Consider the following 121,896-nt stretch of genomic DNA (forward strand, 5'->3'; position numbering starts at 1 on the left):
ACCCCGCTCCTCGTCTCTCTCCACTGGCTACCTATCATGGCCCGTATCAGATTCAAGACCTGGTATTGACCTTTCGAGCAGTGAACGGGACTGCACCCGTCTACATCAAGTCTCTCCTGCAGCCTTACACCCCCACCCGTCACCTACGGTCTTCTTCAGACAACCGCCTGGTGGTCCCACCGCTCAAGACCGCCCGGTCCCAACACAAGCTCTTCTCCTGTCTGGCCCCCCAGTGGTGGAATCAACTCCCCACCTCCATCAGAGATACTGACTGTCTCTCCACCTTCAAGAAAAGGCTCAAGACGCACTTGTTCCGGGAGTATAACGGTACTTAGGAATGGTTCGCTTGACCCGATGTTAGTTTCCTCAAGGATCACAATGACTCTTGCTTAGAGACTTGTTGCTCTTGTGGTTAGTGGTAACTGTTTAGAATTTTTGTTCTCGCTGTGATATATTGTTTTTATTACTGTTGCTTGCTTTTTTCCACAGGTACACTTGCACTTATAGCGGTTCATGTTGTTTAATTGTAACTTGTTTAACTACATGCTCTTATGGTTCTTCCCTTTGGCACTTACTTTGGTTGTTCACAATGTGTGCTTCATGTTTTGGCTACTCGCTATGTTTTTTGGCTATCTTGTTGTTATGATCAGTGACCTATGCACTTTGTAAAGCTCTCTCTTGGAAGTCGCTTTGGATAAAAGCGTCTGCTAAATGAATAAATGTAAATGTAGATGCCCTCTCCAGACTTCCAGCGTTTCTTGAAAACGAGAAGCAGTCTGATCCAAATCCCCCTCAGAAGATGATAGGCAGACCTACTACCAAGGTGAATGCGGTTCAGGAGGTGCCGCCTTCTAGGAAACCTAGCAGAGAGGAGGAGATGGATGAGCTCTCCCAGGCGCAGATGGCTGACATGGGGTTACGGCGAATATTTGAATATAAACGCCAGGTTGTCGATGGGCCGATGCTGGAAGATCCTGATCTGCAATCATATGCCCCTGTTTGGGATCAGCTCCAGGTGCAGGGCTCTAGACTGGTTAGAATTCCCCCTGCTTACACCGATGCGGCCGCCCTGGTACAGGTGGTACTGCCCCAGTCGATGGTGCCTAATGTTTTAGAACAACTGCATAGTGTCTCTACTGGTGGACATCTGGGAGTACAAAAACTGCAGGGGAAGGTGAAAGACCGGTTCTATTGGCCTGGGTGGTTTCGGGATGTGAAGCAATGGGTTGCGAAATGTGTAGATTGTGCTTCTCGCAAGACTCAGGGGAAACAACCATGTGCTCCCTTGCAGCCATCGGTGGTATCAAGGCCCTTTGAACGGGTGGCGCTTGACATTCTCGGCCCCTCCCGGAGACTCCCCCAAAAAATAAGTACATCCTGGTTGTTGGGGACTATTTTTCTAAGTGGACAGAGGCTTTTCCATTGCCTAATCAGGAAGCGGGCACTATTGCTAAGGTTCTGACTGAGTAGTGGGTGTGTCGATTTGGGGCGCCACGCAGTATCCACTCGGACCAAGGGCGCAACTTCGAATCAAACCTGTTTAGGGAATTATGTAAGCTCCTGCATATTCATAAATCTCGGACATCCCCTTACCACCCCCAGTCTGATGGGATGATCGAGCGGTTTAATCGGACTCTGTTGTCCATGTTGTCTCTTTTTGTGGGGGACAATCAGTTGAACTGGGACACACTACTGCCTTATGTCATGCTGGCCTACCGCAGTAGTGTTCATGCAAGTACCTCCTTCACTCCCTATAAAGTATTGTTTGGCCGAGAAATGGTTTTGCCCATTGACATCATGCTAAAAGTAGACGGTCAGGAGGTATTTGCCTCTGTGGATAATTATCTGTCTAGGCTTAGCGATACACTGTCCACTGTAATCAAAGCAATTAAAAATCACCAGTTGAAGGCCTCAGTACAACAGAAGAAGTCGTATGACTTTAGGGCTAATTTCCAATACTATTCTGAGGGAGAATTGGTCTGGGTAAGGAATACAGCCAGGAAGCGTGGGGTGTGTCCCAAACTGCAGAGGCGGTTTAAGGGTCCCTATAGAGTTTTGGAGAGGGTGAAAGATGTGCTGTATAGGCTGGTGCTAGAAGAGGGAGGGCAAGAGAGTGTGGTGCACTTCAATCGTCTTAAACCTTTCACTGCTTCTTGGACAGAGTCAGCAGATGCCCCGCTGCCCTCCAGAGGAGTCGGAAAGAAAGGCGGCAAGTGGGGGTCCAGCTTGGCGCCAGTTTGGTCCATCACCTCCATCCCGGGAGACATGGCCCTGTTGAAGTGGCACCACCACTGCATCGGACTGATGTGGATCCTGCTTCAGAGGGCGGTGGAGGAGCACAGAGGCCAGTCCCATCAGGGGTCCCACCAGCCTCTGAAGTAACATCATCTACAGATACAACAGCATCCGGGCCAGGGGAAAATCAAGGTCCAGGTGTTGCGCCTGCCGAAGGGGGACGTCCAGTGCGCCAACGGCGAGCACCAGCGTGGTCCAGGGACTACCGAATGGCATTGGAGTGACTCGAGGACGAGTCTTGGTCTCTCAAGAGGGGGAAAAGTGTAATGGAAATGAGCTGCGGGCTCATTTAATTAGTGGTTGCAGGTGTGGCTGATTATAGGGGGTATAGATGAGGGGTTAAAGGGGGACTGGGCCGAGACAGAGGTAGGCTGGTCGGAGCTGGAGCATTCTGGGAGACGGGTGGCGACCGTTCGCAGTCACAAGGGCTGCTGGCGACAAAGTCAGTGAGTGAGAGGGGTTAGTGTTCCTGTGGCAGGAGGGGAGGAGTATTTGCCTCCTGTAGCAGCTATAGGGCGGGGAAAGTAGGAGAGTGCTCCGTTGCTAATTGACGACCTGACCGCAACGACTTAAGCCGACAACGCGTCCAGCTAACATTCAGCCCGGAGAGTGTACGACGCCCAAGCTCAGACCCCGGGGGAGGGTCTTGCCAAGCGGCAGCTAAGTATCCAATTATTGACTGTTGTCTTGTCCATTTTAAATAGCTTTATTAAATTAACTGGCGGTGGGAGAGAACAGGGTGTGAGGAGCAGTGCACCGTCCATAGTGGGTAGTTCGGTCTCCCCTATACACGTGTGACGTAGCATAGGTGTGTGTTCGAGTGAGTGCCAGAGTGCAGTGGCGTTGGGGTGTCTACTGGGGGTTTGGCCCAGCTTTGAGAGTACAGTGACGTTGGGGTGTCTACTGGGGGTTTTGGCGTGAGAGTGCCGTGCTTTCACCGGATTGGGGAGGGTGGAGTGTGGTCCAGGGAGAGCCCAACTTCCTTAAATGCCTGTGTAGCCTGTGTTGTGCCCTGGAGTATTCCACCCCGGCTTATGAATTTTAGAGAACCATTGTCCGGACCTAATAAAGACCTTTTTATATTGTTACAAGCTTGTACCTGTGTTCTTCCAGCCTGACATACTTGGCAGTAATTTCCTGCTCCACGAACAAACCCACATTTATTACATTATTTTAATGTAATCTTTAAATTCAGGCTTGTTACATTTCGGGACTTTGTTCTGAACAGGAACGCCCAGCTTCATTGAAAATGAAGGCGTAAATGGGCTTCCATAGCAAATAGATTTTTTAATTAACAAAATAACCGATATATTTATATATCGGTTATTATATTTATATAATAATTATATAATAATTTATTATATACACCAATATATTTAACAAAATATTGGTGGGGACAATTGTGTCTTTCCCAAACTTTGGTCGTGACTAGTCCCTATGGTCCCTATGCAAACCTACGCCCTTGGACTGTCCCACATTACCTGGGGGGTGTTCCATCAACGTCTTTAACGCAAGTTTCGCTAACACAAATAAGTCTCAATTGGGTAAACGTCAAGTTAGACTTAAGCCTCAAGCCGTTCCACTACAAAGTGGTGTTATTTTCAGCAGCGTAAATAGATATTTTTTCTTTTTTGGAGTTGTCCCCAAAAGGTAGCCTGGTCCTAAACAGACTCTCGTACATTTCATTTGTACAGACAGTCTGGCCTCGCTCCATTGACAAGCGTTGACTTCCTTGTAGGCGGGTACTCTGTCGAAGTTTAAAACTATTGGATCTGCCCAGAGCCACTCTGATCTGCCATAACCAATCGCTAGCGTTCGCCTTAGCCAATTCCTTCACCACTACTGTAACAGAGCTAGCAGCCGTAACTGGAAAATCTAACTGTTCCCGAACCCCATGGGGAGGAGGGCCACAACATCATGGCCACCAACAAAACTCAGCAAAACTTGTTCTTGCTCTGGCTTTAGCTTATGGATATTCGGCAGCGTTGCCACAACGGACCGAATGGCTTCGCTCGCATCTTTCTCCGTCGCCATTACGGAACTACAACACAAACTAGCGCACAACAGCCACTCCCTCTGTTCGCTGATTGGCCGGTAGAAAATTAACCGGAGATATCTGACTTACTTACCTCATGGCCAGACCTAGTACAGAAGCAAAAGCAAAATTGAGCGGAAGTACATAGGAGGGCAGAGCCAGGCTACCCAAAAAGGGCAATGTTGGCGCAATGAACACGGCAAGGGAGATTTTTGTCAAACCATTACGACCGTTAAAATGCGTAAATTGTAGGCCTTCTAAATCTACTTAACATAACTATATGCAGCTAGGCCTACTGATAATTAGTGTAATTTGATGAGCTGTCTGAAACCGTTCTGACAGTATGGCTTAATATTCTCAACAGGAGATTGAAAATAATAGCCCCAAAAAGAACGTGGCAGCAATTGAAAATTGTAGGATAACATTCAAAACACTGAAGTAGGCCATGGTTAATTGCACTTGATGTGGGCTAATAATGTTTTTGTCTTCACATCTTGAACAAAATTAATAAATTACTTAAAAATAACTTTGCCACACACATTTATTAACTTATAGGCTAAATGCTGAGCTTTGAGATAAAAGGGAAAGATAACCATGACTAAAACTGGGGATTCACTGAAATAAGTATTATTGCACAGATCCAGCACAAACTTTCAGATCAGAAGGTGACCCAAACTGTAGCACACTTTGCTTGGCAGAACAGTCATTTAAAATTGCTCAGCATGACAAAGAATATATCATTATTATATTATGTGTGCATATTATATCCAAATCCAATTATTACTAATCTGGCTGACAGTGTATGGACAGCTGACCCATATTTCCATATTTCCAATTAACATAGTCTGCTTCCACAGATCCAGATGGGGGTTGGACAGTGGCAGACTGTGGCTGTTTGAAGGGCAGGGGCGGAAACATTTTAAGGGCTGTTACTGCACGACATGGGCTCTCACCAGTGTAACAATGGGAGTCGTCACAACCTCACTTTGGGAAAGCTTGCCCTAGTGGGCACATTGTAGGGGAGACTGTTGGACACAGCATCTAATCGTCTTCTTTGGAAAGGGCACGATTTGGGACACTGTCATGTAGGGGCAGCATAAAGGGCACTTCATAACAGCACCCTTTTCCACTGGAAGTAAGGGCACGGGAACAGTCAAATTTAGACCATTGTAAGGGCACCTTATAGGGTACTGCATTACATTTTCTCTACTATAAAGGAACTCATGAAGACATGTTTTATAGAGGGCACATTATCATGTATTGCTTTAAGGGGCACCCTGGGCACTCAAGCATATTTCACAATGTGAATGGCAGACAATAGGGCACTCATTTTTGCCACTAGAGAGCATTTTAGAAACGCTTTTTCAACCCTGGGGGCACCAGGCAGTCACCCCCTGAGTCTTCCAGTGAGCCTGGATACACCCATGGGGACAGTATATTGCACCTATAATATTGGGGAAGCCAGAAGTAGAGGATGAAGTAATATAGAGGCTTGTCAACATATAGGCTACTTTTAACAATGAACATGCTTTATACAATTGAATAAAAAGTCTCCTTGATTCTTTGTGTTTCAAGATGACCTGGAAAACTGATGATAATATTCAGGTATTGCTTTGGAGCAAGGTATACCCTTCATACTTCCTGGTATAGTTACCTTTGCTAAACCTTTTTAAGTCACCAACCATGTTCAAGAATGTCCCACATGCAAAGACACACAGAGATGCAGACAGACTGAACAGTGGTCAAGGCTTGGCTGCAATGAGTTTGCTTCCTTGTCAGTGATTCCAGCAGACTACATAGTGTAGGCCTACCTACTTAGACTGCAGTCTACTAGTCTACCCTCATTTCTACTACTATGGTCTACTACTCTCCTTTCTACTAATTTCTACGAAGGATGGTAGGCTGCTCTTATGTGTTCATTGCCATCCTTAAGAGTTGCTAAAGTGTTTTTCTACGTATATATTTTTTAAGAATGACAATAACATCTATCTATATAAACTGTGCTGGGCCTGCTGAACCTATACCTCTTCCAGATACTGGTCAGGGAAGCATTACTTTTGTCTTTGAAGACCCTTGGGGCTGGTGGGATAAACGCTCTTTGTATAATCTGAGCACCTTCATCCACCACAGGGTTGTCAAAGAACGGATATGCCATAATTGATTGTAACTTGTCTAGACGCTCTGCTTAGTTTCTAAGGCCTTATTTTATGTCAATTAACCAATGGCTTTTGAAAACAGTTAAAGGGACATTATTTCTTAACTTGTTTATTTAAATTAATATATTTTTTGGAGATGAAGTAAACACGTAAATCATTCATGTCTGCACTTCAAAAAGTCTGAATTACGTTTCCGAACACGGACTAAAGTGCTTTGCGCGCAGGAATTTACTCGGCGGAACTGTGTTTTGAGATTCAGTTTCCGCCTGTTTGAAATTATTTGCAACACATTTTAGTTTAGATTGACTTTTAGCCTGACACGGATCAGGCTAGTTCCGAAGTATAAGTTACCTTGGTAACGTAGCTAGAACTAGAATAAGCCACCTTAATAATAGAACGGAAGGTAGGACTCGCTTTTCCTTAATCGACGTTGATGGAACACCCCCCAGATCGTCGTCATCTGCTGCTTGTCCGGGGGTCGGGTCGCGGGGGCGGCAACCTAAGCAGGGAGGCCCAGACTTCCCTCTCCCCGGCCACTTCCACCAGCTCTTCCTGGGGGACCCTGAGGCGTTCCCAGGCCAGCCGAGAAACATAGTCCCTCCAGCGTGTCCTGGGTCTTCCCCGGGGCCTCTTCCCAGTGGGACGTGCACAGAACACCTCACCAGGGAGGCGTCCAGGAGGCATCCTGATCAGATGCCTGAGCCACCTCAACTGGCTCCTCTCGACGCGGAGGAGCAGCGGTTCTACTCTGAGCCCCTCCCGGATGACCGAGCTTCTCACCCTATCTCTAAGGGAGAATCCGGTACCCTGTACTCCCGGAGCACCTCCCACATGGGCCCCCGAGGGACACGGTCGAACGCCTTTTCCAAATCCACAAAACATGTGTACACTGGTTGGGTGAACTCCCATGCACCCTCCAGGACCCTGCCGAGGGTGTAGAGCTGGTCCACAGTTCCACGGCCAGGACGAAAACCACATTGCCCCTCCTGAATCCAAGGTTCGACAATCCGACGGACCCTCCTCTCCAGAACCCCTGAATAGACTTTCCCAGGGAGGCTGAGGAGTGTGATCCCCCTAAAGTTGGAGCACACCCTCTGGTCCCCCTTTTTAAAGAGGGGAACCACCACCCCAGTCTGCCAGTCCAGAGGCACTGTCCCCGATGTCCACACGATGTTGCAGAGTCGTGTCAACCAAGACAGCCCTACAATATTCAGAGCCTTAAGGAACTCCGGGTGGACCTCATCCACCCCAGGGGCCCTGCCACCCCCCAGATCATGTCAGGTAATGTGGGACAGCATTCTTCAGGTAAAGTGGGACATCTAGTAATGCTTTGTTTATGCTATAAAAGTAATATAATTTGACAGTTCTCACATTTTTAATACCAATGCATCACACTGCACTTAAGTTCCCAACTACATAACAACTTTCACTGTCATCGAGCCAGCGCTTTCAGACTTGTAAGCGTGACCACTAACGCTAGTCCAACGAAATGCTAACGCATCATGACTAGCTAGCTAGCACATGCAGATCACTAAGGTTTACATCAATTACACTTTATGCCTATTGTATAAGTCAACCCCACAACTAAATGAATCTTGCCACACCCTTGCACCTAGAATTGTTGTATATAAACTAATTATTATTAATAATAGCAGACTAGGCTGACAGATGATGACTGTCCCACTTTACCACACAAACTGTCCCATATTACCTGAAAATGCTGCCTGAGTGAAAGAGGGGGTCATGTTTGAAAGTGTGTAGCTCCTAAAATACTGTGTATTCCCATTTCATTACAACATGAAAATGTTCCTAAGCCCTAAAATCATTTACAGAAACACCACTGGGGTGAGTTAACAGTTTTTTTGTAAGTCTACTGGAGCCTCTACCAAAAAGTGTCCCACATTACCTGAAATCACCCTACTTCAGCCTAGTACGAAGATGTCCGTGGCAGAGACTCAATAGACCTCGAGCGAAATGTCCCAACCAAGCACCAGCGAGGAGGTTGGTAGATAGGAAGACCAGCCAACCCTTCTACATCCCTGGCCGTACCTGGAAGAACTTCGAAATGGTTGAATGCAAAAACAACTCCTTTCGAATGCACTGCAAGCTCTGCGCACCCAAGTACCATGAGCTAATGGCTTTCAAAAGCCCGCCGTCTAATTTGAATAAAGGCTATTGAAAACATCCCTCTGAAGTTTGACTTTTTGCACCATTACAATACTTATAGGCAACTAGTCATCATATCTTCCGCTCCATGAAACACATTAATGCTAAGTAGTAGGCTACACATCTATGGTTCTTTAATGTATTTGCATTTTACTAAAATGCGCTCATATTCAATGGGCATATATGCGGCTGAAACACGTGCATCCCTCATTTTTCTACTTTAAGATTTCAATATAACATTATATTCATTATGGCTTTTAGAAAAATGATTTTAGGGGGGAGGTGGGGTAGTGCATTATAGGCCCTTGTGGCACGGCGTAAGCTTTTGTCCTTAATGGCATTTCTTTTCTTCTTAAATCACTACTTTTACTTTTATATTTTAAGTAGTTTTGAAACCAGTAGGCTACTTTTACACTTTTACTTGAATAAAAAGCTTGAGTTGATACTTCAACTTCTACAAAAGTATTTTTAAAACCTAGTATTTATAGACCAATTATCACCCTACGTCACACGACTGTCAAGCAGGCTCGACTGCGCATGTCGGAGGCAAAAGACGAACTTCTATATACCATCATAGACCGGAACCCTCAGACTCACGTTTACAAAGTCAGGGATGACAGTGGAAGAAACAAAGTCGTCCATCGGAACCTGATGTTGGATGTGAGCTTCTTACCTGTTCCAGAACAAAGCAGTGAGGAGCTGAATGAAGATGCCTCAGATGTGGCCAGTGAGTTTCAGCCTCCCTATGTTGATGTCTATTGGAGATGCTGATGAGTGTGAGGTGGAGGATGAGATGCCCCATTCTCTGTCCAGGGACTCTTCAACTGACACCCACGAGAACCCAGTCTGATGAGGTCAGAGGTCAAGGAGAAGACGAATACTCACCTGTGAGAGACTTAACTGGTTCCAGTGTGCCTCCTGACTCAAACTTGACTGACTCTGACTCCCCAACTGACTATGCATAGGCTAACCATTAAATTAGCAGCACATTTTCCGTATTTAACAATGATTAAACATGGGCTTACCTGAAAGTGATGCACGCACCATCTCGCAGTCTCTTTCTTTTTTTTCTTCCCCTGACTCCTGTTATCTTTTTAAGCCAATTTTAGAAAAGTTGACCTAGCCTGCTATCAAAGTTCGTCAGGCCACTGAGATGGGGAAGGGCACCCACAGCGAGCTTGGGAAGTTGAGTGTGTATTTGTTGTTTTTGGGGGGGGAGGGGGCACCATCGTAACTTTTTTTGAGCATTTAAATAGGCTATATCTCTTGTTCTGCCTGTTTTGTAATATACGTGCCTAATATTTCTATACTAAAATAATATCGGCATTATAAGTATTATAACTATGATGATTTTTCAGTTGGCTAATTTTTGGTGCCCCCTCAGGAGTTGGTGCCCTACGCACAGCGCGTAGTTAGCGTTATGGGAGCGGCGGCACTGGCAACTAGACTACACAAACACTGTTTTTCACGTGATTTAACATAATATTTTGATCGAACGAGTTGCAATAAAGTACTCACATTAAGGAAAGTTAGGACTGCGTTCATAAAGTGATATAACATTTTAGTTGACATTGTCCAGGGCCCCTTAGATGTCATGTGCCCCTGGGCAAGTGCCCAGTTGCGCTAATGGTTAATCCGGCCTTGAGCGTCAGGACGAACAGAATCCTTTGACCGCCATTGCTGTAAGTTTTTACAATTCATATTTCAGCTAAACAGTACATGTAAATCAGCATCAGAATTAAAATGTGACGAGAAATGGTCAGTGTAGTTGCTGAAAATGTGCGTATTTTATTGATGAAACGGCTAATTTGTACATTTGCTCCGACTTCTCGATAACCTAGGTAAATAAACACTCGACGACGACTTACAAAAAAACGTTGCGCCACCTACTCTTCTGGCGGTGAATTGTTTTCAGCACCCACAGCCTTCGGAGTACTATAAATTCAACCAATCCGTCCGAGTCCGTCCATCCGTCTGTCCGTAAAGGAGTCGGAGAAGTATAATTCGGCTTTAAGACAATGCGGTCTACCGGGCGACATTCTCACGCAAATGTCAAGACTTTCGTGACCCAAATCAAAATTCTGATGTGACAGATCAATTGGGAATCGCTTTCTCTCTTAAAGGCTGTCCTCTTGACCTCTTTGGTCTTTTTAAATCTAACTATTTGTATTATCCATGTAATCCTCTAGCCGTTATTAAGCTACCTTTCCTGGTTTTCTGCCACCATATTGCGAGCGCATCCCGAATGTTTACAAACAAATAATTGGTCTATAGGCCTACTTCTATATAACTAAACATTGAAAATAGCCTTCTTTTGACACCTCTTTAACAGCAAGTCCGAGGACAGCGCACAGTTCTAAAACTATAGCGGCCAAATCACACGCTGCTGACAAGGTGAATTACGTCTAACCATGCTGTATGGACCTGATCGGAGGATTTGTGATGCTGGTTATGAATCCCAAAGTTTGTGCCTGCAGAAAATGTATTAGGCTACATTTATAGAGATGCCCATACTGTCAAGCAGACAGTAGCAATAATTCTAGTTCAACCACTGTACATACATAGGCTACTGTACTGTCCTTGCAAAATATATTCGTCTTAAATGACATATTAAGCCTTTGTTTCCTTTGTGCTTGAGGCTAGTCCATGTCTGTAATGTGTTGCTTGTTTAAACCCTTGTTTTTGGGAGTCTGCAGCCCATCAAACCATCACAGTGAGACCATGGCTACTAAACAACACAGAATAATTCAACCTTAAAGCATGTCATATCTGGACACCACGGCACCACAATCCCCTCTCACTGCTGCCCATGCAACAGACCTTCGACCTGACGCTGCTGAGCACACCGGCGACCCACAAGGCAGGCAAACACCTAGACCTCATCCTGACACGTAACTGTATCACTGACTTAACCTCTGTAACCCCACTGCATATTTCTGATCACTACTTTATCCAATTCTCTATCTATCTATCTCTCTCCCTCCAACTCCTTCTACCTCCCCTCCCCTTGTAACTTTCCGGCGCAACCTCCGCTCCCTATCCCCCTCCCATTTCTCCTCTATTGTAACATCCTCCCTCCCCCCCATTGACGAGTTCTCGTCCCACCCCACTAACACTGCCACAGACACTTTGTTAACCACTTTAACTGCATCACTTGACTCTCTCTGTCCCCTGTCAACCAGGCCTGCACGATCTTCTCCCTCCTGCCCATGGCTTACGGACGTTATTCGTGAAGAACGGTCCACCCTTCGGGCAGCTGAGAGGAGATGGCGCAAGTCCAAAGGCGGTCTGGACCTTGATAAGTATCACTCCCTCCTCAAATCTTTCTCTTCTCACATAACTGGTGCTAAAACCCTCTACTTTCTGAACAAAATTAACTCCGCTTCAAACCCCCACAAACTTTTTTCTACCTTCTCCACCCTTCTTAACCCACCTCCCCCACCCCCTCCCTCCACCCTGACAGCAGACAACTTCTCCTTCTTTGAGAAAAAAGTCGCCGACATTAGCAGTCGGTTCCCTAAACCCACCTTTCCTACCCTCTCACCCTCCATGACTGACCCAACTAAATGTCTAAACTCTTTTTCTCCCCTGTCTGAGGCAGAGATCTCTGACCTCATTCTCTGTCATCGCCCCACCTCCTGTCCCCTTGATCCTATCCCCTCCCCTCTCTTTCAAACCATCTCCCCCTCCATCATAACTTTTCTTCTCCATGTCCTAAACTCCTCTCTTACCTCTGGCACCTTCCCCTCTGCCTTCAAACAGGCTAGAGTTACCCCTCTACTCAAAAAACCCTCCCTTAACCCTGCCGTCCTCCAGAAGTACAGACCGGTATCACTGTTACCCTTCCTTTCAAAAACAATTGAACGTGCTGTATCTAACCAACTGTCTAACTTTCTCTCTCAGAACAACCTGCTTGACCCCAACCAATCAGGCTTCAAGACTGGCCACTCCACAGAGACTGCCCTCCTTTCAGTCACCACTGCCCTCCAGTCTGCCAGAGCGGCTTCCAGGTCATCCGTCATCATTCTGCTGGACCTTTCTGCAGCGTTTGATACGGTTAACCACCAGATCCTGCTCGCCAGACTTTCTGAGATGGGCATCACTGGCACTGCACTCCAGTGGATCTCATCCTACCTGTCGGGAAGATCCTACCAGGTTTCCTGGGGAGGCAAACTGTGAGGCCCTCGCCAGCTCTCCACTGGTGTCCCACAGGGCTCCGTCCTTGGACCCCTCCTCTTCTCTCTGTACACCACCTCACTTGGACCAATCATCACCTCCCATGGCTTCTCCTACCACTGCTACGCTGATGACACGCAGCTGTACCTGTCGTTCCCCCCGACCGATCCGGGGATCTCAGCTAGGATTGAGGCCTGCCTCACAGACATCTCCGCCTGGATGACCGAGTACCAACTCCAGCTGAACCTCGCCAAAACAGAACTTCTCATCATCCCGGCTAAACCCTCCATCTCCCACGATCTCTCAATCACCCTGGGATCTGCGACGGTGACCCCTTCATCCTCTGCCAGGAACCTTGGGGTTACCATGGACGACGAGCTCTCCCTCACAGCCCACATTGCTGCGGTCTCCCGGTCGTGTAGATTCACCCTCTACAACATCCGGAAGATCAGGAGATACCTGTCTGAGCACTCCACCCAGCTGCTAGTCCAAGCACTTGTCCTCTCCAAGTTGGACTATTGCAACTCGCTGCTCGCTGGTCTCCCAGCATGTGCAACCCGCCCTCTTCAGAGGATTCAGAACGCAGCGGCCCGCCTGGTCTACAATCTACCCAGACGCTCCCATGTTACCCCGCTCCTCGTCTCTCTCCACTGGCTACCTATCATGGCCCGTATCAGATTCAAGACCCTGGTATTGACCTTCCGAGCAGTGAACGGGACTGCACCCGTCTACATCAAGTCTCTCCTGCAGCCTTACACCCCCACCCGTCACCTACGGTCTTCTTCAGACAACCGCCTGGTGGTCCCACCCCTCAAGACCGCCCGGTCCCAACACAAGCTCTTCTCCTGTCTGGCCCCCCAGTGGTGGAATCAACTCCCCACCTCCATCGGAGATACTGACTGTCTCTCCACCTTCAAGAAAAGGCTCAAGACGCACTTGTTCCGGGAGTACAACGGTACTTAGGAATGGTTCGCTTGACCCGATGTTAGTTTCCTCAAGGATCACAATGACTCTTGCTTAGAGACTTGTTGCTCTTGTGGTTAGTGGTAACTGTTTAAAATTTTTGTTCTCGCTGTGATATATTGTTTTTATTACTGTTGCTTGCTTTTTTTTTCCACAGGTACACTTGCACTTATAGCGGTTCATGTTGTTTAATTGTAACTTGTTTAACTACATGCTCTTATGGTTCTTCCCTTTGGCACTTACTTTGGTTGTTCACAATGTGTGCTTCATGTTTTGGCTACTCGCGATGTTTTTTGGCTATCTTGTTGTTATGATCAGTGACCTATGCACTTTGTAAAGCTCTCTCTTGGAAGTCGCTTTGGATAAAAGTGTCTGCTAAATGAATAAATGTAAATGTAACAGACATTCCTGAATATCAACACATTGTATCTCCCTGTTGCTGTGTAGTTTGGTATTTGTGTGCATGTGTGTGTGTGAGCATTTGAGAGCAAGTTACTGTGTAGAGACTGTTATCTACCCCCACTGAAAGTCACAGATGATTACGTATTTGGACTCCAGTCATCAAGCCCAAAGAGGTGTTTTTTTAAACTTATATTACCCTGTGAGATAACTGTAATGAACTGGTTAAATTCACCACTCAACATGAATGAAACTCAACATGTGAGTTGAATCAGTTAAACTCACTCAGTGCAAATACCAATCACCCACACTATTAAATATCTTAAATTATTTTTGGTTGCGCAACTGGCCAATGTGGTGTTTGTTGAACCCTAAAAGTGTATCCCAAAGGAGGAAAGTGAGGAAGGAATCAAACTGATAAGCAAGACAAGGACTCTGGTGACATGAGTGATCTTGTAGAACTGGATTTTGATTGAATGATGTTAACAAGCATACATTATTTAAAGGTTAGATATATTCTATTCTCCATCCTAACATGGCAAACATCGACAATGCATTCAATTACCCACCTTGTCACTGTAACTGAGGCAAAAACGCACCACAACAAAACACTATTCTACAAAGTGAAATAGGTTTTCTTAGTTTCAAAGACAGAAAACACTTCTCTGCCCATATATGTGTTTGCAGGCATCATGGGAGGTCTGGATCACCGGAGGTCTGCTTGAACTTCCTCCTGGACAAGATGTCTGGCATGTCTGAAGATGTCCTACAACAGAATGATTGCAGTGTGTGTTAGGTCTAAAGTCTCACCTTTGCACACATGTTTGTGAAGGAGAGATGGAGGAAGGACATGGGAAGAGCATGTGTGTGTGTGTGTTTCTTTGTGTCATCAGTGAGTGTCAAACTAGATCAGACATGCATGTTCCACAAGGCTGATGAATGACAGACCCCTTATTTCATTTATGTGGGACCATGTTACCATGGCAGCAGCATAAAATGCAACTTGATTGCTTAAAAAAGAGGCAGCATACTTTTATTTTTGGAAAATGGCCCATTTCTCTTTTAATGGTAAATGGACTGCATTTATATAGCACTCAAAGCGCTTGACATTTTTTGCCTCTCATTCGAAAACCAACCAATCTGCCATACAAGGCGTTAGCCTTCCCATCGGCAGCAACTTGGGGTTCTTTGTCTTGCTCAAGGGCACCTCGGCACATGGCCTGGAGGAGTCGGGGATCGAACCATGTGATTAACAAACAACTCGCTCTGTCCCCTGAGCCACAGCTACCGCCAATAATCTCAGTATTTTAGGTTTAATGTACTTTTAGATGATCATACTTTGATTAGATATTTATTAAACAAGTAACATTTTTGGTTTGATGTTGAAAATGCTCACACTCAGTGGAAGCAAGCAAATGTGATGGTGTATGTCAGAATGAGCATGCCCAATACCCCAGATGTTGCTGTTAACTTTGCTAAAATGTGAAGCTTTTAAATGGAACAAGTGAGATGCACGTGTGTGTTTTCATACATGTGTGTGTGTGCGCGTGTACATACCCCTCATCTGGGGATACCTCTGCCACATGTCCAGGATCCACAAAAGTCCCCATGCGACTCTTAGAGTACTCCAGATTCAACTGGCTCTGAGTTGCTGTGAGAAGTGGACCATAGCAAAGAACCAAGGAGATGCACCAATATTTAAACAATGAACCAATGTGACTATGGATTGATCAGCGATTGACAACCTCTAGCACATCAGTCTATGGCTTTGTCATAAATATCTGGAGAGGACAGTAAATCTGACAGTAAGCAATGTCTTATCTGGACCATGTCACATAACTTTATTGCAGTCTTTTTGGGAAAGGTTTCTGGTCCATACACCTGTCACACTTCACTTGAGATGAACTACTGTGAGTAAATTGTGGTGGTGATTCCCTGGGACTAATAAATACACTTTTGTCTCTGCTCTGGTGGCTGCTGGAGGCAATTTCCATCTCATCACAAAGTATGAGGGTGTGAGGACCAAAATGTATCCACTCTTCAATGTACTGGCTCTGGTTTTAGTCACAACATCCATGCTCCTGATTTAGTTCATGACAATGCCCCAGCTAGCTCCCAACTGTTTAAATTTCTTCTTGAACACCTGAGGGAGTCTATTGTGGAATATTTATCAAGGTCTGTTGCCGTCATATATTCCTTTATAAAAAAAAAAATCTTATGGATTTGAACATTTGATAGATTTAATGGGACTGTTCAATTTACATTTAGTCATTTAGCAGACGCTCTTATCCAGAGCGACTTACAGTAAGTACAGGGACTTTCTCCCCGAGGCAAGTAGGGTGAAGTGCCTTGCCCAAGGACACAACGTCATTTGTAATGGCCGGGAATCGAACTGGCAACCTTCTGATTACTAGCCCGCTTCCGTAACCGCTCAGCCACCTAACACCCTGATTCAGGCTTCAATGAGAGCTTACTTCTAAACAAAGATGTGGAAAACTACAAACATGGTTGATTGATAGTTACCCTCTTGTTTCAGTGTCTCTGCTTGTGGCTCAGGAGCCGGATTGGTAGACATAGGGTGTACTCTGATGTTGCCTGTAAGGGCAAAGGACATGGAAAAAGTGAAATAGAATAGACCTCTCCACATCCATACTGAATAGGATGCAGAAGAAGTGGAGGATGTTCAAAGTTGTGGAAGCTGTATTTATTGGCAAAAAGCAAACAAGACCGATTAGACTTACCCAAGGCTGGGAGAATGTTGTTAATGTTAAGCCAGGCACTTATGAACGGATACACAGAGATTAGCAGGCCTGCAACAGATAAACTGGTTTTGTTGGTCGGTTTAATGATGCCATCTGACATGTAACTGTAGTTTACTCTAGTATTGATTGTAAACAGGTAGCCTGCCATTGGTAGAGCAGGAAACATTGTCTCTGCCTTGAAAATGGTTCCACTGTGGAATGTGGATGTGCTTTGTAGTGGCCTTTATAGTTTTATGTCTAATTGTCAGATTTAAATAGTTTGTATTGGATATTTGACTTTAAACTTTAATCAAATGTAATCAAAGTGAGTGTTTGTAGAAGATAGTGTTTTGTTTACCTTAGGTATATGCAGCATGTACATCCTAATCAGTGGCACATAAGATTGATAGCCCTGCTGTCGGTGCTCACAATCCAAATGAGAGGTAAACAGAGGTTGTTGTTACAGTGACACTGTCTCTCTGCTCCGAGCACCATTGGTTGAGATCCAAGGCAATTCTTATTAAAATTACGTAACATTTCCCCAGAGTAGCTTCACAAACACAGCTTAATAGTTGTCTCTCTGCTCATGCATATTCTATTTTGTGGCAGTCTGCTACCATTATTTCAAACAGTTCACATTATATTAATACAACAATTTTTGTGGTCCAGTCTGATCCATTAAATTGGCTTCAACAATCCAGCAATCTTCAGAGCTGCCTGGTACACATCTGAAACAGCACTATACTCAGGCTCATCTTAGTTATTGATTTGCCTTTTGAGCCACAGAGTTGGCATCAAACACTTTGATGCCAACACATGTGACGCATGTTTGGGCCCCAAACACCTTGCCAAGCTGCGACAAGAGTGAAAAGATCTTTGCAAGAATGCTCAACACCACAAAGCCTACTCAAATCTGTGAGTCTGAATGCTGAGGCACATTGGGACCAGTGTCACTGGGTCAATGTGGCCTGCTTCAGAGTGCATTCTCCGTACAATATGTTTGTGTCTCTGTTAAAAGTAGATTTCTTTGTGCATTTAAAATGGTTTGCCAGTTTCTATAAAATACACTTGTTGGAATGTATTTCTTATTAATGTATTTCTATGCCATGTTATAGCAGCTCGTTTTTGCTCTCTGACATTGCACATCAGACATTCACTTGGCTCTTAGTAGTACACCTTCCTGCTCACATGGCTTAGATTACACTGTCGTATCAAATGAACCCTGGGATTGATGCTCTCAATGAAAGTGAATGGAAAAGACATGCTCCACCAATCTCTTCCATTGATATACATGGGGGGGAAGTATCCCATACCTCTACCCTGTATCCCCCCACTCTTACCCTTCACACCATATTAGACATGTACTCACCCAGCCCCCCAGCACCTAGGAAAATGCCCCCAACAGCATCAGCATCACACTCCCGGGACACCCCGATGATGATGCATCCTGCCACAATGCTGAGTAGGGCAGAGCCCACCCGCAAGCCATGGTACTCCCCGATGCTGACTGCGTTCATCCAGGTGGAGAGCCCCCACCTGCCACACACTGCCTAGGTCACCCCTTCACACACACGCTCAGAGACTGTTACTGCCCTCACACACACTGTCTTGATAGACCCAGGCCCCTCAGATCATTGGGCATTCCTAGAGTTGGTGCCAGGTATGCCATTGTGGCCCCTCCCCGCTGCCTAGGTGTCACTCTCACTACCTCTGACACAGAAACACTTTCTCTGACAGCGTCTCGGTTCAGTCTTGGCGGTTCAGTTTGAGACTCCTCATGCATCTTTAATTACACTGCTCTGGTTTCTCTTACCAATGGAAATTAAAAAGCCTTCTTCATTCACTCAAAATACAGGGATACACACACACAAATCTGATCAGGGTTGACATGCCTACTTCATTTTCCCTGGACATACCTGAGTAGTCCCAGTGTCTCCTAAATCCACTGAGATGGAATGTGGACACTATTAGGCGAGGCTTTAGGCTCTGGCACATGTGGAATGTGCTCTGAGAAGCAGGAGGATGCTTGGGATGAGCTAGGTTAGAGAGTTAACCCTTGTGTTATCTTCGGGTCATTCTGACCCATCAGTCATTGTGACCCACCGTCGTATTGCGACAGATTTACCGCATACAAAGACAAAGTGAAGCATTTTCTTTTAACAGCTAGGCTGTCTCAGACCCCCCACATTGCAAAGGTTAAAAGAAAATTATTTTAACTTGTTTTTGTATTGGGTAAAATTGGGTAAACACAACAATGGTTCGTTATGAACCTTTGGGTCATGTGACCCGAAGGCAGCACGAGGGTTAAGGGAGCCAGGGGTGAGTTCCAGGCTGCCATTGCTTGGGATTTGCATGGAAGCTTGAAGAGAATGTGTAATGAAAGGTTCTGAGAGTCCTCTGTGGTCGGGGCCTGAGGCCGTCCATAAAGGCCTGTAGTTGCCATAGGAATAGCATATCCATGGCAACAGAGAGGGAAGAGGGTGAACAGGATTAACACCATCGAGTTGGGTTACAGATTAAGTTATTGTGCAGGAAGAAACAGAGACTTATTTCCTGTTCCATCCTACAGATTTGTCGGCCCTTTCATCCTTATGGTGATATCCTGGGTTTGAAAGACACATATGTGTCTTCATTTCCCCCCCCCCCCCCCCCCCCTGTTTTGAAACCCACAGTACTACCGGTAGCTGACAGGCTATTCCTCTGTGTGAACACCAGCTGATAGATGCAGCCTACACCACCATTTCATGTGGAGGTAGTATGATATGGGGAAATGTCTACCTACCAAATGAGGGTTTAAAAAAACCATTAGATACAGATGTTATGTGACTTCCATGAGAATTACATAACAAACTGTTCTCACAGGTCATTAAACTGTCAGTAAGCAAGGCAGCTAATGTCCCCATGTCTGTGAACATTAAAGGGGTGATTGACTGGGTTTTTGGGGTATTTCACACAGTTCCTAAATGTCTCCGGGAAAAAACGCTAGATTTTCTCCTTTTATGGTATGCTCATGAATATATAGATGAGCTGCGCGCTGATTGGTTGGTTTACAACGAGTGAAGCTGTGGAGCAAAGACGCATCACGGCCAACACTCACTGAAACAACAAAGGTAGAGACTTGAAATAAAAACGTACAAATAAATCTATTGTGTCTACACAACACTGTTTTCAACAGATTGACTAGATATCATTTGAAATGATCACGTTAGTTGTTTCCACTTCTGTTGTCGAAGCAAACTGGATCGGCTTAGGTGGGTAGAACGTTAACCTTAAGGCCAAAATATGCTTCTGCGTCTCCATTTACGGATGGGCGGGCGCACGGATACGCACGGATACGGACGGATAGACTTCGTTTATGGTTCTCCCAGAGCCATAGAAAAAGAGAGTTGCGACACGCTTTGATCTCGCCGACACGTGATCACGTGGTTCATGTAGCTCGCTGTAGTTCCAAAAAACCCCACTGCTGTCAACCGGTTTGAATGGTTTTCAATGAAGCTGGCCAACGGAAGTCACTTTCTCAGGCAAATGATGAATGAAACAGGCTCGGTTAAAGAAATCCGATATTCTGGCTATCTTCAGCAGACTCGTATCTACAAAAGGCAGTCCTCCCTAACGTGTTTGGTGTAGAATGGAGTGAAATACAACATTGTGAAAACTCACTGCCAGTGAAACACAGGAAAAAAGCTAGAGCTTTTTTGTCACGTGGTTCCGGTAGCTCCCTGTAGCTAAACAAAACCCCCACTGCTGTCAACCTGTTTGAATGGTTTTCGGCGGGACAGACAGCAGCACCATCTCGATTCACGGACATTTTCGGTATATTATAATGTCAATTGGTTACTGGTGTGTTGTATCATGTATGTCTGATTCTTTATTAACATGTATGTATTACATGAACTTATACATAACGCAATATTGTGAAGCAGAGCTAGAAATGTCTATGCTAGCTCTACTGTACAAACTACTGTAGATCCAGGAGCTCCACTGTAAAATACGGAGTACCACAGGGTTCAGTTCTAGGCCCTCTGTTATTTTCTCTCTATATGCTGCCTTTAGGAAACATAATTAGAAGCTCTGGGGTAAATTTTCACTGTTATGCAGATGATACTCAACTATATATGTCTATAAAGTCTGAAGAATTTCCACATGCTATGGAAAAATGTGTTTCTAGGTTGAGAGCTTGGATGACTGCAAATTTCCTTCTTCTAAATTCGGATAAAACCGAGGTTCAAATTTTCGGTCCTAAAAAATATAGAAATAATTTTTCCAATCTGACCTTAGACCTAGACGGCGTCAAAGTCTCTCAAAGCCAGCTAGTAAAAAATTTAGGAGTCACAATGGACCCAGACCTTTCGTTTGAGTACCATATTAAGCAAATTACCAGAACTGCATTTTTCCATCTACGTAATATTGCCAAAATACGAACATTTCTCTCAAAGGATGATGCCGAAAAACTAATACATGCATTTGGTACGTCCCGATTGGACTATTGCAATGTGTTGTTCTCTGGCCTCCCAATTACCCACCTAAAAACTTTACAGCGGGTGCAAAATGCTGCTGCTAGACTATTGACCAGATCAAGAAAGTTTGATCACATAACATCTACTCTTGTCTCTCTACACTGGCTCCCTATCCAAGCCAGAGCTGACTTCAAAGTTCTACTACTAACCTACAAATCTCTGCATGGATTGGCACCACTGTACCTCTCCGGTCTCCTTGCACCCTATTGCCCCGCAAGGACACTTAGATCTCAAGATGCCGGCTATCTGGTGGTTCCCAAAGTTAAGAAAAAAACAGCTGGAGGTAGGGCGTTCTCATATAGAGTACCTCTTCTCTGGAACAAATTACCCGTCTCAATTAAGGAGTCTGATACTGTTTCGACATTTAAAATTAGGTTAAAAACGTTATTGTTTAGTCAATTCTACGACTGTTAAAGGTAAGTATGTTACTAGATGGAGGCAACGGGGGACGGGTTGCTTCCATCCTTATTCTATAAGTATAACTTATTTTAGAGTTCTCTTCCCCTGGAACAGATTTCATGTTCCAAATGAGGGGGGCTGTCGCTGTCTTGGTGTGTGGGGTTGCATCAAATTCCCCTTTTTTGCTCTGTTAAATTGCTGCACCAGTCCACACTTGACCGGTGGGGATCTCATTCTATGACTGTAACTGTTAGCTGCTCCTGGCATTCTCTAATCCCTGCTCTCCACTCTCTGTCCCCCCCCACACACATCCCTTGTGGTGGGGGGGGGTTTGAGTTGTCAGCACCTGCCTGGTCGTCGGTCAGCCAACGCTGGACCTGGTCGCGAGTCTCCCGGTCCTGTCCTACATCTATAAAGTTGAACAATGGATTTTGGTGTTTTAAAAACCCATCGACACTGTATGACTATGTTTAGCCTGTGTTCTGCTCCTCTCTCTCACCAACCGTCTCTGGAGGAGGGGATCCCTCTCTGAATTGCTCCTCCCAAGGTTTCTTCCATTTTTTTCTCCTGATGAGTTTTTTGGGAGTTTTTCCTTGTCTTCCTTGAGGGTTTAGGTTGGTTGAGGGGCAGTTCTATGGGCATATGTGAAGCCCTCTGTGACATGCTTGCGTGTAAAAAGGGCTATACAAATACATTTGATTTGATTTACTGTACCATACTGTACATACCAAACAGTAGCCTAATGAGGACTATATTGTTCCACTTAACGTTTAACCTTAAGACGATTGAAGTAAATGGGTCTTGTTACACGTTTTTTTATTCATCAGCCCACTTACAATTTAGCCTACCACATTAACAACACCTTTATTTGTAGTACTTGAGGCAAGTTGAATCTAACCATTATCACCAGCAACTGCTCAATTTAAGACAAGAAAGGAGTTTGGTAAATAGAACAGAATAAACAAGGCAACCAACTGCATTCAATAAAACATTTTATTGTACAATATGTCCTGTGTTCTTCTACTCCTTTTGTTTGTAGTGATCCGGTGATCTTCTGGCTATGATACACAGCTAGCTAGAGTAAAAGTGTTGCTTACGTAGACCTACAGTCTAGCTCCAACTGCATTTAGAATCTAACAAGCTTACGATAAACTTTAACCAAAGCTGGCTATATAAAATACTACTAATAACAATTGATATGTGGTGGTCGAAATATGAAAAAATGCAGGATGTTCGTGAATTTACCAGCTAACTTGCTTCTGACCACTTAATTTGCAATTCATTGTTGCTAGCTCTACTAACTAGGCTAATAAGAGCTATATATAGAAGACTTACTTTGTAGGCCAACGAACACCAATAATTAGAACTAATTTGACAGACTATAAGCCAACTGACTTCTGGTTATGATACACGTGCTCTCTAGCTAGCTTCAGTAAAAGTGTTGTTAATGTTAGATACTAGCTAGACCTACAGTAGGGAGGACAAACCCGTTTGAGCGTTTTTCCTGAAATACGTTTTAATAGTTATTCCTGGGGAAATTATGGAATTAAATTACATATTAACTATACTGAAATACGTGTGCACAATAATATCAACAATATTTGCTCAATTTAGACGTTTTTAAAGGTTTTTAATTTTACCTCGAAGCTACTTCCGTTAATCAGCTGTTTGTGAAAAAGAGGCTAGTTTTACGACAGTGACTTTGGATGTAGCCTACTTTAACATGCTAGCTGATTAGCCAGTACGAGTGAGATATGTAAACAGCTACGTTAACAAACATCTTGTTTGTAAAATATGTAGTCTTAAATACGATGGGAACACATCACATAAACAACTCTAAAACGTCCGACACGCCAAATGTTGTCATTTTTTGACAAGCGTCCCTGAAGCTCAAATTCCGAGTCAGAGTTCCATGAAGCTTTTCATTCCAGTGAATGGGGCGGAGAAGCGTTTCTTCTCTTATCTGTACTCTTGTATTGTCCAGTCGATTTATAATAACATGTTATCAAAAGTGGACCTCTAAATTACTTTTTGTTGTCTTTATTCAAATGAATGTAATTTTAATTAAGTTATTCCATTGAAACATAATACATGTAATATAATAATGACACGACTTAAATTTGTTCAAGAACAACAATGTTTAATATGCATATTTAATAGGAAACCTAACTCATTTTCCAGAGGGAATCAAAAAACCAGTTAACCCATTTTAGCCAATATGGGATACTGGAAAATTATTCCCCGACCCCTAGCAAAAAGGCGATCGAGCAAGCTCCTGGAAAATGTGTAGCTAATTGAAGGCACGTTCATCTGAAAAAGAGAGAGAAAAAAGTGCACATTTGTAACATACTTATTGACAATAAGTTACTTATAAACATATTTATGAAAACTTCATTTTACTATACAACCTCACTGCAAACGGAATGTGCTGCTACTGTTTCATTTTCTCTTCATACCTGAAATTAGAAATACATAAATTATTAAATATCAATATCAAACCTGATCAACAGCCTTACTAGAGTAAAACTGCCAATATTTAGCTATATAAACATCCTATAAGAGATAAGAATATATGCAGAGGGAACTATTTACATCAGAAATCTTACATGAAAGAAAAAGATGATATTAGATACACAATAGTTACAAATAATTATACAGCTAACTTCAACCTAAAAGAAAAGATTAATATTAGAAGATACACAATAACTACAAATTATAGCCAATGCCCTACTCTATACTGTTGGCTTTTAAAGCCCGCTCAACAGTCTAACTGCCAATGCCCTACTCTATACTGTTGGCTTTTAAATCCCGCTCAACAGTCTGCCAATGCCCTACTCTATACTGTTGGCTTTTAAATCCCGCTCAACAGCCTTGCTTTACAACCTATGTAAATCTGACTTCATGATTTAAATAATCATCTAAAAGAGGACATTCGTAAACCCCCTCCTCTTCGTCCTCACCCTCGTACTCTACAACAAGTAAACTACCTGTGCTACGGCCCACTACTCTACCTGGATACCAGCACTCCAACCCATCATCACTATCTATGTACATGTGCTTTATTTTCCTGCCTATCATGTCTGCAGCACTGACAGACAACAACTCCACATACCCCTCCTGAAAATCGGACCATAAATCAAACCACCACAGTCTCTTTTCCCCATCATATCTTACATGGGAAATGGTCTTACCATTTACCTCCTTTTCCCCTATAACTGTGGCTCTGTACCAGACTTTAGTCCCATCTTCATCAAACCCATGTCTGATGATTTTACCAAGGAGCTGGTCTGCCGACTGCACATCAGGTACTATGACCTTTGAGAGCCCCCCCCTCTTCCTACCTGAATCCCGAACAAGTGCCTGCTGCTTCTCAGCAAGGCGTATAAATTCAGCCTTTGCCTCTGCAAAAACATGTGCTGATGCACACCCATACTGCCTATCCTCAGTGTCCTCCAACTCTAGAGGTGCCTGAACTACACTCCTAAGATTCCTAGTGAGAGTCTCTAAAGGCAATCTTCTCCTGTCCTTACTTAGATTGAAGACACCATTCTCATTTTTCATCCCTAGTACCACCCGTCTAAACCTCAACTGTGCTGATACAGCTAACAGTTTGGATCTCTCACCTAAACTCTCTAGTTGCTCATCTATTTCATCTAAAGTTGTCCACAAGCCCCCATACTTACCGATCTCCAATGTCAGCTTTTGCTTTGTGGCAACATCCCTAACTTCCCTCTCTCTCTCTTTGACCCTAGACGCCTGCAAAATTCTAAGTCTCTCATCCCTAATTTGTCTTTAGACTTTACTTACCAACAATTATGGAAAACAAACTCCTTCGAAAGCCACGCGTGTGGATAATCGGCAGCTCGCTGATTTACTGGCTTGAACGCCACCTGACCGCCACGGGACACAGCCACCCTCGGCTTGATGTGCCAGATTGAGTGGATGGGGAAGAGGGGTATGAGATGGGAGCAGCTCCTGCCTCTTCTCCAGAGAACACCGGGTCCAGGTCCCGACGTAATGATCGTACATCTAGGCGGAAACAACCTGGCCTCTCAAACGTCGTGTTCTCTGATGATCCAAATGAGGAACGATCTTGGATGGTTACTGCAAAAGTACCCCAGTACCAAGATCATATTTTCAGATATTATCCAGCGATGGGTCTATCGGAACCATGTACCTGGCACCAGTGTGTATGGGATTGAACGGGCCCGAAGGCGTGTGAATGCCGGCATAGCCGCCTTTCTGGCTGATAGGGGCATGTCTGGGATCCGAAACAGCAACATCCATCATAAGGATGATTGTTATTTTAGGGACGGCGTTCACCTAAATTTCAGGGGAAACGAAATGTTTCTTTTGAATGTCCACTCAGGTCTGAGCAAGATATTGTGAAGACTCCCGCCTAAAAGCAACAAAGGCTCTTTTAAGAGCCACCTAAATAACCCCAAAATAAACTTTCACTAATGCACTCAGTGAAAGTCACATTGAGCTGATCACTGTCACTCATTCAAATCCAAATGTCCTCCACCACCTTTCACACAATAGCCTACTTAAATTTGGGATTGGCTAAATTTGTTGTTTAATCTATGTGATATATAATTGTCTCATTATGTGCTGGTGATTGAAGATAATGCAGATCAGTTCACAAAAAAAGTCACTAGATGGCGGAGTTGAGGGGAATATAAAAACGCGCCTTTTTACGAGTATGAACATACTTTTTTTTTTAATAGTAAACCTTGCAAGATACAAGTATACTCAAAATACAAATGTTATATGAAGCCCAATGTACCAAAAACGTCAAAACGCAACCATGTCATGCCACTTAGGCACTGTAAAACTAAAACAAAGCCAGTATACCATCAGTCTGTCGTGGGCATTCCAAGCTAGGTAGCTAGCTACTGTCAGAATTCAGTAAATCACAGGCACTCCTCGGACTTAAGCTCGATTATAAAAAAACCCCCAGCTGGGAAATGTTAGAGGTTTTCACAGTCCTGTAGAGGAGACCTTCATGAACAGAATGACATCAAATTGAGGCTGTGGCATTGAAGTTCAGGTTAGTAGCCAATGGCTCAAAGTACTCTCAGCCCATTACAGACGTCTTAAAATGGGAAAACCTCTGTGCCACATACGGGATGGTATTGGCACAGGGATTGGCTCTAATTTGAGTGACAGGTTGATTCACCAATTGAAAAACTCATCTGGGAATTTTGATTTTTGTAAGGGGAGGGCCGAGATTTTACTGTCGCCGTTTGGCTTCCTAAACAGCAATAGAATTACAAGTTTCTCTAAACCGCGTCGCGTACAGCATAACAGTGAGCTACACTGGCTTAAAACTACAGGTATATAATGATAATTGTACCCATTAACTGTTTACTAGTAATATTATCTCATAATAAATCATAAAACGTTCATTGATATGAGAGCCATGTTTATTATTTTAACGATGGAAAACGGATGTATCACAGACCGCTATCGTATATGTCGTCCAACAGAGGCTAATTATGCTAACGTCTCAGTCAACAAGCAAAAATTGACTACTGTTTTCGAAAGTAAATGTACTAATAATATCATCGTACATCGTATTGTACATTAAATCTCACAAGTGTGTTTTTTATGACAATTTTAAATGAGCAATAAGTTCAGTTTAGCATTTGTTGACGCTTGGAACTCTCCGTTGTGATTACATTGAGAGCAGAACGTTTGTCCTCCCTACCTACAGTCTAGCTCTAACTGCGTTTCGAATCAAACAAGCTATAATCTTACGATAAACTTTATCTAAAGCTAGCTATATGAAATACTACTAATAACAATTGATATGTGGTGGTAAAAATATGAAAAGATTAAGATTAATTTTCATCAATTTACCCCAGAGCCATAGAAAAAGAGAGTTGCGACACTTCCATAGACTCCCATTGTTATCGAGGAATGCGGAAGTAAAGCGTGTCACATGCGACCTGTAGTTCCAAACATTGCATTTTCCACCGTTCAACCCCATTCCTTTTCAGTGTCTCCGAAGCAAGTTAGCTGGTAAATTGATGAAAATCCTTAATTTTTTCATATTTTTACCACCACATATTGAAAGATTCATATATATATGTGTCTATTCCAATATGTAATGATGGTATTCAATGACACAAATCAGTGTTCTAGAAAGAGTGGTCTGGAGTCGCAGAGGTCCGATAATATCAGCTTTAATGCAGCAGTTGGAAATCAACAAGTACAGAGCTCTGGAGTTGTCTAAGTTTCCCTACCCGCAACAGAGTTTGGGCTGGTTCACGAAGTCCAACTGGCTATCTGTCCCTCCCCAGCATATATTTATACAGTGCAATTGAAACACAAGTATCAAAAAAGGGTTGAGCTTGTTCTCTCGTGCATCAGGTAGTTGTTCTTGCCTACGCGTCCCACCTGCTCGGGTGCCGTCTCCACCCGGTTTCAAGGTTGTTTCTGAAAATGAAGAGATAGAGACACAAAGAACAGCCTGCTTCCCACACTCAGTGTGAGACCCAATGTTTAAACCTGGCCACACTTCTAAGTTCATAACTTTAATAAGCACAATGCATAACTTTAATAAGCACAATATATTCTTTAATATCAATTTGTATTAGTAGTATTTCATATAGCTAGCTTTAGATAAAGTTTATCGTAAGATTATAGCTTGTTTGATTCGAAACGCAGTTAGAGCTAGACGGTCTAGCTAGTATCTAACATAAGCAACACATTTACTGAAGCTAGCTAGAGAGCACGTGTATCATAACCAGAAGTCAGTTGGCTTATAGTCTGTCAAATTAGTTCTAATTATTGGTGTTCGTTGGCATACAAAGTAAGTCTTCTCTATATAGCTCTTATTAGCCTAGTTAGTAGAGCTAGCAACAATGAATTGCAAATTAAGTGGTCCGAAGCAAGTTAGCTGGTAAATTCACGAAAATCCTGCATTTTTTCATATTTCGACCACCACATATCAATTGTTATTAGTAGTATTTTATATAGCCAGCTTTACATTTACATTTAGTCATTTTGCAGACGCTCTTATCCAGAGCGACTTACAGTAAGTACAGGGACATTCCCCCGAGGCAAGTAGGGTGAAGTGCCTTGCCCAAGGACACAACATCAGTTGGCATGATCGGGAATCGAACTGGCAACCTTCGGATTACTAGCCCGACTCCCTCACCGCTCAGCCACCTGACTCCCTGTTTTAGTTAAAGTTTATCGTAAGCTTGTTAGATTCTAAATGCAGTTGGAGCTAGACTGTAGGTCTACGTAAGCAACACTTTTACTCTAGCTAGCTGTACATGTATCATAGCCAGAAGATCACCGGATCACTACAAACAAAAGGAGTGGAAGAACACAGGACATATTGTACAATAAAATGTTTTATTGAATGTAGTTGGTTGCCTTGTTTATTCTGTTCTATTTACCAAACTCCTTTCTTGTCTTAAATTGAGCAGTTGCTGATGATAATGGTTAGATTCAACTTGCATCAAGTACTACAAATATAAGTGTTGTTAATGTGGTAGGCTAAATTGTAAGTGGGCTGATGAATAAAAAAACGTTTAACAAGACCCATTTACTTCAACCGTCTAAGGTTAAACGTTAAGTGGAACAATATAGTCCTCATTAGGCTACTGTTGGGTATGTACAGTATGGTAGTACAGTACCGTTTGTACAGTATGGTAGCTAGCATAGCCATTTCTAGCTCTGCTTCACAATATTGCGTTATGTATAAATTCATGTAATACATACATGTTAATAAAGAATCAGACATACATGATACAACACACCAGTAACCAATTGACATTATGTGTTAATATACCGAAAATGTCCGTGAATCGAGATGGTGCTGCTGTCTGTCCCGCCGAAAACCATTCATACAGGTTGACAGCAGTGGGGGTTTTGTTTAGCTACAGGGAGCTACCGGAACCACGTGACAAAAAAGCTCTAGCTTTTTTCCTGTGTTTCACTGGCAGTGAGTGTTCACAATGTTGTATTTCACTCCATTCTACACCAAACACGTCAGGGAGGACTGCCTTTTGTAGATAAAAGTCTGCTGAAGATAGCCAGAATATCGGATTTCTTTAACCGAGCCTGTTTCATTCATCATTTGCCTGAGAAAGCGACTTCCGTTGGCCAGCTTCATTGAAAACCATTCAAACCGGTTGACAGCAGTGGGGTTTTTTGGAACTACAGCGAGCTACATGAACCACGTGATCACGTGTCGGCGAGATCAAAGCGTGTCGCAACTCTATTTTTCTATGGCTCTGGGTTCCCCGTAGGCTGTGGGTGCTGAAAACAATTCACCGCCAGAAGAGTAGGTGGCGCAACGGTTTTTTGTAAGTCGTCGTGGAGTGTGTATTTACCTAGGTTATCGAGAAGTCAGAGCAAATGTACAAATTAGCCGTTTCATCAATAAAATACGCACATTTTCAGCAACTACACTGCCCATTTCTCGTCACATTTTAATTCAGATGCTGATTTACATGTACTGTTTAGCTGAAATATGAATTGTAAAAACTTACAGCAATGGCGGTCAAAGGATTCTGTTGGTCCTGTTTATCACGGCAACCCCGCCCCTGACGCAAGCGGTTCTTAATACTGACCAATCACAGCCAAGGGGGTCTCCGTAGCTCTCCGAAATTACGACGGATAGAAAATTCAGGAGGTGCACGTCGATCTCTCCGGGGCTCTCCGAGGGCTGACGGAGAGCTCGTAGAGGGCGTTCCACGGAGACAAGGGTGTTCCCATGTGTCCGTTTTTCGAAAAACGCAGAATCATATATCGGCCTTTAGCAATCATAGCTGCACCATCACCGTGGCAACCACACAGACACGTCACTCAGTCTCTTACACAGGTGATTGGTATTAGCTGATTAGTGGAGTTAGCATGACATTAGCCTCTGTTGCCCGGGCAACACATACTACAGCGGTCTATGATGCATTTGTTTTCAATCGTTAAAATAAACATTCCTCACAAATACATTTTCTTTGTAGGATTTATTATGACATTAGATTACAAGTAAACGATTTGTTGGTGAAATTATCATTAGGTGTGGTTTCAAACCAGTGTTAGCTCACTGCAACACTGTAGCCTACGCGAGACACACTGTAGTAGCTAATAAACATCTCCACAGCTGTTTAAGAAATCAAGCGGCGACAGAACATGTTCGGCACTCCCCTTAGTATTTAAATCAAAAGTTTTTCAATAGGTGAAACTATCTTACTAACCTGAACTTCATTGCCACAGCCTAAACTTTGTCAATCTGTCATGAAAATAATTAATTTCAGCCTAAACGGTACAACGGAACGTTCAATCGAATTCAACCAACGCAATCGCTACCAAGACGAACACAGCAGTACTGTAGTCTAGTACTGTAGCTCTACCGTAGTAGTACAATTTACCGGGGCAGCTTCTCCACACAGGGCTACATCGAATTGTGCGTTGTTACTGACAATGATCGCTACCAATTTTATGAATGAGCAATTTTCCACTAAATAAATGTCCGGCTTATTTATGTTTTGGGGGGCATATCAGTATCGGAGGGGGCGGGGGCGCCGTAAACCCCGGGCCCCGCATCCGAGGGGGCCCCGCCATCTATGTTTTTTTTTTTTCATTATTTCTCTTTGGCAACAAAGAGAAATGTCCCGTACAGTAGGATAGACGTTGAGTAAACTTTCGCAGTTTGAGCATCGCTTTGCTGATTTCAGGAGAATGGCTGAGAATTTTTCTGTGATGAACTCGAAACATTTTTGTCACCTTGAAGCTCGGAAAGTCAGAGCGTTTGCGGAGTTATATTCGGAATATCTGTCTAAGGCCGATTATGTGGTTGACGAATTTGTTACACTTCGTAGGCTACTATGTACCGTGAGCTGAGTATGGAAAAACATGAACTAAACACACACAGCATCCTACCATTTCTCATTGACAACGACATGTGCTTTCCCCAACCTTGCCATTCTTTATCGCATTTACTTGACAATACCGATAAGCAGCGCTAAGGACTTTCAGCCGTCTGAAATGGATAAATAATGTGTTTGTGTTTTGACCTGTGTGTAGGCTACGAGTTTGCTGGTTTTGAGAGATGCACAATACATGTCAGTTCGGAAAAGAAAATTATTATAGTCTAGTGGAATTTTAGTTCAATTGTAGCATGCCTGTAGGTGGTCAACTGCAGTGCGCGTCACACGTTTTTCTTTTTTCATGGGGGCTTGGTTTCGCGTGTAGCTTGCCCAAATTGTTGCTGAAAGAATTGTTATATAGGCCTATGTTTGTTTATTATTAGTCACTGTTAGGATGACTATAGGCTACTGTCTTTAACTTCATTTTGGGGGGCTTATATGACCTATATGTCTTATATATATGACTTAGGGCCTATATATAGTGTATTTGGTAAATGGACAGATCATTAAACCCATGTTATGCATGGTTTTGTGTAGGCCTACTGTGTGTGAAAGATTCTAATGAATGCTGAATGCGAGGCTAGTGGCCTAGGCCTATATTTTGTTCGCACATTAGGGGCTATGATGACTGAACACATTTATTATATTGGCCAATATGTGCTGTTCACAATAGAGGTTGCCATTGGTTACTTTTTATTGTTATATTTTATTGCACTGCAAAATATTAATAACAGGGGGGCCCCCAATCAGTTTCCGCCCCCCCTGAGACGCAACCCTTGCTCCGCCCCTGGGGCATATTTTCAGTTAGCAGATGGTACTGTTTGAATTGCGATTCCATAATACTGCCGTAACGTCGTTGTTAGAATAATCTTCAAAGGGGGTTCTTTATTATGGAAGCAAATCGTTACCAAAATGCAAATGCAAATGCCTTTCCAGAAATGCATTTGCATTTTAAGAATGTGGCTGCATTATTTGACTCATAAATTAAATTAGTAATCAATCATCCTATTTGCATTTAAATTTTCTTCTTCAAGAGTGCTCAATCTTTCACTTAATTAAAATGAAAAAGAAATAGACATTTGAGATTTAATTTTCAAAACATGCCCCAGCAAATAGATACCAAAATTCAATTTGAAATGTAAAATTTGAAAATTCAAATGCATTTCCAGATATGCATTTTCATTTTAAGAACATGGCTGCAAAATCGTGACCACAATTCAAATTCAAATGCATTTCCAGAAATGCATTTTCATTTTAAGAACGTGGCTGTAAAATCGTGACCACAATTCAAATTCAAATGCATTTGCAGAAATGCAAAATGAACGAAAAAGCATTCTGAACGGCGCAGCAGAGTGACGTCAGTAGCCGCTCTTCTTCAGCTCCCTGCTGACCGAGCTACCCATCTTGTTCGTTAGGGGGCGGTGTGCACATCTGCATTAAATGCCGGGAAATTGATTTGAATTGCCGGGTCTTTAGAGCAGCGTTCCCCAACCGGTGCCCACCAGTCCGTGGGTCATTTCGTACCGGGCCGCACAAAAAATAATTAATAACATTATCAGAATCAGAATGGGATTTATTCGCCATGAAAGTTTGCACAGACAAGGAATTTGCTTTGGCAGGAAGGTGCATACAATAAACATATACCTAAAATTTAAATATGTGGACTATCTATACTAAGGGTACATAAACTAGCAGTACTAAGTGGGATTAGAATATAATTAAATATACAATAAAATAAAATATAAGTTGCCGTAAATTACAATATAAAAATACAAATATTACAAAAAATACAAATGTACAAGATACCATTATTGTAATGCAGTGCAAAAAGCAGTGTGTTTTAAGCAAGAAGTCATTAGAGTCAGTGTGGTCCCTTGGCCTTGTTGAAGAGGCCAACAGCGGAAGGGAAGAAACTGTTTTTGTGGCGTGAGGTATTGGTCCTGATGGACCGCAGCCTTCTGCCGGAGGGGAGTGACTGAAACAGGGAGTGTCCAGGGTGGGAGGAGTCAGCCACAATCTTCCTCGCTCGCCTCAGGGTCCTCGAGGTGTGCAGGTCCTCGAGGGTAGGCAGATTGCAGCCAATCACCTTCTCAGCAGTGCGGATGATACGCTGCAGCCTGCTCTTGTCCTTGGCAGTGGCAGCAGCGTACCAGACGGTGATGGAGGAGGTGAGGATGGACTCAATGATGGCTGAGTAGAAGTGCACCATCATTGTCTTTGGCAGGTTGAACTTCTTCAGCTGCCGAAGAAAGCACATCCTCTGTTGTGCTTTCTTGATGAGGGAGCTGATGTTCAGTTCCCACTTGAGGTCCTGGGAGAGGATAGTGCCCAGGAAGCGGAAGGACTCCACAGTGTTGACTGGGGAGTCACACAGGGTGATGGGGGTGAGTGGGGCTGTGTTCCTTCTGAAGTCCACAACCATCTCCACTGTCTTAGGAGCATTGAGCTCTAAGTTGTTCTGCGCTGCACCAGGTCACCAGGTTGGCCGCTTCCCACCTATAATCAGACTCGTCTCCACCAGAGATGAGCCCAATAAGGGTGGTGTCGTCCGCAAACTTCAGAAGTTTGACTGACGGAGGACTGGAGGTGCAACTGTTATTTCCTTCTAATTGATTATCAGAGTCTGAAAGACGTTTTATTCTGAAAAATGACCTGATTCTCTCCTCCGCGGGCCTTTTCCCCTGAGCAAAAAAGCTCTGCAAAGACGTGTGTTTACTAATTTTTTAGCAAGTTTGTGGGCTTTATAGTATCATGCGCGTCTCTTCCTCTTGACACATGACAAGTGATAGTTACCACTCAATGAAGCCTGTTTGAGACAACAACTCTATCGGTGTTTTGGATGAAGGCTATCCTATCCTGAGATCGCCACTAAAGCACTGAAAACCCTGCTTCCATTTGCAACATCAAGCGGAATTTTCTGCCGTGACAACAATCAAACAAAATTATGGAATAGGCCTAAACAGGATATAAGGAACGCACTTCGGGTGTCACTGTCGTAGCTTATAGTCAAACACAACAGTAGGACTGACACATCGAAAGCTAGCTAGTAACAATATAACGATGGAAAACCAGGCTAAGAAACTTAAAGATGGGGCTGAAAAAAATTAAGAGACAAAAACACATCACATTCACTAGACATGGTTTTGGCAATTGAAAAAACGGCTGTTTATTTTACAAAAACGATTTTTCGCTCAAATCAGCTAAACGATATTTCTTGCGCGCTCCGCGCGCTCGCATTAGGTGTGGAAGTCACTAACTAGGATCACATCAAACCCAGAATGTGCATGCATTAGCAGCGCAGCTGTCCAGGGCCTATCTTTCCTCCCAGTCCGTCCCTGCCGGTCCGTGAAAATATGTCTTACATGAAAGTGGTCCGTGGCGCAAAAAAGGTTGGGGACCGCTGCTTTAGAGGACGCATCACAGATCATGGCGCTCCCTCAAATTGTGCAAACACTGTTAGAATTAGCTGAGCAGGTAGAATCTAATAATATATCTGAGTCTGATGCCCGTGACCGAGTAGAACAAGTCATAGAGAGCTTGGCTGCATACTCTGCCGTCACAGATTTACACATTAATAGCAGCTCTGCCACTGTTTTAGTCATTGTTTGACATCAAGTTGCTCAGTCTGTGATGCGTCCTCTAAAGACCCGGCAATTCAATCAATTTCCCGGCACATTTGCAATGTAATGCAATGCAGATGTGCACACCGCCCCCTACCGAACAAGATGGGTAGCTCGGTCAGCAGGGAGCTGAAGAAGAGCGGCTACTGACGTCACTCTGCTGCGCCGCTCAGAATGCTTTTTCCTTCATTTTGCATTTCTGCAAATGCATTTGAATTTGAATTGTGGTCACGATTTTGCAGCCACGTTCTTAAAATGAAAATGCGTTTCTGGAAATGCATTTGAATTTGAATTGTGGTTACGATTTTGCAGCCACGTTCTTAAAATGAAAATGCATTTGAATTTGAATTGTGGTCACGATTTTGCAGCCACGTTCTTGAAAATGAAAATGCATTTCTGGAAATGCATTTAAATTTGAATTGTGGTCACGATTTTGCAGCCACGTTCTTAAAATGAAAATGCATTTCTGGAAATGCATTTCAATTTTCAAATTTTACATTTCAAATTGAATTTTGGTATCTATTTGCTGGGGCATGTTTTGAAAATGAAATCTCAAATGTCTATTTCTTTTTCATTTTAATTAAGTGAAAGATTGAGCACTCTTGAAGAAGAAAATTAAAATGCAAATAGGATTATTTATTACTAATTTCATTTATGAGTCAAATAATGCAGCCACATTCTTAAAATGCAAATGCGTTTTTGGAAATGCATTTTCATTTGAATTTTGGTAACGATTTGCTTCCATACTTTATTAATGAATGAATGCAATATGAGTAGGCTAAATGCCTGAAAATATCACTAGAAGGGAAAAACTTAAAAGGACGTTTAAATCATAGAGATTAGGTCAATTTTTACACCGGTCTGTCAAATGTATTCGTTTTGATTGAACTATGAGGCTGCTGATTCCCTCTTGCAGGGGAAATGAGAAGACAACTATTTCATTCTACACTTCACTCTTATTATTTTGAGTTGTAAATGAGCAGCAAAAAAAACATTCTTTTAAATCTATGTAATCTTTATAAATAATAAGTATGCATTTTTATATAAAATATACTGAAATATCAGTTGTAAAAATGTCATTAAAAACGGACCCCTCTGCAACCGACGCAAGCAAGCACACCCTACAATTTCCCCAGAAATTGTACCCTCTCTAGTCTAAAGATGCTGTCACTGCCCTTTACTGAAGATACAATTCATGACTAACAATATTAACATACTTTCAGGAGCATCTAGAAAACCCATCTTTTCTAATTTTGTAAGCAAATGACTGGTCTTCTACACTCTGGCCATTTTCTTGTCATGTTCTTGGACATTATCCCATGGAAACCAAAAATAAAATGCAACTTCTATTGTGAGTTCTCTGTTAAACTTATGTGTCCTTGTTCATCCCTCTGCACATACCAGCTAATTTAGTTTGCATGGTCACAAGGTCCACAACGACAGTGTTGTTGGCCAATGTCTTAGCAATGATGAACAGGTGACTTTCAGACAGGAGATAGTGTTGTCTTTTCTCTTACCCCTGAATGACTTTGCTTGACCTGCTGTCATTAGTTAACTAGTCTGAAGCTTGCTGAATATTCTGAATGTTTAAAATGTCATCCTTATTTTAAAGTAAAGTGAAAAGGTCGAGTGGTACTTAATGTCAGTAATAATGTTTGATTTAATATTTGATTACTCTTTTTATGGTTAAACTTGCATGGCAATGACTTTTTTTGTGGAATATATTACACCATACCTATACCACTGGTTTCATTCACAAAGAAGGCCCATTTCTTTTTGGTATCGTATGTTCAACAACAGCCGTCTAGTACTGAAACTAGTCTTATATGTGTTAATGAGTTCAAAGCTTTCAATTGTCTGTGAAAAGCAAGTATACCAAATACTCAGCAACTCTACTCTCACAAGACTGATTTTAAAGTAGAAGATACTTGCATTTAGCATTTGTCTTTAATCTATTTTCCCCGCTATTCTTCCCCATCCACCTCCCGTAGGCATCCATCATGCAAAAATCTATATCATGATAACAAAACACTACAATAGAATCATGTCTCTAATGTCCTCCTCCACTAGTTGAGTTATGACTCGATTCACAAAAGTGAATGGCAAGTTTACTAGTTTTACCAGTGAGTTAAGGGGAAGTCCTAAACATGTGTGTAAAGTGACACGTTGACTTTCCCTTGCCATTTGTAACTTTTTTAGGTTAACTTTCTGTATGCCAAGATTCTTCTCATTCCGGGCAGTCTTCCATTCCAAGGCTATGGAGTGAGGATGTTCCAATTTCAAGGCACGGTAATCAGGGCCATTGGAACAGGTAGAACCTGAGCTACTGGAAGTCTGCTTGGCCTGTCATGCTGTGTCACAGCAAAGGGAGGGGAATGGAACCACCTTGTTCCTAGACTCCATGCCTGTTACCTGGCAATCTTATTGCCCTGAGGAGAGGGCAGGGCAACATGACACAAAGATGTTACATTTATGAATCTCCTTGTCTTCCATCTGTCATCAAAATGTACCCTTAGTCTTACTTTCCTCGAGGTTAGCAAGGGTGATAAGGGTTTTGTGACAGGGATCCGTGTGTCTGACAGTGGTATTTACAGGGAACAGGCCACAGATGGAAAAATGACAATTGCATTCATGATAATGATCATTTTTCATGTTATTATTTATGAGGGTTAGTCAAAACCTGTATTCAAACTCATAATAAGAGTTATCAAATGATAATGCTCTAATTTTGTTATGAAGCTCATAGTATCGATTCCTCTATACATTGCTACTCACAAATGTGTTTTTCTCATGCATGTGTGCTATGTAATGGCTTGCATTACTTAACAAAGAGGTCTTTCACTTCTGAGAGTTTGCTACTGGTTTCTCACCACCTACTACCACTAATAATCAGAACCCAACCCAACCAGGCAACGAATGACCAAACCCACTCTATTCAATGAGCCAATCATAGAGAAGCAATGTGAGGAGAGGAGGGTGGGGCTTCATGGTGAAACAAGGTGTGGTCCTTAGTGGGCGTTGTCACATAGTAGTGTGCTTGGCCTTCAGTTTAAATCTAGACAGAATGTTTTCTATTCCCAGTTAATTATAGCTGTCCTCGTACATGTACACATCTATTTCTCTTACTTGGTTGAGTCTGGCCCTCTGTGGATCCTTCTAGTCTTAATTCCAGACAACAACTGTGGATTTCAGTGGAAAACAAAGGGAACAAACAAAACACTTTCAGTCAGTCACAGTGGTTTTCTTCATCTGTTGTGTTTTACTGAGACTGACCTGGTTGCTGCCTCAGGTGAGCGCAAGGTATCTCTGTGCCGGCTGTTTGGCTGTAGCCCTTCAGGCAAGGAGACAGTGGTGAGGTGAGTTTTCTGTTAACACAACAGCATGCTGAAATCCAAGGGATACAACATGTTTGAACCTCCATGACAAGTTATTATTTATTTTCAATTGAAATTAAATGTCAGACTTTTGTACTCATGTATGTACTCATATATTTGTCACGTGTGATGGTGTGTTGGGCTTTCAGAGAAAGGGCAGTCACAGGCATTCTTTATCTTGATAGATTTTCAAAATAATTTTCTTGCTTCCAACCATCAATTCCTATCTAGTGAGCTCAGATGATGACTCTGCCGGCTGCCCAAATGGGCTCACCCTCTGCCTCACCTGTTTGACAGGCTCTGTTAGTCATTTAGAAAGTCATTGTTTGAGTAGCACAGGACACCCCAAATGCTGTTTCACTAGTTTTCAGAACAAGCAGTGAGGACTTGGTTCTTCAGATTATGTGAATTTATATAGGACTGTCTATTCAGGTAGAACTGAAACTAAAGTTGTTACCTATGATTACCTCCACAAAGCATATTGACTTTTTGTGGGATCAAGGGGGTAGGTTTAATTTGAACATTTAGTTGGAATATTTTTCTTCACTCAATATGTTAACACTAACCCTGTTCTGTTGCTAATTACTGGTGGGGGTGTTTCAATGGTCTCTTGACATGGGTAGTACAAACATATACCTACTGTCCACCCCTAAACCTATGCCTATGTGTGGGATATTGGCGCTGATATTGGTGTTGCCTGGGGTCAATGAGAAATTACAAGCATTAACAGATAGCCTGCCCTAGAAAATAAATTCAACTAAACTCTGAGAGTTGAAAATAGAACCCCCTCATAAGTATCATCTTGCATTTAGATCCAAGTATCTGCATCTTTTTGATTCATTGTTGTGTGTGTGTACATTTCAGGCCTTTTTTCTATAAGATAGACAATTTTAACATTCAACATGTTACAAGAGGTGTTTTCCAATATTCTGAAGTTTCACGACTATCTGCTGAAGAGAACTGGTGAGTGCTTACTCCAGTATTGAACTTTAACAACTGTTAGTTACTGATTCCCAGTGCCCTCAGAGCTGTGGTTTATGAAAAATGTGTCTATCTCTAAGTCTGTAGACCCACAGTATTGGTGACGTGTATTTTTTTGTGCCCAGATGCCAGAGTAAGGGACTACCTACTGATGCAAAACCCCATCCAGATGACAGTCATACTTCTGGGCTACATCTTGTTCTCTGTGTATGCTGGGCCTCGCCTCATGGCTAACCGCAAGCCCTTCCATCTCAAATCAGCCATGATTGGCTATAACTTCTCCATGGTGGCCCTGAACGCCTACATAGTCTATGAGGTGAGCTCATTTCATTTATTGAAATATAACAAAAGCAATGTAAATACTGGTAGAATATGGAGCTTGTGGCTGCAATCTAATAAAATAAAATAAAACTCATAGGCAGGCATTTACTCTGTGTTTATGGATTAGAGAAATTACAGTTTTTTTGTGCTGCTTGCTGTGCTCTTTAGTTCCTGATGTCTGGCTGGGGAACCACGTATACATGGAGATGTGACCCGTGTGATCTATCCAGCAGCCCACAGGCTCTCAGGGTAAGGTGACAAAAGAAAGGCTGGATGAAAGATCCCTAAAGGGAAATAAGAATATAAAAACACATTGTAATCATAAAATGTGGATGGATTCAACACAACTTCTGCTCTATCCTAAACATGGTTCATGTTATTTACTGAATACATTCATGCAGTTTATGGACAGTTGATTTAACAAGGGTTTAAAACAACCTTTGTTGTGTGACTTTGTGTCTAACTGAAGATATTCTATTGTTTCATTGTTATGACTGGGTTTTTGTAATGGCTCATAAATTATTGTGATTCCAGAACTAAGTTTTTACCCCTCGTTCTTTTGTCAGATGGTTCGAGTTTCGTGGTTGTTTTATTTTTCAAAATTTATTGAGCTCCTTGACACAGTAAGTTTCTTTCTCCAAGCACCTGATTATTCGCATAATAATGAAGTTATTTGATATTTTACATGTTGTATAAAAGTAACTTGAGTGGTCAACTGTCTTTCAGGTATTCTTTGTTCTGAGAAAGAAACGCAGCCAGATTACATTTCTACATATCTTCCATCACTCCTTCATGCCTTGGACCTGGTGGTGGGGTGTGACACTCACTCCTGGTAGGCCAAACTCTTTACAGTTCTGTCCAGGAAAAAACTAAACCAATGTATTCACTTAATAAACAGTTCTTACTTAGTGTTGCCTACATGTTAACTGAAGCTTAGTGAACTTGAATTAATACATTGTTTCTGGTGATCATCAGTATCTATAAAATCTGTCTTTTTTGCCTTGTCTGCAGCAGGGGGAATGGGTTCCTTCCATGCCCTGGTGAATGCCATGGTCCATGTCATCATGTACTTCTACTACGGTCTGTCTGCTGCAGGACCACGTTTCCAGAAGTATCTTTGGTGGAAGAAATACATGACTGCTATCCAGCTGGTAAGTCCAGTTACCTATTATAGTTATACTATTAATGAAGTAGTTAATGAACTAAACAGCCTCACTAACACTTTCAAACCATTCATCGTTCACCATTCACCATTCCCCTGCTATTTCTTTCCTTCTTAGACCCAGTTTGTACTTGTTTCGCTCCACATCACCCAGTACTACTTCATGGAGAAGTGTGACTACCAAGTACCTCTCTTCATCCATCTCATCTGGATCTATGGCACATTCTTCTTTATCCTGTTCTCCAACTTCTGGGTGCAAGCATATGTGAGGGGCAAACGGCTGCCTATAACGGCAGAAGGTGAAGCCAAGCAGAACGGCTTCACCAACGGTGGTGTCATGCACATTCCCAATGGCAAGCAGGAGGAGAACAGGACCACGCACCACACAAATGGCAACGTCCTGATAAGCAAAGTAAAAGAAGTCTAGCTATGTCCACTGATGGTGGAGAACAAAAAGGACATTATGAAGGAGCCTCCATGAAGCAAGAATCTAAAATGCTCTTTTTTTTTTTTCTAATGCAGTTTTTGTATACTTATTTATGCACCGTGTTTGGGATATATATGGCGTAATGGAAATGGCAGTCGGTCTTTACTTGACACATTATTTGGGGTGATTTGGGAGTGAACCTGTAAAGACACCACATGAAGTAGTGACAGTAATGAAGCCCAAACAAATTTGAAATGGCCAACAGCTGTTCATCCATTGACACTTCTGGTTTGGTGTGGCTATTCACACATCAAATTTCTACATAATGGACAGCGGCACCCTTGAATATGCAGTTCAGTTTGTTTTTTTTGAACCAGTGTTTTCTACTGTTTTATTTAACTTGAAATAAAACCTGTTTTACCAGAAGACTTATTTACAACAAGCCTCAAACCAATACATCCTTAAAGGATAACCTAGGTAAGAGCCAAACTAATGTAAAAGTTACCATTAACCTGCTGAGTAAAATGGATACAATCTCAAAAGTTCCACTCAAAGAAATTGAATTGATTAGACCCACAGTTGGGCAAAAAACACATGGTAATTCATTCATACATTTAGTGCAATTGAACTGCAACCATTTATTTTAAGATGCATGCAATGTTTTAAAATGTCACTCAAAATTAACAGTCATCCATAGACCAGTCCAAATCATGCACACCTGTACGCTACTGAAAAATCAATGTTCACCATCTAGTTGACGCGTTATAATAGGCCAACAGTTACAGTACTATTAAAATCATATACATTTAAATCCTAGTTGCCCAAAAATTCAGGGATGTCAGTTTTGTTCATCCAAATTACCCATGTTAAATACTAAGGCAAAATACAAATACCAACAAAACATAAAAGTGATATCTTTATTATACAGCAAATAGAAGTTCCAACATAATTTACTGAAGAAAGAGACTATGGTAAAGATGATTCATTATGCAGGTCCTTTTATCGGATTCGCTGATGAATAATGCTGCTAGTTGACTTCACCATTCTTTCCTTGGCCTTTTTCTTCACTGGATCGAGCTCAAAGCTTTTCCACAGACGGACTGTTTCATCTCCAGCCACAGTAGCAACAGTGGAGCCGTCCGGACTCAGTTTCAGGTTTAGAACTCTGCCCTCATGCCCTGGAGTGGAAAGGAAGTTAGTGGTGTTTTTGGTACATACAACGTAGAAACTGTGCCCATAATCATTCCATAGGAATTGTGACATTCACACAAGCTGGACAATTACCCACATAAATACATTGTGTATCCCAAGACAGAGGTCATCACTGGGTTGTTCTAATGCTAGTTACCCTTACCATTAAGCTCTGCAACTTTGGAGAGAGATGGATATTTCCAGATAACCACGCTGTCTTGGGCATATCCATGTCCAGAGACAAGCTCTTTGTAGTTTGGTGCAAACGCCAGTGAGGACACCTGTAAGACAGACCCACCTTTTTAAGGGCCCTTTAATGCATTACATGAGCACAGGCAAAATAGATGGCTGTTGTGGAAGTTACCTGGGACAGAGTGTCCAATGCGCTGATGCAGGAGCCACTGTTGACATTCCAGATGCGAATGTGTCGGTCACTGGTGCCACCACCAGTGGCAAGAATGTTTGGCTGCCATGGGCACCAGGCAAGAGCCTGAGACATCCAGGTCAGGGAATCAGTCATGAATTAGACATTTCAAAATGTCAACCAGATTAAAACTCCATGCTTTAACATGCAAGTCAAGAAGGCAGATGTTGAACGGCATTAACAAAAATTTGTATGAGGTCAGCCATCTCACCTTGACTGCTCCTTGGTGTTCACTGAAACAGTGTACGGCGTTGTCACTGTTCTGACTGCCCGCATTCACACCAGGCCAAACGTAGACCAGGTTGTCGTTCCCTCCGCTAGCCAGATACCGACCATCTGGGGACCATTGTAAGCCACACACCTCCTGAGAGTGGCCCGTAAGGGTTACGATGTGGTGGTCGGCCACCCTCACATCATGGTGGTGGATGTGACCTGATCTAGAACCACTATGGACAAAACAAAGCCACAAGGTAATACACACCAAATACAAGCAGCAATTTCACAAAGGGGGACATCAAAGGTCGAGAGGTCCTAAAGATGAGCACCAACCTGGACAGAATATGATTGTTCCAACTCAAGCTGCCAACTCTGCTTGAGTGACTGGCCATGCTACGAAGCCGCTTTTGGTTTTCCACATCCCATAACTAACGTAATAACAAAACAATGCATTGAAAAAAAGGAACCCCAAAGCAATGTTTCTGGTTAATGCATGTCAATTGCGGGCAGAGGTACATTCAGTTCACCTGCACTTTGCAGTCCCTGGTGCCAATGGCAAGGTAGTTGCCCTCTTTGGTCCAGGATACTGAACATATGTAGTCATCTACTTGCTCAGTCTTCATGAGTAGGATGATGTCACCTTGCGTAGCATCCCACAAGTACACACTGTTGTGAAGAGCTACAGCCAAGAGGTTACGGCTGCTCCAGTCTATTAGATTCAAATCTTCCAGAACAAAAAGATAAGTTAGACCTTACCAGCAGAGATTGTTCCTGCCCCGCAGTACGAAAATGCATTGGCGTGGCACATTCCCTCCATCTCCCAGCTGATATGCAAGTGTGCCTGCATGTCAAACTAGGAATTTATCACTACCACCTCCACAACCCAATAGATGTTTGTTGCCCTGTTGGCAGAGGACTTACAGAAGTCATTTCTGAGATCTGGGGCATCCAAGATTCTGTCAGGAACTGTTGAGATGTATCTTGTCTTTGTTGAGGCTGGTGTAGGGACCTGACTGTAGAGGACTTTCAAATTGTTTTGATAACCTACAAAAGAGCAGCATCTCATAAGCTATTCATAACTCATGTACATGCACAATACAATAAAAACCTTGCTTGTACCTTCTGGAGCATTCAAAGGTTTCCCCCCCAGGTGGAGAATCTTGGCCTCCTCAATATCATATCCATTAAGTGTTACAGACCAGGCTTTTTGGTTGTCCTACAACAGAAACAATTGACTGAATAAAACACCGGGACTGAAGTGTGGGGGGGGGGGAGAAAAAAAACACCTAAATTATCAAATTGTGATACTTACTGCTGATATTTCAGATGTGGCGTTTGTGTCCATGGGCTCATTCTCTTTAGTAAGAAGAAAGCTTGCCACATCTATCTGTTTGGCGTTTCGGGTGGGAATGAAACGGTCACCTCCAACTTTGTTTGGTGTGCATTGGGTCTTCCCATTTTTGCCTTTGGTTGGAATAAACACATTTTATGGATATTTAAAAATAATATACAAAAACACAGGGTTTGAACGGAATACAAAACACAGGGTTTGAACCTGCAACCAAGTCCATCTACAGTCAAATATTCAACCACTGAGCAATACCCATCCCCGTCAAAAGGTGTGTTTGACATCGGCTGGATGAAACGACCGGCGAGAGCTGCAGTCAGGGGAGGAGTTGGTGGCCTTTGTTTGTGTTCAAAGTCAATCCATACATCCACATTAATCAGCTCCAACTGGGGGACCCCGAGGCGTTCCCAGGGCAGTGTGGAGATGTAATCTCTCCATCTAGTCCTGTGTCTTCCCCGAGCACTTCTCCCAGCTGTACATGCCTGGAACACCTCCCTAAGAACACACCCAGGGGGCATCCTTACGAGATGCCCAAACCATCTCAACTGGCTCCTTTCGACACCAATGAGCAGCGGCTCTACTCCCAAGCTCCTCACCCAATCTCTAAGAGAGAATCCAGCCACCCTCCTGAGGAAATCCATTTCCATTAATTTTGTACTCGCGCGACCTAGTTATTTCGGTCATGACCCAACCTTTATGATTATAGATGAAGGTAGGAACGAAAATTGACCGGTAGATCGAGAGCTTTGCCAGAGCCTGTCCACTCCCTATTAAGCCCCATTGTACCGAATTTTGTTGCAGTTACACCAGAGTTCCACTGGGGGTGATCGTGATCGAGTGCAAAATGAATGGGAGTCTAGAGCTAAATTTGTCTCTTTCGCCTGATTGTTGCTAAATCTCAGATTTGTAGTTTGTGGATGTTCCAACATGGATTATAGGTCGAAAGTTGAATGAACAAGTACTTATGTCCTTTCAAGAGTCGTTGTTGCCCATAACACGCTAGCATTCTGCTAATGAATGCTGATTGGTTAGTGAAGGACTGACGACTTTTTGCCTCCCCTTTCGAATTCAACATTCAAATTATATCCTGAGAAGTGGATTTTGAGGGGTATAGCTCCATAGACCTCCAATCATTCTGCACTGGACAGTTAGCGCCCTCATATGAAACTAGTGCAACTGCAACCAGTTCCAGGGTTTTTCCTGCATAGAGAATTTTGGCGCACGCCAAAGCCGTTTTCCCGAGCGCCAATGACAAGTCCCGAGCGCCAAAGGCAAAATTCTGAATAATTATGTTTTTTTTATATAGAATAGAAGTATGCAGCATAACGACATCTGACGCTGATAACAAACCTAACCGTTTAAAAATCGGTTGAAGATTTAGCAAGTTATGGTCATTTAAAAAGAACATGTAGCACCAACACAATGTAAAAAAAATAAAAACTACAATCAGGCAAAAGGCTCTCCTTAAACAGGCTCTGGTAGTTCTCCCCTATTAAACATTCTCTGGCGTTGCCTTCCTAGTTCAAAGTCAAAATCATAAGTTTTATTTTGACTGAACACGGAAGGCACATACATACATACATATAATCCTTTTTAGGCAGGTAAGTATATAGGCCTCTCGTTACTCCAATATTTGAGTATCTTAAAAGTTAGCTACTCAAATATTGCCTAAAAATAGGCTCAAATAGGCCTAAAAGGGGCCTATTTTACCTGAAACACCATAGGACACAAAACAGAATTCTAGAAAACAAGAGACTTAACATCAAGCTTGTAAAGCCAATTGTGCAGCAGTGGTAAAGAGCTCGTGGAGATGCTACTGGCTTGTAATGTCCACTCAGCAGCAATAGTAAGAGACAGCACAGACCCCAAAGTACCTATCCATGCTGCTGGCTTTTAGATCCCGCTCAGCAGAATGGTGAAGAGATATTGCAGACTACGACGTCCCCATCTATGCCGCTTTTTTCCAAAAATAACTTCTAATTGTCAAGACTAGCAGATAGTAACTTAAATAGTTAGGTCTAAGTGCCACATAGATGGAAATGGCAAGATTGATTAAACTGGGCTGTACCTGGTGTTTTGCTGGGCGTCTTCGACATACTGAGAGATCTGCTCGGAGTTAAGGGGTTGCTAGAAACGGTGGTCGATGTGTTGGATTTTCTCTGCCACCTTGCCATAGGTGCATTGGTGATTGGCATGTCCAGCTTCAGGATGCTGTGAATGTCGTTCTCGAATCCAAAATGCGCCATGATTGAACCAGCCTTTCAGAGATGACCTACCATTTAAGAAATGTAATACGTAATAATTAATAAAGATGTACTACTTACAACTGTTAATCCGCATAGTAAACATTAAAGAACCTTGTAGTTGAACATAGGACTACCGTGTATGCTACACAACGGTCTATGCCGTTTTCCCTAGCTAGCTCCAGGCTTCCACCAGCACCACAGCTGAGTAGTACTGTGGAACAGTGGCTAACTAGAAAACTGGCTAACTAGTATTACTGGTGACCAGCTTTGCGAAGCTAGTATAAGATAGTTGTCTCACGACGATTATTAAGGTATTCCATCTTAATTGTCTGGCATCATGCCAACGAAACAACTTTTTGAAAACAACAATCTTTCTTTTAAGAAAGAAAACAACAGTCTTACCTCTAAAACTGCTGAAACGTACAGTATGTCCAAGTACTCTCAAATTTGAATCTTTGGAACGTAGTGACGAATTTGCTTTAAATGTCTAACGCGATGCAACGATTGGTTTGTTCAAAAGCTGTTTGGGGTTGGCATACAGTCTGATTGGCGGAAAGACAAACAGTACTTCCTAAGTAATGCACAACGACTAAAAAAAGCTGTTTCTGTGTTCGTTACGCTTCTCGTAAAGGAAGGATAAAATTCAGAGCGCCACCTGCAGACCAAAATGTTTGGCTTGCGAGGACGCTGAATATTATTTTCTTTATTAGGATTAAAATCCATCTAGCTTTATGTTTTCTACGCAATCTATCTACGAAGTCATTTGAACTTGTGAAGAAGAAATTATGTCCCTGTAAAACGTGTATAGATAGATATAGATATATACTTTATTAATCCCGTGGGGAAATTCAGGTGTCTCTCACAGCTCCCATATTAACAATAATTACAGTTACAGACAACATGTACAGACAACACGATACAATACAAACAGACAATACAACACAATAAGGCCATGCACAGGACCTCCCAAGACGCTGATCAATTTGAGAACGTGTTGAGCCGCACGCTACGGAGGCTACAGGACTGTATGTAGCCTAACCAATGAACAATAGTGACAACTTTCCTTCCAATGCAAGTAGTGCTTAAATAACAGGATCAATACAAGCCTCTTGACAATATTTTTATATTCAACAAAACTAAAATAAAACTAAAAGGTTTGAGTTGAGGTAAAAGTACAAGAGATTGTTAGCCTGGCAACCTGTAAATAATTTGCATCCATTTAAGAATACGGGCACTAGGACATATTTATAAAGTACATACATACTGTATATTTGGGCACTCAAGTCTTACGCATTCGCACGCATTTCAACCATTTCTCACGCTGAGAAGTAAAGGATAACTTGTTAACCAGCTATGTACAATTAATGGACGAGGCGCAGACATACTGAGATGATAGTTGTCTCGAGTGCCCCCCCCCCCCCCCCCCCCTCTTTTGATACAACTTGAGAGCCCTGCATAGTCTATATTCAATTTATATTTTGTAATGAAGTGGCCTGGATGAGATAGACTTTGTAATATAGTACAAATACTGTTTTTGTAAGAGATATTGCAGCAGGGATCAGTCCAAACTAAGCAATTTGATGGCCTCAAACTACTGTGTTGAAAAAGTTAAGGCCAATGTGACTGGTGCTATGATTTTAGAGTATTTCGTAGTCCTTCCTCTCTTGAGGTGATTGTTTGCTGTCCTGGGAGCAGTGAACAATGGAGCAGTTGGATGCATGGCTGTGAATCAAGCAAAAACTGTGACTTGTCTCCAGCAGAGTTACTCATCATCACTTGACAAAGTCTAGCAAGCATGCAAAGGCAAGATAGGAAAATATATTGGCCATGAAAATCTTTCACCAACCTTGTTTTAAAGAGATAAGAAAGCTGATCATGATCAGTCCAGCAAAAGCCAAATATGCCAAGACCAGTGCCAAGCAGTTATCATGGACATTAATTTAGCTTTATGCAGAAACTGTTTAATATTTATTGACAACCTGGTGCTCCAACGTTTAGGTGCTCCAACTTAGGTGCAGTTAGGCAACAGTATTTCAGTGTTACAGCATTGTATTTTATAAGACAGTGCAACAATAACATGTTCTACATGGTGTAGCCTACTACTACATACATCTAGGCCTACTACTATCAGCCTACATAATTCTCAAAATAGGGCCGTGCAACTATGAAAGAAACAAACAAATCTTGTACAGTTTTTCAACCAGTGTCTATGAATACAGAACATTGTCATTGTCATGTTTTGCATGGCATGACATCTCGGATTATGCATGCCATATACTCCTCTTTCGATTCAGAGGATGATCGTGTATCTTTCTCAGGACACACATTTACACACTGCGTGGTCTATCAACACACCGTGGAAACCCTACCGCCATCCTGTACTTACAGCTTGTGATGGAACTCAGTGTCGCGGTAGAACGCACTTCTTCAAATGCAGCAAGATATTATTGTATTTTGTGTTAGCATTGTATTTTGAGTTAGCACTACTTGGAATTCAGTCATTCAATTCATATCACAAAATATAACTGGGCAGATACCGTTGTCAAACAACGTCACATGCACCCGTTTATAAGCAAAAATAGTATACCAGATGTTCTTCTCCAGGATTGGCTGATCGGTTGTTAACGGAAGGGATTTACAGGAAATATGGCTACCCTGTCTGTTGGAGAGCCTCAAGAGATGGAAGGTGAGTGAATATTTGAGATGTGTTTGCCAGCAACACATATCAATCTAAATTGTTTAGCACCGTAACTAAACAAACATATCTTGCTAGCTAGGTGTTTACTACAAGTTGTTGTTAAATTGCCTTTCTATCCTCAGCAGGCTAGGCTACCTAGGCTAACATAGCTAAGCTAGATACCAGCTGGGTAGCTAAGTAGCACGCTTGCTAAATAGTTCTTGGCTGGCTAGCTAGCTCTCCACCTCTGTTTACTGATTTAGTGGCCAACTTAGTGTTGTCATGGTGATTTATACAATTGCGATAAGCTTTAGCTCTAAACCAGCTAGCCACATATTTTAGGACACGTAAGCTAGCTAGCACTAGCAGTCACACTGCCAGTCTTCAGAATGTCTACCCCAATTTGTTTAGCTACTTCAAGCTAATATATTCTAGCTTTGTAGCTAATGAACAATGAGCCATAGCTTGAATGCCACTGTGTGGCTGGCTATTCAGTACCAACAGTGAATACTTCAGTCTTCTTACATAAATCCTTACAGAATCTTACATACATGCAAACATTTTGGAAAACAAGCTACTATTGCTTTGTGATGCATGACCCCACACACTGTGATTACAAGCGCGATGGCAAAATGGACACTCATGCTTAAACTCTCGTGCTCTTGAAACCAAGAGATTCAACGTTGCGGGTGTTTGTGCTCAGTCATTGTTTTTTGCTGAATTGACCATCTTCACTACCGTTTATCGTGTCTTTTTGTAGTGGATCGAAGGGGTGAGTCTGAGGAGTCTGGAGACGATGACACTAGAAGGAAGAGCCTCAATGGAGAGGTGGACCCCAACCTGCCTTCTAGTACAGGTAAAGCACTACACACCCCACAGACAGAATGACACACTAAAATGAAGGGTGTACAGTAGAGCAAAGGGTCTGTAAACACAATAGCTTTGAATATGACCTATATTACACATGTTTTCTCTCTGTCTTCCTTTAATTATCTTTGTAGTCAAAGAGGAGTCTCCAGTTGATATGGATACCATAACTTTGGATCCTGAAGAAGAGGTGAGGGAAAGGAAATGCCAGTCTGTCTTTCATGCCAGTCTGTTTCCAACTGCATCTAATTGTCCTTTATATTATACAATTATCGCAACTGAACACTTAATGTCCATTACTGTCTTGTTCCCAGGATGTTGATCTTGTACACTGTCGGATAGGCAAGATTGAGGGATTAGAGGTGCTGCAGAAGGCCAAGGTTTGTTGGAATTTATGTGTTTAGTTGAGTCCAATTTCTAGGCCACACAGGCTAATGATAGTTTTTCTTTATAATTCTATGTTTCTGCATGTTAATTTAGACACTCTCCCTACGTCAAAACCTAATAAAAAAAATTGAGAATCTGGAAAGTTTAATCTCACTTCGGGAGCTAGATCTCTATGACAACCAGATCCGCAAACTGGAGAACCTGCAGAACCTCACAGAGCTTGAGTGAGTATGAATGGGTTGGCAGCAGACACACTACTAAAGAATTGCCTCACATATACATTGGTCTTCTCTGTTGTTTTTGTTTGTGAAATGAAAAAGGAAACATGTTGCTGTCAATTGCCAATTTCAGTGCTGTATGATGTGTTTCCCAATAAACATATTTCAAAAGAATTGCCTCACATACACCCCATTTGCCACCACATAACTCTGATGGAGATTTATGTTGATAGCCAGCTGGACCTGTCCTTCAACCTCCTGAGAAAGATTGAGAGTCTGGAGAGTCAGACCCCCCTGAAGAAGCTCTTCCTACTGCACAACAAGATCAGTTCCATAACCAACCTGGAACATCTGACTGGCCTAGAGATGCTGGAGCTGGGCTCCAATCGCATTCGGGTGAGAAGGCTGGGGCAAGTGGGAAGGGTGGCATGTGTCTGTTATAGAATCAAGGTAATTGACTGGCAGCATGCAAACTTGTACAGTATTGCAGATTGATTTACAGACTCATAAAATACAGTTCATAAAAATGTGCGGTCTCCCCCTCATAGGGTCATCATGAATGACACAATCACCTTTAACCAATCACATAATTCCATCTTCTGTATGTCATTATCATTCGCTAAAATGGTTAAAGCAATTTTCATGCAGCCCATTTTGTGTTTTTACAGGTCATAGAGAACTTGGACACATTGGCATCTTTACAAAGTTTGTTTCTTGGCACCAATAAGATTACTCAGCTTCAGCACTTGGAGGGTCTACATAACCTTACAGTTCTCAGCATCCAGGTAGATAGAAAACTGTTACAAATGGGACACTTGAATTGCAATTGGTAAAAAGAGAGGGGGGGAAACATCCAAAACCCTCAGTTGAAATAGTCCTTTCACAAATGTTGGCATATAAAACTGTGCTACAGTGCTTTTTTCTGGCAACACTGAAATAGCGTTCCATTCTAGGTTGTTTAACCCTTGTGTTCTTTTCGGATCATTCTGACCCATCAGTCATTTTGACCCACCGTCGTATTGCGACAACTTTACCGCATACAAAAACAAAGTGAAGCATTTTCTTTTAACCGTTGGGCTGTCTCAGACCCCCCACATTGCAAAGGTTAAAAGAAAATTATTTGTATTTGTTTTTGTATTGGGTAAACACAACGATGGTTCGTTATGAACCTTTGGGTCATGTGACCCGAAGGCAGCACAAGGGTTAAAAGGTAAGAGTAATGAATAATAATAACAATTTTGTGTGTGTGAAAGTGAGGTCCCGTATCTTCTTCTGTCCAGAGTAACCGCATCACTAAGATTGAAGGTCTGCAGTGCCTGGTCAACCTGAAGGAGCTCTATCTGAGTCACAATGGTATTGAGGTCATGGAAGGTCTAGAAAACAATGTGAGTTGTATGCACCAACAGCACATCATGCAGTTCTCAACTTCACATTGGTATAACATCTGACAATGTTAATGTCAGAGGGACGGTTAAGTTTGTCAAATGGAAAACACACTTAATCCGTAACTGTAAACGTGAGAATGACAAAAAGATTTTTGATTGTCTTTTGGTAGAAAAAGCTGACTACTTTGGATATCGCAGCCAATAGGATAAAAAAAATTGAAAACATAAGCCATTTAATGGATCTCCAGGAATTCTGGGTAAGGATGAAATTAATGGGGTTAAGAACATCATTGTGTATTGAAAGACCAGAATCAAAAAATGTCTTAGGTCCTGTTTTTTGTCTCACTCACACATACTCAGATGAACGACAATCAGATAGAAAACTGGTCAGATCTGGACGAGTTGAAGAATGCTAAAACTCTCGAGACGGTCTACCTTGAGAGGAATCCGTTACAGAAGGACCCTCAGTACAGGCGAAAGATTATGCTGGCACTGCCCTCTGTACGCCAGATTGATGCCACCTTCATCCGCTTCTAAACTGTCACACTACGCACCCATGCCAGCCCAACCTCACAATGTGTCAATGCTTACTGTTCTGCCCTCAAAGATGGACCTCTTGTTCAATTCCACTCTCCATCACAGACACAAACATGAACATATACAAGCCCATAATCAAACCATCAATTATTATGGATCACCTGCTTAGCACGCAACCATGCATGTTAACACATAAACAAATTGAGCTATGCTATTTTGTAAAAATGTATTCATTTATTGGCCTGAATATGGACTAGTAGTGTCAGATGTTAAAATAAGCACATCTGTCAACCCACTTTGTCCATAGCATGTGGGATGAGGTAGGGGATGAATGCCTCTGTAGCCTCTAACCCCCACACCCCTCCCATGTGTTCTACAGTATATGATCAGAGAGGATGTGAATCCTTTTTTATCTCTGAATTGTTGAAACAACCCCCTGGCTTGAGCTGTGAAGAGTATTTAACTACTGTACATTTTTGTCAGACATGATGGGGTGAGTCTCACAAGGTGCACACTGAGCATTAAATACTTATGTTGTATAATAATGTTGTAAAGGTTATGATATTACAGCAACCCTTGCTATCTGTGGGAAATCAGCCCCTGGCGTTACCTGCTCACATAGGAAGTTGGTACTTAAAAGTTGGTTTTGGTTGCACTGAACAGTCCACATACATACAAACATGCTTATTCACTCAGTAAAGTCTGTTGTGTAAATGCACTTGACTAAAGAGTGTGTTTGATTTAACCATGTTATTAAATGCTACAGCTTTTGTATGTGACTCAATTTCTGCATCTTAAACAAATAAAATGTTGATTTGAGGTAAGGTTGCCTTTGGGACACATGTAGGGGGTAGCATAGGGAGGCTACTTCAAAACAGCACTCTTCTCCATTGGTAGGGAGGCCACTTCATAACAGCACTCTACTCCATTGGTAGGAAGGACACCCAACAGTGACATTTTGACCATTGTAAAATGGCACCTTATAGGGGCACTGCATTGCGTTTTCTCGAAGGGCACTCATGAAGACATGTTATTGTATTGTCTTGCTCTAGACTAGAGGACACATTGTCATAATTTATTGCATGAAAGGGCATCCTGGGCACTCAAGCATTTTCCCCATGTGAATGGCAGCCAATAAGGGCACTTACTCTAGTTTTTGCCACTACAGGCCACTTGAGCAATGCTTTTTCAACCATGGGGACACCGAGCGTGTAAATGTCCGACAGGGTTTAGAGTTGTCATCACATTTCACTTTTTTGGTTAGTTTTACAAGCGCCAGTTGACTGCACTTGAACTACATTTACATTTAGTCATTTTTGAACGGATGAACTAAATGTTTTGAATTAAATGTTATCAAAAATAAAGTAGCTTCAAATGTTATTTATCAATGTCATTTACTACCAATAAACGCCTCTCTGGTGGTGGGTAAACATAATGCATATTTCCTTAGAGCCTAAGAAAATACATTACCCACAATTCAACACATCTTTGTGTCGATTAGTGCAGAACAGTGGTGCGCAAGCGCACCCTTTAAGTTGTTGTTAGTGGCGGTAAGATGGCGGCGCTCGGAGATGCATCAGCTCCGGGGGTGAATGGGTTAATACAACAATTCACAGCTATTACAGGTAATGATTAAATTGCGTTTTATTTCTACTGTTAGCTTATTCTACACTATTCTCCAAAAAATCATTCCGCACATCCATCTCAGAAAACGTGCACGAGCTCAGGTGGGGCATCAGTGTCTACTGCCCCCTCTGTCATTAGGGGAAAAAAGTGAAACGATAGCTAGCCAGCTTGATCGCGACGCTATCTTACCACCGTCAGTGTGGTCTCTACAGTAGCTAGATAGGAATATAAACTTGCAAACTCAGAAATAGAAATGTTCCGACATAGCCAAGTGTCATATAACAACAATGTCTACTGCAAAAGTGACTTACTAGTTTCTTAAAAACTCACTTGGATGAAAGAGTAGTGCGTATATCTATCATGCTAGCTCTCAGCCTACCTCATTTAGCAAGCTAACAAACGTTATGGAATGGACGTCGTCGGATGATGTGCAACATTTTCTTTCACGATTAGCTAGGTAGCGTAGCTAGCGTAGCTGGCTAGCTCCGCCCCGATACAACTGTGGGTTGTTGAAAATGAAACGCCCGGACGACAGTGTTCAAGGAAAATAAAGCATTACGTTGGCTAGCTACCGACACCTCCCTGACCTGTTAAACAGATACACAAGGTGAATAAAGTTGCACGGCCAAATAAACATTGTGAAGTGGTAGTGGACACAAGCTTTATCTCCCATACAATACTTTGAAAGTGAAGTGTGCATTGGGCATGCGCTGTCGAGATGTAAAACTATGCACATAACACGCATCTGTCAGACCTAACTAAACGCATGTTAGAACATATAGGTAAAATAAATCAACATCTTATACAATAATATGAGAAATGATATACTGTTCATTTGTACATTGGTCAACAGAGAAAGTGTGCTGCAATACTGACCCAAATCAACTTTGATATTATTTAAAACATTATTAATAATATATTTTCGGTAATATTGGCCTTGAATGCTTTTACCTCAATAATTGAATGTGTAGTCTTATTGGTTTAACACTTTGTATGCTATTCCCAGGGGCAACAGAGAGTGTAGGGAAGCATATGCTGGAGGCATGCAACAACAACCTAGAGATGGCAGTGACCATGTTTCTAGATGGAGGGGGGATTGCAGAGGAGCCCAGCACCAGCTCCAGTTCAGCAGCAGCCTCCAGCAGCAGAGTTCCCCCCACAGAGTAAGCAGATGTTCTGCTCCATTTGGTCAACGACTATATTTCTGTATTCAGCATAATTTTGATTTATGTACTCTTTCCATGGTAGCTGTCAAGGCCTTTTGTTATATGATACTCTGTGTGTTTGTGTTTGAACAGAATTCCAGAATCTTAAATCGTCATCCCTTGTTTTCACAGTGATGATGTACGGGCGCCTATTCCCCAAAAGCAGGACATACTGGTGGAGCCAGAGCCACTGTTTGGAGGTAAAGTATCATCATAAATGTAATCACACACAATCCATGCTCAATCCAATGAGTTTTTCATGTCTGCTATACACTTTGCATGTATGTCATAATCTAAATGTATAATGTATATCACTTTGGATAAAAGCAACTGCTAAAGGGTGAAAATGTAATGTGTGTGTGGTGTGTGATGCTGTAAAAATGATTTTTCTACATGTCCCTTATGGTTGTGTTTGAAATGTGGTCAAAACACTATTACTTCATAATTATCACTATCCCTTTCTCTTTCTGGCCCTGAAGTGCCAAAGCGTAGAAGACCAGCTCGGTCCATATTTGACGGCTTCCGGGACTTCCAAACAGAAACCAGTACGTAAAGACCCATTCTGTTTCCCTTGCTCTCTCTCTGTCTCTCCCCCTCTCGTTAATCTATCACTCACTCTCTGAGTCTGTATATGGTGTCTGTGTCCTCTATCAGTCCGACAGGAGCAGGAGTTGAGGAACGGCAGTGCGGTAGACAAGAAGCTGAGTACCCTGGCAGACCTGTTCCGCCCCCCTATTGAGCTCATGCACAAAGGCAGTTTTGAGACGGTGAGAAGCCTTCCTGGCCAGAAATTCTAGCACCCTGAGCTTCAATGTTTACTGTTGACAAATCTGATTTTCTTCTTATGAAAATGCAGAATTATGTAGAGCTTGTGTACCTGCTTGTTGATTTCAGTTTAGTTGCAGCCAATAAGGTGTAGCATTTAATTATTTGTATATTTACATAGTAATAAATATTATTTATTGTTGTTCTCATGGGTTAGGCACCATAGTCAAAAGAAAAACACCATGGTCTCGTAACTCTGTTCCAGTGCTGGGTACTAGGTAGCGGTGTAACGATACACTCATCTCACGATTCGATGTATACTGGGTTCACGATACAATACGTATCACAATTAACAGTGAGGGAAAAAATAATTTGATCCCCTGATTATTTTGTACGCCCACTGACAAAGAAATGATCAGTCTAGAATTTTAATTGTAGGTTTATTTGAACAGTGAGAGACAGAAGAGCAACAAAGAAATCCAGAAAACACATGTCAAAATTGTTATAAATTAGTGCTGTCAGTTAAACGCATTATTAACGGTGTTAACGCAAACCCATTTTAACGGCATCAATTTTTTTATCACAAGATTAACGTTATTTTTGGCCTAGCAAACTTTGTAGTTTTTTTCACATGCTGTTGCAACAACTAGCGACGTGAGAAAAACTACAACACCACACCGGATCTAGCTAAACCGGAAACAAAACAACAGGCACGCCACAAACACTTGTTTGGGCTTGCGAGCCGGTTAAAGAGTAGTAGGCTAATGTCACGTTTTGAGTGGATGGCGAGCACGAGACGAATTGGTTGCCAAATGGTTCCATTGACAAGACCAAAGTGATCTGTGTGTTTTTGTCGTTGTGAACTGAGCTATCGTCGCAGCACGTCCAGTCTGAAATACCACTTGATGGCCAAGCACACAGCTGATGCTAATTCTCCGCCCCCTTGTCAAAGCCAGGCGATTGCAATGTTGTTTTCAATTTAAAAAAAACACATTTACCCTAAGCAAGCCGATCCACGTTTCCATGTTGATAAGAGCATTAAAAAAAAGATAATGGGGGGGGAAAAAATCAAGGGACATTTAGAATAGATAAAAATGTGCGATTAATTGCGAGTTAACTATGACATTAATGCGATTAAATATTTGAATCGTTTGACAGCACTGATTTGCTTTTTAATGAGTGAAATAAGTATTTGACCCCTCTGCAAAACATGACTTAGTACTTGTTGGCAAAACCCTTGTTGGCAATCACAGAGGTGAGACGTTTCTTGTAGTTGGCCACCAGGTTTGCACACATCTCAGGAGGGATTTTGTCCCACTCCTCTTTGCAGATCTTCTCCAAGTCATTACGGTTTTGAGACTGACATTTGGCAACTCAAACCTTCAGCTCCCTCCACAGATTTTCTATGGGATTAAGGCTAGGCCACTCCAGGACCTTAATGTACTTCTTGAGCCACTCCTTTTGTTGCCTTGGCCGTGTGTTTTGGGTCCTTGTCATGCTGGAATACCCATCCACAACCCATTTTCAATGCCCTGGCTGAGGAAAGGAGGTTCTCACCTAATATTTGACGGTACGTGGCCCCGTCCACCGTCCCTTTGATGCGGTGAAGTTGTCCTGTCCCCTTAGCAGAAAAACACCCCCAAAGCATAATGTTTCCACCTCCGTGTTTGACGGTGGGGATGGTGTTCTTGGATCATAGGCAGCATTCCTCCTCCTCCAAACACGGCGAGTTGAGTTGATGCCAAAGAGCTTGATTTTGGTCTCATCTGACCACAAGACTTTTACCCAGTTCTCCTCTGAATCATTCAGATGTTCATTGGCAAACTTCAGACGGGCCTGTACAAGTTCTTTCTTGAGCAGGGGCACCTTGCGGGCGCTGCAGGATTTCAGTCCTTAACGGCATAGTGTTACCAATTGTATTCATGGTCCCAGCTGCCTCGAGATCATTGACAAGATCTCCCGTGTAGTTCTGGGCTGATTCCTCACCGCTCTCATGATCATTGCAACTCCACGAGGTGAGATCTTGCATGGAGCCCCAGACCGAGAGGGAGATTGACAGTTATTTTGTGTTTCTTCCATTTGCGAATAATCGCACCAACTGTTGTCACCTTCTCACCAAGCTACTTGGTGATGGTCTTGTAGCCCATTCCAGCCTTGTGTAGGTCTACAATGTTGTCCTTGACATCCTTGGACAGCTCTTTGGTCTTGGCCATGGTGGAGAGTTTGGAATCTGATTGATTGCTTCTGTGGACAGGTGTATTTTATACAGGTAACATACTGAGATTAGGAGGACTCCCTTTAAGAGTGTGTTCCTAATCTCATATCGTTACCTGTATAAAAGACATCTAGGAGCCAGAAATCTTTCCGATTGAGAGGGATCAAATACTTATTTCACTCATTAAAATGCAAATCAATGTAAAAAAAAAAATGTAGATGCATTTTTCTGGATTTTTTGTTGTTGTTCTGTTTCTCACTGTTCAAATAAACCTACCATTAAAATTCTAGACTGATCATTTCTTTGTCAGTGGGCAAACGTGCAAAATCAGCAGGGGATCAAATTATTTTTTCCCTTACTGTATATCTTTTTTAATGAAACTGAAATTCAATTAAAAGATTTATTTCCAAGACATCAATGTTCAATAACTTTCTTTGTTGTACATACAACTTAGTTAACTCAGTTCAAGCCATTACTGTGAATGCACGCGTGACGCAGGTGCAGAGGAGGTCGCATGCTGGTAGCTCAACCAATAGGATAAAACGGACATCATATTGTAAAAATGTTGTATAACTCTACGATATTGTAACATTTTTGCATTGCGATTATATTGTGCCGCAATATATTGTTACACCCCAGTACTAGTACAACAAGGGACTAGAAACCATTGTTGTCATGAATGTTGTCTCTTCTCCCTGTAGGCAAAAGACTGCGGTCAACTGGAGAACAAATGGTTAATGATCAACATCCAGAATGTGCAGGATTTTGCCTGCCAGTGCCTGAATAGGGATGTGTGGAGTAACGATGCTGTGAGGACCATCATCAGAGAGCATTTCATATTTTGGCAGGTACGAGTACAGTATTTGGGGATTCCAGACACACTTGCAAACAAACAGGTTGTTTTCCCCTCTCTAACGTGATCCTATGGGTGTGGGTTTGTGTGTGTTCTCACAGGTGTACCACGACAGTGAAGAGGGACAGAGATATATCCAGTTCTATAAGTTGAACAAGTTTCCCTATATATCCATCTTGGACCCCCGCACAGGTGAGCACCCCTGGGAATGGACCACACAGTTATCTCCTCTCCTACCTGGCTGGTAGCTAACAGAGCTTGCCACTTAACATGCAAGAGTGTTCACATGGTGTCACTCTTAGTTCGTTAGCAACACATATTTGGTAGTTATACTGTCTTGTGCAGCATGGCTTGCTGTTGATAAAGTATAATAGATATTCGTACCCTCTAGATAGAGGGGGAATACGTTTCTGTGTATGTCTACAAATGCCTGCTCATTATGGGGCTACTATTTGGAAGGGTTTATTTGATTTCAATATTTCTGCTTGTGTTTTAACAACAAACAGCTCTCCGGGTTCATTTTCAAGGGTTTGACTGGGAAGTGGGCAGCCAGGTTATAGCCGCAACTTCTGTGCTCCTTGAGCTAGCAGTCTTTTGACAGAGGCACCGTATCACTGTGCAGTGGCTGCTTACCTCCTGCACCAAGCAGCAGGCTCGGAAATAGAAAGTCATGTGACAGTGGGACGTCACTCTTTGACTAGAGACCACTTCAGATTTCATCCTGACATTTGTCTGCAGGTCAGAAGATGGTGGAGTGGAACCAGCTGGACGTTGCGTCCTTCCTTGAGCAAGTGACGGGGTTCCTGACGGAACATGGCCAACTCGACGGCCCATCCAGCCAAGCACCCCCTGCCAAACGTGCTCGCTCGGTAGGTTTCCGTTCCGTCTCTGTCTGTCTGTGTGTCTCTCTGTCTTTCTGTTGGCTCTATATGTTGGTCTGTCTATCTGCTCTACACTATCCATATTTTATTTAGTTTGGTCCCACTTTGCTCTCTTTCACTGTGTCATAAAATTGGTATATCTCTCCCCATTTTGCTTTTAATATGCCTTATGTCTGTGTGCCTTAGGAGAGTCTGATAGATGCCAGTGAGGACAGTCAGCTTGAAGCAGCCATCCGAGCCTCCCTCCAAGAAACCCACTATGACTCGTCCTTCGCCCCGGATCCCCCAGACTCCCCCCGATCCGAAGACGACTCGGACGCAGAGCCCTTTACCGATAGCGAGGGCGTCATCTCTGTTGACTGCTCTGACAACGAGACAGCAGAGGTCCAGGAGGAGGGCAGCTCCTTGAGTCAACATAACCCTGCTGGACAAGCCAATCCTACTCCCACTGTCCTGCCGTCTCTCCGACCCGACAGCCCTCCAACTCGTCACAGGAAGTCACCATCTAAAGAGAATAACCACAGGAAAGAAGAGAGCAAAAAGAACCACCTAGAACCTCTGGTGCCTGGGCCCAGTTGTTCCCAGCCTGACCCAGACTCGGAGCATTGTTTGGGGGAGAACCATCGCACTTCAAGTAGCTCCAGACCTGCTAAGACCAGCACCACAGAACCCTATGACCTTGACTGCCTTGACGACAATGGTACGCTTAATGTGTTTGTCGTCTTTGACTTTTAGAATCCTTTCACATATTGTGTGTTTTGGTAATATACACAGCATGAAGTAGGCCAATTACAGCACAGTCTGATGTGTGTTTCCAGGTCCTAAAACCAGACTGATGCTTCGCTACCCGGATGGACAAAGAGAGCAGATTGCCCTGTCATCTAATGCCAAGCTTATGGTGAGAATGCTCTCCTGGATGTTGAATATACACATTGATTTCAGTTTTCTGTTGGGAAACACCTCATGTATATCTATCTATAATTCCAGGAATTGTGTCTGTCTCTGTGTGTATGTCTGTGGCTCAATAATCTTGCGAATCGTGCATTGTAGAAAGTTGAAAATGGGCAGATGTATTGCTCAGGACCTGAGGAGGTGCCGTGCCGTGTGGGATGTTGTTTGGATGAGCTGTTCACGAAACATCAGCCTAAAAATGCATGCATTGCCTCACAGGCACTTTATGCAAAAACTCTACTTGCCGGCACCTTCATGCTCTATGTATGCCACCTGAACCAGTTGCCAATCAGTTTTTAATTCAACAAATCACTTCATAGTATTATAAGAGGGGAGGTACACAAGCAACTCACACTCCATCCATTTGTTCAGTAGCCTACGGTTTTGCCCTATACTACAGGGATCACACTCACTAAGAAGCAAATTTTCTCATTGCTGTTACAGCGCAGATAACGCTTGCACAGTTTGAATCAACTGTTTTCAAAGTGTTTTTTTTATGGATGAAATGCTGGCTGGCTAACTAACAGCAAGACAATAAATGGGTACTTTATTTTTAGTATAGATAAGTGAATGTTATGTGAATGGCACTAACATTTCATAAGTAACATTTGTACACATGTCCCCCCTCCTCTCCTCCCAGGCCTTGGTGAGACACGTCCAAAGGAAGGGTTATCCCAACGAACGCTTTGAGCTCGTCACCAACTTCCCTAGACGGAAGCTGGCTCACTTGGACTATGACATCACACTGCAGGAGGCGGGACTTTGTCCGCAAGAGACTGTATTTGTGCAGGAGAGGAATTAGCCCACTCTGAACTAGCCCTCATATCTATCTATATATGGTAGACATGTATGTCTCTGATCACCTGGGAGGATGGCAACACAGACCTCTCTTTTCTTCATTTTGGATGACCTTAGGCCACAGCCAGGACACCTGCTGGATGGACTTCACTTCCTACCATGCCACTGGGTGGAGTCCCTGGCCTGGGAACATTTGTCTCGAATGAGCACCCGTCATTGTGCACTGCCTGTGGCCAATTAAGATGTCATTGGTGGCATAGCCTTCCCTCTTTTATTGGACCCTGATGTTCTCTATTCTGATATACTTTTATTCTTAGACATACAGAGTATAATAGATTGAACATGCAATGAACAAAGTGTTCCAAATACTGTTAAGGCTGGTACATCAGCACCAGATTCTTCAAAAGCAAATTCTTCTGATTATTCAAAAGCGGGGCTCGACATCAGTGCTTATCCTCTTGTCCGGGACAAGCAAACTTTTGGGTGAATGAAAGTGGTATGCTGGGAAACTAAAAATCTATGTGATCATTTTTTTTCTAGAATTGACATAGCTTTGACGCTGCATGTTGTTAACAACTGACAAGTTAGTGTTTTTAAAGCAAGGACCAAACCACCTACATGTTGTGCTCGTGATCTCAGGTTTATTTCTCTGAGGTGTGCGTGCATTAGTTCAAATCAGATGTGCAGATTTTTTCGTTCAGTATCTAGGATGATGAAGATGATGATCCCATTTGTCATATGCCTTTGTTCTTTGTTATTATCACAGCATACCATTAACTGCCATCAAGTGTCTCCAATAAACAATACAGGCGCTAGTCCATAGTTGTTTCCCTGACAAAATGTTCAGCGCTTGACTTTCCAAGGTTACAGCTGTTCATTAGGCTATGTGATATGTCTTCAAAACAGTTAAGTGTCAACTGAAAGATTGTCTTAACATCTTTCAAAGCCCCTGATGAGGAGGGAAAACCAGGCAGAATTTGAGACATTTTGGGTAAGTCAAATGGCGAGCGGTAGATTACATATATTTTTTATAAACGACCAACCTATAACAAGTTGTTAGTTGAACGTTTTAGGAAAATAAATAGTTTCGAGAACCTTTTAAATAACAACTGAATTTCCTCTGCTTTTCTTTCTAAACATGTTTTGTAAAAGTGACTCAAGTTCTCAGACAATTACAAATGTAATTTGTCCAAAAAACAAGTACCTAAAAAGCTAATGTCGAGCCCTGCCAAGATATGTCAAACATCAAAGTGGTTAGGTGTCCAAATGTTAAATCATTGTAGTTTTTCTTAAATGTTAACCTAGGATCTTATCTCCTCCAAACCTGGAGGGGGGGGTGTGTGTATCATTTATCCCTGAATCACTAAATAACACTCATCTAGCCACTCTTCTATATTCTGGCATATGTCTGACTGGAGTGGATGCACAAAAAATGATCAATTCAAGAAGGATAACAAGAATGACATTTGTTTTATCAGGGCAGAAGGTGGAGATAATCCAACATATTCTGTGTCTTGTTAGAAGATGGGAACTGGTTTGGAATCTTAAGGGGTTTCTTTGAATTTCACAATGATGTGGGATGAGGTATGTTCCACTGTTGTTTCTACACTGTACAGGGATGATGGTGTAGAGACATGTAGTCTTAGTCTGTATCTTTTTTTATATTTTTATAAGTCATCCCCCATTTCCAAGAAAATATGCCAATTCTGAAATATAATCATCTAAACAAAGAGAACTGTGATTGATTTGGTCTGCTCCTGATCCAGGTCACTTTTTTTTGTTTACATCTGCATTCTTTGTTCTGCACTGATTGCAACACTCAACAGTTGTTTTTCAGATATCTCAATGTCATACAAAATTATAATATGTATGAACTTCATAATAGTAAGGCTGTGATGTGCCATGTCTAACCTAACAGGGAATAGGAAGGCTCTTCAATCTGTGTTTCCCCCATGCTGTAGAACACCTGTGCTGGGCAGAGGTTAGAGTAAATAAAAAGATGGATCAAACAAAGCTGATCAAACAAGGAAGGCCATTGACCCCCGATTGTCTCTAACCTTGTTTCCCTCACCTCAGTTCCTTGTCCCTCTCCTGAGAATTAAGGAAAACCAGGTAAGATGAGCCTGAACACTGGGAAGTGTAAACCTAAGGTGAATGGAGGACTTGAGAACTTGTGGGTTATGACTGTTGAGGTTCAAGTCCTTACTTTATGTAAGAATAATTGTGGTACCTGTCAATTTACCTGTGTTGCATTTCTGGGCTAGTTCTGAGAAGCCAGTCAATGGAAGTTAATGTGTGACCAGTGTGGCCTGATATCAAACAGCCCCCGCAGGAACAGCTTAGAAGCAGACTTTGGACCAAATACCCTCAGTCGTATTGGATAGAGTCTGACTACAGTTGCAAGTTAACATGTTTTCTATATTTACGCAAAAAGTCAGCTCAGATCTCTTTCCTTGTCTCTCATTTCTTGCAATGATCAGAAAGGGAGCATAAATCTCACAATGAAAGAAAAAGGTCTTTCATAGGAGAGATGGAGAAGGTGCTTTTTCATAGCCCAGGTTGCCCAAAAAGCGTAAGTCGTAAAGCTTCAATAGGTAACATTATAAAATTAAATATGAGAAGTATCATTCCCAATTCTTCCTCCAACCTTTTGAATGACAGTGATTTCTCAACATAAGCCAAGGAGGAAGGCTCGCCTCGCAAGAGAAGATAGGCTGGAACAGGATTGCTAGAACACAAATTGGGTGGAAAACTGCGGGCCTCTCCAAAATTTAAAATTGACTTTCCATTGGCACTGGATTGGAGCTTTGTGTTGCTAAACAACTCTCAGATAGCCTTATTTTTTCTGAAAAGATTATACCTATTGTCCCTTTAAATGCCCCAGAACTCAGAGAGCAAGAAAATAGGCTTTGTTTAAAGGCCATGGAAGTACCTTGGTTTGCACTGATGATTTCAGAAACAATACGTCAGCATCTTTACATGTAAATCAAGGACCAAAACATGACACAGAGAGAGCACTCTGGATAAACCCATGGAGATATAATTGAGAATAACCATCCACCAGGGTGGCCTACTAGACTAGTGTTTGATCTCAATCAACTACTTAGCACCCCAAATGGACAATACAAATGTCCACAGAGAAGGATTAGACCTGTAACCAACAGTCAATACATGTTATCACACAGCTTTTGCTAAACCATCCCAAAGCGCTGATGAATCATGAGCAATTGTGCAACAGCACCAAGGCCTTTATCACTAGCCATGTATCAGCAAGTGCCAATACCGCTGAGTCAGAGGTCAAAGTACGCATGTGTGTATTTATGAGAGAGATGGAGAGAGACTGACATCAGGGTCATCAGTATTGTTGTCCAAGCCAACATCCTTGTGCTATACATACATGTCTGTTGGAAACCTCCTGTTCTTTGTAGTCATATTTTGTGTACCTCATTTCAACAGTTTTTTATTACATGTTTTTCTTTAATGATCATGAAGAACATCAGCGTGTATGTGAATTAAGATCAAGCAAAAACATTTGAATTATTTTAGTTGAATGATGTCATACATTTTCCTGAACACGTTACTTTTTGATATTTATGAAAATTGTCTGCTGATATATGGTATAAACCAGAATTACAGCCTTTTTGTCTCTTTAATTTAAACAAAAGACAAAGATCCCGATATGCACAGTTATGTTGAGGAATATTACCAGTAGCCCTACAGACCAGCAGGTTTCATGCCTTTCCATAGGAGGACAGGCTTTGTTTGTTGTGTGAGCTAGGTTTTGAGAAATTATACGTTATAAGTTTAGAATCAAATCATTTTTGGTTTTACTGTCTTGTCAATGAGGACACAAGGGATGTACTTTTATGTTTTAGGAATGAAACTTCTTTGTAGCAGAATTTATGAAGAATTAATTTAAATTTATCTTGGAGGAAAAGGCAGAATTTCTTAAGACCAAGCAGTAAATTAACTTGTAACTTTTGTAATATAATGAAATGTATTAACATGGTTGACCACTGCAACTGTACTTTTTGGGTGTTTTTAAACCCATGAGGTTTGGACACTTTTGTGCATTACACGAAAATAACACAATTCATCAATCAATTCACAATCAAGGATAAATGAAAGCACAATAATGGATGCCTTTATGATGCCAACTTAGTTTATTTCCCAGATGGTTTTGATGTGTAGGCCTAGCCCGTGACTACATGGTAAGGGTCTGTGTGTTTGCAATCAGATGCAATAAAATGTTGCCAAAGATTCTACACTGAATGTTATATTTATTTAATAATCCATTATTATTTGACGATCACATAATCATATAATTATGAGCTTTGCTTTAGCTCCTGTTTTAGTTTATGTTCCTTGCAATTTTTTAATTTAATTTAATTATTTTGTCATTTGCAAGTGGTGCTGTGTTGCTATTCAGACATCCATTTGCAGGACACTGTGCACTGAGCAGCTCCTACGGCGACCGTCTCCTTCACCCTAAGTGCGTGAAGGAGCGGTACCACAGGTCCTTCCTTCCTGCTGCTGTGAGACTATACAACCAGCACTGCTCTACACACACAAACACACACAGAACTCAACCACTCTAAATAACTCATGGACACACTTAAAGTGCAAACTACTGTGCAATATTTAGATTTAGGATTCCTCCGTCAGGAGGAACCCTATTGTAATTGTTGGTATTATTAGGGTACCTCCGGTAGGAGGGAACCTATTTTTTTTGTTAGTATTTAGGGTTCCTCGGGTAGGAGGAAACCTATTGTTTTGTTAGTATTCTTATAATTTTTCTTCTCTTCTCCGCTAAATGGCTCAATAGATCAAAAAATCCTTGACCCGATGTTTTTGAATTTGGCCCAATGATACAACAGGTCACTCACTACTCCCACACGGCTAGTGGCCCATGTGCGCCCATAGGTGGCGCTATAAGCCACGCCCAAAGTCTACGTGTTTTCCTCAGCGACCCATTACTCCAAAATGCCTGACAATTTGTTTACTTGCATTATTTCTCATGGGGAACAAAAAAGCCTCAAGGACCACCATGATTGATTTTCCTGTACAGCGACATTTTGAAAAAACCTTCAAAATCGATCTCTTCTTACAAAAAAGATCAAAATGACTTGAAATTTTGTACAGATATGTATCATTGGTGTATTTAAAAACCTTACTTAAGACAGTTGAATCAAATAAAAAATGGCTGAAAGAGGTGTATTTATGTAAATGTCCACATTGCCTCAATTTCTTTGTGTCAATAAATCAAATATTTTGACTGATGGTTTTTCAAACCTAAGGGTTCAAGATGACATCACTCTGAAGTACCAAAACAATTTTACCTTGGTATGTCAAAATATGACTGAGTTACAGCTGTTTGAGCTTGGACCAAATCTGACAATGCTTGCCACAGGTATCCAGTTACTAAACATGGCAAAGACCAGATCTGGGAATGGCTCAATTGGATGAGATGTTGTGCTGGGAAATAATGGGTTGTAGGTCCAAAACCAGTCAAAGGCAATTATAATTTTTTTGGGACAGAACGGTTTCTAGTCTTCTGGTCATTCGTCCGGTTGTAAAACATAGCAATGAGTGTTTATTTGAGCCCATAACAACATTCCGATCATCTGTTTATAGAGACTGTGTAAACCACTGCAAAACAAGCCAGGTTTACCACAGTAGCTAGCTACTTGGAGTCTACGCATGGCAGTGTCAGATTCACAACCGAGTTAGCTTTAATGAAGTATATTGATTGTTCAGGTGGATCCCTTGCCTGTTGCGCAAATTAATTTCAGTAACCTAAGCCAGGACAAATCGCCACTGATGCTAGGTATGATTTGAAATTCCCTTCCATGACAAGTTATAGCACCCCAAACAACCTTTTTAAAGCACTACGAGTAAGCTTTTCTTTACAGCAGCAACCCAGTCATCCCGTTATCCCATTTTTATGTCCCATATATAAATAGGCTAAAGTACAGCTGTTTGAACTTTAACCAAATCTGACCATGCTTGCCAAGAAGTTTACTGAACTACAAACATAGTTACATGTATTTAAGTTGTCAATATAATATGTGAATCTACAACCCCAATTCCAAAAAAGTTGGGACGTGTGAAATAAAATAAAAAACGGAATACAATGATTTATAAATCTCATAAACCCATTATGTTATTCACAATAGAACATATAAAACATGTAAAATGTTTAAACTGATGAAATGTACCATTTTAAGGAAAAAATAAGGTAAAGGTAATTGAATTTGATGGCAGCAACACCTCTCAAAAAAGTTGGGACAAGGCCACGTTCACCACTGTGTAGCATCCCCTCTTCTTTTAACAACAGTCTGTATCTGTCTGGGAACTGAGGACACCAGTTACTGGAGTTGTGGGAGAGGAATGTTGTCCCTTTTGTGTCTGATACAGGATTATTGCTGCCTAAACGGTCCTGGGTCTTTGTCATATTTTTCGTTTCATGATTCACCAAATGTTTTTAACTGGTGACATTTCCGAACTGCAGGCAGGCCAGTTCAGCACCCGGACTCTTCTATAACAAAGCCATGCAGTTGTAACAGATGCAGGATGTGGTTTAACATTGTCTTCCTAAAATATGCAAGGCCTTCCCTGAAAAAGATGTCGCCTGGATGCAAGCAAATGTTGCTCTAAAACCTGTATATACCTTTCAGCATTGATGTTGCCTTTTGTTGATGTGCAAGCTGACCATTCTATAGGCACTAATGCACCCCCATACCATCAGAAATGCAGGCTTTTTAACTGAGCGCTGATAACAAGCCGGTTGGTCCCTCCTCTTTAGTCTGGAGGACGCAGTGTCCAAGGTTTCCAAAAATAATTTCTAATTTAAATTTGTCTGGCCACAGAACAGTTTTCCCACTTTGCCTCAGTCCATTTTAAATTATCTTTAGCCCAGAGAAGATGGCAGTGATTCTGGATCATGTTCACGTGTGGGTTCTTCTTTGCATGATAGAGCTTTAACCTGCATTTGTGGATGGCACAGCAAACTGTGTTTACAGACAATGAGTTCTGGAGGTGTTTCTGAGCCCATGCATTGATTTCCATTACAGAATCATGCCTGTTTTTTATGCAGTGCCGCCTGAGTGCCTGCAGATCACAGGCATGCAGAATTTATTTTCCCCCTTGTCCCTTACACATAGAGATTTCTCCAGATTCTCAGAATAATTGTATTATATTATGTACTGTAGATGATGATATATTCGAAGTCTGCAATTTTACGTTGAGGAACATATATTCTGAAATGGTTCCACAATATGTAGATGCAAGTTTTTGCAGATTGGTGAACCTCTGCTCATCTTTACTTCTGAGAGACTCTGCCTCTCTAAGATACTCTTTTTATACCCAATCATGTTACTGACCTGTTTGAAATTAACCTAGTTAGTTGCAAAATGTTCCTCCAGCTGTTTATTTTTTAGTAACACTTACTTTTTCCGGCCTGTTATTGCCCCAGTCCCAACGTTTTTGAGATGTGTTGCTGCCATCAAATTCAAAATTACCTTATTTTTTCCTTAAAATTTTACATTTCATCAGTTTAAACATTTTACATGTTTTATATGTTCTATTGTGAATAACATAATTGGTTTATGATATTTGTAAATCATTGTATTTTATTTTACACACCGTCCCAACTTTTTTGGAATTGGGGTGGTACGAAATCAGCACATTTTAAAGCCTTCACATTTGATCAGACTTTGTGAACCTTTCGTGAAGTTGCTTAATGTGTGAATTTCCAATATTGAGAAAGTTTCAGATTACAACTCTCACACGCGCGCGCGCACACACACGTACACGGCTCAGATCATGTATTGGGAAACCAAACAAACAATGCCCTATTAGGTAAATCAGCTCTCAGTGAGATGTGCAAGCTTCTCTATAAAAGCCCACACTGCCACTCCCACACTGTCTGCTTGATTGACTTGGAGATCCTGCGTCCAACATGAAACTATGTGTTGTCTCAGCTCTGCTTGGGTGCCTCGGTAGTTATACATTTCGTTCGCATTGAATATTTGGAATATTAACGTCAATTGATGGGTTGTACACTATGTTGGCAATTTATATTCTAATAAACGTTATTTTACAGCAACTGCTGTTGCAGCCTCGGCAGATGGAAATGTGAAATGGTGCGTCAAGTCGGACAAAGAAAAGAAGAAATGCAAAGACCTTGCCGCCAAAGGACCGTTTTCCTGCGTAAAAAGAGATGGGCCGATTGAATGCATCAAAGCGATTAGCGTGAGAGAGAAACCATTGCCTTAGAAAACGATTGTCCAAAACTTAACAACGTCCCTGCAAAAGTTATGCATTTTCCCCTACAGCTATAAAGCTAAAAGCTGACATACTGTATCGTATTGTCCCTCTTTCTTTCTCTCTAATACTCCACACGGCCACTGGTAGGCGGGTGAGGCAGATGCTATCACTCTGGATTCAGGAGATATCTACACAGCTGGCCTCAAACCCTATGAACTGCGTCCTATTATTGCAGAGTATGCTGGCAATGGTAGGTTTGTACAGATGATGAGGACACAAACGGAATAACAATGGATGGTAGTTTTGTGTTGTTTATTTCTTAGTATTTTCATATTTTTCCTGTACTATCTCCCCATGATTTCCACATCAGAGAACTGTTACTATGCAGTTGCTGTAGCCAGGAAGGGCACAAAGTTTGGGTTCAAAGACCTCAAGGGAAAGAAGTCATGCCACACTGGTATTGAAAAATCAGCAGGCTGGAACATTCCAATTGGAATGCTACTATCCAAGGAAATAATGGAGTGGGATGGCCCTGAGGTCAAACCTGTTGAGGATGGTGAGTGGGTACTGAGTGCTTTGAAAAAAATGTTTTCCGGTCTATGACACTATTTATTATATTTAATATGAACATTTCCTCAATTCCCAGCCAGCTTCCAGTTGTGTAGTCTATTGCTTTTGTTATCTCTTTCACATGTTAGCAGAGTGTTTGTAGGTCCAACATACTGTACTGTGCATGTCCTGCATACTGAATGTTTCTGTTAATGCGTGTTTTCAACTTTTTTGTGTGTGTGTAATGACACAATACTTTAATCTACAGTGGTTAGTACGTTCTTCCTGGAAAGCTGTGTCCCTGGATCCACCAAACCTTCACTATGCAAGTTGTGTAAGGGAGACTGCACCAAGACCCACAGTGAACCCTATTATGGTTATGCTGGGGCCTTCCAGTAAGTGTACTTCCTCAAGACAATTTCCCTTTTGCTGCCTCTAGAGTCTAAACAATGCTACAAAGCTATCCAGCTCCCAACCCCGCCACCTTGTTTATTTTTCCGATGCCATTGTCTCTCTGCTGCCACCAGATGTCTAAAAGATGGGAAAGGAGAAGTGGCCTTTGTCAATCACCTGACTGTTCCTGGTGAGAGTTAGAGCACTAGCATAGCATGCATCCATTGTCCCAAGGCTACTGTAATTGTTAATTTACTATTGAATTTCAAACCCCATAGGCTGTTTCTAACCCTAACTTTAAGGTTAAACACAAATCAATTTTCATGCCAACATGTTCGTCACTGCACTGTAAATAGTCACTGTATATGAGTCAAATCAAATATGAATAGATCTTTTAGAATATTTTATCTAACACAGGCAACTAAATTATGGCTTTTAATGAAAAAATCTAAAGCTGTTGATGTCATAAGCCTCACTAGTGTTATGGCTCCTATCTTGCAGTCTCAGAGAGAGACAATTACGAGCTTCTGTGCATTGATGGCACCAGAGCCAACATGGACAGCGCAGAGACCTGCAATTTGGCCAAAGTGCCCTCCCATGCAGTGGTTGGACGAAATGACCCCGAACTGACAAAACACATCTTCAAAATCCTGATCACTGTCCAGGTACATGTGGCTCTGGATCTAAATACTTGGGTCTAATTACCTGGGTCATCAGACTTGATGATTGACATACCGCAGGAGTTCCCTGTATGAATGCACAAGAAACAGGACAGGTTCAGGACTGGTTTCAAAATGATACGTTTTCATGAGAAATAGTTTGGTGAATAATATGTAACATGTTTTTTCCCTAACAGAAAGAAGGAACCTTCGACCTCTTTTCCTCTGAGGGATACAGTGCCAAAGACCTGATGTTCAAAGACTCCACTCAGAGTTTGGTTGAGCTGCCACCCACCATGGACTTCTTCCTGTACCTCGGAGCAGATTACTTGAGCACAATCCGTTCTTTGAAAAAAGGTTTGTCTACACATACACATACACACACTCATGTATAACTTTTGATGTTACATTGATGTCCCCTCACATGATTCCACCACAGAGCAGACCAAAGAATCTACAGCCACCATTAAATGGTGCACTGTTGGCCATGCTGAGAAAGGCAAGTGCGACAAATGGAACATTAATAGCATGGATGACAATGGTGTCACAAAGATCGATTGTGAGAATGGGATCACGACTGAGGACTGCATCCAGAAGATTATGGTAAATCAAAATGCTCTGATAAATGTGTCCGATTAAATGTTTTTGTTTTGTAATTAATTATTTTCTGTCCACAGCGCAAAGAGGCAGATGCCATGTCGTTAGATGGAGGAGCGGTATACACTGCTGGGGTGTGTGGCCTGGTCCCTGTCATGGCAGAGCAGTATGATTCAGGTATGAAGCAAAAACGTGCACACTGTGCATTGTCCTATTTTCTTTTTTGTCCCTTTCTTATTTTTAACCTGTAGCACTTTGAGATTATAACTAAATATAAAGTGCATTACAAATAAAATTATTATTATTGGTGCTAAAATGTAAAATTAACATGGTTGTTATGCTAAAATTCTATTTTATCAACAGATGTCTGCACATCTGCTGGAAGTGGTAAGTCCTATGAGTTTGTGTCCCATCTTGCAATAATTTCAGATGATGTATATCCTAATACTAATTTGTCTACCTTTCCTCTCAGATTCTCCCTTGTCCTACTATGCGGTCGCAGTGGTAAAAAAGAGTTCTAGGCTGACCTGGGAAACCCTGAAGGGTAAGAGTTCTTGCCACACAGCCATGGGCAGAACAGCTGGTTGGAACATCCCTATGGGCCTGATCCACAAACAGACCGGAAACTGCAACTTCAGTAAGCAGGTTTTTATATTATACTGTATCTATACATCAATCTCCTCATACAGAAACCAGAGCACAATCTGACTGTGCTTGTGCCATGAATGTTACCTGACTTCATGCAAGTAAATTTTTCTGTTGATTTTCAGGTGATTTTTTCACTGAGGGTTGTGCCCCTGGAGCTGAGACAGACTCAAAGTTTTGTGAAAAGTGTGCTGGTAGTGGAAGGTCTGTAGGGGATGATTCCAAATGTAAGCCTAATTCTGAGGAGCGGTACTTCGGCTATGATGGGGCCTTCAGGTTGGTGACACCAGACAATAGTGATACGCAGGATTTTTAATACCCGCACCCATCCAACCCATTATGAGAGCCAACCCAACTCACAAAAATAGTATGTGTTAATCAGCCACCTGGTCCAAAACCACCCACTTCTTCATTGTTGAATATCAGCTAAACAAGTAAGTGGTAGCCTCTTCTTTCTGACCAAGAGTTTTGGTGCTGGCGGTGTTTAAACAAAAGCTATGGATACCACTTACCAGGGAAAAACTGATAGAAGAAACTTCAACACTTTAAAACAAATGCATGTGTGTGTATTTAGGAGAGAGAGAGAGAGGGAGAGAGGGAGAGAGGGGGGGGGAAGAAAAGGTTGAGGGTGGACTGGTAATGCATACAAAATGTTTATGTGAGTTATTAAAACCTACTTAGAACGCAGAATCATCACGTTTTACCTGCCTTATGATATATTTTCGAGAACGCTTATCCAACTCACCCAACCTGCGGCTCAACCCGCGGAAACCACAAGTTGTGGGTCAACCTATGCATCCCTACCAGTCAACCTTTATAATTCTATCAAAAAAACAAATGTGAATTTAATAATAACAGTGAATCCCTTTGGGGGGGGTTTCTATTAAAGATGTCTAGCTGAGAACGCTGGAGATGTGGCCTTCATCAAACACAGCATTGTGGAGGAGAACACTAATGGTAAGAGAATCTGGTATTTGCCTACTGTTATTTGCCTACTGTTATGTTATCTTCCTCTCATCTGCTTCCCGATGTCTCTTTGTCTTCTACCATAGTCAGTCATATTATTCTTTCACTATGATTCCCCTTGTCTAGGTAATGGTCCATCATGGGCCACAAATCTGAAGTCAGAAGACTTTGAAATAATCTGCCCAGGTAGAGAGCCCCACCCTGTCCAGAGGTTCATTGATTGCAACCTTGCCAAGGTGCCCACACATGCTGTCGTGACACGGGATGAGATTGCTTTGAAGGTGGTAGAAATACTCAAGGAACAACAAGTGGGTGCAGATTCCTCAGAACACTCCTTGATAGATCTGTTATTTCACTGTTGTGCCCTAGGTTAAGTTTGTAGTTGAAATGGTTCAACATACAGGTTGAATATCTAGTTCCTCGCACACGTTTGATAACATATGTCTCATATTTATGTATAAACATCTTAAAAGTGTATGTTTATGTTCCACTTTTTTGTACCATTAATCTCTGTAATTTGTCTTTCTGTGTTTAGGCCAAGTTTGGTTCTAAGGGCACTGATAACATGTTCAGGATGTTTGAGTCACAAGATGGAAAAAACCTCCTCTTCAAGGACAAAACGCAATGCCTTCAGGATCTTCCAAGGGGAACGTACAAACATTTCCTTGGGAATGAGTACATGAATGCCATGATGTCTCTCAGATTGTGCACTGACTATACTTCAGGTATGTAGACTCCCATACATGACAGCTGACAGAAACTCACATTCACAGACATCTTTAATGAAACTATGCTTTGTTCTACTCTACTTTAAACAGATCTGGAAAAATCCTGTGAATCAATACGTTGTAATAAGTCAGCATAGATGAGCTGTCATCGCAACATGCACACAAGCCCGATTAAAGCAGATAATGTATATGTGAAGTTTAAAAATTGATTTATTAAAACATATTTTGGTACATCGGTAAGATAAAATCAACAAACATGTACTATATTCTCAAATAAAATGAAATATAGCATGTGTCTACTACTTCCCATACTTTCAACACAACTACATTATAACAGAGAACCCAGAAAACCACAGAGATCACTTCACAACACAAAATTCACTTTTGTTTAACCATTAGCTATACAGCTATGGAGTATACAATAGGGTCCAAAAGTCTGAGACCACATTGAACATGGAATAGGGGAATTGAAGACTGAGAATGGGGGATGTCTTCCACTGACTTACATTCACTTTATAGCATGAAAAGTATAGAAGATAGAAAGATGGTGTTGGTTTCACAGCTATGAATAGCAAGTCAGCCTGCTGAACAGTTTGACATATGAAGAGTTGGTAACCTCCAACTGACCAAGCAGCAGGGAAGTTAATCTGCCTTTGACTTGCATCTTTTGGGGCTTTGTGGAGGTTCAAGAACCCCCACCAGGAAAGGTATACATGGTGGGAAAATGTGATTTGCACATGGTTAATCAGCCTTCCATTCCGGGCATTTCAAGGTGTGAAACTCGAAAATGTATCACTTTATTTTTAAATACACATTCATTTTTGTCCCTCTTTTTTTTTAAATCACATGCATTTTCATCACCTCAATTTTTGTTTCTTTCACCCTTGAAACCACTTGTCTTCAATGAAAAATTGAAATATTGTATATTAATGTGATGAAAGTAAAACAGGCTGATATCAAATCTACTGATAATTTATGAAAATGTTCAATTCACTTACATTTTTACCACTATTTTCCAATTCACATCCATTTTCTTCACCTCCATTTCCACTTCACATGTATTTCCGTCACCTTCATTTTAATCCAGTAATTTTTGTTAATCTCAATATATTCATTATTTTCACCTGACGGAGGAATCCTAATAAATATGCAGAATAATACTGTTTTTGCTTTCAGCAAACATAGGCCTACTGAAAAACCTTTCTGAAACGTAGCGTTTTTATCCACTGTCACATGACCGGGGAGATGGCATCTTGTATTATTTTCCGGAAGTACCCATGCGACTTCCAGGCGCACAGACCGACCGGCTCACCGGACGGGAATGCATCACACCATGGCCTCACAGTAAACCGAAGGAAAAGCCTAAAGTGTGTATATCTAACCGGCAATCCTTCACCATCGGCGCCTTGATCATGGACCTCAGGTCCAAAGGCTTTTTTAGGAGGCATCGGAATTGTCAATAGTGCTCTGCAAGTATTTAATTTTGTGTCCTTCTACTTTTGCACGCTCTGGGGATTTAAAGAGCATATGACAGCAACAGCAGTCACCCTATCTACCAATAAGCTAACTAGCTGAGTCAATAAGGGCACCACTTTCCCTTTGGAGGAGAGGACAAGGTACCTAGCAATACGACTACTAAGTAACGGACTAGATTAGGATATAGTTGCCGATTCCAGTCTTCCATTCGAACGCACAGATACTATTCATTGCTGGTAAGAAACCTGGTCCCTTCGTTTTTAACAAGACATGTTGGCTAGCCGTCCACTATCAAGGCCTTACAAAAAGTCAACCCATACAAGGTTAGCGTGACATGATGTGACTGTTTGCTAGCTAGTTTAACAAAATGTATTTCGCCTTAAAGGAAATTCACTTAAATTCATAAACTAAAATAACTGTTTTGGGTAACTACAAGTAAGTAGTCTACCTAGTCTATATATGTTTATTTCGCTTAATAGCAGCGGACTAAATACACCACTGGCCATCCAGTGCATTGGCTATGAATGCGACTAGGTATCCTAGCTAGCATAACGCGATCATGCTAATTTGACAGCTTTTTAATTTAGATCGCTTGCTAGCCATTGCCATATTAGCGACATGCTTTAGCCATCGCCATAAACTGCCCTATTCGTACATTTTTGCGAGGACTTCCAAGTCTTGATGGTGAATGACAGCAGGTCCCACATTGTATATCGTGTGTGTACATATAGTTACGTTAACCATGGCGGTATTGTTGCCTGCTGTCCCTCCATATAACTGCTCATGCTATAGCTAAATGATCTGACCTGTCACACAAATAAAGCAAGCCATCGTCAGCTTTTTAGGTTAAGAAGGCAATTGTCATGCCCACTTTCAGTGTGCATCTAGTGAGGCCTGCAGTCAATTCATTTTCAGCACTATTATGGTAATACAAATGAAAGTAGATATAAGATTGACGGGTGGCTAAACATCCGGCTCAATTGTGAAACGTTATTGCTGAAAGTTTTTTTTGAACAAACATTGTGATGCCCACTTTACTGTCTTTCGATTTAAAGCTAACGTTAGCTAGCTAGTAGCCATAATGCATCTCGCGATAGGTTTGATTTTGTGGAGCTTGCCTAGTAGATTCACTAGCTAGTAGAGACACGTAGGCTGGCCTGCTATAACTAGTCGGCTATTAAGCCAGCTAACAGTACCCGGCCTTTTTTATGCTGTTAAGCAATGCAGTGTGTAGCAAGCTAGACTAAAGGCCGAGCACGATATAACAAGAAACTATTTTTTTGTTGGCTACTCTGTTCACTTGTTCTAAGGGATTGCCCTGTCTTCTTTTCACTCAAGACTGCTCCTATGTGGCTTACGAGCAAGTCGCCATATGGTTGACAGCTGAAGTTGATTAGCCAACACCAGTAGTCAAAGTTTTAACATGGTTAAGGTCTTTCCAAGCTTGGTGGGCGTACATTTGAAAAAATGTTTCTAAATGGTCTCATCATTTAATTTATTCAATCAAATAGTAGCTTTTGTTTTTAAAATGGCTAGCACTGTCATATAAATCTTAAGTATAACTGGCTAGATCTGGTATAAAGTTAAAACTCTATGTAGTACGGTGGGGTGGGGTAAGGACGAGAATCCCCCCAACCCTAAAACATAATTTACTGTGACAAAACATGAAAATGATTCTGCATCTAAGCCATTTAAGATGTTTTACTGTGTCTGTGGATTTTTAACATTTATATCAATGCTATCTAGATGTTTTACAGTACCTAATCTACCCTGTTGTTGCAAGGTAGTGTGGTGGAACTGTCCCTTTTTAAAAGTGATTCAGATACTGTCCAACCATTGTTTCTTCAGATAGATGTGACTGCGAAGAGGGAATACACTTTTTAGGTATTGTGACAAGGAGGACAGGAATCACTGTGCTTGAATGATGCACATGTGTGCTGAGGGGTTTAGGGTGGAGTCATTCCTCTTATCAGAGTAGGGACAGAATGCCACACCCTTACTTTCTGACAAGGCACTAACTCAATATGCAAGGCTTATAAGACTGGAAAAATAATAAATCTTCCACACCAAATATTAAATGATTCATCTGTCTTATGTTTTTGAGTCAGTTCTCTTATGAATCTACATTGCACTTCTTGGTGAAGAATTAGTGTTGGAAAGTAAACAAACTGTGCGTCTTTGTGAAAGAGAGCTTGAACCAACTGAAATATCAGAATTATTAGTTTATCGCCATGTGTTTTCTTTTTGTCAGGTAGGCTAGCAAGTCAGCGCTACCCTGATGCAGAACCACAGAAACACGTGAAATGAACAAGCCACTACAGCCTATAACGGGACCCACTTCTGTCCCACACCCTGCCCCCTCCCCTGGATTGACACAGGTGAGAGACAATGACAGTGTGGGGTTCAGTTTCCCACAGCAGGTTGGCAGGAAGTTAACTAACGGTTCCGTTTCTACAACCCATCATAAGGCTGCTTATGCCCCAGGACAGCCCCCATCTCTTGTGTTTGCCAATCCACCACCTCAGCAAATGAACCCTGCACCGCAGCCACGACAGGTATAGTTCCCTGCACATTCTTTCTTTTTAACTTTCCTTTGTGCCAACTCCAAGATCCTTATTCCAACCCTCTCCTGTCATATGGGCTTTGTATGTTGTGTACATTAGGGGTGGAACGGTACGGTCACGGTTCGGTCACGGTTCGGTTCATACCGCGGTTCAGACATCACGGTCGGTACGAGTTCGGTACAACGGAGGGAAAAGCAAAACAAACCAGGTTCCTCTACGAGTGAATACGGCGCATTGAAGATGACATGTAAATTCCGATTGCGTCAGTAATTCTTTTGGCCCTATTTGGCCGTATGTGTATCTAATGGCTGGTTAAGCACTGTAGGGAGAAGTAAAAAATAAATAAATAATGTTTTGTCTCGTTCCAGTGATTGGCACACCTGGGTGATGGCGTCTGATATTTTTTGTCATTTAGCACACGCCAGATGCGTTATATGCGTTAGCATGTTAGATGTCAGGGAGTCAGGTGGCTGAGCGGTTAGGGAATCGGGCTAGTAATCTGAAGGTTGCCAGTTCAATTTCCGGCCATGCAAAATGACGTTGTGTCCTTGGGCAAGGCACTTCACCCTACTTGCCTCAGGGGGAATGTCCCTGTACTTACTGTAAGTCGCTCTGGATAAGAGCGTCTGCTAAATGACTAAATGTAGATGTATTTCCACTCACATACCCCACAACCAGTGACGTGCGGTGATGTCAGTAAGAGGCTAGGCACTTGAATGGGAAAATGTGTCCAAACTTTTGACTGGTACTGTACATGTTGAAGAATACAGGATCGAAGTGCGCAAGTGAGTTTTTCGCTTGTCGTCCGCAGTGAACGTCAAAAAATTTATATTTCATTATGCGTCATCGTAACGTCTAAACTATTGGAATAACACACATATTGCATATATAAATCACAAGAATAAACAGTAAAAATACAAGTTTATTAAATAAAATGATTTAATAAAAATGTTTACGTTTGAATTTTGGCAGGGTAGGCAGTGACTACCTTGCCTACCCAGACTGCACGTCACTGCCCACAACTCCTGAACAACGCCGACACACAGTGCTCGTCTTATCCACCACTCTCTCGCCTGTACTACTGTAACTGAATGGGAAAGTTACAGTAGTACAAAAAGTTTTCCCAAACTTGCAATCTTAAAAAGGCCGGCGGGTCCTTTATCTCTCATGGGTCGCCACCACTTGCCATACTCGTTTTTAGTGCTGCTAGCTTGCGTATCTCTGACTCACGGCGGCACCAATCAGAGCTTCAGAGCTACAGATTAGATGTCCCTAAAGAACACGAGTATCTAACAGTAGTTCCTCATTACATTAATTAATTTGCACGCAAGTTTTATTTATTTTTTACATTTACATTTATGTATTTAGCAGATGCTTTTATCCAAAGCGACTTCCAAGAGAGAGCTTTACAAAAGAGCATAGGTCACTGATCATAACAACGAGATAGCCCCAAACATTGCGAGCAGCCAAAATATGAAGCATACATTGTGGGTAACCAAATAAGTGCCAAAGGGAAGAACCATAAGAGCATGCAGTTAAACAAGTCACAATTGAACAACATGAAACTCTCCACAAGAGTGCACCTGTAGAAAAAACTATCAACAGTAAAATATTTCACAGCGAGTACAAGAATTTGAAACCGTTACAACTAACCAACAAGAGCAACAAGTCTCTCAATACGAGTTTATACCGTGTATTCTCCGTGTAATTTCATGCACCGAACCGTGACGCCCGTACCGTACGGTTTGGTACATGTACCGTTCCACCCCTAGTGTACATGTGTGTAACCGTTCTTGCATGCCTTCTGGCTCTCAACCTTGATCTCTTGCTTTCTCTTGCTGTCCTCCCAGTTTGCTCCAGGACCCCGTGCTTTACACCAACAGGTACTAACCCCCCCCCCCCCCCCCCCCCCTCCCCTCACTGTCCCTCCTTTGTGTAGAGCATGCAGTCAAGACGATCATTGGATGTCATTCTCATGCTGGATTCAAGCTTTCTCTAGCTCAGTCCATGACATTTTTCACAATTGTTGGGTCAATCTGGCTTTGTCCGTAGTCTGGCCCGTGGCCCTCATGTTCTCTGTTTATGGAACAAGGCCTTGCACACATTTTAATACCACGGAAAACACAGGATGGCCATCTATCGAGTCAAACATAGTTGAACACGTTATACCAAATAAGTGTTAAGGTGCATGTGGAAGAACTGCCTTTTCAGCTAACTGTAAATGGCTGGGTGATTGACTTCTGCTTCTCATACTATCTCTTTCATTCCTCTATTCTTTTTTTATTTTCTTCTCCCTGCTCAATCTCTTTCTCTATCTCACTCTTCTCTTCTCTTGCTCTGCTCGTGTTTTGTACGGCTGAAGGGTGGATACAGAGCTCTACAGGTAACTGCTGCTCTCTCTTGCTCCTTCCCCTATTCCTTTAGCCACCCTATATGAAAAAAAAGCTTTTTGGCTTGTTTAACAAAGCTGGGGTGGTCAAAAAATTTGGAGAGGAGGATGGCAAGGTCCAATCTAAGAGCAGATACATTTAAAGTCAAATTGTGTAGTTCCGGTGCCCTGGCAGAGCTACTGCTCAATGTCCTGCAGGTTAAGGTTAGGTTTAGCCCTATATATTTTGCACTAAGGTAGCACAATCTGATATGGTAGTACAAAATGTCAGAACTTAAAATGGTTATGATTTACATAATTATGGAGTTCACATGCAATTATTACGTACAAAGAAAACATGTATTTACGTAAAAAGACATTTCTTAGCACAATATGGCATTACCCGCATGAGCAAGCTTGCTCAAAATCTCACTCCTATTGTTCTTGACCCCCCCTTTCCCTTACGCTCCCTCCACCTGGTGTAGCCGTACTACCAGAACCGGCCAGCTATGCCCAGCAGTGCCCCACGGGTCCAAACCAGTAGTGGACCCAGGCCAGTGGGACCTACACACGTCTACCAGACTGGCTCCCAGATGATGATGATCCCCCAGCAGCAGCTGTCCTTTGCAGGCTCCCCACAAAGCTACTTCATCCCTCCTGGACAGGTATGACCAATCATACTAGTACACCCTCCCGTACACACACACACACACTCACAAGTGACAGACGCAACTCGGATTCCATTCAACATAAACATGATCTCCTCCCCCTCCAGTACCGGACTCCTTATATGGCCCCTGCTCAGCAGTACCCTGTGACCAGTGGCACAGCAGGCTTCTACCCAGGATCTAGTCCAGCCGAGTACACTGCTTACGGTAGGATGTACTGCTCTGACATGGGCTGGTATTTACCAAGTACAACCACAAACTCAACCATGACCACAACGTGGCCCCACATGGCAACAAACAAGGAATGCACCACCACAACTCACAAAATGTGTAAAACCTCAAGGGCTAACTAAAAGCAGAGGGCTGACTCGGGTGTCTTCGCACCTGTGATGGACCACTATATGGTTGTCAGCAGTGGTTTTGCTTGGCAAGCGTGTGTGTGTGCATGTGCGTGCGCGTGTATGTCTGTGGTGTGAGCTCATACGTATTTTACTCTGGGTCGAGGGAACCCTTCTAGCGGGTCGCCCTCGAATGTACGGTGGTGTGACAGATCTCTGCTTCTCGTTTCATGTTCTCAGTCCTTGTTCTATCTCTCTGCAGTCTCACTGACAAAGCTCTAACACCCTGCTTCCTCTGGTTCCTCTCATTCACTCTTCCTGTCTTTTCCTGCTTTGTCGTCCTTTTTCTTTTTTGCCATTTTGCTACTTCGCTCCCCTCTTTGCAACATTGCTTCAGAGCCCTCTCTTGCTGCAAGGGAAAGACGGGGCGGTGGGGGGAGAGGGGGCGGGCGAGAGAACGGGCGTCTCTCTCTTCACGGGGCTCCTCTCACCTCCCAGCGCTACCCTGGTGAGTAGTGCGTGTATTAGTGCGTGCGTGTGTGTGTGTGAGAGAGACCGAGGTGGTAAGAGAATGCTGCATCCTTTCTTCAACAGTGCTGTACGCAATTAGTTCAGATATGTTATTTTCTTACTTGACGGGTGTCTGTTTTTGAATAATGTATGTGTGAGGAGGTGGGGGGAGTTAATCCTTGTCTGAATGTCTGTCATTTCAGTGTATTTATTATATTTCAAATTTCTCTCTCTTCCCCCTCCTCTCTCAACCCGTAGCTGGTGCATATTACCCAGCCCAGCCCCAATACTCGCCATCAGTCCAGCCCACGCCTGTCATGATCAGCACCACCCAGCAACAGCAACAAGCCCCACCTCCCCAGCAGCCGCCAGCCCAGCCACAAGGCCCACCAAAGAGGGAGCGCAAACCGGTACACACACTCTCACACACACAGGATGTGACCTGGCTAACCAGGTCAATAGGACAATGGAGAAACCCCTTTTTTTGTTCACTCAATGTGGAAATTTCCCTTTTGCCTTCCAGTGACAATGATGTGTCCTTTGTGTGAAGTATGAACTCTACAGTGAGGAGTTGGCACCAGTGAGGGAAGGTGCATCAGGGGCAGGACATTAATTGGCAACTGGCAACTCAACTTCACTCCCACTGTTTTTTTCCTCCCCTCTTCTCCCAGATCAGAATACGAGACCCTAACCAGGGTGGACGTGACATCACAGAGGAGATCATGGCCGGAGGAAGGTCCACCTCTACACCCACTCCCCCACAGGTAAGCCCCACCGCTACATACAGCCCTAGAGGGGCTTGGGAGTAGTAGGCTGAAGGATGGAAGGTTAAGACCACATCGTCACCATAGTATGAACATTTGAATGTCATGGAGCCAGTGGCAGCATAAACTGTATACGTAGAACTTGTTACCTAAAACAACATAACTTGCTAACTAGCTAATCTCCATTAGCTAGTTACCAGGCTTACCAGTAGCTGGTAAGCCATACAGAGGTTATTTTTTATCATCACAGAATTATTGTATCAATGCCTATAGTCCAGTAAAAGTCTGCATTTATATTTCTTTATTTATATTTCTTTATTGGGTTATGTTTCATAGTTTGAGGTGTGATATTCCACTAATGAGGGGTCCAGACCCATCTTTTAATCCTACATGCTTTTGTCCCAAAATGGCAGAACCCTAACAATTAAATATGATGTCATAAAGGAGACTATAATGGGTTTCACTTCCATTCACAACTCATGATTTATCACCATGTTCTGTTCACTGTCAGTTCTATTCACATCCAGCAGACTGATGTTATTGTCTTCCACTTTACTAGGCCTCTGCTCCATTTGTGTTTGTGACTGGAGCCCTGAATGTGCTTGTTTCAAAAGCTGGCCGTTTTAAATGTGTGTATTTGACACGGGCGCCCTCTGCCCTCTAGGCCTCCTTGCCTGACGGAGGAGGCCCAGCTCAGACCAATGGTGAAGTAACACAGCCCATCGCCATGACGACGAGAACAGGTGAGCTGTCACTGGCTAAACATATGCATGAAGCTAGCTAGACTGAGGACAGCAGTCGAGGAGGTATTTTAAATTCACGTTTTTCCCATTAAAAAGAACGTTCTATGTCCTCAACGTACAGATGAAACTGCTGCTACAGCCGGAACCCCACCTTCCCCTGTGTCGACCTCTCCTGAGCCTGCAGTTGAGGCAGGGCCTGAAACAGACACACAGAGAGACCTTCCCTATGAGCAGACCATTCAATCAGAAGTGGTGGCCTCAATTGAGGCACCCATCTCACCTGGCAAAGATCAGTCACCTGCACCCTCCCCATCAGCACCAACCAGGTGCTCCCCAACTCCCCCCTCAGAGCCCACCGTGGCCACTCTCGCCGTCCCTCAGGTGTGCGACACAGTGGATGCCCCGGTGACCTTGACGATGACATCACGTGTCCAGGAGCACCCTTCCAATCAGGACAGCCCCGATGTCACGCTGGCTGCGTCCGAGAAGCCTGCAGTCCAAGAGGAGAAGATGCAGGAGGAGGATGATGAAGCCGAGATGACGGTGGGGGAGGAGCCTGCCGTCGCCAGCCAACCGGAGGTCAAAACTGCAGTGCTGCAAATGCAGGCGCCGCTCGCTGCGGTCAAGAGCTATAATGTGACTCCCCCCTCGAAGGAGGAAACCGAAGCCTCTGTCGGTACAGGCGCCATCATGGAGCCTCTAGTCGGTATGCAGGGGACGGCAGCCCCTGCCACCCTGACCCGGGCCGCTTCTCTGCAGGGCAGTCCTGAGGCAGAGGCCACGCCGACCTACAAGGCTGAGCCTCCACTGTCCAACGGCCTCCCTCAGGACCTGGAGGAATTGTCAGAAGACGTACCCCAGTCGGAGTGTGGGGACACCAAATCCCCTGCGGAGGTCGACGGGCCTCAACCTCATGAACCCACCTCTTTAGCTGGTGTGACGACACTAGGTCACAATGAGGAAGAGGAGGAGGAAGAGAAGATGGATAACTTGCACTCTGCCAGTTGCCCCACAGAGGAAACTACTATGCATGGTGAGGGGAAATGGGGAGGAATGAATCTAGGGTTGTGTGTTCAGAGACAGCTACATGTTCAGACCCCAAACGGGCCAACATTCCTAATGTTCTGCTTCAGCTTTACTTTGACAGCCTTACCTCCCTCCTGCAGCTGCTGTGTCTGTGCCAAAGAAGAAGAGGAACATGAAGGAGCTGAACAAGAAAGAGGCCATTGGAGATCTCCTGGATGCCTTCAAAGAGGTGCATGTCTGCCTGTGGTCCAACTCAACTTCCAGTGTTCAAGTTGTCAATGTAAAAAAATTGTCACAACACAACATTAGCCTCTTATAGGGGTGGCCTTGTGGTGGTTTCACAAAACCACCATATATTCTTATTGCCTTGTCCCTTCATTTTATTAGGAGCAGGAGGCTAAGCCCGCTCCAGAACCTCAGGCCGAGCCTGCCCCCTCCACTCTGGCTGCCCTGCCGGCCAAGGCCTCTGAGGAGACGTGGGAGGAGAAGGAGGACAAGCAAAACTCTGAGCCCGACACATCTGAACCCAAATCAGCTGTAGGGAAGTACCAATACAAAGGAGGTGGGGGCCCTTGAGTGTCTACATTTCATCTAAACCACAGTTACACTAAATTATTTGATCCCAGCCCGCCACTGCAACATTTCTGCTGCCACGGTATCAGAAATAGGGCTGTACAAAAGGTTGTCTATCAGCAGTGATTGTTAGTGTGCATGTCGGAGAATAACACAGACACACGCTTCACACCGCAGTTGAGATTGCGTCCTTGTGCGTCCTTGATAACTGAAAGTCGTATAACTTTATGTTGTCAGTTCATTTAAGCCTGTTATTGTATTAGTCTATAGTTCTTGCAAATTTAAATTAAGTTAACTGGTGATTTTCGGACAAACCTGCCCCCACTGCTAAAAAGAATCCGAGAGGAAACACTGCACTGACAAATAAATGATCAGTCTATAATTTTAATGGTAGGTTTATTTGAACAGTGAGACAGAATAACAACAAAAATCCAGAAAAAAGTATGTCAAAATTGATGTGCATTTTAATGAGTGAAAATAAGTATTTGCCCCCTCCTCAATCAGAAAGATTTCTGGATCTCAGGTGTCTTTTATACAGGTAACAAACTGAGATTAGGAGCACTCCCTTTAAGAGTGCAGGGGTTAAAGTGAAAAAAGAATCCCGAGCCAGAAATTTTTTTGGGGGTGGGGGGTGGAGAGAAACTGCACTTAACATTGAGTGAGAACATGCATTTTTTTTTTTTTTAGCTTCTCAGACAAACATTTTTTTAACTGTAGTGCGATGCCATGAGTGTTCATGTAACTTGCATGTTATTTTGAAGCCGACAGGCTAGTTAATGCTTTTTTGTCTTCTGCTAGTTTTCTGCGCAGGGTGACCAGTGGCTGCGAAACTGAATGACAAGTCATGTTCCGCAATAAATGTGCACAAACGCAGACACGGTCAGTCATAGACAACGGTGTCAGCTAGTGATGTCGTTCGCCCCCCCCCCCCCCCCCCCGTTGAAATGAACAAATGACTCGAAAAACGATTCGTTCTTTTTAATGAACGAGATTCAAAGAACCGAGTCCGTAAAATGATCCAAACTTCCCATCACTAGTTCCCGGCAACGTTGTGGTAAGTTTGAGTGCACGGGTGGCAGCTCTATGACTAGGGTCTAACTCATGACAAGCAAGCACTTTCTTACCGCTGCTGGCATACAGTAGCTTCCTCGAGCAAAACGTTTTTTTTCTTCTTCCTCACAGCCGGACATCCGGCACGGTGCCGGAAAACTTTAAGCTCTGAGAGTGCGCTCCTAATCTCAGCTTGATACCTTTATAAAAGACACCTGTCCATTTATTTTATTATTTATTAATCCTCTTCGTCCCTAATGGGACATTAAGGCCGATTTATACTTCTGCGTTTTTACGGAGACAGGGAACGCCCTCTCCGTCAAGGAACGCCCTCTCTGTGCCCTCTCCGAGCCCTTCGGAGAGCTCTACGTGCACCTCCTGATTTTCCTGACCGTCCGTCCGTCATTTTACGGATACCCCTTGGCTGTGATTGGTCCGTATTAAGAACCGCTTGCGTCAGGGGCGGGGTTGCCGTGATAAACAGGACGAACAGAATCCTTTGACCGCCATTGCTGTACGTTTTTACAATTCATATTTCAGCTAAACAGTACATGTAAATCAGCATCTGAATTAAAATGTGATGAGAAATGGGCAGTGTAGTTGCTGAAAATGTGCGTATTTTATTGATGGAACGGCTAATTTGTACATTTGCTCCGACTTCTCGATAACCTAGGTAGATAAACACTCCACGACGACTTACAAAAAACCGTTGCGCCACCTACTCTTCTGGCGGTGAATTGTTTTCAGCACCCACAGCCTACGGAGAACCATAAACGAAGTCTATCCGTCCGTATCCGTGCGTATCCGTGTGCCCGCCCATCTGTAAACGGAGACGCAGAAGCATATTTCGGCCTTAAGGCTTCGACGATCTGCCTCCATCTGGACCTGTCTTGTGCCGCATGCTGTGCTTCACCCCAGGTTAGGTTCATCTCTTTCATCTCCGCTGTCACCGTTCGACGCCAGGTGTTTTTGGGCCGGCCTTGCTTCCTTTTCCAAGGTGGAGTCCATCGTAGGCCGATTTTGGGGATGCGGTCCTGGTCCATCCTGAGAACGAGTCGGCGGCGTTTGATCTCCAGCACCACACTGTTGCACTTAGTCTTCTTGTATAAATGTGCATTAGATATTTTCTCAGGCCAGAAGATTCGGCAGAGTTTCCTGAGACATCCATTGTGGAAGGCTTCGACTTTTTTCATGTCGTAAGATGTTACTCGCCAGCACTCCGAGCCGTACAACAACACCGATTTTATGTTACTGTTGAAGAGTCGGACCTTTGTTCTTAGGCTGTATTGCTTAGATTTCCAGATGGAGTGTAGCCTAGCAAAAGCACCTTGTGCCTTTCCGAGTCTTGCTCTAATGTCTTTCTGTGCAGAGTTGTCTTTGCTGACAAGGCTTCCCAAGTATGTAAAGTCCTCAGCATAGTCAAGAGCATGCCCGTTCACTGTGATTGGTGCATCTGGAGTGGCATTGATGCACATCACTTGAGTTTTGGGTGCATTTATGTTCAGCCCTACCTGTTGAGCATATTTGTTCAGTCTGTCAGTTTTCTCCTGCAGGTGGATGTGTTTTGATGCAAGGACAGCAAGATCATAGGCAAAATCTAGGTCATCAAGTCAACTGGATACTCCTGGGTCTGTCAATTGTATTCCGCATGACCCAGTCTATGGCAATCAGGAAGAGAATGGGGGAAATAGTACACCCTTGCCGCACACCAGACTCCACAGTGAACCATGTGGATGGCTCACCGCTAACAATGACGCTGCATTCAAAGTGACGGTAGAACAACCCCATGAGAGTGACCAGTTTTGGGGGAACTCCATAGGCCCTAACAATCTTCCATAGGGTGTCACGATGTAGGCTGTCAAAGGCTTTGCGAAAGTCGATGAAGTTGATGTGCAGGGGAGTGTTCCATTCTACGCACTGCTCAATAATGTTCTTCAGAGCAAAGATCTGGTCTATGCAGCCCCTTCCTCTCCTGAACCCTGCCTGCTCTTGCCGTAGCATCTGGTCAATAGCGGTGTCAATTCTGTCAAGTAGAATCCTGCAGAAGACCTTGGATGGTACTGACAGCAGGGTGATGCCCCTGCCCCTGATGCAGTTTTGGAGGTTTCCTTTCTTGGGGAGTTTGACAATCAGTCCCTTGTCCCAATCTTGGGGTATTACTTCCCCCTCCCAGATGTCTTTAAAGAGATCAGTAAGCACATTGACCGAGGTGTTCAGGTCAGCTTCAGCATCTCTGCATGAACAGAGTCTATGCCGGCGGCTTTCCCATTCTTCAAGGCTTTGATGGCGAGTTTGACCTCTTCCTTACTTGGGGGGCTGGTATTGATGTCAAGGACAGTTTCTGCTGGTGGAGGGTTGGCAGGGTTGTCTGGCTCTGGGCAGTTGAGTACCTCACGGAAATGCTCAACCCATCTCGTGATCTGGTCACTCTCAGTGGTGAGGATGTTGCGTCAGAGTACTGAAGCGGTTCCTCAGTTCCAGGCAGAACTCTTTGTTGGTCTTAGGGTACCTTAGTTTGGCTACATCAAGATGTTTCCTATGTTGACTCAGCTTTTCCGCTTTCCTTAGTTTCAGCTTGATAATGGCTGTTACGAGGTAGTGGTCGCTGTTGGCATCGGCTCCACGGTAAACTCTAACATCTTGGAGAGACCTGCGCCACTTTCCGTTGATCAAGATGTGATCGATCTGGTTGGTGGTGGAACCGTCAGGTGACTTCCATGTGAGTTTGTGAATTGGTTTGTGTGGAAAGATGGTGCCACCGATGACATAGTTGTTGATCACACCTGTCCACACCTGTCCACTCCTTCCCTCAATCAATCAATCAGATTCCAAACTCTCCACCATGGCCAAGACCAAAGAGCTGTCCAAGGATGTCAGGGACAAGATTGTAGACCTACACAAGGCTGGAATGGGCTACAAGACCATCACCAAGTAGCTTGGTGAGAAGGTAACAACAGTTGGTGCGATTATTCGCAAATGGAAGAAACACAAAAGAACTGTCAATCTCCCTCTCGGTCTGGGGCTCCATGCAAGATCTCACCTTGTGGAGTTGCAATGATGATAATGAGAGCGGTGAGGAATCAGCCCAGAACTACACGGGAGGATATTGTCAATGATCTCAAGGCAGCTGGGACCATGAATACAATTGGTAACACTATGCCTGTAGCGGGGTTTGCTCGTTTAAGATTAGCAATACTTAATTTATAATAAAGTATGTAGTTCTTGGGGGCACCACCTCTTATTTGTTAAAGGGACAGAGGAAACCTTATTGAATAATATTGAATAATAGCCTTCGTAATAATCAGTCTAATCTTAAGTAGTGAATTCTATGAAAGTAGAGCAGATCAGGAGGGAGGGATACGCGAATATTATACACAATGATTTATTTTAAGCAAATGTAATTGGGATGAACAAATACCAGATAAGTTATGGATTAGTTTGGCTAAAACAGTACAGTAGGTCCTATACCGTTATGGAAGCGGGATACACAATGGGAGAGCATGTAGAGAGGGGAAAGGGGAGGAGAGAGATAGGCCTCAAGAGACAACTGGACAGTCTATGCGATGGTAGGATAATCCTAACGAGAGCTAGGTTGTCATTTGCAACTAGAATCAAACATAACAAATTCAACCACAATATGCCAATGTTCACAAGTAAGAAATATAGCAAATCGCAGTTACTTTGGTCGGCTTGAAGAAGGGTAGAGTCAATGGTTCCGTTATCGTCCAACGAAAATAGAACAACGGAATCTTTTGCCAAAGTTCCGGGCGCTCAGTGAATTTGCAGGTTGAGAGGAATAGTTTAGAAAATGACGCGTTCACTTCAGTTTATTTCCTACGAACAAGCAGGGTGTGATTGTTCATCTTGGGTTTTTATAATCCAAGAAATGCGGGGTATCCCTTTTTGAGGGTGAGCTTTTCATTGGTCAGTTTACCTGACCGGGCGTTGTCCTGAGATAAGATAGGTGTGAAGTGATCGGTAGATTGAAGTCAATATTTCAAATGTCCATGGAATGAACTTCAAAATATAACAATAGTAAGTAAGTAAGTAAGACTTTATATAGCACATTTCATACAAGAATTGTAGCTCAAGGTGCTTTACATAAAATCAATAAAAACAATAATACAAGTGATAAATAATTCAAACAATAATAAAAATCCCAATAAGATCTCTGTTCAAGAGAGAAAACAACTTTAAAAAGTAGGAAAACCCTTTTGAGATAAAATTACTTAAATGCTTCGGTAAAAAGGTAGGTTTTAAGCTGTCTTTTAAAAATGTCTAGAGTGTTAGCTTCCCTAATATTTATGGGTAATTTGTTCCATAGTTTTGGGGCGTAATTGACAAAGGCCGAATCACCAATCTTCTTATGACTGCTTCTGGTGACCTCTAATAGGCCTGCATTTGATGATCGCAGTGTTCTAGCTGGTGTGTAGTTTATAAAGGAGTTAGCAATGTAGCTAGGTCCTTGTCCGTGTAGAGCTTTGTATGTGAGGAAAAGGACCTTAAAGTCAATTCTGAAGGTAACAGGGAGCCAGTGTAAAGTAGCTAGGACAGGACTAATGTGTTCTCTCCTTTTAGTTTTGGTTAATAATCTAGCTGCAGAATTTTGAATGAGCTGTAGTCTTTCAGTGGTTTTCTTGGGAAGACCAGTGAAAAGTGCGTTACAGTAGTCCAGCCGGCTGGATATAAAAGCATGAATTAACTTCTCTGCATCATTTTGGTTTATGAATGGTCGTACCTTTGCTATATTCCTCAGGTGAAAGAAAGCTGTTTTGGTCACTTTATTAATGTGAGAGTTGAAATTCAAATCTGAGTCCAGGATTACGCCGAGACTCGTCACCTCTGGTTTAAGACAGGGGGTTAAGCCTCCAAGATTTTTAATAAGCATCTCTCTTTTGGATTTGGGGCCACATAGTAGGACTTCGGTTTTGTCTTCATTTAATTTAAGAAAGTTATCATTCATCCATTTGTTTATTGCCAACAGGCAGTTTGTAATGGAATTGATGGCCGTTGCATCGTTGGGTTCAGTGGATATATATAGTTGTGTGTCATCCGCATAGCTATGGAAATCTATGTTATGTTTCTCTGATTATGTCGCCGAGTGGTAACATATAAAGAGAAAAAAGTAATGGACCTAAGCAGCTTCCTTGAGCAACCCCGTAGCAGTTCTCGTGTTTCTTGGACCTATGGTCACCTAAACTAACATAAAACTTCCTTCCTGTGATATATGATTTCAGCCAGTTCAATACACTATCCGTGAACCCAATAAGCTTTTCCAGTCTATTGATTAGGATGTCGTGATCAATTGTATCAAATGCTGCACTGAGATCTAACAGGATAAGGATAGAGACTTTATTTGCATCAGAGTTTAGTCTGAGGTCGCTAATTATTTTGGTGAGAGCAGTTTCAGTACTGTGATATTTCCTGAAACCTGACTGCGAGACTTCCAGGATGTTATTTTCTTCAAGAAAATAATTTAATTGGATTAAAACTATCTTTTCCAGTACTTTACTAATAAATGGGAGGTTTGATATTGGTCTGTAATTTGGGTGGATTTCGGGTTGTTTGGTTTATTGTTGAGGATTGTTTGTACCTCTGAGGACAGTTCCTCGACAGATGTGTTGCTAAGACAAATATTTTCTGTCTGCCAGTTTAACATGTGCTGTCATGGCATCTCCAATCAAGATAGTGGCCATATGTGGTGTTCAGAACGTTCAGAAATAGTTTTGTTTAGTTTAGACTTATCATAACAGGAAAGGAAGTTTCATTAAAACATCAAATTACAACACAGCATTTAAAAGTAAAGCATAAATTGTTACACAAATTCCAATAGTTCTTCTAGTGTCCATAAGCAGTATTGTCTTTGAGAGATGTTTGTAAATCCATGAAATGTCTGTTTTGGGATAAATCCTTTATAATTCAGAGTTTCTGGAGTAAGGGAGGTTGAGAAAGGTGGGCCGTTGGCTGGCTCTTCCCCCTCTTGGAGAGGGGAACACCAGGTATGGCATCAGCCCCTTTGAGGCTTATCCAGAAGATAGTGGCATTGTATGAGACGTCATATAATGCAATCAGTCGTCCTGGTGATCAGTACTGTGTCTTACTGAGTGGATCAGAAATAGTTGTGTTGGCGGTTTAACTCTCTGCTACATGCCGTGAAGGACTGAAATCCTGCAGCGCCCGCAAGGTGCCCCTGCTCAAGAAAGAACTTGTACAGGCCCGTCTGAAGTTTGCCAATGAACATCTGAATGATTCAGAGGAGAACTGGGTAAAAGTCTTGTGGACAGACGAGGCCAAAATCAAGCTCTTTGGCATCACTCAACTCGCCGTGTTTGGAGGAGGAGGAATGCTGCCTATGATCCAAGAACCATCCCCACTGTCAAACACGGAGGTGGAAACATTATGATTTGGGGTGTTTTTCTGCTAATGGGACAGGACAACTTCACCGCATCAAAGGGACGATGGACAGGGCCATGTACCGTCAGATCTTGGGTGAGAACATCCTTCCCTCAGCCAGGGCATTGAAAATGGGTCGTGGATGGGTATTCCAGCATGACAAGGACCCAAAACACACAGCCAAGGCAATAAAGGAGTGGCACAAGAAGAACCACATTAAGGTCCTGGAGTGTGTGGAGTCTCCAGACCTTAATCCCATTGAAAATCTGTGGCGGGAGCTGAAGGTTTGAGTTGCCAAACATCAGCCTCGAAAGCTTAATGACCTAGGAGAAGATCTGCAGGGCTCAACGTTAAATTTTTTTGCTGGGTTTGAAACTTACTGGCCCCAAGACCATTTTTACTGGCCCCCCCTCCAAAAGTTGTAATTTATCATTGTTAGAACAAAACCAAAGACTTATAAATTATGTTATTCTGTTAACATGTTTAACCATTTATTAAACACATCCTGGATATAAAAAGGAACAAAAATGAAATCACATTTCTAATGATAAAAAATAAAAGGGTAGTAGTCAGCAAAACAATTGACTTATAACCTCAAACATGACGCGCTCTCTCCCCTGCTGACAGCCATCTCTGCACAACTCTGTCTGTCTGAAACTGAAACCTCTGGTCCCTCAATGCTAATATATAAAAGCTTCCATAGCATTTCATCAGTATGATACCGAGTACCCAAGTCGACGCCATTCTTCTACTGCAGTTCAATAGCTTGGGGGAACGAGGCGAACGGCTGGTCTGTCTTAATTACGTGATATGCCGTTGTTATAAGTTGTGCAATAACATGATGGGCATCTGCATTTTAATTCCTGACCAGCATGGTCAACGGCCCGGAAGATGGATTGTCAAAATGTTAAGTTTTACAATGCCTTTTTTTAATATTTTTTTTTTATCAATGCTTTGCAGCGGCCAGATCGGGACAGTGAGTTGCTAGTTTAACTGTCCCAACGTTACTTTTTACGTTTTTCTGGATTTTGTTGTTGTTGTTATTCTGTCTCTGTGTTCAAATAAACCTACCATTAAAATTCTAGACTGATTATTTATTTGTCAGTGGGCAAAAGTACAAAATCAGCAGTGGATAAAATAATTTTGTCCCTCTCTCAAACTGGTGCCATTCCTCAGAACAATGGAAGCCGATTGACCCAGAGGACAAGAAACGGTATGACCGGGAGTTCCTCTTGGAGTTTCAGTTCAGCAGCGCCAGCATGCATAAGCCTGAGGGCCTGCCCCTCATCAGTGATGTGGTCCTTGACAAGGTACGACCACATCCTGCACAGCACATTTGGAATTGCAATGAAAGGTGCAATTCCAAATGTAAGTGCATGAAAGGTACTTAAATGTATGTTTACTTAGCAACTATGTTCAGGAAGAAAAACCTTGCTAGTCAAAAACTTTGAACTTTCATGCTTTTCTAACTAGAGACAATGGATATTAATATTCAGTTTAACTCCCTTTATTCATCCTGAAGAAAATTCAAGAATACTATTCATATCTTGCAGTTGATATTAGTTGATTAGTTGATATTGTGTGTGTGTGTGTGTGTGTGGCAGGCCAACAAGACCCCGCTGCGTCCTGCAGATCCGGGTCGTCTGATGATTACTGGTCCTGACTTCACCCCCTCCTTTTTGGGGAACCTGGGCAGGCAGTCGACTGGCCCGCGGGGCCCGGTAAGAGACAGACTGAATGTTTAAGTGGTCTTTGCTCATTTGCCACACTCTGTTTGCTCCTTTAAGTCCATTGTGCTAGTACATAAAGAAACATTTTGGTCACTTTTAGAACCCATAATAGTGATAAGTTACTGAGTTACTTTGTTAGGTACGTTTCTAATACTTATTAGGTCTCAATGGTCTCATCTCATCTCAAATAGTGGGCTAGCATTAGTGAACGACGCTTTGTGTGTTTACAGAGTTCATAGGCCTTGTCTCCTCCATCTAGTCTTCCATTGAAGGTCATGGCTCGTTCTTGCTTACCTCATCGCTCCAACCTGCCCTCCTTCCACTCCTGGAAGTGCGTTCGTACTCTCTCACCCCTCACCTACCTCCCTTCCCCCTCTCCCCAGCCCCCTGGCCCACGTCGTTCCCAGCAGGGCCAGAGGAAGGAGCCGCGGAAAATCATCACCAGCATGTCTCTGTGCGACGACGTGCAGCTCAACAAGGCAGAGAAGGCCTGGAAGCCCTCGGCTAAGAAGCCGGCATCAGGCCGTGGCCTTACCGGGGCGGAGGAGTCTGAGGAGGAAGACCCAGAGCAGGTCAAGACCCAGGAGCTGTTCAAGCGCGTGCGAAGCGTCCTCAACAAACTGACACCCCAGATGTTCCAGCAGCTGATGAAGCAGGTGACCGACTTGACCATCGACACAGAGGAGAGGCTGAAGGGTGTCATCGACCTCATATTTGAGAAGGCCATTTCAGAGCCCAACTTCTCAGTGGCCTACGCCAACATGTGCCGCTGCCTTATGGGGGTGAGTGTTGTCACGAAGACGCTTGTTATCTGCAAGTCCTTTTCCGGTCCTCCTTTTTAGCTCAAGCAACTGAATGTAAAAAATCTTAAGGAACAGATTTAACCTCATAGAATCTCTTGACTCTTTCCATTTAACCATAGAACTATCTTTTCTCATATCCTTCTTACCTACCTCTTTCTTCTCTCACCTCTCTCCCATGTTAGGCTTTTCCCCAACTTTCTATCCACCACCCTTTGTGTGTTTAAGTAATTTACAAGCATCTCCTTTCCTTGCCCCCTTTCTCATTCTTTTTTTCCAGCTCAAAGTCCCCACAACTGACAAGCCAGGAGTCACTGTGAACTTTCGCAAGCTGCTGCTCAACCGCTGCCAGAAGGAGTTTGAGAAGGACCAGGACGATGACGAGATATTCGAGCGGAAGCAGAAGGAGATGGAAGCTGCCAAAGAGGTTGGAGACGTAACCGTACACTGAAACGTTTGAATCCATAGACATAAAACGTGGTTGACTCCTTCAAGTCCAACCCCAGCATCTTGTTTTGAGAGGCAAAGCTGAACTCTCCAGCTGTTTCAAAAAGATCACATACCGTATTTCTTCGATTAAACGCTGCAGCATTTATTACACTGTTCATTTTTGGTGCAGCGTTTATTCGAGGGTGGCGTTTAATTAGTAAGAGAGATTTAGTGAATTGTAGCTGCAGTGAGAGGCAAGTAGGGTGAAGTGCCTTGCCCAAGGACACAGGTACATGTGTGATTTACTTGTGTAATAAATACTGTGTTTTAATTTAACCAATTAAATAACCTTTATTTTTATTTTTTGGTGCAGCGTTTAATCAAGGGCGGCCTTTATTACACAATGTTCATTTTTGGTGCGCGTTTCTTTGAGGGTGGCGTTTATTTAAGGGCGGCATTTAATCGAAGAAATACGATAAGATTCAAATGTCAAAATTCAGACCTAGGGGATAGACAAAAAAAAGGGCAAATTAAGTTTAACTTGGAGCTGACCGCCTGTCTGATCCCCACCCGAGCAGGAAGAGCAAGCCAGCCTGAAGGCGGAGCTTGAGGAGGCCAAGGACAAGGCACGGCGGCGCTCTCTGGGCAACATCAAGTTCATCGGGGAGCTGTTCAAGCTGAAGATGCTGACGGAGGCCATCATGCACGACTGCGTGGTGAAGCTGCTGAAGAACCATGACGAGGAGTCCCTGGAGTGTCTCTGCAGGCTGCTGTCCACCATCGGCAAAGACCTGGACTTCGAGAAGGCCAAGGTGAGCCACATGCCTTTTTACTACGCTTCCTTTGACTCCAAAGATGACCATCTTTTTGAGCCGAGTGTCTGGGCCACTGACTTAAGTGATGGGATTGAGAGACTGAGGATGTCACATTAGTGGAGACACATCACACAAACACGCACATGCTTTCCACTGCCACCCTGAACTCGTCTGCCTCTGTTCTTCTAAGCCTCGTATGGATCAGTACTTCAACCAGATGGACAAGATCATCAAGGAGAAGAAGACCTCGTCCAGGATTCGCTTCATGCTCCAGGATGTTCTGGACCTCAGGAGGGTATGCTGCATCCTTGTCTGTCCCAAAGACTGTTTATCTCTCTCGCCCCCTTCCTCCTATCCGTCTCCTACCTCTCCCTTACCTTGTTCTCGTAACTCCGTACTGCCTCATTCTTACCTCACTTTGCTACCTCTTCCTCATCAACTCCATCTTACCTCTCCAGGGCTCGCAAATTTCTAAATCTCTGGTAGCCCTTTGGGCAGGCGCTCTTCAGATTTTGAAAACAGTTTTTCAAAACACATATCTACAATTGGATATAAAATAACCTAATAAGAATCATCAATACAAATATGCATTTTAATGTAAATGAATAATTCACATTCACAAAGTGTGGTATTTTTATAATTATATAGAATTTATTGCCAGTTTTTTGAGGCAAGTTGGGTGTGCTTTGCCTTCGGCAAGGGCACAACCTTTGTTCTCTCACATATATATTATTATTATTAGTGTGTTTGCTGCAAGCAAAAACACTGTTGTTATTCTGCATACTTATTAGTGTGCTTGCTGCAAGCAAAAACACTATTGTTATTCTGCATACTTGTTAGTGTGTTTGCTGCAAGCAAAAACACTATTGTTATTCTGCATACTTATTATTAGTATATATATTTTTTTTTATTAGTGTGTTTGCTGCAAGCAAAAACACTTGTTATTCTGCTTACTTATTGGGTGTGCTCAAGCCTTCGGCGAGAGCACAACCTTTGTTCTCTCACATATATATTTATTTATTATTATTATTTATTTTCGCCCCCCTAAGGATCAGTCAATATTTGGACTACATACACAACGGCGGTGTCAAAAGGTTTGTCTTGGTAGCGATTGCGTTGGTTGTATTTTTATTTACGTTCCGTTGCATGGTTTAAGTAGAAATTGCGTTTTTGTGGTGAAAAGTGAAGCTAACGGTGGCTAATTTGCTAGCCACAGTCACTGACGTTACTAACGTCACTACGTCACTAACGTCACGAAAACACGCGTGACTACCTGTAGCAGAACATTCGTTTCACATCTGTTAACTTGGGGGATAGCTAGGCTAACTATAGCTTTACTGCAAGGCAGCTGCAGAAACGCCACAAGCAAAGAGGCCAGGGTGATAACTATTTACTCATTTTACTTTGTGATGTGAAACACAATTATGAAATGTAATGTACAATATTAGCTGATATTATTAAGGAAGTAGGCCCACATCTACTTTTGGAAACGGTAGTCTACTATTTCACTGAAGCATTAGCATCATGACATTAGCCTCTGTTGCCCGGGCAACACATACTACAGTGGTCTATGATGCATTTGTTTTCAATCTTTAAAATAAACATTCCTCACAAATACATTTTCGTTGTAGGATTTATTATGACATTACATTACAAGTAAACGATTTGTGGGTGAAATTATCATTACCTGTGGTTTCAAACCAGTGTTGCTCACTGCAATGCTGTAGCCTACGCGAGACACTACAAAAACATCTACACAGCTGTAGGAAGTCAAACGGCGACAGAACATGTTCGGCACTCCCCTTACTTAAATCAAAAGTCTATCTACTGTAACTACTAACCTGAACTTCATTGCCACAGCCTAAACGTTGTCAATCTGTTCATGAAAATAATTAATTTCAGCCTAAACCGTACAACGGAACGTTAAATCCAATTCAACCAACGCAATCGCTACCAAGACGAACACAGCAGTAGTCTACTAGTACTGTACCGTAGTAGTACAATTTACCGGGGCAGCTTCTCCACACAGGGCTATATCGCATTTTGCCTTGTTACTGACAATGATCGCTACCAGTGAGCTTTTTATGAATGTCAAGCTTATTTACGTTTTGGGGGGCATATTTTCAGTTAGCAGATGGGACTGTCTGAGTCGCGATTCCATCTTCTACTGCCGGGTAACGTCGTAGAATAATCTTCAAAGGGGGTTCTTTATTAATGAATGAATGCAATGAGTAGGCTACATGCCTGAAAATATCACAAGAAGGGAAAAACTTAAAATGACGTTTAAGTCATAGAGATTAGGTCCATTTTTACACTGGTCTGCCAAATTTATTCGTTTTGATTCAACGATGAGGCTGCCTCTTGCAGGGGAAATGAGAAGACATCTATTTCATTCTACACTTCACTCGTATTTTCAGTTGTAAATGAGCAGCAAAAAAAATGCTTTTAAATCTATTTAATCTTTATAAATAATAAGTATGCATTTTCATATAAAATATACAGAAATCAGTTGTAAAAATGTCATTCAAAAACGGACCCCTGTGCAACCGACGCAAGCAAGCACACCCTACAATTTCCCCAGAAATTGTACCCTCTCTAGTTGGGTGTGCTTTGCCTTCGGCAAGGGCACAACCTTTGTTCTCTCACATATATATTTATTACTATTTATTTTTGCCCCCCTAAATCTTTGTCAATATTTGGCCTACATAGACAACCTAGGTGTCAAAAGTTTTGTCTTGGTAGCGATTGAGTTGCTTGTATTTTTATTTACGTTCCGTTGCATGGTTTAGGCTCAAGTTAAGTTTTTGTGGCGAAAAGTGAAGCTAACGGAGGCTAATTTGCTAGCCACAGTCACTGACGTTACTAACGTCATTAACGTCACGAAAACACGCGTGACTACCTGTAGCAGAACATTCGTTTCGCATCTGTTAACTTGGGGGATAGCTAGGCTAACTATAGCTTTACTGCAAGGCAGCTGCAGAAACGCCACAAGCAAAGAGGCCAGGGTGATAACTATTTACTCATTTTACTTTGTGATGTGAAATGTAATGTACAATATTAGCTGATATTATTAAGTAGGCCCACATCTACTTTCGGAAACGGTAGTCTACTATTTCACTGAAGCATTAGCATCATGACATTAGCCTCTGTTGCCCGGGCAACACTTACTACAGTGGTCTATGATTAGGGTTGCCACCTCCAATGTGGTCAAATAAGGGACACCTTGGCAGTGGCCAATGTCGGGGGGAAATATTTAAGCAGGGGTTGTCCCCCAGGAGATTTTGGGTGTTAAATACTTCATTTCCTGCATTCTGGTGATTGTTTTCTTAACCAAATTGTGGTTTTAATGCATCAACTTAAATTCCTCTGCCACTCTAAACATAAAATTAATGCAGAGCTGCATCTAATATATTTAAGATGCCCTAAATGGAAAATGTTGTTTTTATTACATTTAAGTGCCTTAAAATGTTTGATCTTGACTTGACTTGACTACATTTACATTTAGCAGACACTCTTATCTAGAGTGACTTACAGTAAGTACAGGGACATTCCCCCCGAGTAAGTAGGGTGAAGTGCTTTGCCTAAGGACACAACGTCAATTTGCACGGCCTGGAATCGAACCAACGACCTTCTGATTAATAGCCCAACGCCCTAACCGCTCAGCCATCTGACCCCCAGTTTAGTTATGACTAAACATAACTAAACTGGCATCTGTGCAGTTTCAAGAGTTTTCTTTCACAATCCTATACTGAATCCTATACTGGAAGTCTACTGTTGAACAAAATATGAATCACAGTAAAGTATTTTTATTTATTTTTTGTGGGGGCTTTAAGGATTAAAACACCAGATCCTGGACATGTGCAATATGTTTGGTCTGTAAAAATTAACTATTTAATTTGGAAGAAGCAAGAAACCATTGATAAACTCAGAAATAGCAAATGACCTGGTAGACCACCAAAGACCACTATGGTGGATATTTAATTTATTTGTGAAATTAAATTAACAATACAATTAGTTGTGAAGATAAATGCATTAAGTTCAGAATATTTTTTGCTGTCAAGCCGATCAGAACAACTGTTAAAAGAGCAGGGCTCCTTTAAGAGATTGAGGCAGGAACTTGATTATTAGAATGCCAAGTCATTACAATCATCATCGACCGTGCTACACATGGGACTTCTTAGTTTGGTTTACCGTATTCAAATGTGTCCTTTTAGTTAAATGTTTGCATGCATCCAATCAGTAAGTTAAATGTTATGTATTAAGTGTTCTTAGTAGCTATATGCCACATTGAGTTTTAAAAATACTGTTGGAATTAATGGTTAGCTAGTTATCTAATTCATCATACTGGGTTTGTAACTGCCCTGACGTGATAGTCCCCTTCTGAGTGCTGTTTCAGGTCTGACAGGCCACCATGGGCGACAGAAAATATCCTGTGGCAAACTTTACAGTTTGCCTTGAATTTGTTTCCCATGACGGGACTCACCCACTCGTTCTCCGTCTGCCATTCACTTCTATATTTTGAAAGCCTCTTTCGTTTGACAGGCGGACATGGGCCGAAGGTAGGGTTATTAGCCGACATTTTTAAAAGCCCCGCGTCCGAGTCTACGTAACCATGGTAACAATGACGTTGCTTGACTGCCTGTCATTCTGATATTCAAGAGTTTCACGAGACAGACGTATCAGAATGACAGGCAGTCACTGTCACTCAACGTCATTGTTACCATGTCTCGTGAAACTCTTGGTTTTATTATATTATTTCTCATGTAGGAGCATGTGAAAACGTAACGTAAGCATTAGAGTAGGTTTAGCACGAAAATACGGGACATATTGCCGTCCCGTATTGAACAATACAATTTACCGTCCCGTACTGAGTCAATACGGGACGGTAAATTGTATTGTTCAATACGGGACGGTCCCGTATTATACGGGACGGGTGGCAACCCTATCTATGATGCATCTGTTTTCAATCGTTAAAATAAACATTCCTCACAAATACATTTTCGTTGTAGGATTTATTATGACATTACATTACAAGTAAACGATTTGTTGGTGAAATTATCATTACCTGTGGTTTCAAACCAGTGTTGCTCACTGCAACGCTGTAGCCTACGCCAGACACACTACAAAAACATCTACACAGCTGTTTAGGAAGTTAAACGGCGACAGAACATGTTCGGCACTCCCCTTACTTAAATAAAAAGTCTTTCAATAGGTGAAACTATCTGACTACTAACCTGAACTTCATTGCCACAGCCTAAACTTTGTCAATCTGTTCATGATAATAATTAATTTCAGCCTAAACCGTACAACGGAATGTTAAATCAAATTCAACCAACGCAATCGCCAAGACGAACACAGCAGTAGTCTAGTACTGTACTGTAGTAGTACAATTTACCGGGGCAGCTTCTCCACACAGGGCTATATCGCATTTTGCGTTGTTACTGACAATGATCGCCACCAGTGAGCTTTTTATGAATGAGCGATTTTCCACTACATAAACGTCAATCTTATTTATGTTTTTGGGGGCATATTTTCAGTTAGCAGAATTGTACTGTTTGAATCGCGATTCCATCTTCTACTGCCGGTAACGTAAGGGGGTTCTTTATTAATGAATGAATGCAATATGAGTAGGCTAAATGACTGAAAATATCACGAGAAGGGAAAACTTAAAAGGACCTTTAAGTCGATTTTTAGATTAGGTCTGCCAAATGTATTCGTTTTGATTCAGCTATGAGACTGCCTCTTGCAGGGGAAATGAGAAGACATCATATTTCATTCTACACTTCACTCCTATTTTGAGTTGTAAATGAGCAGCAAAAAAAAGATGCTTTTAAATCTATGTAATCTTTTATAAATAATAAGTAGGCCCTATGCATTTTTATATAAAATATACAGAAATATCAGTTGTAAAAATGTCATTCAAAAACGGACCCCTGTGAAACCGACGCAAGCAAGCACACCCTACAATTTCCCCAGAAATTGTACCCTCTCTAGTTCTTTTATGCTTTTTATATAGCAGAATGAGTGTGTATTAGCACATGGATTCAAACATTTTGACACACATAGTAAAGCATTCACATGAAAGTGGGGATTAATTTTTTATTGATCATGACTTTTTCGTCAAACAATTGTATTCTGCGTATTCGATACAAGTTTTGAAGCTAAACTTCGCTGCGGAAAAATCAGCATGATCAAAACATCCCCATCATATTTTTCCTTAAAATAACAAATCAAGAAAGTGAATAACGTGAATCAAGGGAGGAATTTGAGTACATTACTTCAGATTGCCCGTTGGGCAGGCTGGTGATGCATTTTGGTAGCCCGGCTGGAAAACACAATATCCCTGTTAAGTCGGGCTAGCAATTTTGCGAGCCCTACTCTCTCCTACGTTTCCCTTCTTTAACACAACTTCTTGCTCTCCTTCTCCCCTTATAGATTTGAGATTAAATGTTATACTTTAAGTTCTCTTTCTGTCCTTTGCAGTGTAACTGGATTCCTCGTAGAGGTGACCAGGGCCCTAAGACCATCGATCAGATCCACAAGGAGGCGGAGCTGGAGGAGCACAGAGAGCAGATCAAGGTGCAGCAGCAGCTGCTAAACAAGAAGGACGGTGGAGGAGGAGGAGGAGGAGGCCGGATGGGAGTAGGTGGCTCAGGAGGCCGGGGGGGGCCCCACACCCCCGGGGGAGGCCGGGGTAGCCAGCCTCAAGACGAAGGCTGGAACACGGTGCCCATCTCAACCAAGAACAGGCCCATCGACACCAGCCGTCTTAGCAAGATCACCAAGGTGGGTGGATCCTGCAGGGGCCTTTTAACATATAAGCTCCAATGGGTCATTAATCAGAAAAGAGATAGGTGGGTAAAACTGTATTTTACAAGCTTGTACCCATTAGAGAGCAATCTGATTCAGGAAAACATATCAGTTACATTACATTTATTCATTTACATGGCAGTTGTTATGGTGTTTTTTTTTTGTGTGTACGCTCCCCTCAGCCCGGTGCTCTGGACTTTAATAACCAGTTGCTGGCCCCCGGGGGTAAAGGCATGTGGGGTAGCTGGGGTAAGGGCAGCAGTGGAGGAACTGGAGCCAAGCCAGCCAGCGGAGGAGAACAGGGTAAACACACTCAAACACACATCTATTATCATTTGGTTGTTACGCAAGGAGGTGGAACTACGGTAACTTAATGCTTCAATCCTCTTTGTCTTTCAGAGCCTGGCCGTCCAGCCACCAGCACCCTTAACCGCTTCTCAGCTCTGCAGCTGTCTGCCCCACCTTCATCATCCTCCTCTTCCTCAGACGCTGACTGCAGGGTGCCCCTGAGGTAGGGTCAGACATTCGCCACTTTCCCTTCTGTTAATATCCTTCTCTCATCTCTTGTTCTCTCTCCTGCAGTCTTCTGTCCAACTCCCCAGTCGGTCACCTCCACTTTACTCTTCTCTCTCTCTCAGGTCCAGCTCAAGTCGGGACCGTGGCAGCGACCACTTTGAGCGACCTGACAGCCGCGAGGAATGCAGCGCCCGGCCAACTGTCACGAAGCACAGCTTCAGCAGGGAGACAGAGGAGCACGGCGGGCAAGGGGGAGAAGGTCGCTCATCCGCAGAGCCTGTACGCCGTGTGGCTAGCATGACGGATGACATGGACAGAGGCAGCCGCGACCGAGCGCCAAGCAAGGAACCGGCCGGTAAGGGGGTTGGGGGGTAAAATGAAAAAAAAGTTAGCAAATGGGTAGATTTGGGAGTGAGTTTGTTGTGGTCAGTAACAGGGCTGGACTGGGACAAAAAAAATCCCTGGCATTTTTGCTCAGACCGGCCCACCATAATCGGTCGGACACAAGTGCCATGGCCAGTCACTAAGCTACAGCACTAAACATGTCGATTATTTTTGCACATGTTGAGGCATCAACCTCTAGACCAGTGGTTCTCAACCTTTTTTGCTCCATGACCCACATTTTAAGATACCAGCGCAGTCGCGACCCAACAACAAATAATAATCAGCATGAATCATCAGGCCAATAATTTAACAATTGTATTATTATAATTACTACCACTACTAATAGGCTTAATACTATACCACTGTTTTACTGTGAAAACACATGCAACTGTTTAACAGTCAGGATCAGTAATGCAATCATGGACTTAGGCCTATATGCTCAACTTCTTTGAGAAATCATGGACTTAAGCCATACATTTTCAACTTTCTTAACAGGAAATTATGAATTTACATGTTCAACTTCTAAAGGAGAATCCATGGACTTACACATTCACCTTTTTAGTCATAGATGGACTTACATGTTCCACTTATCACAGGTCGCAACCCAAGGGTTGAGAACCGCTGCTCTAGACTTTAACTTTTTTGGGCCCGCAACTTCTCCGCACCCCCCTTGCCCTTGCGCTTTTGTTTCTCCTTCCTAATCCACATATTTTTGGCTCTGAGCCACTGCATCTGACACAAGAAACAGAGGGAGAGGGGTGGAGCCTGTTAAGAGATGTGATTGGGCGAGCCCAGTGTCTGTATGGAAAATGAACCAATGGGCCGCTGTTCCTGCTTTATGAGCCGGTTGTTAGCCAATTTTAAGTTTATAAAAAAATATATATATATATTTGCGTATCATATCGGCCCCAAGTGTTCAGGCCTGGTCAGTAATGTTTGCTGTTGTTCCTCCACAGTAAAGCGTGAGAATGCCCCCACTCCTCCCTCCAAGCCTGCCATGACCGAAGAGGAGTTGGACAAGAAATCAAACGCCATCATCGAAGAATACCTCCACATAAATGACATGAAGGTATGCAACCGCAGGACCTCACAGAAACACTACACAGAAACATACGGTTGAGTACATTCACATTGCCATGCTCAATGTGACATGTCTCATTCTCTCTCACACACACACTTCCTCAGGTATACATGCAACCACTCCCTTAAACACAAAGATCGCACACAAGCACAAATGGTATTTCTCAACTAAAAAAGACCTGAAAGACGTGTTATTGATTGCTTTTCTCTCCTGGGCTGTAGGAGGCGCTGCAGTGTGTGGCAGAATTGAACAGCGGCTCGCTACTGTTTGTGTTTGTGCGGAACGGTGTGGAGTCTACCCTGGAGCGTAGCACCATTGCCAGGCAACACATGGGCCTGCTACTGCATCAGCTCTACAAATATGGCTCTCTGACTGCTCAGCAATATTACCACGGGTGAGACAGCTGTGTGTGTGGGAAAAGATGCGAAACGTCTGTTTTAAATATAATGCCGTGAGGTAATAATAAAAAAATTCTAAGGAGACCTGGGTGTTGGGGGGGGGGGGGGATCATAGGCTACAAGAGATCCTGGAGGTAGCCGAGGACATGGCCATAGACATCCCCCACATCTGGCTCTACCTGGCTGAACTCATCACTCCGATGCTCCATGAGGGAGGCATCCCCATGGGACAGCTGTTCAGGTGAGACCAAGGCTGCACATGCGCAGCTGCACTCGGGAAAGGCCTACACACTGTGCTCTGAGATGCCGCTTACACAGAAAATTGTGTATCAGCAGTAAATAAATAAGTCCCTGTCCGTGTGCAGGGAGATCTCCAAGCCCTTGGTGCCTCTGGGTAAAGCAGGTGTTCTGCTAGTTGAGATGCTCACTCTCCTCTGCAAAGAAATGGTATGTGTGACTTCACCTCAAATACCAAATTAATGACAGTCGTCCATACATACTAATGATGAATGCTTTTACAAATGGACTGAACATGCAGTACAGTGTGTGTGTGTGAACACAGTAATAACAATGTCTGTCTGTGTGTGTGTTAGACCCACAAGAAGGTTGGTGGACAGTGGAGAGAAGGAGGGCTGAGCTGGAGTGACTTCCTTGCCAAAGACGAGGACATCAACAAGTTTGTCACTGAACAGGTCAGAACCGTGTGTCCACGCCTCTTTCTGCATCACGCCAGTCAATTGGATAATATTTGTGACAGGTGCTGGTATTTAGTCCGCATTTAGTTCATGGTAGTTTCCGTTAGAGGGCCGTATTTTAACGATCTGAAACGCAAGTAACTTTGTGGGCGGAACTCGGGCGCTGTTGCTATTATGCCGGCGGTAGTGCTTGAAGTGGAGAAAAAAAGGTGCCGGTACTCTCTTCCATTGGCAAATCATTATGAAATTTGAGATTTCTACAGTGAAAAACAAAACTTGGAGATATTGCTGGTACAACAACAATTTATTGTTAGCCTATTTATTAACAACATAAATGCATAGCCCCTGGAACATATTTTATCAGGGGGGTGGCTTAATGTTGCGGCAGGGACGGACTGGGAGTAAAAATAGGCCCTGGACTTTTATCCAGACCAGCCAACCAGAACCGGCCTCCGTATATGCCACCACAGCTGCCTGCTAATGCATGCATAGTCTGTGTTTGATGTGATGCTAGTTCGGGAGTTCGATACTTAAAGGCCAACTTTTTTGACATTAGCCTGTGTTGCCCGGGCAACACATACTACAGTGGTCTATGATGTATCTGTTTTCAATCGTTAAAATAAACATTCCTCACATATACATTTTCGTTGTATGATTTATTCTGACATTAGTAAACGATTTGTTGGTGAAATTACCATTACCTGTGGTTTCAAACCAGTGTAGCTCACTGCAACGCTGTAGCCTACCCGAGACAATAGTGTGAGTAGCTAACAAAAACTCCTCAGCTGTTCAAGTCAAACGGCTACAGAACATGTTCGGCACTCCCCTTACTCAAAAGTCTTTCAATCGTTGAAACAATCTGACTACTAACCTGAACTTCATTGCCACAGCCTAAACTTTGTCAATCTGTCCATGAAAATAATTAATTTCAGCCTAAACCGTACAACGGAACGTTAAATCAAATTCAACCAACGCAATCGCTACCAAGACGAACACAGCAGTAGTCTAGTACTGTACTGTAGTAGTAGAATTTACCGGGGCAGCTTCTCCACACAGGGCTATATCGCATTTTGCGTTGTTACTGACAATGATCGCTACCAGTGAGCTTTTTATGAATGAGCGATTTTCCACTAAATAAATGTCAAGCTTATTTACGTTTTTGGGGGCATATTTTCAGTTAGCAGATGGTACTGTTTGAATCGCGATTCTATCTTCTGCCGGTAAAGTCGTAGAATAATCTTCAAAGGGGGTTCTTTATTAATGAATGAATGCAATACGAGTAGGCTAAATGCCTGAAAATATCACTAGAAGGGACAACTTAAAAGGACGTTTAAGTCATAGAGATTAGGTCCATTTTTACACCGGTCTGCCAAATGTATTCGTTTTGATTCAGCCTGTCAGCTGCCTCTTGCAGGGGAAATGAGAAGACATCATATTTCATTCTACACTTCACTCGTATTTTGAGTTGTAAATGAGCAGCAAAAAAAAGATGCTTTTAAATCTATGTAATCTTTATAAATAGTATAGCCCGATGCATTTTTATATAAAATATACAGACCCCTGTGCAACCGACGCAAGCAAGCACACCCTACAATTTCCCCAGAAATTGTATACTCTCTAGTTTATCATTGTTACAACAAAACCAAAGACTTATAAGTTGTGTTATTCTGTTATTAATGTTTAACCATTTATTAAACACATCCTGGATATAAAAAGAACAAAAATGAAATCACATTTCTAGTGATAAAAAATAAAAAGGTAATAGTCAGAAAAACAATTGACTTTTAACCTCAAACATGACGCGCTCTCTTCCCTGCTGACAGCCATCTCTGCACAACTCTGTCTGGCTGAAACTGAAACCTCTGGTCCCTCAATGCTATATATATATAAAAGCTTCCATAGCATTTCATCAGTATGATACCGAGTACCCAAGTCGACGCCATTCTTCTACTGCAGTTCAATAGCCTGGGGGAACGAGGCGAACGGCTGGCCCCGTCTTAATTACGTGATATGCCGTTGTTATATAAGTTGTGCAATAACACGATGGGCATCTACATTTAAATTCCTGACCAGCATGGTCAACGGCCTGGAAGATGGATTGTCAACCATCCGCTTAACGCTAGCTGTCACGCAAACCAGGTGCTGTCTGCGAGCATGGCTGGTCAGGGATTGTTTTCGAAAATTGTCGGTGCCTGTGTAAAAAGATCCACTTTTGTCTGCTTTAGACGGGGACAGATGACACAGTGCATCTTCGTTCCATAAAAAAAAGTTGCTTCCGTTTGAGCTCGTAGCTCTACTTTGCTTAGCCTGGCTCTGCCCACCTACGTACTTCCGCTCAATTTTGATTTTGCTTCTGTACTAGGTTTGGCCATGAGGTACGTAAGTCAGATGTCTCCGGTTAATTTTCTACCGGCCAATCAGCGAACAGAGTGAGTGGCTGAGAATGATGACGTTGATGTTGTGCGCTAGTTTGTGTTGTAGTTCCGTAATGGCAGCGGAGAAAGATGCGAGCGAAGCCATTCGGTCCGTTGTAGCAACGCTGCCGAATATCCATAAGCTAAAGCCGGATCAAGAACAAGTTTTTCTGAGTTTTGTTGGTGGCCATGATGTTGTGGCCCTCCTCCCCACGGGGTTCGGGAACAGTTTGATTTTCCAGCTACGGCAGCTAGCTCTGTTACAGTAGTGGTGAAGGAATTGGATAAGGCTAACGCTAGCGATTGGTTATGGCAGATCAGAGTGGCTCTGGTTAGATCCAATAGTTTTAAACTTCAACAGAGTACCCGCCTACAAGGAAGTCAACGTTTGTCAATGGAGCGAGGCCAGACTCTGTACAAATGAAATGTACGAGAGTCTGTTTAGGACCAGGCTATACTTTGCTGCCATCTTCACTTTATTGTCTCACGCCAGTCTCGCGCCAGTTGTCAAAAAATGTATAGAGATTAGAGAATTACAATTTGACAACCACTCGTCACTCACTACTCAACTCTTGATTTGCCAACTGTGCGCCCCACGAGCTGCAAAGTTATTTATGCATTTAGCAGATAGCAAAACATATGAAGGATGTTAACTTTTACAATGCGATTTTTTTTTTTCAATCAATAATTTGCAGTGGCCCGATCGGGCCAGTGAGTTGCTAGTTTAACTGTCCCGACGTTACTTTTTACTGGCATTTACAATACGTCGTTACGTCAATTATTAATTGGCAGCATTTATGCCATTTAGAACATACTTTGAGTGGAAGGTCTCTTTAAGTAGCCTAACCTTATTGCTTTAGGGGAAATAGGACAAAAGTATGTGCAATATGACATTAGTTATTAGACTATTAAATTAACGTGCTCCGAAAGATAGGGTTAGGGTTAGAACTTGGTTTTGGCTGGGGGGGGGGGGGGGGGGGGCTTCGGAGAGACAGACCTGCCCCCACTGCTAAAAAAAAATCCTAAAGGAAACAGTGTAGTACCTCTTAAATCTGAGAAGATCCCCTTGAAAGATTTCGAACTTTTTCTACACTTTCTACAGGCAGGTAATTGGTGGAAACAATAACTGGTTAACTCTACCCTCAACCATATGGACATCTGCGCTAACGTAGCTCACAACTGTTTTCGTATAAGGAAGGCATACGGCACATGGCTGTCGATTTTCTACATGTTTAGTACATAACAGCAACAGAAAAACATGAACATGTTTGCATACATATTGCTAGATGATCACACAGTCCATAAACAGGCCAGATAGATATGAACGGTGTTGTGAATCGACTAGATTGTTTCATTTCCATCATGCGTGTACTCCAAGATAAACAAGTCCATTGCCAATTGTCTTACCAGCAGAGATACATTTGTTAATAGCAGAGGCCACTAATTAGTTTAGTAATAATTTAGTAAACAAACACCACACTTCTGAACCCCAAAACCCAACTAGAAAACAAGCCTACTTTTCTGACAAACTAGTATTGTCATCCTAAAAATTGTTTATTAGAGTGAATTCTTCAAAACCTTTTCCCTCTGAGTATGATTTGAAGATATGAACCTTTTTACCAGCTAGCACGTATCACATTTGTATGTGTGATCTGATCATATGGATGTTTTCCTCATCACAGAAAGTGGAATTCACATTGGGGGAGGAGTTGGAGTCTAAAGAGACCAATGAGAAGAAAGTGTTGAGTGGGGAAGAGCTGAGCAAACAGCTGGACAGACTAATCCAGGACAAAGCCAACAACCAGCGCATAAGAGACTGGGTGGAGGTTTGTGTTTTCGAGACGTGCTAGTTTCTATTATACTCCTGTTGAAGATGATACGTATGCAGGTCTCTAGTCTGGAACAATACACACTCCACTTGCTTAACCCTCTCCTCTGCTCAGGCCAATCTGAAGGAGCAGCAGACCGTTTCCAACACATTTGTGCGCACCTTGATGACATCTGTGTGCCAGTCGGCCATCATATGTAAGTATAACAGATAGGGTGGTCACAATACTAGAATTTAAAAATCGATGCCGATACCCAGGAAAACACTCGGTTCTTAATACCCTTTTCGATACCATGGGGGGGAAATGACAAATTAAAGAGGCATACATGTAATAAAACTAAAACATTTGAATAATAAAAACAATAACAACACTATTTTTAAGTTGTCTAATGTAGTGCAAAAGAAATACAGTAACTAGTGGTGGGCATAGATAATTTTTTTAAATCTAGATTAATCTCACTGTAATTTTAGCGTTAATCTAGATTAATCTAGATTAAAATGGCTCATTTGAATTCCGCCAAAGGCATTCAGAATGTGTGCTACCCAAATAATGACTAAAAGTACATCTTTGAGAACGGGTTTCTCAAGCCAGGTGGCGCATTAGACCAGGAGCTCATCTCCTGTTTCCAAAATGCATCACCAACTGCTTGAGAAAGCTGTTCTACTATGATAATTGGTGATGAAAATAAATTATGTTCAATAAGATGTACTTGTGTTTATTAACTGTTTATTAGATTAGTTATCTTGGCTGATAGAGCTGTGCTGACGGGCTTGCCTCGGTTGCACTCAAACATCGTAGTTTGAGTGCTTGGCCCGGCATCTTCCGCATTAGCTAAGGGATGCTTTGTGTTTAGGTGGTATTTGAGACTGGAAGAACTCCTACAGTAAACTAATTCCGCATAGCACAAGGTACAAACAGTGGCGGCCGGGACTTTGCAGAGGCCCCCCGCAAAGTTGGAGCTCGAGGCCCCTCCCTTAAATCCACTCAAAATGTATCTCCATCCTATCTTATACATTGCTGTCTACCTTTAAATATAGCCTATATTCACAAATGTGAGAGAAATATTTTTTTTTTTTAAATAACAAAAGCACAATAGCAGCCTATTTGTGTGGCATTCTGCGGAAACCGTCGGATGTCGCGGCCGCGCGGTCATTGCTGGCTATAAGCCATAAAAGATCGAAAAAAAATTCTGTCAAAATTTAGATTTTTGATGTTTTCTATAGTTAACACCCTAAACTTCATTGTAATGTACAAAAAGTATAGCTTCTGAAAAACTGTTAATTTCAACGTTTTTTGGACATGTCAGCTAGCAAGATTTCCAAGCCATTTCAAATCAAATGCTCAGTTTGCTTGCTCTTTTGAGTGCTGCAGCAGCCCCAAACAACTGATCAATGAAGTCAGGCTGTTAAACTTAAAAATAACTTGCTGAGAAGTTATTAATGTAGCCTATACTTAAACTGACATTTACATTCACAACGTGATTACGAACAAAAGGATTTACTTTCCATATTCGCCACAGAATTAGAATGAAAGTGGAGTGGAATGCAATTTTCTCGGTTATCACTTTATTGACACAGGTTAACTTTAAAATTATGTAACTTCAGTTGTGATAAAGATATCTGAGTGATTTAAACATATTTGTATTCAGGATAGTTTGTAGTTTCCAAATATGTATAATACCCAGAAAGACCCAAATGTTCACGATGTGAAGGGTTTCCGCAGGCCGCCACACATTTGTCATTGTTCAAAACCAAAGACAGCACTAGCCTTCTGATAGTTCAGCACCAAGGATAGCATTGTCGAAATAACACACAATCAATGGAGGAAAGGAAAACATTTATTCTTGCCAATAAGTAGGCTAAGCAAGTATATTTATTGTTGGTTGCTGGTGAAGACGTGCTGCTGCTAGCTACCTGCGGCTGCGGGTGTTTCGTCTGGAGATGTTGATAATATTCCTCTCTGGCTGGTCTAAATAAGTGTGTAATCTTCGGGTGTTTTGCTCGAGCTTATTCAGACATCAGTTTATTGCTGCGCTTTTGAGCACCGCGTGCATATTTTCTTTTACTCATGTCTCTACCGTCATCTAGCAGAACGTAGCCTAATGATTAGCATTTTTTAAATGTGCGCGTTCAATAGGCGTAATGGCCCAAAAGGCACGTAAGATACGCAAAAGCCATTGTTGCCAGATTCAGGGATTTTGAGACTATTTAGCCTATTTAGATCTGTTACGTTGCCTACATTACGGAATTCCTTTATCTGGCAGTTGAAACTTGGGGCTCTAAATGAGCGCCCTCAAAGTGTTTTCCTTGTTTTTTTATATATATTTTTTTTTATATAGGCCTAGTCTGTTTTTTGATATGCAGGGCGGGGCCCTTAGGGCGTGGGGGCCCCCCGCCTTGCGGGGGCTGCGGGGGCTTCCCAGCCGCCACTGACTGTGGGAGTGTTTGAATGCGCCGGAAATGAAAAACGTTTATTTTGACATCAAGTTTAGGCTGTGGCATTGAAAACAGCGACAGACCAAACAAGCTTGAGTTTAAATATATTATTTAATGTGACATTACTTACTGTACATGGAAGTCTTGAATTGCTTAGGTATGATGCTGCCAGTACTGTGCGCAACAGTCTTACTAGTAGGCCTACATCTATGCATGTCGTATTTATGAGTCGTTGCTAACGTGTGCTGACGTTGTGACGTTAGGCTTGCACTGATTTCCTTTGCCGACAAAAGGCACTTTTTGCCACAAAAACTTAATTCAAATCTAAACAGTGCAACGGATCGTAAATCCCAATAGAAGCAACGCAATCGTGACCAAGACGAACCATTTGACACAGGTGTTGTCTATGTAGCGCAAATATTGAGGGATCCTTAAGGGGGCAAAATTAAAAAAAATTATAAATAATATATATGTGACAGAACAAAGGTTGTGCTCGCCGAAGGCGTGAGCACACCCAATAAACGCTCTGTTGGTATCTTTGTTGATACTTTTGGGGAAGGTTATAACTTTTAAACAATGTGTATTATTAGGGTTCTTCCGGTAGGAGGAAACCTATTGTTTTTGTTAGTATTCTTATTATTTTTCCTCTTCTCTGCTAAATGGTTCAATAGCTCAAAAAGTCTTTGACACGATTTTTCAAATTTGGCCCAATGATACAACAGGTCACTCACTACTCCCACACGGCTAGTGGCCCATGAGCGCCCATAGGTGGCGCTATAAGCCACGCCCAAAGTCTACGTGATTTCCCCAGCGCCCCATTACTCCAAAATGCCAGAAGATTGGTATACTTGCATTATTTCTCATGGGGAACAAAAAAGGACCCATAAGGTCCGCCATGATGGATTTAACTGTACAGCGACATTTTGCAAAAACCTTCAAAATCGATCTCTTAAAAAAAAAAAAAAAAAGTACAGATATGTATCATTGATGTATTTACATTTAGTCATTTAGCAGACGCTCTTATCCAGAGCGACTTACAGTAAGTACAGGGACATTCCCCCGAGGCAAGTAGGGTGAAGTGCCTTTACCCAAGGACACAACGTCATTTGACACGGCCAGGAATCGAACCAGCGATCTTCTGATTACTAGCCCGATTATCTGACCGCTCAGCCACCTGACTCCCTATTTAAAAACGTTACTTAAGACAGTTGAATCAAATACAAAATGGCAGAAAGAGGTGTATTTATGTAAATGTCCACGTTGCCTCAGGGCCGGATGCAGCCTGCTTTGACTGGGGGGGCAGTGAACATTTCTGGGGGGTATCATGATTACGGAAAGGGATCGTATTGTTTTTTATATTACCATTATGTTACCATTTTTTAGTCTGCTTAACGATCCGAGTGTTAATCAGGCCAGACGTTATAAACATTCGGAGCTTAGCCCAAATCTATGACATATCCTGGGTTTGATGTGATGCTGGATATGGACCTCCACAGTTTATGCGCGCACAGCGTGCGAGCGAAATGTTTGGCCATTCATTCATTTTTTGAGCTTAATGTAAAATAAACAGACGTTTTCCAATTGTTAAAACCTTGTCTAGTGAAGGTGATGTGTTTATAATTTCTGCCTCCAAATTGTCGACAGGGGAAGCAGAAACATGCATCTAGCTTGGCTGAGTACTCTAACCAAGTTCGAGAGCGATGCCCTAAGACCTTTGCTGAAAATGCGCATGGGGTACGTTTGCAGAACAGGCTGCATTGGAGTGCTGTCATTCAAACCATGCTCGCCTTCACACACAGCAGCGGTAACGTTGGTACCTAGAGACAGGGAAGTGCTTCCACTAGGACCAGCACGCTCTGGAGTATGAGTTTAATATCCCTTGTCGCAGGGGCAGTAGTAGATGGTTTGGGGATCAGAAATCGATGCATGATAAAAGTTCTTTGTACACACACGCACGCAAAGAACAATCAATGGCTAACCAAGCTAAAATACCATTGTGCTGTTAACGTCTTACTAACCCGTGTAGGCTATCTTCTATGAAAACAAATAAAGATTAAAACTGAAACAGAAGTATGAAATTCCAGGGTTTAACATTAAACACCAATGCTACACATTACTATTCGTCAAAAGCCCTCCACAAAAGACCGATATACAATAACTTTGAGAACAAGTGAGTGGCAAGAGATGCGAGGTAGATTTCATTTTTATCGGTAAACGTGGAGGCGTAGCTCTAACCTACGTTGCCCATTATCAACCAGACAATCACTGGGGGATCTTAAAAAAAAAAAAGAAGCATATTACTGAAAGCACTAACAGACTTTTTCATAGCTTCAACAATCAACATGTAACCTTTTTGGCTGATGTCAGAAGGAGCTAGGGGGGGCGCGGCAGAAATGTGTGGGGGGGGCCCTGCATTGCCTCAATTTCTTTGTGTCAATAAATGAAATATAATTTTGACTGATGGTTTTTCAAAACTAATAAATGCTGCCAATTAATAATTGACGTAACAACTTATTGTAAATGGTCAGTAGCCTAGCCTATCGATTAAGGTAGGCCACTCTGAAGCATGTACACTGCCTGCTTCATTTGATCTTGTTAGGCTAAGCATTCTGTAGCAAATATTAACAATAAACCCACTTTTTACTAATTAAAACTACTTCAGCATAATAATGCACCTAAAATACAAACCTGAGCAAGGGCAGCAATCGCTATCGAATCAACAGACATGTGCAATTTAGCTAGCAGGGGAAGAATACAAACAACGAAAATCACCAGTTAACTTCAACTTTCAATTTGCAAGAACTATAGACTTATACAATAACAGGCTTAAATGAACTGACAACATAAGTCAGTGTTTCCCCTACCATTCTATTAGGGGGGCGCCCCGCCCCCCCAACGGCACCCCCTGCCCTCCCTGGAAGGTCAAGTAAAATATATTTATGTATAGCGCCCGATCACAAAATAAGTAATTTAAGGTTACCTTTCCTATAAAACAGGTATATAGCTTGCTCTTTTATTAAACAAACTACATGGCCTTATGTTATTTATCTTATTTACACAACGGCATGTCATTTCTGTCTCTACATGGTCCCCCCCCCCCAACTGCGGTGTGAAGCGAGTGTCCGTGCAATTCTCTGACATGCACTCTTAGCAATCACTGCTGATAGACGGCCTAAAATGTTGTACAGCCTGATTTCTGATACCGCGGCGGCAGAAATTTTGCCATAGAGGAAACTATATATTATCACTCCAGGTTAAGAATACCAATGGAGGCTGCGTTTGAAATCGTAAATCAAACTATTGTCAGCATTTTGAGTGGAAATTTCATTTGCATTTGTACAGGTGTATTCGTGCACGTCGGGCTGGCCCTCGCAGCGGAACGACAGTTTAGTGGCCACTCTGTCCATTCGTGCACCTCACAGTTGCGTATTGATCAGACAAGAAGACACGCTTATCAACTTGATTACTATTGATCAAAACAGAACGAGGGGTTCGGCTGTAGCCTACTTGAAACATACTATTGAGAACATATTCACTGACATGCATTGCACGCGTGATAAACACAGCTTTTTTTTTTCTTTCTTTTTTCATCACAGACTTTTTTTTGCCTTTGGTGCTCGGGATTTGTCATTGGTGCTCGGGAAAACGGCTTTGGCGCACGCCAAAATTTTCTCTAAACAGGAAAAACCCTGGGTTCAAAATGACATCACTCTGAAGTACCATAAACAATTTCACCTTAGTATGTTAAAATAGGATTGAATTAGAGCAGTTTCAACTTTGGCTGAATCTAACAACGCTTACCACAGGAGAAACGGCTTACTTTTTTATACAGTTACTGAACAATATTCATCACTGAAAGTAGCTCAATGGGCAGGGACAGCGATCTGCAAAGTATAAGGTTATAGGTTCGAATCCAGCCACAATCTCTTGGCCTGTCATAATTTTAATTATCTGTTTAGTTAAACAGGATGACATCATTCTGAAATACCATGCGCAATTTCATGCAATTTCACCTTAATGTCAACCGTTTTTTAACATTTGTCCCAAAGCTGACCAAAGCTAATACTCTGCCCGTTCTATTCATACGATCTCAGCAGTTGGTGTGTAACAGAGAGGATAGAGAGACTGACTAGTAACCTTATGGTCATGAGTTCAAATCCCCATTCAGCCTATTGTTGTTGGCCAAACATGAAGTAGTTTTGCTCTCTTGTTGTCCAACTCTCAATCTTCTACAGTGTACATGTTTATAATATTTAGCCATTTTATGGAGGAACCCGCATCGCTGCTTGCAGCTATATTTATTATAGTTATTATTGATCATACAGTATTTTTATGGAGTCTTTCAAGGGAACCCCTGGCAGCTGGGGGCCCCAGGTGGTTGCCTACTTTGCCTAATGGGTAATCCTGCCTCTGCTAATAGCAGAGGTAGCGGATGTAGTCAAGGTTTATCTTCTTCCCCTATAGTCTTCTCTGACCTACGCCAATATGCATTAGTAGTCTTGCTTTTTTTAAACGAGTGTTCACTGCCTTGTTGTCAAAGCTTAATATGGGCAGGTCCGCTGATCCTGTTTGTGTCCTTCCTTCCATTCAGGCGAAAACCCATATAAGGTGGATGTGTCACAGATTACCCAGAGGGCTTCACTGCTGCAGAGGTACCTGAGCGACGAGCAGAAGGAGCTGCAGGCTCTGTACGCCCTGCAGGCCCTTATGGTACACATGGAGCAACCAGCTAGTGAGTGCACATTTGTTTGTATTGGAAGCGTACGTTTGTGCTTCATTTGTCACTTTAAATGTTTTCTGACATTCAAGCTGAGAGTAGGGCTGGGCTTAATGGCCCAAAATGTTTATCACGGTATATATATTATTCGTAAGCACTGACGGTAACGGTATATATCACGATATATTAGTTATTCCTAAAATGTCATGACAATGCAATCCGCACCGCAGCGGCTAATCTACCGCACTCGGACGGATTTGGATTGGGTAACTCCGGTGTGTTGCATGAGTTGAATTTCCAACTTTTGCAGTTCTTTGCCACGGAAGAGCGACTTAAGCGTTCAACAGTAGCCTATGTTTATGGGATCGGAAGAAAACTGTTAAATAGTTGTAGTGAGTTAGCTATAAACAATTATTACGTGGCTGAGTATTCGATTCTGTTGGCCTACAATAAACATTTCACAATTCTAACCAACCTGGCATTGGATTTGTTAAACGCATTCTGGTAGATACATATTTGCGCACATGCATGGCATGAAAAGATTGATAGTGTTTCCAAATTTGGCTAGCGCAATTCGACGACACAACTTACAGAGTAGGCTACTGTTGGTTGGTCGATGTCGGATAACTACATTACATTTACATTTTGTCATTTAGCAGACGCTCTTATCCAGAGCGACTTACAGTAAGTACAGGGACATTCCCCCGAGGCAAGTAGGGTGAAGTGCCTTTCCCAAGGACACAACTTAATTTTGCACAGCCGGGAATCGAACTGGCAACCTTCAGATTACTAGCCCGATTTCCTAACCGCTCAGCCACCAGACTCCTTCCCTAGAAACCAAACCATTTCCAAACGACAGAAGAGGCCCCCCTTTTTTACCAATTCTCCTTCGTCCGGCAAATCAACCCCACTGGCGTTATTTTCAGACATCATTAAAGCTTGCTTACACTTGCCAACAAAACCAGTTTACTCCAATGAATGTTTCCTTCCTCTGGAGTTGCACTAGCTTGTTTGTTGACTTTAAACTAGCCCACTAAGGCTGTATCACTTGACTTGACTATTTTATACCAACAGAAACACTTTACTTAATACATTTATTAATAAATCGTGATATCCATGATATGCAAAATCCATATCATGGCACAACGCCATACCGGCATACCGCCCACCCCTAGCTGAGAGTAGGTGTTGGAATTAGTTTCCTCTAATTGACCTACATATAGCTTTCTTTCTTTTTCTCTCACTCCCTCCCATCTCTCTCCAGACCTCCTACGGATGTTCTTTGACACGCTGTACGACGAGGATGTGATCAAAGAGGAGGCCTTCTACAAGTGGGAGTCCAGCAAGGACCCTGCCGAGCAGACTGGCAAGGGTGTTGCCCTCAAGTCCGTCACTGCCTTCTTCACCTGGCTCCGTGAGGCAGAGGAGGAATCTGACAAGGACTAAGCTGAGAGACTTCGCCGCTACAGCAAGGGGGGGACATTGTAAGGGGTAGAGAGAAGAGGACTCTAATGCCTGAGAGGCGGACTCACTTGATCCTCAATGAGGAAGATAATTTTGAGGGAGTAGAACCATGAAAAAACAATTTCTCTCCTCCTCGTTCGCTTCTTCCCTCTCTATTGCTTCATCTCTTCCCGTTTGCTTATTATAGGCAAGTGTCCACCGAATTAAATAAACCTGAAAATTATTCAGCAGGATTGCTTTATGCAATGCGTTAAAACGTCATTGCGTAAATGTCAACTTCTTGAAAACAATACAAACCAACACGCTGCTCTTTTTATGGTTCTAGATTAATTATATTATGCAACATACTATATGACACAAGCTGTGTCATGTAGCATGTTCCCAGGACAGGGTATCATGCCAGTTGCGCATGATGTCCGATAGAACAGAGCTCATGTCTTGTCTGGGGTTTTTTTTCTTATTGGAGTGTGCAGCATGGTTGACGTGTGTTTCTATTGATGATATGATAGGAGGGTTCTCATGAATATGTTGCTGATTTCATCAACCAACAAAAACGGTGAATAGTATTTTTTTGGCAGAACGTAGGAGATTGTATACTCCTTTGTCGTTTACTACAGAGGGGACCTGAAAGAATAGAACCCCTGAGGATTGTGACCTTGGACTGAAGACTACTAGGGGGTGGTCTATTATGCTTCCTTAAAGCCATCCCTCCTTCCACCTCCTAGTAATCAACCATGACATGGTGGATTCTTCATATTTTACCTCTCGTACTCAAACGGACTGTTGAGGCTCTTAATCTCCCCACCCTTGGAGAGAAGGCCTATCGAGGACTCTAAATGACAGATCACCGTTAAAACTTGAAAAACCTACAGAGATCGTCTTGATGGGAAGAAAATAATTATACACAGAAATGACCCGAAAGCCTTTTCTACTCTTAAGTGGAAACACATTTCAGGAGCATTCTGTAAATATATATAGAAAAAATAAGAAAAAAAGTTTTGTCTGTTTTATTTTGGAAATAAAGAGAAATTGCCGAAGTAATGCCATGTATCTTTGTCCAGCAGAAGTGGCAGTTATCAAGATGCAGAAAAGTGCTTTAGATGATTGTTTTATTGGAATTTTGTAAATACTTTTGCTTTCTTTATTTAAGAAATGATTGCTTCTTTTTGCATCGGAAACTGGAAAAGATAAGGAAACTGAGCATTGCAAATAAAATACTTACAAGTTGCCGAGCAAAGCTTGGATGGTCTTGTGTATTGTTTGAGTCTGACGTGAGTGCGCTGTGTTTTGTGTTTGTATCCCATCTGATCTTTAGTTTTGTGACACACTTCTCAGTCATATCCTGCCAATCTTCTCAAACAGATTTGTTCACTAGCCTTTGTTAGCTAATCCCTGAGTTATCTTCGGGTCATTCTGACCCATCAGTCATTGTGACCCACCGTTGTATTGTGACAACTTTACCGCATACAAAAACAAAGTGAAGCATTTTCTTTTAACCGGTGGGCTGTCTCAGACCCCCCACATTGCGAAGGTTAAAAGAAAATAATTTTTATTTGTTTTTCTATTGGGTAAAATTGGGTAAACACAACGGTGGTTCGTTATGAACCCTTGGGTCATGTGACCCGAAAGCAGCACAAGGGCTAGTGAATGAGTTGGCATTCGAGACGGCTGAACATTATAGTTCGACTAATC

The 121,896-nt window shown here is 42.5% G+C and overlaps 6 protein-coding genes and 1 non-coding gene across 8 annotated transcripts; 6 read left to right on the forward strand and 1 right to left on the reverse strand.

Moving 5' to 3' along the window:
* Positions 1-38,429: 38,429 nt before the first annotated feature.
* elovl1a (ELOVL fatty acid elongase 1a) lies at positions 38,430-42,045 on the forward strand. 2 transcript variants are annotated; one of them, XM_067252604.1, is made up of 8 exons: positions 38,430-38,710; positions 39,593-39,691; positions 39,835-40,025; positions 40,199-40,279; positions 40,597-40,653; positions 40,757-40,862; positions 41,042-41,181; positions 41,311-42,045. In XM_067252604.1, the coding sequence occupies exons 2-8, from the start codon at positions 39,631-39,633 to the stop codon at positions 41,617-41,619; spliced, it is 945 nt and encodes a 314-aa protein (XP_067108705.1). In that variant the 5' UTR covers positions 38,430-38,710; positions 39,593-39,630; the 3' UTR covers positions 41,620-42,045. The 2 variants fall into 2 exon arrangements, with proteins under 2 accessions (XP_067108705.1, XP_067108704.1); XM_067252603.1 differs by having other exon boundaries at positions 38,430-39,691.
* A 477-nt stretch (positions 42,046-42,522) lies between these two features.
* Positions 42,523-47,581, reverse strand: cdc20 (cell division cycle 20 homolog). Its single transcript, XM_067252600.1, has 11 exons — positions 47,447-47,581; positions 46,867-47,070; positions 44,763-44,914; positions 44,570-44,666; positions 44,372-44,494; positions 43,978-44,174; positions 43,784-43,878; positions 43,446-43,680; positions 43,175-43,300; positions 42,974-43,091; positions 42,523-42,797 (listed from the first exon to the last, which is right to left on the reverse strand). Exons 2-11 carry the CDS (start codon positions 47,042-47,044, stop codon positions 42,619-42,621), a joined length of 1,500 nt encoding a protein of 499 aa, XP_067108701.1. The 5' UTR covers positions 47,045-47,070; positions 47,447-47,581; the 3' UTR covers positions 42,523-42,618.
* A 2,046-nt stretch (positions 47,582-49,627) lies between these two features.
* On the forward strand, positions 49,628-53,887 carry ppp1r7 (protein phosphatase 1, regulatory (inhibitor) subunit 7). Its single transcript, XM_067252602.1, has 10 exons — positions 49,628-49,730; positions 50,482-50,577; positions 50,723-50,778; positions 50,903-50,968; positions 51,069-51,199; positions 51,427-51,589; positions 51,862-51,978; positions 52,474-52,578; positions 52,749-52,835; positions 52,939-53,887. Exons 1-10 carry the CDS (start codon positions 49,691-49,693, stop codon positions 53,113-53,115), a joined length of 1,038 nt encoding a protein of 345 aa, XP_067108703.1. The 5' UTR covers positions 49,628-49,690; the 3' UTR covers positions 53,116-53,887.
* A 768-nt stretch (positions 53,888-54,655) lies between these two features.
* On the forward strand, positions 54,656-63,224 carry ubxn7 (UBX domain protein 7). Its single transcript, XM_067253961.1, has 11 exons — positions 54,656-54,740; positions 55,748-55,904; positions 56,079-56,146; positions 56,426-56,491; positions 56,601-56,713; positions 59,628-59,774; positions 59,881-59,971; positions 60,518-60,648; positions 60,847-61,360; positions 61,479-61,558; positions 62,252-63,224. The coding sequence occupies exons 1-11, from the start codon at positions 54,671-54,673 to the stop codon at positions 62,411-62,413; spliced, it is 1,599 nt and encodes a 532-aa protein (XP_067110062.1). The 5' UTR covers positions 54,656-54,670; the 3' UTR covers positions 62,414-63,224.
* A 7,110-nt stretch (positions 63,225-70,334) lies between these two features.
* Positions 70,335-75,505, forward strand: tfa (transferrin-a). The gene is made up of 17 exons (XM_067252420.1): positions 70,335-70,409; positions 70,514-70,662; positions 70,825-70,927; positions 71,048-71,233; positions 71,495-71,621; positions 71,754-71,809; positions 72,121-72,284; positions 72,476-72,635; positions 72,718-72,881; positions 72,956-73,052; positions 73,239-73,262; positions 73,348-73,512; positions 73,646-73,796; positions 74,410-74,477; positions 74,613-74,794; positions 75,022-75,211; positions 75,305-75,505. Exons 1-17 carry the CDS (start codon positions 70,370-70,372, stop codon positions 75,349-75,351), a joined length of 2,073 nt encoding a protein of 690 aa, XP_067108521.1. The 5' UTR covers positions 70,335-70,369; the 3' UTR covers positions 75,352-75,505.
* Positions 75,506-76,537: 1,032 nt separating this feature from the next.
* Positions 76,538-121,448, forward strand: eif4g1a (eukaryotic translation initiation factor 4 gamma, 1a). Its single transcript, XM_067252599.1, has 30 exons — positions 76,538-76,926; positions 78,942-79,068; positions 79,159-79,245; positions 82,108-82,287; positions 82,398-82,497; positions 83,397-83,548; positions 83,810-83,902; positions 84,567-84,645; positions 84,767-85,678; positions 85,812-85,900; positions 86,059-86,233; positions 94,864-94,997; positions 95,292-95,408; positions 95,801-96,199; positions 96,498-96,644; positions 97,225-97,458; positions 97,652-97,756; positions 103,945-104,247; positions 104,454-104,574; positions 104,671-104,782; positions 104,910-105,142; positions 106,128-106,240; positions 106,474-106,646; positions 106,766-106,891; positions 107,016-107,097; positions 107,244-107,342; positions 111,442-111,585; positions 111,703-111,784; positions 118,615-118,755; positions 120,005-121,448. Exons 2-30 carry the CDS (start codon positions 78,994-78,996, stop codon positions 120,184-120,186), a joined length of 4,989 nt encoding a protein of 1,662 aa, XP_067108700.1. The 5' UTR covers positions 76,538-76,926; positions 78,942-78,993; the 3' UTR covers positions 120,187-121,448.
* On the forward strand, positions 97,494-97,568 carry LOC136959620 (small nucleolar RNA SNORD66). Its single transcript, XR_010878761.1, has one exon. It is a non-coding gene; the product is annotated as a small nucleolar RNA SNORD66 (small nucleolar RNA).
* Positions 121,449-121,896: the final 448 nt, after the last annotated feature.

Source organism: Osmerus mordax, chromosome 16 (genome assembly GCF_038355195.1).
Source record: "Osmerus mordax isolate fOsmMor3 chromosome 16, fOsmMor3.pri, whole genome shotgun sequence".
Lineage (NCBI taxonomy): Eukaryota > Metazoa > Chordata > Actinopteri > Osmeriformes > Osmeridae > Osmerus > Osmerus mordax.

What these genes read in the sequence shown, in the direction of transcription:
- elovl1a (XM_067252603.1), top strand. Translation starts at nt 39,631, where the DNA reads ATGTTACAAGAGGTGTTTTCCAATATTCTGAAGTTTCACGACTATCTG. An exon ending in ACGCCTACATAGTCTATGAG is followed by an intron (nt 40,026 to 40,198) that starts GTGAGCTCATTT and finishes TGTGCTCTTTAG; the next exon opens with TTCCTGATGTCTGGCTGGGG. An exon ending in GGGTGTGACACTCACTCCTG is followed by an intron (nt 40,863 to 41,041) that starts GTAGGCCAAACT and finishes CCTTGTCTGCAG; the next exon opens with CAGGGGGAATGGGTTCCTTC.
- cdc20 (XM_067252600.1), bottom strand. Translation starts at nt 47,044, where the DNA reads ATGGCGCATTTTGGATTCGAGAACGACATTCACAGCATCCTGAAGCTG. An exon ending in AACAATCATATTCTGTCCAG is followed by an intron (nt 43,681 to 43,783) that starts GTTGGTGCTCAT and finishes TTTTGTCCATAG; the next exon opens with TGGTTCTAGATCAGGTCACA. An exon ending in AACACCAAGGAGCAGTCAAG is followed by an intron (nt 43,301 to 43,445) that starts GTGAGATGGCTG and finishes TGGATGTCTCAG; the next exon opens with GCTCTTGCCTGGTGCCCATG.
- ppp1r7 (XM_067252602.1), top strand. Translation starts at nt 49,691, where the DNA reads ATGGCTACCCTGTCTGTTGGAGAGCCTCAAGAGATGGAAG. An exon ending in TGGAAGGTCTAGAAAACAAT is followed by an intron (nt 52,579 to 52,748) that starts GTGAGTTGTATG and finishes GTCTTTTGGTAG; the next exon opens with AAAAAGCTGACTACTTTGGA. An exon ending in TGGATCTCCAGGAATTCTGG is followed by an intron (nt 52,836 to 52,938) that starts GTAAGGATGAAA and finishes ACACATACTCAG; the next exon opens with ATGAACGACAATCAGATAGA.
- ubxn7 (XM_067253961.1), top strand. Translation starts at nt 54,671, where the DNA reads ATGGCGGCGCTCGGAGATGCATCAGCTCCGGGGGTGAATGGGTTAATA. An exon ending in AGCAGAGTTCCCCCCACAGA is followed by an intron (nt 55,905 to 56,078) that starts GTAAGCAGATGT and finishes TTGTTTTCACAG; the next exon opens with TGATGATGTACGGGCGCCTA. An exon ending in AGCATTTCATATTTTGGCAG is followed by an intron (nt 59,775 to 59,880) that starts GTACGAGTACAG and finishes GTGTTCTCACAG; the next exon opens with GTGTACCACGACAGTGAAGA.
- tfa (XM_067252420.1), top strand. Translation starts at nt 70,370, where the DNA reads ATGAAACTATGTGTTGTCTCAGCTCTGCTTGGGTGCCTCG. An exon ending in AATGCATCAAAGCGATTAGC is followed by an intron (nt 70,663 to 70,824) that starts GTGAGAGAGAAA and finishes GGCCACTGGTAG; the next exon opens with GCGGGTGAGGCAGATGCTAT. An exon ending in TGCAGAGTATGCTGGCAATG is followed by an intron (nt 70,928 to 71,047) that starts GTAGGTTTGTAC and finishes TTTCCACATCAG; the next exon opens with AGAACTGTTACTATGCAGTT.
- eif4g1a (XM_067252599.1), top strand. Translation starts at nt 78,994, where the DNA reads ATGAACAAGCCACTACAGCCTATAACGGGACCCACTTCTGTCCCACAC. An exon ending in TCCACATAAATGACATGAAG is followed by an intron (nt 106,241 to 106,473) that starts GTATGCAACCGC and finishes CCTGGGCTGTAG; the next exon opens with GAGGCGCTGCAGTGTGTGGC. An exon ending in CTCTCCTCTGCAAAGAAATG is followed by an intron (nt 107,098 to 107,243) that starts GTATGTGTGACT and finishes TGTGTGTGTTAG; the next exon opens with ACCCACAAGAAGGTTGGTGG.